This window comes from Struthio camelus, chromosome 1 (genome assembly GCF_040807025.1).
Source record: "Struthio camelus isolate bStrCam1 chromosome 1, bStrCam1.hap1, whole genome shotgun sequence".
NCBI classification, from domain to species: Eukaryota; Metazoa; Chordata; class Aves; order Struthioniformes; family Struthionidae; genus Struthio; species Struthio camelus.
In genome coordinates this window covers 127,895,813-128,039,991 of record NC_090942.1, presented here as the reverse complement: position 1 = coordinate 128,039,991, position 144,179 = coordinate 127,895,813, and the positions used below count along the sequence as shown (strand labels likewise).

At 38.5% G+C, this 144,179-nt stretch overlaps 1 protein-coding gene across 2 annotated transcripts; it reads left to right on the top strand.

Annotated features, from left to right (window-relative positions):
- Positions 1-32,231: 32,231 nt before the first annotated feature.
- On the top strand, positions 32,232-142,680 carry USP9X (ubiquitin specific peptidase 9 X-linked). Of its 2 annotated transcripts, none has more exons than XM_068916456.1 (45): positions 32,232-32,613; positions 59,194-59,447; positions 61,139-61,284; positions 61,606-61,685; positions 69,073-69,185; positions 69,977-70,195; positions 71,323-71,438; positions 71,714-71,965; positions 72,044-72,182; positions 73,858-74,010; positions 76,796-76,900; positions 78,477-78,683; positions 79,694-79,830; positions 84,987-85,120; positions 90,345-90,432; positions 92,061-92,403; positions 94,140-94,235; positions 95,933-96,144; positions 98,087-98,327; positions 98,541-98,690; positions 98,788-98,908; positions 99,388-99,518; positions 99,862-100,140; positions 103,900-104,025; positions 105,280-105,405; positions 109,306-109,472; positions 115,675-115,783; positions 116,437-116,583; positions 116,705-116,851; positions 117,657-117,864; positions 119,878-120,098; positions 120,454-120,644; positions 121,094-121,267; positions 125,105-125,246; positions 125,439-126,189; positions 126,740-126,863; positions 128,156-128,381; positions 129,433-129,562; positions 132,336-132,521; positions 134,217-134,437; positions 135,547-135,635; positions 137,950-138,106; positions 138,504-138,716; positions 139,222-139,317; positions 140,843-142,680. In XM_068916456.1, the coding sequence occupies exons 2-45, from the start codon at positions 59,352-59,354 to the stop codon at positions 140,975-140,977; spliced, it is 7,644 nt and encodes a 2,547-aa protein (XP_068772557.1). In that variant the 5' UTR covers positions 32,232-32,613; positions 59,194-59,351; the 3' UTR covers positions 140,978-142,680. The 2 variants fall into 2 exon arrangements, with proteins under 2 accessions (XP_068772557.1, XP_068772554.1); XM_068916453.1 differs by having other exon boundaries at positions 117,657-117,879; positions 140,843-142,427.
- Positions 142,681-144,179: the final 1,499 nt, after the last annotated feature.

Genomic DNA, 144,179 nt, shown 5'->3' with positions numbered 1-144,179 from the left:
AACGCTGCTCAAAAGCCACTGAAGAGAGGAACTACCTAACGCAGAACCCTCCTTCTCTACCAGAGAAAAACTTAGGGCATGAGGGTAAGAAAGATAGCACATTGCCAATGAGATGCTGTTCCAGTACCTCTCCAAAAGAGAACCTGCATATTCACACAGCACAGCATATGACCCTTCTGCATGCCCTTGTCCAGCTGAGTATTTCATTTTTGTTCTGAGTTACATTCTGGATTCAGTACGGAGCACCACTGACGGTGGCTATGCATATCATGTAGGCATGTAAGTAGACTGGAAGCTAAACAACAGAATAAAAAAAAAGATAGCTCCTAAGGACTTTTTAGGTAGTTAGGGCTATCTAGTTGGACTGCACAATCCTTTTTTTATCTTGCCAGGCTCCTCTGCACCAACAGCAGTGGAAGAAGTTTCTAAAATATCAGTCAGTGTTGCATCCACTGCTATGTGTGATCTTTCTCTGGACTGAATAAATGGTGGGAAGGGCTTTTCTAGATGGAAGCTAACAGTGACTCTAGTACTTCATGGAAACAACAGACATTTGTCTCTCTTCTAATATTAGCAAGGAAGAAAGGTCTGTCATATAAGATGAAAGTAACTAGTAAAAATAAGGTAAAGGTTCACAATAATTTTCTTTGTTGTTTCAGATTAGAAATCAGTGTTTTGCCATTTTCTGAGTTAATACAGAGGTCAATCTTCGCTGGACTCCAGTATAAAAGGAGAAACCACAGTGCAAGGGCAATTACTGGCAGAATTCCCACGGACTTTAAGGAAAGCCTGAATTCATGCAGGAGGAATTTAAAGCAGTTGCTGATATTTTGAGCGTGGCCTCTTGTGCACTATGACCCTAGTGCTTTTCAAAATGAGGCTGGTGCTCACAGACAGGGCTGCCTCGTCGGCCTCCCTTCCCCTTCACGTCACCTCCAGCCTGGCATGAGCAACATGAGGCTTCCTACACAGTCCCCTTCTATCCTGGCAGGCCTATGTGGGAGCACTCTGCTTTTAAGGAGTATTTTAGACCCATGCAGTACTTGACCTCTCTGCAGAAATTGCCAGGAAATGCTACAGTAGCCTGGACAATTTGGCCCAGCAAGCAGAAGTGCTCGACTAAGACCTGAGATGATCGTCTGTATACAAGTAGTTCAGGGTGGTTTCAGAAGGCACTGGGCTAAATTCACACGGGACGAAGAAGGGAGATGGTGAGTGTTATTTCACTGCTGTCACTTGGGGAATTAATGGCCTCAGAGGTGATGCCTCTGGTACAGAAATGAACTGTCAGCCTTCAGAGAAAGCTGTGCTCAATGAGAAGATTCCATTAATAAATCTTTCACTGTCACTGAGATTGTGTCAGCCTGCCACAAGTCTACTCATGATAGAGGCTTTCACAGAACCGAGAACTAGAAAATAATTTTTTCTAAAATTCCCTGTAACTCAGAGCTGGACAAACAAACAGCACGGATACAAAATGCACGAGGGCCTACAAAGTGAGATTTGTCTTGCTCAGCACATGCAGAATACATCAGAGGTGTCCTGCCTCTGTATTGATTTGTGGGAAGGGTAGTACTTAAAACTAGGCTCTGTTTGACTGTATTAGCGGACTAGTATGGGGCATTGTGCAGGGTTATATAATCTGAATGAAAGACTTTATTGTAATGCATGCTGCTTATGGCATAGAAAATTGTTGCGAGACTTACAGGCTAAAGTCGCCTGTTAACACTATCCCAACACTATGCTATTTGTGCATAGATTGTGCTGTGTTCCATTAAGGAGGTATTGGAAAACAATCCAAAGGCAAGATAAGTATGCTGGAAGAAAAAAAAAAGAAAGAAAAACAGTGTATGGATTGCAAATGTAGAGGTATATTTGAAACCCCATTGTCTTTTACTCTAGCCTTGCTACAACATAGGGTTACATCTACCAAATATAGCATTTTTATTTCTTCTATTATATTGTTTTTAACATTCTTACACAGCAATTCTGTATTTAATGGTAACTATGTAAAGAATACTAATGCATAAATAAATTAGGACAAAACCCCATAGCTGATAAAGCCTGATGTAGACAGTGTGGAGTGTTAAAAAAAGATACCCAGAGAATAAACATAAAAGATCAAGACCTGAGTTGGACTAAAAATGGTTTAAGCCTGTGTCTGAATGACCAAAACATCTACAGTTACATTAGATCACATTTCAGATATTTGGAAGCAATACAAAGTTTCCTCTGTTAGTAAATTATTCCCTTAACTGTCCACTACAGAGTTTCTTTCATTTCCTCTCTGAAACATCTGGTAGCAGACGCTGCAGAAGCCCACAGTCAGCAAGATATGTAAGCGCAGGCCTAACTTTAGTTCATGACTCATCACAGTGGCTCCAGGGGGACAGCTCAGGTGGTTAAAGTTAAGCATGTGCTGGAGTGCCTTGCTCAAATGAAGCCAGAGGTAGGTTACTGGCTAGGTGGAGAACTGGCCTGCTAGCCACTAGCGTGTCCCAAACTGTTTGTAAGAGGGATTCATTTTGAAATGCAATGAGAAGACACACCTCTGCTGTTAGAGCAGTGAATCCTAAACACTGTAAACAAATGAACCACTCTCAGCCTTTGCAGTTTCTTATACCCTCCCTGCCCCGCACTGTCAATTGGAAATGCAGTTTAATACGGTTCCACAGAGCAGTGAGCAATTGCTCACGATGCCCTTACAGGGCTCGAGGGGTCTGTGGGTCACACTTCGAAAACCATTGCTCCAACAGCAGGTGGAGGTACCTGTTAGCTACAAAAGGTCTGATTCTGTTTTCAAGCTGTTTTTTCCCAGCTTGAGATCTATAACTAAGTTTCCAGGCAAAGATTTCCATCTATAGAGTTACCATTCAAGAGTGGTCATTACTACTGCAGAAGCACAAAAACAGAGCACTTCCTCTCTCATTTAGACATTAATTGACCTTAAAAAGCCTAAATTTTTACATTTCCATTTGGAGCCATCTTATTCAGGCCATCGTGAACATGTTCACTGAAGCCCTTGCAATTCCAATCAGCACAACTCCTAAAATTTATTCTGCTCAGGCTGCAGTCCTGAATCTGCCACACCACTTGTGTTTGCTTTCCCTCTAGCTTTAGCATGGTAGAAACCCAAACGCAGGTAGCAAGTTGGCAGGTTAGAGGGGCTTTGTGAATTACAATAGGGGTAAGTGAGCAGTGCTCACTTAAAAAACAAGACTCACGTTATCAGGCTTTATAGGAGCTGTATGATGAAATCAGGTAAGTATTTGTGACTGTAAGAATGGTTTCAAGACTCTTTTTAAGAGTATCTGTGCCACCTGTAATTCATTTTTTTCCAAATGTAAAAACTGAAATGTATTGCCAAATACAGAGCAACTTTTCCTAAGCCTCAATATCTGTAGAGTATTCCTCCTTTAACATTTTTTCCCAAACTGTCAGCATAAGACTGAAAATTATAAAGGCTAGAAGCTTTGTTAGAAAACCATAAAAGCAAGTAGCTTTGCTGGAAAATGTCAGGCAACCACACATTTTTTGGAAGAACAACAGAGTCCATTTTATGCTGGGCAACATCGTTTAACATTGAGTTTCAAAACTCCCCAATTTTTCTTTTCCAAGTCAAGGTTAAAGGAGAAATTTCACTTCCAAAGGTAAGATGTGGAGTAACTGAAAACAGGGATTTAGAAAAGAATTGCCACCTCAGCAAGCATTTTCAACATTAGTATCTTTTGACATTTTAAAATTGGTTGCAGTGATTCACCTAGAGGACAAACGTGGCTAGGATTTGTTTGTATGTTTTTCAAATACTAAGCTTCAGTCATCACTCTTTTAAGTCCCCTTTTTACCTTCCACAGGATCTCAGTAAGCTCTCAGGGTTTCTGTCATTCACTGAATCATCATGGAGCGTGGACTTACTTCATTAGAGTTTCCCCATTCATCATTAAGCAATCTTTTTTTTCCTTCATCAGTTCTGTTCTGTGCTTAGCAAATGTGGCCTGAATGGGAGGCATGTTCCTGGAGTTTAGGGACCGAGCTAATGCCAGGTAGTGGCATCTCCCATTTCTACCTGTCTGTAAACTGAGGCTGAGATCATGACAGTCTATTGAAAGGCAGATTGTAGGACAATTGGTCGAAAAATAACTATGACGTTAAACTACGAAGTATGAAAATAAGAAACAACATTAATAAAGGCTTTGGAAGATAGTTTTGAGTTGTCATCTTTGAAATAAATTACCTCAAGGGACTTTTGTTTTTTCATGAAGTAAATGGAAAGGTTGCTTTGGCCAGATCCTAGGGATGGATGCAAGACAGCATTGTCACATAGTAATGCTCTCCTGCTGCTCAGCAAATATCACGGCCTTTATTTGAATACACAAACATAATAAATCTTTGGCAGACAGCTCACAAAAAGTACTAAGAGTTTCCTTGAAATTAAGAACATCCAAGTATTTCTCCATGTCAAGAATTTTTCACTGCAATGCTGCTGTTCTAGCGAAATGCCTTTTCCAGTCCTTACACTCAATCGATTGCCCACCTTCCTTTTAAAGTGCCACTTGCCAAACCTGGGTGGCAGCCTGCTACCTCGGGCTTGGGAGGTGCTTGACTTTTAAAGGCTGGCAGAAGGAAGACTGTCCACACTGCAGGAGAGGAGCAGGGCAATGGAAATTGCATAATGAAAATGACTACTGTGGCACAGAAGTGGAGTCAAGAAGTGAGGTCATCCTCTCCACAGGATCATCATCTGCACCCTTTAAATACATGTAGATAGTCACATAGTCCTTGCAGGCATGTTTCCTGTTTATTGCGACTACAGGAAATAAGGTAGCGGAGGGTGCAAACGGGTCAGGCAAAGGACCTACCTCAAATTATGGCTTGTGCAGCTGTCCCTAGAGCAAGGCTTGGCTTGGAGGAGAGGAAGGTTACTCTAGCAGAGGTAATTCTACTTTCTGCTCCCATTCTCTTCGTATCCCTTTTCCCTTTGCACACCTTTCCCTCAACTTTTGTGTCCTGCTTCCACACCTGTTTGTGCCTTCTCTACTTTGTCACCAACTTTGTCGCTCTATTTCTTGCATGACACAAGAAGAGAGCACATTCTGAGGATGGATGCTGGGCACCTTTCAGCACAGTTGCACATTGTCTGGCATTTTCCGTCACTGACTTCTCCTCTTGTCCCCACCCTCCCCCCGTTCAGGTGCTTCGGTGCAACACAGACAAGACGTTTCCATGACATGTTCTCACAAGCCGCCGATGTCAATGAGTTTGTCTTCTAGCAGTTGTTCATCTGTGAAAAAACAGGCATATATACATCAGAAAACTTCTTCTATAAAAACATTTTCCTTGACATTATCCAAAGTGATTATTTAGCAGTAGCCTAAATTTACTGATGTGAAATGTGTACCCAAACATATGCACCTATCATGTTTGTCACAGATATAACCATAGCTATCTGCTGAGTTACTTGTCTCTAGAGACACAGTATATCACCCGGAACACTTGAAAATGCTCCTATAGGGCAAAGGCTTATTTCCAGGCTGATTACTTATCTAATGCAAAATTTTCTGAGGATCACTTCCACTTAGAGAAGAGGCAAAAAAAAATCCCTCAAAAATTAATTGTCATTTGCTCTGTGCTAAAGGAACGTGTGAGCGCTTGACGCACTAGTCATATTGATGTGCTCTGTGAGTTTGTTTGGAATACGAAAGGAATATAAACACATTAGTTCATACGCTGCAGTTCTGTCTCTGACAGAGAGGAAGTGAAACTGTTCAATGAGACCATTTAACCCTTGGAGGATCAAATATTAACAGCCTAGCTTAAATGGCAGCATTGTTTTGCATACTCTCTTCATAAGCAGAACTAGAGGCAAGGGGATACATGCTTTTCTCAAGGAGAACCAAGTTCTCAGGTTGTATGCCTTCCTCCTCTCAAAAATATTACAGAAAGAGTGCATATTTTTCTGAAGTCAGATAAAGATCATTATGCCATGGCCAGTTGTGCCCCCTCGTTTAAACTAAATGCCAGATTAATCCCAAGGTTAGGGAGGGAGAAGAAGAACTTCTTTTTAAACATATATTTTATACATAGGTAAGCATCTTGGACACATTAAGAATAACCATTATTTTGAGTGTGTTGGGTACTGTTTCATAAAAGAATAGAAGGAAAGTTTAGCAAACTGTGATAAAGTGTGACTGTACTAAAAACTTTCAGAAGAGTATTGATTTGCATTAATATGGCAAATAGCCCATCAGCAACAGCCCCAAAAGAATGGGGGGGTCAAAGTCAGCAGATTAAATCTTTGCTAGAAGAAGTAAAATGTACAGACATCAAGGACAAGTACAATAAATACTGCAGCTGTACAAGAGAAGTCTGACCTATGCGCTCTATTGACAAAACATCCCTTGCATGGCTACAGCGCAATTGACAAACCTTTGCTTCTTATTGCTATAGAAAAAACCATCACTGCTTTAAGGAAATAAGGGACATCACTGAAAGTGTTATATTGCTAGTATAACTGTGTCCACACTAGGGGTTTCTTCTGACACCAAAGAATATTTTGCTTCTTTATACCCCCAGCAGACATAGGTGTGTTGGCAGGATCTTGCAGCTGGCAAGACGCTATAACAGAGACCTGGGCTTCCGCACCGAACAGTGCAATGCTATTTTTGAACAATTATCTCCTCTGGTGTTTACAGATCCCTAAATCTAGATTAAAGTTCAAAATCATATAGCATCTGCCAGTACTTTAAAGGGAGCCAAATATCGCTTTTCTAAACAAAAAAATAGATCTTAAGATACTATTGTAGAAACAAACTGAAACAAGCGGCATTACAGGTGTCAAGGTTTAGCTGTAAAGAAGGAGCTGTGTGGTCAGCACAGCACTGTATAGAAATATCAGAACAAAGCTGAATTTGCAGCAATTTTCTTCTTCTTTCAAAAGCTTTTTGTTCTTTGTCCTTCGATGAATTGAATGCGGTTCCTTCTTTCATCACTACCTTTCTCTCCGAGTGTGATGCAATTGTTAGTTATTGCTTTATGATGAGAATGTGTTTATGATTCTGAAAACACAGAGAAATATGTTGCTCATATTTCCTCAGATTTCAGGTCCTGGGAGAGAAACTGGGGTTCATCTGGCCAAGAGTGTGCTCGAGCAACCCACTGAAGGCTCTCTGGAGTGTCAGCTGGAAAGAATCAGGCCCCTGCAGTGCATGATTCTCTCATTCAGAATAGATCTCTGTGGAGAATTTAGCCCCTTTAAAATGTCAGAGAAGAATTTATCACTTTTAGGTGTGTGTATCTACATCAGGAAGGGATGAATTGTGTCCTCAAAGAGCTTGCTTCTCTCCAGTTTACGCTAAAGGGAGCCTAGCCATCTACCTCCGGTGTAGCTGTCTACGCTATAGACGTCTAAAGTTAGGAGAGATCAATCTTGTCCCAAAATGTCCTTCCAACTCAGCCTCTTCTGTAACACTGCTGCACAGACATGCAAACTTAGCATGTGCTTTCTATTTCCATGAATCTAGTTTAGCATGCCTGACTCTCCATTTAACAAGAACCCACCTGCAGGTTGACCAACATACAAAAGTTGAAGCTCTTCAGGTCTACCTCTGCAGCTGATGGGACTCGCCCCATAACGCACACACTTCCTTTATGGCTGCAGGTGAAGCTAGCTTTGAACAAGAAGGCAATTGCATTAATAATAACATTGAGCAATGGCAGATGGCCACGTTACCGCCCCTCAGGTAACTGCTGGTAACTGATCCCACACACACTCGTAGCCAGGCTCAACGGTGGCAAGGTGTGCTGAAACAGTACAGCTGAGCCTGTCTAACAACTTGGAGCAGCTGAAAAGGCAGACCCATTCCCTGCTGCTAACCCCAGCTCCTGTTCCTGCCCCTCCTCCTCCTCCTTGCTGACACTTGGGCTCCTCCAGTGCTGCCAGGAGTCCATTAAAAGTAACACTTCAGAAGAAGGGATCTGTTTTCTGCCATTCTGGCTCCCTGGACTGGCTAACAGCAGGAGGGCTGATGGAGAGGGCAGGAGGGCACAGCTGAGACCAGAAGGAAGGGAAAGAGCAAGGACTGCCCTGGCTGAACCTCCAGGGAGAGGTTTTCTGTTAAGGTACAATATCTTTCAATCAGAGCAGACTGAGAGCACGCTCAGAATAAGTTACCCCGCCTCAGCTCCTGGGAAATAATCTGTTTAACTGCACTAACTTGGCCACATAGCCTTAACTTTTTGCTTTTAGCATTTTCCCTGTCTCCAAAAACATTAGAGCATTTCCTTTAAGGGGGACCAATGCTGCCCTTTATGTGCTAGATGTGGGGCTGTGGAGCATGGGAAATGTTCTCATTGGAGAGGGAACTAATGGGCAGGGTCGAAACCTTGAGACTCTCACACACACCATCCACATTGCTGCCTCACAGCTTGCACTGATGGGAGATGTACGCTATCAGGGCCTTGAGGACACTAACAGGCCTTAATGGCCCAGACTAGCCTCACCTAGGGCTCCCCACCCCTTACCACGGGCTCAGATGCTCATTTCAACTCAGCCCTGGACTGTCAGTCCCTGCCTGAACTACATTGGAGGAGTATTGGTCTCCAGCCCAGTTATTCCCATGCCTGGCCATGGACCCTGTTGATCTAGACCCCAGCTTGTGGTTTGACTTCCTGGCTTGACCCCCCGGACCTTCCTCTTCACTATGGACCTACCTGGAGATCGCTGGACCTCTTCCTGATCCTGACTTGCAGATTGACTTCCCAGTTTGACCTTGGACCTGCCTCATCACCATATACTTGCCTGATGCTTTGGACTGTTGGTTGAACCTGGCTGTCATCTCCAGGCTTGCCCTGCTCACCTTGCTCAGGTCCTGGGCGGCTGGGCCCTGGCTGGTGAGAGCCGAGCCTTGCCTTGCCTTGCCTTGCCCTGCTGTCTGTCTTATCCCCCTCTCCTCCCAGCTCACATCCCTTAGAGACCCACCAGCCCTTGCTGCTCCCGACAGATGCTTAAAACCCCTGCTTGGGCCACTGTCTCAAATCCCACCTGCCTTCAAAATGGCAATTTAGTAAGGCTAGCAGGTGAGCAAGTTCTTCCATGCAGCAGCAATGATTGCTACCAAACATGGTTGTAGTTTTTTTTGAGTGCTCTTAATACTTATTTACTATTAATCCATCATCTTCTCAAGTAACTGTTGCTTCATCACTGCTTTTTCATTCTTGGCATTATAAAAGGGGATTTGTTTGATTACTTTGTGTAGCTGTTTAATTCTGCGCAGTTGTCCTCAAGATATGAGCCCTTTGGACTTAAGTCTATCATTTAAAGTGTTCCCCAGTCTTTGATCTGTTTTCCCATCCTAGTACCTTGGGAGATGGGCTGTGTTGACCTTCTCCCATGTATCCAGAATCAAAAAGGGACCAGCAAGTAGTTTTTTAGTGGGAAAACTACATGCAGAAGCCAGGCCTTTGTTGAGTCAAGCCTGACTCCCATCCCAGGGACCTAAAATAAGGCTTCAACAAAAAGGCAGGAATGGGAGCAAAGAACAAGTGCTGAGTGAGAGAGGTTACTACTGCTGTCATGGTCATTTTCACCGCCATCATGACTTCTCTGCCCTGACCCAAAGAGCACCTACATTCCACACAAAGGCAGGGACTGGGGTCTTTATGTGTTTAATTATTTGGATGGCCCTGTTTCTTTTCTATCTGTATATATGATAAAGCCAGCGCAAAAGACTTTTAAACATATTTGTTGTGGAAGTCATTTGTCAACACTTGGTTCTCTGGCAGCCCTGAGGAAAAGATCACCTGGCTCTGCTTCCCATGGGGCTGCTCTTTCCATGCTCAGAGCAGATAGTGGTGGGCAGGCGTTCACAAGTCTCTCCTTCCTCTAGAAGGAGATGTGGTGAAATGGATCCTGTCCCTCATCCCAGCAGGATCCCCTCAGACCCCTAGTTGCCTGGTAGCAGCTTCTTCTGAACAGCTCTGCTCCAGAGCAACGCACCACCCAGCACCTCCATATCCTTTTCAGAAGCAGCTGAATCCTCCAGCCTGCCCTGATTTTCCTATAGCATTTAGTAGTGTGCATAATTATGAATCAGGTGGACCTGCTGATTTTGTAATGAAGGAACATTTATTAAACAATGTAATCAAATAACTTTCAATTGGACTAAGACTTCAGTGTGCGAGTCGTTTAATTATAGGAACACATAAGCACAAATAAGCTTTTGTTTTATTCTTGCCTTCTAGATAGGCCACAGCAAGGCCTTTCTGCTCATTTGTTATCTCTTACCTAATGTTCACTGAGTATTTGATCCTAACTGTGGTCTGGACTCCAAGCGCCCAGGACTCCTAGGTGATATCCCAGGCAGTAAGAGTGAGCCCCAGACATACCTAGCTTCCAGGGTGAGATGCCACCAGATGCACTCAGTCAACACGGCAAACAACAGAGATGATTGTGAAGAATTCTTCAGGAGGAGGCATCACTTGAAATGAAAGGTTGAACTAAAGGGTGCAACGTTTGATAAACACTCATAGGCAGCACAGCCACTGACAGAAGCTGTCCTGCTCTCCACTTGTCTCCAGCCATTATACCCAGCCATGCTGCCTCCTCTCCTGCGCCAGCAGAATTGGTTCTATGTTCACATAGTAAAGCAGTGTCAGGAGACTGATCTGGTTGAAAGCAACTTTTTCTTTTTCTTTCTTTTTTTTGTGCCATATTGGTTTTCAGCCAAATCAGTTCCTTGAGGAACTGCACAAGTATTTATGACAACATGAAGAACTAGGGAGCCCAGGGCAGGGACAAGGTATGAGCAGAACTACTTACTGTGATGGCAGCACTGGCTTCTGTCTGCTTAAATGGTAATCAAGCTGCATTTGAAGAAAAGTGAGGGTGACTGTTAGCAGAAGTTTAAAGGTGGTTATGAAGCACATGTCTTGTAAGGACAAATTGTTCCTAGAATTTAGTAAATGTTAATTATTCCTGCACTGCAGCTCTAGAAAGGCAATGTATTTGAATAGCATTAGAGAATGTGGTCTATCTACCAGCTTCAAACAGTCCCTGTTGGCAAGCTTCCTAATTTGGGGCACCATGAGATGTTATACTGCATAGGAAATCTAAGCAATAAGCAAAACACAGTAGGAGTTTAGTTTCACTTCTGCTTTGCCTTGTTTGCAGACTAGTCATTTTGTAGTTGCAGTCTGTGAACTTTTCACAAACATACACAGTGCTTGCTTTAAGGATTGGTTGGTAAGGACAATTTCTGCAGCTGCCAGAGTAGGTTACTTGAAAGAGAAGTGTAAGTGAACACCATTAAAAATACATACACAGAGAAGTATCAGTTTGACTACGTTAATTTAGAAAAGATTGAACTACATTGGTACAATCTTGTTTGGACAAGGACAGAGTGTATATGCCTTTGGTTTGTCACGTACAAAACCAGAGAGCTTTTGAACTACACCATCACCAAGAAAGGGAAACTGCAAGTGTGACTATATACCAGTTACAAGACACAGTTACAAAATGTGAAATAGGCACAAAAATGGCTATGAGCAGTACATATTTTTACAAAACTTACCTCCACAAAGAGAATACTCAGTTTAATTGTGGTTGATGGTTTTTGTCTAGGAGCAAAGCAATTATCTTGTTTTACTGTGGGGTGTTTTGCATAATCTATCTAGAATGTATTTGCATTAATGTCCTAGCTCTGCTGGAGTCACTAAAAAGCTCTTGGTGCTTTCAGGATGACTAGGATTTCACATGAAATTATTAAGGGCAATGCAAAAAGAATGCAACAAATGCAACTCTGTAGTGACTAAAGACTACTAGGTAGTTCCTGAGATCTCATGGATATCTGTAATGCATTTATTCAAAGTGCAGGTAAGAGGTGCTATTATTACAAACAGGTGTGTTACCATTACTACACAAAGAAGAACACACTGCCAATAGCCTTGACCAAACTAAAGCATCTATGAACCTACCTAAGACACAGTTTATCTTGACTGTAGAGATTCAGCATTGAAACAGCAAATCTCTGCTGATGAGTATGCTAAGAATTATCCCAGCTCCATTTTTCAGATGTTATTAATATTATTCTTAGTTACATCTGAAAGGGGAAAATGGAGTAAAACCTAAAGGGTGAGAGTCATCTGTGCAAATGCAGGTGGTAGATACCTACAGGCCCTTTGGCTACCTTTAGTCAGTGCAGAGAGATGGGCAATCTGGGTGTCAAGGGGGTGGGTGACTCCTCTCAGTCTAGATGAAGCTATCTGATGCACCTGTTCCTCACTCTACACTCTAAAGAAGCAGATAGCGAATGGCTCAGATAAAGGGATGTAAAGTTACACCAAGGGCATGCCATCCAATATTTTTGCCATCACTTTTCCAGTCTTAACAGTATTTTGATGCTTTTCTCCTCACAAAGTATCTTCCATTGCACTTTTTACCTTGCAAAATGTCTGAAGAGACATAACTGAATATTAAATTTATGTAGTAAATTTGAGCAGAGATAAGAAACTGGTCTTTCCAAGAGGAGAGAAGACTGTAATTATGTCAAGTGTGACTGAAAAGAGGAAATTATGATGGTGACAGCTGCTCAGTTTTACCTCTAATGTAAGCGCTGCCGCAGGCATTCCTATGTACACTTAGGAGTAAAGGGAAAAACTGTTTGTAAGTTGATTTGTGTTAGCTATGTCATATAAAAGTCCTGGCAGTCAGATTACCTCTCTTAACATTGCAGTGAGAGTACTCATCCCCTGAGGTGCTCAACCAAAATCATCACCTTAATCTGGGAGTCCCTGGAGAGAAGTGGGGAAGTTCCAAATACATAAACAGCTGTTGGAGGGGAAATTTAAACAAACCACATGCTTCCTCAGTGCTAAACCCTAGCACTCACAAAATGCTTTCAGACTAGAGCCAAGAGGATTTTTCATGAGGTTAGTTTATGTCACTTAGAAGGATTAATGGTGAATGTCTCTACTGGGTTTTGCTTTCATTTTCAGAATTACTGAATTTTATGGCATAATTACATCAGTTCTTTCATTTTAAATTCAGTTTCGAGTCTTGCAACAAGGAGATAGTTTCTATCTCCATGTCTACAGTTAGTGAAAGGCAACTTTACCCACTGAGCTGCGCAAGATAACTGAAACGGCATTTTATAGACTGTTTTCCCTTCCGTAATATTTAACTCCTCCAACTAAGTAAATACACCACTCTTCTAGAGAGGACTTGGATTTCCTTCTTATGCACGTTACCTTAAGAACGATTAAACTTCAAGCTTATTTTGCAAAATGCAATTTGTGCTTCATCAAACAGCTCACAGCAGCCTTTTTATAGGGTTGTGTACTGTGGAGTTAAGCGCTGCCGGAGCTGTTCTGCTGCAAGGATGCCTTTGCCACGTTCCAAGGCAGGCTGGGAAGAAAACTCCTCCTCCTCGTTTCTCTAAAAGAGGTGGCAGGGAATGAGGGGCTCAGAGCTACCTTTTCTGGAAGAGCAAACAAGACTTTGGCTGCTCCCTGAGATCTCCCTGGGAAACACACAGTCCATAGTAACTCTGGGTGTCATGGTTCCTCTCTACAAATGTGGCCTAAAAATAGAGCTAAAATATGACTGCTCCAGATACAGCCTTGCAGTAAACACGGAAACTGAGTACATAGCCATGCAAAGCTTTGTTTATTTTTCTGTCATGGTATGTAAACAGCTAAAATGTATTGACTGTAGCTTATTATTTCAGGGTCAATTCCCAGTAAGCTTAAGAAAGTCTTCTGTTGTTGCACTAGTCTATCTCACTGCAGATCTTGTTGGCTAATTTCACATCTACAAGCTTTTCTTCTGCAGGCATTTTGATTCATTGAGCTTATAATGTAAAGGTTTTCTAGTTACATGCCAAGTAGCATAAACATTTATATTATGATTGCCTAAAATTATCTGTTGTAACTTACTTTTCAATTGCTAATGACTTGAGTGAACATTTTCCAGTTTTTATATCAGGCTAAAAGCAGAAGTCAATTCTCAAGGCAAAAAACAGCTCAGCCGTTTAGAAATGCTCAAACATAGGTAGTTTTCCTAACATTGATCATTTTTGGACTGTACAAAAGTATATTTAATTTCCATTGGAAAGCCTATGCCCAGATTTATCAGTCTTTTGTTAGAAAGACTTTTAAGTCTTTCATAAGAATCATCTTTCGCCCATGCAAGAAAGACTTGTATAGCGTCACAAGAAACATCACACACAGGCCTTACCACAAAGAACTAAATCTCTCAGGAGGACATCAGCAAAATGTATGATGCTTTTCCAGGCTTGCATGGCCAAGGGCAACCATGATTCTGACATTTACGAATCCCTAAGCATCTGAATTTGCAACCTGAATGATCCTTTAGCTCAGCTTGCAGTATAAGCGTAGCCTGGTGTGTTTGGGTTGCATGCATGCCCATAGCTGTTTGCCCTCTATACCTAAAGCTTTAATATCTCATCTAGGACAAAAGGCTGCCTTGGAGGGAAGTAGGGCAGTTTCTCGAGGTCCTGACAACAAGGGCTCTAGAAAGCCTGGCGAAACAGCCTCCCTCCTTTCCCAGCTTCCTCCAGATGCTTGCAGCTGCTTCCTTCTCAGCTGCTGTATGGGTGAAAGCAGCCATGCCAGCAGGAGTGGGAGGAAGGGTGAGACAGACATGTGTGAGACAATTTACCCTAGCTATCAAGAAAGCCCTTGCTCTCCCTTGTTTAGGATGAATGCAGCCTGAACTTGCAAGCTTTGTTTTGATGGCGGCTGCATACCTACTGTAGCCTGCCTTTCCAGTTATCCATTATACACTATGAATGCCGTGCATCCCCAAGTAGCAAGACTCAAATACAGATGACCCTTCTCTGGCACAGTTCCCTGCATCTCCTGTATACTCCTTCTTAGCCTCTACTTCTTGGGAGCTGGCATCCTTTATTTTACCATGCATGGTCTTTAACCCTTGTGGCCATTTCCATGGCTCACTTGTGCTCTGTCAAGCTAAGGAAGTGGCCCTGACATGCACGTAGCTGGTCAGAAGAGCGTGCACAGATTCTCAGGAGGGAATGGAAGAAAGACTCCAGGAACTATGTTTTTTGCCACACCACCACAGTTGGTCACCACTACCATGCCATTTCTGGCAGCCCTGGCCATCGACAGGAATAGTTCCCAGTGTCAGGAGCAGAACAAACATCCTGAGCAGCAATACTATAAGGTGGAAGCCGTAAACTGGACTGCCTCCTTTCTCTAACACCAAAGCATCACAAATACCACGGAAAGCACAGAAAGGAAAAAAAGCTCCAAGTATGGAAACTTGATCAAAGAGGATTCAGCAACATGTATGTGGAAGGATTGTAAAAGGTTATGTGGAACTTTCAAAAAAATGCAATATCTCACCCATACAAGTTGTTTTATGAAGCCTGCATCCTGTGTCCTGCTGTCCTGCCTCCTCCCAGTAAGCCTGGCATCCCTGGCATGTTTCCCTCCCAGTGTAGCACCTTTGGTCCCCGCACCACCGCTGCCCTCATGGATATCACACAGTACTCCAGATTCTTCCCTAAAGGAAGGGGTTTATTCCCTAAACCCCTCCACCATGCACTTGGCTTCCTCTCATTTCTCCAGCACTCTTGCTGTTTCTCCTCCCCAGTCTGGGAAGATGATGCACGCACATTTGTCATGCAGCAGGAATGCCAGTCAGACCATGAAGGTAGCCGGGAGGGCAACCTTTGCTTTTTTTCCCCTGCAACTGACTGACCCTTTGCCTCACTGATTTGTCATGCTTTCATGTGGCTCTGAAACATCCTGTGTGAGTGTTACAGCGGGACTCCACGCCAATCTCACATGCCTCTTCTTTTCCTGTCAGAATCTTCAGGTATTTCTCTTCAGTGGCTTAGGCAGAAAAGGATCCAGCAACCAGCCCTGAAAATGAAAGCCTTGCTAGGTGTCACACAAAACTTCTGATATGGACAGCCAACTTCACATTTTGAAAAAGCAAACAACATGGAACAGGGTGCAGTAATGTTTACAGACGTCGTCCTACTAAATTTACACCTACAGGTTTTGCACAGCCAGTCTCACAAATGACAAACACAGACTCACCAGAAATAAGCTGAAAACTGCAGAGAGGAACAAGGCAGGGGTGGAGAGGATTTTGTTGTTGTTGTTGTTGTTAAGGACCGTGTGAAAGAAAGGGAGCAATGAATGCACTGTCTTTCATTGCCTCGGCAGGACAAGAGCTATGCAGGGGCCTAAGCACGCTCAGTGCAATAGAGAAGAGAGCGAGAGGGCCGCAGATGACATGCTCCCAGGCATGCAAAAGAGGAACAGCTAATACAAGAAGATGCAACATGGCAGGAAGAAGCAAACACAGAGACAGTCGGAGAGTCCCTGGAGCAGAGGTGCAACGGGAAGGAGTGAGGCGGGGAATTCACTGAATCCTCTGTGCAGCGGCTTTGGCTACAGCTTCACCTCTGGTCTCCCTAGGGCGGGCGGCAGGGAACTGGGTTATGCTCCCACATCTTCCAGCTGTATGTGTGTATGCCCAGGGAATGACTGCAGCTAGACCAGCCAGAGAACATAAGGGACAATGCAAAGGGGATAAATGGAGATTTTGCCTAGTTCAAACGAGCAGGACGCAAGACAAGGTGCGAGTATGTAATGGAGTCAGACATACTCCTGACTATAGACAATATGTTTATTTTAAATGCCTTACTCCTAAGAATACAGCATTCTTAAGCCTGCTGCAAGGCAGGAGTCAGAACAGCCATTATGTCTTCTCCTTTCAGACAGGCAGACCTTTTCAGCAAAGTCCCTCCCTCGGCAAGGGGGGCCAGGACATGAGAAACTAAAGGTCCAGGGCAGCTGGAGTGAAGAAAGGGAAACCAAAGAGAGGAAAGGAATCCTCTCAGTGAACCACATGCGGTGGAGGCGGAAGGGAGCAAGGGATGGGAGCAGAGGGGAGAAAGGGAGATAAAGTTATGATGAATGGCATGCGAGATACAGTTGTGTCACTGAAGGAAAGATAAAAAAAAGGCAAGTACAAAAAGGAGCCAACAGGACTGAAGGTGGGGGAACATGCAAAGAGACATAAAGAATCAGGTGAGGAAATCTCCTTGGAAAGACACGTGGCATTGGGGTACCGGCTTTCACAGCGCTATGGCTAGGAAAGTTTGATTTGCAGCTCTGTGGCTTGCGCTTACAGCCAGTGGTTGAAACTTCCTTAGAAGTACAAACTCATGTTTCCCAATTAGTGATTATTTTGTCTGGACAATGCAGAAGCTCAGAAGCTGTTAGTGCTGAGGAATTTGGTGCCGGTAATCATTGTTATCATGTGCATTTGTAAAGGTCCTCATTAGCCCAGTACCTGAGTACACAAGGAAGTTGACAGAGTCAAGCCAGCCAGCTGCGAACCTGCCTCCAGCATGTAGTTGTCATTGCTAAGAATTTTGCAGCTCATTTGGGACAGCCTCTGCCCATGCTGCTTTACATTAAGCACTGAAAAGAAAGCTTCCAACGCACACATGTAGATGGCATTCATAATGGGAGACTACAAACTAAAAATATTTGTCAAGAATTATCAAGAGCCATGCCAGAAATTATCTGTACAACAAAAGCATCTATAAAATGCAGGAGACTGCCCCGAAAAGCTGATTTTTAGATTGCAAACACTGTGGTATCATGACAGCTTCTCACTGAGAGTTGTAGAGTGCGTATTTGCACTTTTATTCTAAATCCTTGTTCAGCTGCTGAAAGAGCGAAAGCCATTCTTGTATTCTCTAAAAGCTCTTTTTAACTCTCAGCTCTCACTGTGGGAGACTGGAGTCCAGCTATTCTTTCCACTTGAAGATTAGGTACCTAGAATTTTGGACATGTAAAGTTCTTTGGAAGCAGACAAAAGTAGGTTAAAAGCAAATACATTTGTTAGGAGTTATTTCACTAAATACAGAAATAAAGTACTGCTGGTTCTTATCCTTACTTGTCATACCATTTTTCCGAAATGTTAACGTGTGTTATTCTCCCCCAAAAAAGAGCTTTATCTTAAGCAAAAATTGTTCATAATTATATTGTTTGTGAGAGAGAATATAAAATATCACTGAGAGCATGACTGCAACAAAATCAAATTAATGCACTTAAATGCCCAGGTTGCAAAGTTTAACAAGATTCACTCATTTTGTGTATCAGTGGATGAAAAGTAATTCCTCTAAAACTGAATTTATAACTATCAGTTTTGCCTTATGTACAGAGAGTGTTCTCACATTTCTTCTGGATTTGGCTAGTATACATAATGAATAGAGTGATCCTAATTCAGAATCCAAACCTTTGCCCACAAGATTTTACCCAAAGAGAAGTCACGTTGGCAGCTCACGCTAGACCAGATGAGTTTAAAAGAACTAAAGAACCAATAATGACCCTCAGCCAAAGTTTATCTTTCCGTGTTAAGCTTCCTACAAAGATTTTAAAAACATCCCGCCTCCCCATAGAATAAAAATAAATTTGCAAAGCAGCAGGAAATAATCATTTTAAATCCTTAATACAAGTACTATTAAACATTTAAATTTCCCCTTTAAATATGTCTCATTTTATGTTTATAGCCAGAGTGTTTTTCTTAGTGCCTAGTTTTATCTCAGGAGATTAGTTGCCTAAATCAATATTTACTGCAATTATTCAGTTGAACCACTAAATAAGATCTTATCTATAGAAGAGCAACCAATATTTTATTTCAAAAGATGTGAATTCTAAAAACTGGGAAATATGGACTATAACACTGAATTTGTCCACCTTCATTTATTTACACTGCACAAAATGTACTACCATAGATAAGCTCCTATAAAACAACGCCATCACTTTATATTTATCATTCCTTTAAATCACTTTAGATTAATAACAGTTTAGGGACCATTCACCACTTGTCATCTAATAATATGCTTTGAGGTTACATAAAAGAGAGGAGAGTATCACCAACATTATTCACATGGATATACTCCTTACGGCATCAGTTGTCTGTTATCTAAGATAACCTGGGCCTGAGCTACAGCAGGTACAGAAAACCCCAGTGGCAGTACAGCTGCAGACCCGAGTCGCTCTGGCATCTCTGTACCACATTCCAGTTTCTGCAGGCGCTCATTAGTCAAGCTGGCTCCAGGCAGATAAGACACAGAGAGATGCCTGAACCACTTACACAGTCCGCTCACAGACAGAGTAATCTTCCCACAGATTTTGGAGAGTGAACAATCTTAGCAGTGGGACTCTCAGAAACTTTACTTTCGAAGTCTTAGTCAATGCCCTCGGTAAGCTATCCTCCTTGTCAATACAGAAGAAAGTGAACCCTTTATTTTCTAATCTCTTTCTTTATTCTGTTGCTTTTCCCAGGGTTGTATGTTAAATCGTTCCTTTAAGTTGCAGATGAAGAAACAGCTGCATATATAGAGCAGCCATTCTAGAGACAATCAACGAATCCAGGGTGTGATTTTTCTTACCTTAATTACTGATTGTCTTTGATTTGCGAGATCTGTTAGTTGTGCAGCTTTTGTTCAAGGACTGTTAAAATTATTGTTTAAGCTGGTAGGTGTACTTAATGTGGTATAAAATACTAAACACGTTTTCCTAAAGTAGTATGAATCCCCTTTCCCAATGAGACTCTGTCTGGTAAGACAACGTCTTAGATCTTTTTCATGTACATCCACTTTCAAATTATGATAATCCGAGACTGCTAGTCCTACATATACACCCAAGCATGTAGAGACATTAAGAATAGGTATCCTTGTTTCAGCGTGCAAGTTGTACAGTAAGCAGTGGAGCAAATGTAATTTGATTTCCTATGGGTTTGCGTCCTTCATCTTTTGATCCTCACACTGCGATAACTTCGGCAACCCTCGTCCTCCAGGCCATATCCGTTCTCCTAAAGGCACTGCCGGGGAGATCCTGCAGGTCAGCAGGCCTGGGGGCGCAGAGCGCCCCGTGCCTGGCCTGAGGGACAGCCCTCTCCAGCATGGCCACTTCCACACCCCATGGCGCTCAGCCCTCACCTCCTCAGGACCCCGAGGCCTCCGGGGATCCTTGTGCGTACCTGTGTTCTCAGTTCACAAAACCGTAACCACCTTGCAGCCTCCACAGCAATGCTTTCATAAAATTAAGCTAAAAGTTGTGCACCCTGGATATGGCCTGCTTGGATAGAGTTGGAGGCCTATGTAGGACTGTGGGAACTAAACCTCGTGAGGTCTCATTCCTGCTGCCTGTAACGACCAGCCCCTGAAGCAAGGTACTCCTGAACCCCATAGCGGTTTTAGCTTGGAGGGAGATTGTTAACTCACTCCAAAACAGAGCGTGGGAGTGATACAGGAGCGTATACATGCAGTGCAGGGCAGCCAGGGTACCAGAGCCCAGGAGCAGCCAGAGAGCTACGTGACCAGACATGCAAAAACAACCCACGGTCCCCACCGCACTTTGTGATTATTTTTCATTTTACAATTAAGCATCCACAGTACGTAAGCACTTAGCAATACACTAGATACACACGTATGACAAGCAAAGACTTAAGGCTGTGCATTTTATTTTCCCATTTCCTGATGTATGAACAGCTATGTAGCTTTACCTTTTCATTTTGCAGTATTAGATATTTAACTTTGTTTAATAGTACTAGTAAAATTGACACTTATAGCTCATATTTTGGTTACCTTGGGATAGATCTTTTAACTAAGATTTACTGTGTTAAATACATCACCCAGTTTTGCTGTACAAAAAAATCAATCAACAGATTATGGCCTCTTGCAATGCTAGCGATATCTATGAAGTCAGTGAAAGCTCTCTGTACACGTAGAAGAAATAGCGAGTCAAAGCTAGTTAATGCAGTGAGTATCTGGGAGGAGAATTTGCTCACTGACTTTGAAATTTTCCACATCGCGGGCGAGCTGATCAAGCAATAACTGCTTTGTGACATGCTGCAAAGCTGATTATGCACCTTTGTTTTGTATTTGGTTTAAATAATATTTCCATGTTAATCTGTAGTAGTTTCCTAAGTGACTGCGTAGTGCCTACTTATGCAGAAGTAATACATTCTCTTATTTTATAGTTTACAAGACAGTTGGTTTTAAAATTTTACAGGCACAGAAGCTGAGTAATGCACTCAGCTGCGAGTAGCTTTTTGACTCCTTATCCTACAGTAGATTTCAGTAGGAGACATTTCCTTAAGAGATATCTGCCAGAAGAGAGGAAAATGTGCTGGTGTCTTACAGCTATGTGAGAAAGTTACATAGGTAGATACAATATTTATTAAGCACAGTTTTAAAGAAGTTTTTCTTTAATCACATGGGGAAATAGGGGATTTAGAGAGAATAACAGAGCTTGTAGTATGTTCAAAATTCAGCATGTTGTGTCATGCTGCACCAAATTGGGAAGTGAGATGAGAGAATCCAAGCAATATTCATAGAAAATAGGCAACCTACTCTTCCCTTAGAGTTTTATTTGTATCTAGTCAGTATGAGAGTGAATATTATCAAATAGAAATGTATATGGTCCTTCATGAGCACACAAAGGAAAGATGAGCAATGCAAAAAAGCATTTTCTGTTGTATCGCTGCTTCTGCTGTTGTTTCGCTGTGTAATATGGAGACAATCTGAACTCTGTAAATGTGTCCCAATTAAATCCAATAGTGTTACAATAGTACTGCTGAATTTCTGAGCTACATTTTTTTCTTTAGCTAGAGGATTACAGAGTTAAAAAACAATACTCTTTCCAAAATATTAAGAAATCCAGTTTGAAAAAACTCTTTTCCAGTTGGCTTTTAATCAATTTGCTAGTCATCCCAGATAATAAGGTATAGCAATATCAGTTAAAATACTTGGTGTCAGATTTTGCCATTGAGGGGATCTCCATAGCTTTCAAGGATGACCTTTGATGATCATTAAAAGTAAATGAATACAAAAGTATCAGCCACCTATAGAAACTGGGAGAAGAAGTGGAGTCCTGATGAATTCTTCAAACGCATGAAACTGAGCTAGTCTGTCATGTATTGATTCTTTTAAGCACCATAGGAATCTAAATTTAGCACCTTCTAAGGCAACTCCAAGATGCTACGCTTGAAAACTGTGTGCAACATGATGAGCCCCACATCCTGAGTCCAGTTTACATTTGGTAAATTCATTTTCAAACTATTCTTTGAAAAATAAATGTATGGGTAGTTTTCTAAGAACAATTTGGATCAACAGTTTTCACACTACGCATGAAACAACGGTCACCTTGTCATTTCTGTTCCCTGATACAATGAATTAAGCCTCTGACGCCAGAAAATGAGGAATAATGCTTGACTAAAGTCAAACAGTCATGTTCAAGACAGACATTCACTTAGAAGATCGCCCATTATCTAAATAGCTGGCCAAAAGATTAACTATAAAAAAGTCCATGAATGGTTCAGTAAAGGGCATAAATACAGTTGATTCTAGCAGCTGTTTGCTAAAAAATGAATGTTCTCAAGTACTACATAGGTAATATTTGGTTAGTGTATCCCATTGTTTTGGTGAGTTAGAGAAACTGTTCTCCTGAAATAATTGTTTCTGCTCTGACCACCATTATCACATCTATTTTTCCACCCTATCTTTCTTTCCCATTAGCTGCTGTGGCACCTCATCTATGTCTGGTAAAACAGATAAGTGGTTGTCATCAACCCCACTGCAGGAATTACTCATTGTATCTGCTTTCTGAATAGCTCAGATGCTCTGAACAGTACATTTCTCTTCCTCTGGACTGAGCAGTTTGTAATACATTTGGTGTCTGTCTGCTGACTAAGGGAAAAGTGAATTCCAAGGTTTCTCCGGGCCCTAACCACAGGCACTTGCTTGTTAGGGCATGCTTTGGTCAGCTGAGTCATGGCTGCAAAATTCAGTTCCGTTTAGACATCCAACTTGTGAGACTCCAAAGTTCATATCACCCAAAGTTTGCAGTTGAAAAGTCACGTAGTCATCTAGACTTTCTCTGCAGTCAGTGGAGAAAGGAAAGTGCCTCCTGAGGGCAATCTTGGAGTGGGATGAATCATGCCCTGGGAATGCCTATCTTTCTCCACTGATTACTGAGGGATCCAAGGCAGCCACGTTAGACAAAGTGCCCGATTTGTACCTGGCTACAATTAGGTGAGATGTATCCTACTGAAATGACCATTGTTTAACATGGGCCTAATTCTCCTTTGAAACAAGAGATAGGCTTATGATGGATTGAGCCCGCTAACAGGGACTAGATCTGTGCTGTGCTGCAATCAGATGGAGCCTTTCAGCCACATGTTTTTGATACGTCTAACATTCCCTGCACTAAGGTCGCTGAGAACTTCAAAGACTGCTATTGCTGGGTGTAATTAATATTACTGATGGCATTAGCCCACGGACTGCAGTTGGACTCTCCACCTGAGAACAGTAAGGAGCTGGTATTTTGTAATGGTGCATAGTCACTAATTAAAATCCCTAAGAACTGCTGCCATTTTATGGTTTATCTACTAGAAATCTTATCTGAAGAAAAAAACACACAAAACATGGATGATTTAAGACTTTGCTGTCATGTTAGAAAATAAAAGGGTTACTACTTTGTCTTCAGAAAGTTAAAAAGTTATTCTGTTGATTTTTGTTTGGTTTTGCATTTTCTATAAAGATATTCAGGAAAAAAAAGCACGGAACTATCCCTAAACCTGTATTAGCACACGTGCATGTACAAACATAAAAACTGAACAATTCAGGGGACATTCTGATCCGAAATTTGACTCTCATCTTAACTTAAGAAGTAAACAGTAACGAGTTTACAAGCAGGAGAAATGCAGAACTGTAGTAGTTAAGATTTCAAAAAGAAAAGTAACTTGTTGGTATCAGGTTTGTCCATTTGGTTTCAATTTGTAGCTTAGAGCAGTACAAAAGATAGAAGTAGTGACAGATCATTGGACTCGCAAACTTCATTTTGCTTATATTCAGAAAGGCAACATACAGAAATAAACCTTTTTTACAGCATAAACTTTGGTTTTTTGTCCCTTGATGTTATATCCATGTACTTGGATCCTGAATTATATTCCCCAAAATAAAAAGATAAAAAAAAAAAAAGGAAAAAACTTAGTGCCCTGAGAAAAAGCAGATTGCCTGTAGATGATAAAGGATCTATTTATATATTGTTTCAATAGACCAACTAATATGTCTGGTAAAAACAGACAGGCTTCGATGCATACAAGCCTGTTTTCAGATTTAATAAAAGATATTACCTCTCCTTACAAGATCTGGATTGCTTATAGCTTTACACCATCCTGCCTACAAGACAGTGCTATTGCTCAAACAACGTCGTTACTACTACTAACCTCCCAGCTAAAATGATATTACTACCAAAAAAGTCCTAACGTGAGTTAGTTGATATTTATTAAACTTATATTTTTAGTGTATATAATCTCTCAGAAAGGCTATAAAGCTACATATAATACAATATGGCATAAAGTTAGTCTACATCAGCTTCTGAAATGAGTTGTCACAGTGAGATAACGGAATGGCAATATAACTGCAGTTACCAAAACCTGGCATTTACAAATCAGCAATGTAAACTGACATTTTCTTCTATTACTGTTCCATGAACAGACAAATAATGATTTTTAGAGACGTTTTTGAGAATGGGAATTATTTTTGCAGGTAATCGGCAATAAATATAGATAGATGAGAAAAACTTCTGACAATGAGGGAAAGACTGGAGTGACAGAGAAGCACACAACTGAAGTTTCCAAAACCTTACTGCTCCGTGTGCTGCAGTGTTAGATTCCTCTGTAGTCTGAGAAAACATTAATTCTTCAGGTTACCATAAAAAATAAGAAAAACGGTTTTACAATATTACAAATTTGCTTCCTTTCTCATGTTATGTACATATTTTTAGATTTAAGCTTTTCTGACAAGCTATTTTATAAAGCTTGGATAAAACTATTGATCCAAAATTGGAAATGGATCTGTGCTTTGGTTCAAAATACGTTATGATGTTTGCTTCAACAGTTGTAGGTTACTCTTGGATAATCTACTTCCATTGTTTCTTTCTCTCTGATAAAGATCACACCTCTGCCTTTTTTCCTTCCAAAACTGCAGTAGTAGCCTTTCTCCCACTAAACTATGCTGTTCTGAAATTTTTAATGTTTCTTAATGATACTGGTTTCACGTGATCCTGTTGTCTGTTTCTACAAATTTTACAAAGAAGGGCAGCAAGAGGAGGCAGAAAAACAAAAGAAGCGCCTCCACCGAAAGAAAGGTAAGTAGAATTTAATTATAATACATCCTGCTTGCTATTAGCCAGTCAACCTCCTGAGCAGTCCAGTGCATGTTATATTTACCCTGGTAGGGATGCATTTTGGGGTTGGAAGGAGTTGGAGCATAAGATGCTCATTTGTAGGAAAACAAGCTTCCCTGGTTTCACTGCTCACATAGCAACTCTTGCTTTTAGAAACCCTGTGTAAGCTAAAACGACCATGACATAACTTGCGACAGACCTAATTTCGTGAACACTCCCCTTCAAGTTTATACCAATGCAACGACAAACGCTCTGTGTGCAGTCAGACTTTCAGAAAAAAACTGAGCAAACTGCAGTAGCTCATGAATCCACAAAATTTCTTAAGGTTTGTTGATAACGTTCTCATCTGCGACACTTAGAAATATCACTGGCAAGTTTTAAAAATAGTTCCCTTCTTCTCTCCTGCTATTCATAAGGCTGGAAGGAAGTCAGACTTCTTCAAGGTTCATGTGGACGAAGAGGACCATATGGTTGTCAAATCAATTTGTTGAACTCTGCCCAAATCCTGTGAGACTGATACATTTCACATGGACACCACATGGTTTATCCGAGGACAGTTAGGCTAGAAACCAACTAGATAGAAAAAATAAACTTCTCTGATTTGCTGCTTCTCCAAAATACGGACAAAATACACTTCTGGGCCTGTAAATAGAAGTTTTCACAACCAATCTCTTCATGTATCTTAAGCATTTGGTAGACACACAGAGAATTTCTCTTTATGTTCTTTGTTTAACCCTTTTTTGAGTAACTAAATGAATAGCAGCAAAATACCACACTGTACTTTTCTTATCATAAGAACTAGTCATAATGAGACACCATTCTTTCTTCAAGTTAAGTGACTTAGGCTCCTTAAAGAATCTTTTTTCTTATCCAGTTTCTATAATTTCTATTGAAGTGTGCATTCTTCTGTAATTGTACATACAGAGCATTCTTGGGTTTAACTGCTTCTGCGGAAGTTTTCAAAAGTGACATTCCCCTTACTCTGGCATCACTGTTAACATCTCATACAACCAGAACTGAAGAATGGAAAGATGGAAAGTTATGACTCTGGTCTTACACCGATGTGAAGAATATTAATTACAGAAGCCAGGTTTAGTTTAGAAACTAAAAGGAGATGTCCATACTTGACTTTTATCCATAACAGAAAAGGCAAACAGCACTACCTCCAAACAGTTCTGACTACATATGGATACATTCCTTCTGTAGGAACATTTTTTACTATGTTTTGAATGTTAATTTATATATACAACAAATGCTGTCTGATATCTCATGGGGCACCTCCCCCCATCATATCAAGCACAAGATAGGATGAAAGGCAGAGGTTTCCACTGAGTTTTGGAGTATTTAAACAATGGTTATATTTGTAAAATCACTGTATTGGGGTTATGGCTTTGTTCCATACAGAAAAGCCTAAATAGATGGTATCCAAATACAGTAACTACATGCTAAACACCTTTAACCACTGTCAATTATTCGTTATTAGAATATCTTTATGGGGTTTTGCTTACCAATTTAAGGGATACACAAGGCAAAGTTCTCCCTGTGATTCATGGCATTTTCCTATCAGATACACTAATTACGTGTTTACACCACGTTGGCTAGAAAACACAAACTTATCTGGGCCCCAGGGCACCAGCAGCCCTCACTGTCCCTGCCCCGAACACGACCTGCGGGTGCTCACCCATCCCGGCCTCAGCCTGGCCCCGCAATTGTGCTAGCAATTCCTAGGGCTGGGAAATGCTGTACGCCTTTGAGATCCTCTATTGTCTTCCTCATGCATTACCCAAGTAACGGCACGCGGCAATACGCATGCGGAACATGAATCTGAAAATATCAGGCGCTGACCACTGCTAATGTATTGTGCTTCAGATTTGTTATTATTCCCAAGGTGAAAACATCATTTCGTAATCTGTAATATTCTGTTACCACTACAGTGTAATTACGTTTTACATTAAAAATGCTAATTGTGAAAACCCAGGCTTTTTCTAACAGGGATGATGCCCTACAGTTCTGTTTTGTACAAAATGACATATACCCATGCACGATTATTGCCAAAATGCTAAACAAAAAATATGCTGTATAAACCAAAGACGCAGGCAAGTGCTAAGTATTCTTTTCCTTACTGGCACTTACATACGGGCTTAAATAAATCAATGAAGAGCTATGTAAACCAATAGCACCACTCATGTGCTTAAGTGATTTGTTGGATTGGGCCCAAAAATACTCACAATTGTGCAAGATTGATCATTGACATGATCCCTTAAAAGAACTCTTAATGTCCAGGCAATAACTTGTTTGGTTTTCAAGCACTATTTTATTCTCTTTTTAATACAAGCTTTCTTATCTGCTATACTGCCTATTTTGCTTTCTAAAAGCTAGAAGATATCACACAATGCAGCGTTTAGCGGGCTGAACTAGAAGAAAAAAACAAATACATATTTTATTCATAAATGTAATTACTTCTGTACTTTGTAAAATAAGGGCATTGTTCAGAATATAATTGATTTAAATTTTGCACACAAGTTAAAAAGGAAGAACTAATATTAGGGACATATGGCATAAAATGTATGCTGAATTTTGCTACTTTTTAAAAAAGAATTTTAAAAGGCAAATGCATTAGGAACACCTTGCAATAAGAAATTCTCCTTGGAGGGTTGGTTGGTTTGTTTGATCTGTTGATTGAGCTGAACTCATAATTTTGGAAGGTTTGGAGCACCTGTAACCCTTCAAGGAACTGTGTAAAACTGACCCAGATGACTTCTTCACACACAGTTAAGATTCAGCATTTGAGGAATAATTGCTGAATAAAGGACAGTGCTCGAGACTGTAAACAGCTCCACACAGGTAGACATATAACAGAAATCAGTGTTGCCCTGCGTTTCATGAACCTGCTGTGTACTTTGAGATAGATACTTGGAAACATAAGCTTCAAATAAAATATTTTACAGTGTAGAAACGACGATCTTTTATCGGTCTGTGGTAAAAGTCTGCCTTTTCTCCCTTCGTTCTTGTTTTTTTAATGCTACTGAGTTGCAAAACTCCGGAACATTACACTGTGTGAGCAACTTCTATGTAAGTTTTATTTTCATCTGTAGAGCAGCGAAATGTAAATCAGGGTTTACTGGGGATAAATGCATTTATTAACACAGAAATACTATGAACTCTGAATTATTCCTTTACTGAAATGTGTCCTTTTTCATTTCTTTTGGTTTAGTCAATGAACAACATAATCAGCTGGTTTGAAACTAGTTTCATTTTTTTATTGGACAAACTGACTGCAGCGCATGACCTGGAAAGACTGCTGGGAAATGCTTCAATTCCCTACATTTTTCCACTGAATTAAAAATGTTGCAAAAGCATTTCTAATCATACCCCAGCTTATGTATACAGGGAAATGACCTAAAATGAGTAGAGAGGAATAAATTATTCTGTAATAGTTATCAGTGTGGACACTTCTTTTAGAACAATTGGTGAGTTTTGTGAGCGCCTACTGACTTCTCTCTTCACACCGTGGATCCTCTTCAGTCAGCAATTTATCTAATCCCATATCTCTTTGCTTCCATAGTTGCTGCACAAAAATAAATTCGTGCATTTACTTGCATTACCAAAAAAAAAAAAAAAAAAAGGAATGACAATCTTTTCCGACAGAAAAACAACACTTTGTAAGATGAGCCAAGGTAATCCACTCGGAGAACTCTGGAACGTATCTAAGTAAGAAGCCCAGGTGAGCAGGAGCTGGCAGACTTTTTGGTTGAACAGAACAGAAAGAATTCCACAATCAGAAGTCTTGTGTGCAGTTTGCTTGTTTAGCAGCCATAAAGTGCCATTGCCATTCCAATATCTTCTTTTATTTGGTGCCATAAATAGCTGTCTACTTCAGCCTATCGTGACCTTTGATTAGCACAGCTACAAGCAACTGCTCGTCTGTCAAAGCACTTTAGAATATACTTTTAGAACAGGAAGGAGGTCAGATATAATAGTACGAGAATGAACATGAAGTAATTTTTTTCCCCCACACAAATGCAAAATTCCTCTTATATGTGACAGTATCACTTTTTTTTTTCAAACTGTAACTAAACTTGAAATATACCACCAAGGTCCTAGAAAGCTGATGAGAAATTAGTTCTTAGTTTGTTCCAAACCTACGTTTTCAATCAAATTAAATAAAGCTTCTACTCCTTTTCTTGGCTGAAGGAACCCTTCTACACACAAGATAATTATTGCTAAAAGTTTTATCAGGATTGTTTCTCAAAGTATTGGTCATATCGTTCTTTTGTTGACTTTGATGTGAATTGACAGACAATTTGTTGGTGGACAATTGCCTACTTTATAAAAATCTACTGATGTGTCACTATTTGGCGCTGCCCAAAAAGTCTTAACAGTTAGAAGGAACATAATAATTATTTGGCATGTTAGTAGAAACTGAGATCTACTTAACTATAATTAAAAAAATGAACGTAATAAACACAGCAGTTTACTTTTAAGGGTCAAAACTGCCAAATGGTACACAACTAAAATTGTCTGAGGTGTAGCCATGCCTCTGTAAGTCATCAGAAGCAGTTTGAGCCCAGGGGAACGTTTCGAGCCAGGGAAAGAAAGTTAAATGCATTATAGGAGCATTTAATTTTAAATGGCTTCCTAGGAGAACAAAATGGATAAATTGGAAATAGGAGGAAAGATAATCGGCAAAGTGACAAAAAAGGCAAAAGGAGGCCATAATAAAATGCTCATAGGTATGGAAATCACTGAGATAAAAGAGCTGTTCTTTCTGTGATTATACATATTTTCAAAGCAAATGTGAATAGGCTTACCCTTGCACACATTTGTTCCATGGTTATGGCTTGTTTTTACCGCTAGTGAAGAAAATGTGTGTCAAACTATTCTTTCAGGAAATAAACTGTTGCATTTACACGGTGATGAGGCAGCTGCATCCTCTGTTTTGCTTACTGAGGGCTTAATGCAAAGCAATACTTGAGCTTTCCTTCCCAAATAATAAATCCTGGTGATTAGCAAAAACCCACTAACTCTGTTAAAATGGGAAGTCACACTAGATATCACCACTTGGTGTTGAAGTTCTAGCTTTTTACAGAAAAACACCCACCCACAGCTCCCACAGTGAGCAACTCGTATTTGAGCCTTTGTGATTGCAAGGTCCAAAAGATAAACATTTTGCACACGAGTTAAGGCTGTTAGCCCTGGCCAAGATCTTGAGCAAATTCCAACCCATGCGACCTAAATTCCTCCTGTGTTTTCAGTTGGATACTGTATTCTTCACTTCCTGCTCTGAAATTCTTGGATGATGTTGTTAAAATGAGACTTTGACCTTGAAATATAGCTAGGCAAAGAAAAAAAAAGGCAGGCAGGCAAGCAAACAAGCAAGCAAGCCATTTCAGGTACTCTCTGAGACCAAGTTCCCTGCGTCTGCCAAACTGTTGTCACTTCACAAGATGTGATTTCCTATTTTTAAAGGTTTTATTTCCCCGATTGCTATATAAAGCATCTAAATACACCCAGGATCCTACCGACTTCATCGTTGAAAGTAACGAAGCGCATAAACGCAAAGACACGAAAGGAAGAAACCAGAGCAGCAAAAGACCTATTCGGCCTTTTTTTTTTTTTTTTTTTAAATTGCCAGTGCCCCTTCACCAGGTGTCTAGTCTGGCGCAGGCAGCGCTCCAGCACAGCACGAAGCCACCCCCGCGCGTGTCTAGGTCAGCTCGGAGGGCCGGCACAAAGATCACCGTCGCAGCACAGCTCCGGCAACAGACCGCGGGCCTGAGGCCTGCCCGGCTGAGGCGCCTGAGGCCCGAAAGGGCCGCGCCTAGCCCAGACACGGCGACGGCCGCCGCCGGCTCTGCCACGGCACCTCTGCCCGGGGCCGCGGTCCCGCCGCACCGCCACGCGCTGCCCGTTAACGGCCGCCGCGCCGCCCGCCTCAGGCCGCCAGCGGGGAGCCGCGCCGCCTCCCCACCCCCGCGGCTTTGTCCGCCCGCCCGGCGGCCTCAGGGCGGAGCGACACCTCCCTGCCCTGCTCCAAGGCCGCCCCCGGCACCGCCGGGCCCACGGGGACGCGCCGCCGGAGCTGGCCCCGGAGCCGCCCCTCCCTTCCCCCCCCCGCCCCCGCGGGGGGCCCCCGGCGCGCCCTTCCCCCCTTCCCCCCCGCGGCGCGGCCGAGGCGGCCACAGAGCTGGAGGGCCGGGGGAGGGGGGGGGGAGGATGGAGAGGGAAGGAGGCAGCGGCCGCGCTGACGTCATTATCCGGGCCCTCGGCGGCGGCGCGGTTGGCCCAGCGGGTCACAATGGAACCCGCTCGAGCCCGAGCGAAACGAAACGGCCCCGCGCGCGCTCGCGCGCCCCCCCCCCCACCTCCGGTCACCCGCGCACGCGCCCAACCGCCGGCTTCCTCGCGCTCGCCGGGCACGTAGGGGTGGGGGCAGGCAGGCGGCCCGCAGCCCGGGCCTGGCCTGGCCGCGGCGTGAGTGACAGCCGAGGGAGGAGGGGAGCGGAGGGGAGGGGGGGGCAGTCACGCTGTTTGGGTGGCGGAGCCGCCGCCGCCGCCGCCGCGCGAGGTCAGAGCCTGCGCCGCAAGCCGAGCGCGGAGAGCGCTGCCGGGGCCGCCATCTTGCCCAGGGCCCCGCGAGACTGAGCTGCGCCGCCGCCGGGAGCGCGAGGAGTCGCTGCTGCCGCCGCCGCCGCCGTTGCCGCCGCGTCCGGCCTCCCTCCCTCCCCGCCCCCTCCCCCGCGGCACGCACGGAGCCGTCAGCACCGAGAGCCCCCAGCGCCCGGCCCGTCCGCTGCCACCTTCCTTCCTTCCTTCCTTCCTGCCCCCGCACGCAGCGGCCGCTGCCGCCCAGCCGAGCCCCGGGCCCCGGCCAGCGGCGCGGCGCGGCGCGCGTGTGCGCCCCCTCCCCCGCGTGTGCCTGCTCCCCGGACGGGGCGGAGCGGAGCGCGCAGGCCCCGGCCAAGCCCCAGCCGGAGCCGGAGCCCAGGGCTGCCGGGCAGGAGCTGGTGACGCAGGAAAAACGCCCCGGCGGCGCCGCTAGCACCGGAGAGAGCGGAGCGGCCAGGGCCGGGACCCGGCGTGCGGGCAGCAGCGGCGGCTTCAGCCTCTCTCCTGCCGTCGCAGTACACAGCGCCCGCGGGGGGGGTGGGGGCGGGTGGGCAACCGGGGAAGCGGAGCCGCCCCCTCAGCCAGCCGGCTGCACGCCCCGGATCGCGGGGCCTGGCATGAGACTCTGCCCTGCTGGCTGCCTGGCATGAGACAGCCCCCGGCCGCGCTCCTTCGGCAGCACCCAGGAGGGCACCGGGCCGTCGCAGCAGCAGCCGCGGGACAAGGGGACGCCGTGCGGGGGTGAGTGGCGGAGCGCCGTGCCCGGGCGGGGCCGCGACCGGGGCCGGGGCCGCGGCGCGGCTGTGTGGGGGCCGCGGTTGGCGCTGCCGGCGGCCGCGGCTGTGCCGAGCGGAGCGGAGCGGAGGGAGGCGCTCCCCGGGGATGGCGCTGCCCGAGCCGGGGTACGGGACGGCGGGGCGCAGCGGGGAGGAGGGGGCGAGCCGGGCCCGGCGGGGCTGTGCCGAGCGGAGGCGGGGGTGGGGGGGGTGGGGGAGAAGATAACGGGCGGCGGCGGCGGCGGCGGCAGCGCCTCCCTCGCAGCCCCCGGCGTGCGGCCCTGCATCGCTGGTGTTTTGGAGGGCAAGGGAAAATGGCTGACGGCTCCTCATCCTCCTGCCGGGCTGCCGGCGGGTGGAAGCGCTCCCCGCCCCGCGCCCCTCGGCCCTGGCGGGGCTGGGCTCGGCCCCCGGCCGCCTCTCGCCGTGCCGCCGGGCGAGCAGGGCCCGGCGGCTGCCCGCAGCGCTGCGCCCGGCGCTGCCTCCTCGGCTCGTCGCTTCCCTTCGCACCGAACGCCATTACTGAGGAGGAGTGATTGGAGCCGTGTAGGCCCGGGTGACGCCTGGAAATAAGGCCCTGCCGAGGCGCTTTTCCCTCCAGCCTCAATGAAAACCACCAGCACCAGCTCATTCACGCCCGCTGTAAACATTATTACCACGTAGGCCACTCCTCTAGCCTCGGCTTCCAGCAGGCCTATTTCGAGTCATTAAAAACGTCTTTTTTTTGGGGGGGGGGGGGGGGAGGTAATGTTCTTCCTCTAGTTCTCTCTGTGAAGTTACGTTTTAGGGCTCCGCTGTTGCGACTTATTTCAGGAAGTGTAACCCCGGCCCCCTTGTTCAAGGTGTGAGGCAGAGGTGGTTGGCTGCAATTTGGCCACGGCTAGTTTCTGTTACTGTTCTCAAGAAAATTGAGGATTTCACCAGTTGGGTAGTTTGTAGGGTTTTTGTGCTGGTGGTAATCACGCCATTAGTATGTGCTGTTCCGCTTTATGCAGCATTGTTTGTATACCAACAGAAGAGCTGTTGAAAATTCTTCATTTCATTGTTAAGTAATTTTGTTCTCATAGAAACATGCAAAAGTGTTCAGGTGGGTTTTAAAATGTCGTATTGAATTTTCAGGTTCCTCTTTAAGAAGTCCAGTAGAGTATTTTGAAGACATGCGTTGTACATACACACAACACAACTGTGTAGAAAGAAAAATTTCCTTCAGAAAAGAATTGTTCCAATTAAGTGTCGAAGGGACTCCCAGGCTCATTGTAGACATATTGTGTCTGTCTCAGCTATCTTGCTGTCTGTACAGCTTGATTTATATTCACAGTTCTGCAGTCGTGTTCACATTTCTGGGTGTTTGTATCAGTCCAAAGACCCTCTGAAGTCACAGGCTCAAAGCAAGCACAAGGCCCACTTGTGCTGACCTAGTTGCACAACCGGGGCCTATGTTTTTAAAAGCTGTTGAATTTAGATATTAATATGTTGTGTTAAATATACTAGTGGCAGCACTTGTTATGACAGACTGACTGGGTAAGTATGTTTTTCCTCAGGCCTATGAAACGCCCAGCAAATAGGTAGTAAAATTGTTATGTTTGGGAAAGGGGCTAGTGAAGGCTGTTTGGACGATGGACCTTCTATTGATTATGGAATTGTAATGTGTCTCTGTTAAGAAAGATTAGGAGTAACTATTGGAAATCTGTAGGCATCTAACTTTACTCTTGATCTTTTAAGGTTTTACTGTGAGAAGTTGGCAGGACTCCGCACCATAAATGTTCCTGGTCAAATAATACTTTTTTTTTTCAGCAAAATCTAAGTCATGCATGAGGTTTTTTATTTTTTAATTGTTTGTAATTTTTTTAGTAATTTTTATTCTTAGAGTTGAACAAATGTTTTTGTCCTTCAACCAACAGAATACAGTAGTTCATAACAAGACTTTTGGGGAAGCATTTAAAATACATTGATTGATCTATCATAGAACTTGGTTCAAGGCAAAGGTTGGATACCCTGTACAACAGTGATATTTAATGATAGCTTGGAACAAAAAGTATAATCTTAGAATGAGCCGCAGTGGAGGAAACTCAAGCATCAGCTTGTTTTCTGGGGAGGGAGGGAAGGGGAATTATAGTTTAAAAATAAATATGTAAGATTATATTGTAGTAACTTTTTCCTCTCTCTTCCGTATCATTTGTACTTTTTTCTTGTCTTTTGTGTAGGTGTTTTAATAGTATTTCTTCTGGGTAGCCTCTGTCTTACTCTTTCCAGACTGCTGCTTCGTGTCTTGCTGAATTTGCCTTTGTGGTACTTCTGCCCATTGAATTGACAGGAGGGCTACATCTGGAGGTGGTAATCAATAAGGATAGTGGTAGCAAAACTGTTTATTGTTTCCATATCTAGAATGCAATCACCCTTATGTGAATGTTTTGTTTCCCACGTCATGTTGCATTTGTATTCAAAAATAGAGCAATGCAACTAAGCTCTGCTGTTAATGCAGACTGTTAGGTTTGTGCATTTTATTTCAAATGCTGGAATTCTTACAAATAAGACTCGGAATAGGCAAAACTAGTGGATAGACAAAATCAAATAGATGCTTAAAAAGTAAAGGTGTCTAGCTGTAGTACTTTTTTTCCAAGACATCTTAAATTTAAAGTCGAATTTAGTGTAGAAATTTCCAAAAGGTATACTAGTTTTGAGTAAAAATAAACGGGAATTCAGTTAATTGAACAAATCATATAAAATCGCTTTAGAGTTAAGCTTCTGTTAGGTATGTATTGGGAATATTTTTTCAAGTTCCTTAGGAAATACTTCCCTCTTTCCTTCTCCATTGTACGTTCAGAGCTTATTTTAAGTATTTGATTGGTGAGCTCTGTTATATTAGGCAGCACTCTGATTATTTTTTTCCCCTGGAAATGATGTTTTGTATTTCTTGCCAGTTTAAAATCTGTTGCTATATTTTGAAAACATTCCAAGCAGGTTTGTCTCATTTGTGAAGTAAACGAATCAGTGTTGTCCCTTAAGTTTTTTTTTTTAATCATATTTTAAGTTGGGGGGAGGGGAGGAAATCACCTAACTCTAATTCTTTTATTTGCGATCGTGGACATTCTTTAGGCAAATTAGTAGTCTGGCTTATACAGTATGCAGCTATTGCAGAAACCAATGTTAAGTGATTCTTTAAGATTTAAGAAACTTTGCTGGGATAATGCGTTCACTTGAGCTACCTATGCATATGAAAGTTTTTATATCCTTCAGAAGATTCTTTTTTGGATATTAACATTAGTATTAATCTAAGCATGTGGACAGGGTTTCTTTTGTTTAGGAATCGTTTTCTTTACAATGTGGATGTGTCTGCTCTTGAAAATCTGTGCAGCAGCATCCAGTTTTTTTTTATTCATAGCACTCTTTTTAAACTCAGAGTTCAAAATTTAAAGCTATACTTTAGGGCATGTTATGGGAACTTGATAATATCCATCTATTGTTGTAGTATCTTGCTTTTTGCAAAACTGACAGTCCTGTATTTCATTGCTGTAGACTTTCTTTACTTCATACGTGGTGTATAAATTCACTTTTTTTTTTTTTTTTTTTTTTTTTTACTTAACTGAACTTTGTTATGCATGCTCTCTCCCTGACACAAACCTAATGAGAACAAGAAGAATTAAAAATTAAGCTATACTACTCTGTCTGCCCTTTACTGTTAGGGTAGAACAATCATCACAACCTTAATTCTGCTCTTCTTCCATCAGTTTTCTTTCGTAGGTTCTTATTGCACAATATCCAGTAGTTGCAAATATCTCTTCTTTAGTGATCTAGCCAAGCAGTTGGTTATGTTTAGGGAGAGTAGTTTGGTAAAGCTTTGTATTGTAGAAAGGTAGTTGAAAGAAGCGATTCTCCTGTAGCAGAGGCAAGGGATGGAAAGCAGCTCTTTCAAGAGTATATTTGCATGTAATACAATTTGAATTTTTTTGAGTGACCTGGGAAGTATGAGTTACTTGGATTCATGTGTTAAAAATGGCAGTAACATTTTTCATATATTAAATCTAGTTTTTATTCTTCTGTTAATATGAGAGCATTTTAGAGCTCTCACGCTATTACAATAAAAATAGTTTCAGAATGAGTCCAGCTATCTTCTTAAAACAGTTTTGTTTTATTGCATGCCTCTTAACAGAGTTTTGCTTTGCTCAAAGCTGTAGCGTGATTTAGGAATATGGTTAACAAAGGTTCCCTCCACTTCTAGAGAGAATTGTTTTGACTTGGATCTTCTTGTTTCCAGTCTTGAATAGATACACAGTTTCAGAAACCCCTGTCTGTCATGTTTTTGCTCCCTTAAAATGTCAACTGCAGCATTTCTGAGAAGCTTCATGTGTCCCCTTGACCCCACTGTGTGCTCTAAGCGCTTTGTGTTTGGTAGATCAGGTTTGGTGAAATCTTTTAAAATATTGAGTGTTGGTAAGATTGCAGGAGAGCTGTTAATAACTTTCTCCACAATAGATGAGAGGAGGAAAGTAAAGAACATCTTAAAAGTTGACAGTTGTGATTTAGTGTAAAAACTTTTCAAGGTAGCTTAACAGCACAGCCAGCTCCTTTTGCGTTTTCCCATGTGAATTTTCTGATATTTTCTTCCTTTTTAGAGGACGCCATTAGTTACTCCCTCTGTTTGAGTTCATCTTCAGTCTGCTTGGTATCAGAGATTTTTGGTTGCCAGTTGTTGACGTGTTTCAAATAAAAACTAAAATTTTGGGAAGAGAAAACATTTTGATACATGTTTTCATAGGGCTTGCTTTTTAAAAGAAGCTTTACTACTTTATGGTTTCCTTTTAAAGGATAATTTAGTATTAATTGTGTGAATGATTTATTGCTTTTGGTTAACTTCTTTTTGCTATTACAATTCCAGAAGGGGTCCACAGAATGTAGATACAAAATAATTTGGTCTTGTTTTGAATGCTAATATTTTCAACTTCATTCATGAAGTTAAAATGTAGACTGTTTTAGAGGTAATGATTAGCCGTCAGGAATGTTAGCATGGGATACTTCTTTTTGTAGCATCCTTGATGACCTGTTTACAAAATGGTATATAAGCATATTCTGTGATTTAGTTTTCATTCCATATGTAACTGCTGACAGAAAAATGTGATTCTCTTGCATGTAAATTGCAGCTTTTTCTGCTAAGTTTATCCTTACTGGACATCTTAGCAAGTCGTACTGTTTAGTAGTTAGCATTTAGCCGTGAATCCACTCATAGGAGGGGAATTCCACATTGCATCACTTCTTAAAGATGCACATCTGTGAATGGAGAACTCTAACAGCAGAAACCTTCTTCCCAGATTTTTTTTTTTTAAAGCTAAATTCGAGACTATGTTCAAGGCAAGACACAGTAACCTCTGTGTTACTCCTTAATGTTTGCTCATGTCCTCTTCCCCTCGCTGCTATGAACTCCAAAATATTCCCTAATATTTTTTAACAGGCCAGTGTTCAAGGAGGGAATATAAGGGCTAACTTTTAATTAAGCTTCCATGCAAGATACCCAAAACTTAAATAGTAGAAAATTACCCTGGAAGAGCCTTTGTTTTAGACACAAAACACCATTTTATAACAGCTAAGTGACAGCATGGAATGACACGGAAATATACTTTTCATTGTAAGTTCCAAAGGCCTCGATTCTGAAGACGTTTGCTTGCTGCTTAACTTTTTGCCTAGCTTTAGTGGAACTACATGTGGGAAGAGGAAAAGGTTGAAAAGGGTTTTTGTTTGTTTGTTTGTTTTTTGTTTTTGCAGGGTGGTCTTAGCTATAACACTTTGAAACGGTGAATGAAGAAAAAGGAGATTGTTTAGAAGTGTGTTCAATAAAGAAAGAACAGTAGTAATGTGTGCGAAATGAGATCCCTCTGTTACCAAACAGGCTTTTTTGGTTGGAGGGGAGTGTCCTTGTTAGCACTGTGGTGTAGGAGGGTCGTGACAGGCTTACATTGGCTGTGGGTGGAACTTCAGATTTTTATCCCCTCTTTTCCAGAAATGAAGATTGACAGTGAGGGGAGACAAACAGTCTCTCTCTATTTTTCTTTTCCCCTCAATTTAGGATTGGAACGAACGTCATTGTCAAAAGATATTGGCATCGAAGTATGTGAGCCTTGTGTCTTTTGATGTTTAATTTTTCTGCTGTTGAACCGATAACGTGCTTCAGTGTGTTTTTAATAAGTTGCAACAGAATGAGTCCATAAATTTGAATCTTAGAAAAGTGGATCATCTTAGCCGAAATGTTAAGTGAATAGAGACTGAAGGACCACAATTTTGATAAAGGAAAAGCTTAAACCATAGTTTTGGTTGCTGTTAGACTTTGTATATTACTGATTTAGAATTGAAGTGTTAATTGTTCAGTGAATTTCTGGCCTTGCCATTTTAAGTGTTTTTCTGAATCCTTTGGCTCTGATTTCCATTATTTTTAAAATTGCGGCATGAGCTCTGGAGCTTGAAGGCAAAAAACCCCAGTGCCTTTTTTTCTACAGTCCTAGGCTCCAGTTTTGTGTAGCCTTCCATGTGCTTTGACTTCCAGGCAGTGCTCTATTATCACAGTGGGGCTTTAAGATTACAGGTGCTCTACCTTGCTGCTTGTAGAGGTTTTTATATATGCGTGTATGTACATGTGTATGCACACACAGGTGCGCACGGAGGTGTATGTACAATGAGACATTTTAAGAAGAAACGTACCTGTTTTTTTCCTAGGTAAAGTAGTAATGTCAGTTTCTTTAGTGGTTTATATCTATCTTGCTCTATTGGAGTTTCTTTTAGATAGATCGGGTAATTACACAGGAAGATAGCCTCCAGATTGCCTGAAAATTCTTACTGTTTTTATTCTTGTAGCAGTTTAGCCAGATCACTGTGGTTGACGGTTTATAAGGCATCTGCTGAAGACTTAACTTGAAACATGCGTTCCCTCTGTGGCTTTTGAGAAGCTGGTAATTCCTTTGCCTTTTCTTCCTTGTTTTAGGACTGGGAAAATGGTTTTAAAATTGTTTCATGAAATGAAAAGCTGTCGAATAAAATGAAAAGCTTTATTTTTATAAGGGCAGTAGATGTAGCAAGTTCAACATAGTGATAGTGAAACCTTGCTGTAAGCTAATGTGTTTTCAGCTATGGGAGAAAAACATGTGCTCAGGGTTAGCCTCTGGTTAGCAGGTATATGACTGAGGGTGGTGGAAATAAGTGAAAACCGTAAGACTTGCGCCTCCTGCTTTGGCAGGATAAAGGAGAGTTTGGTGATGCGTCCTGTCATGAATTTTTCTTCATATTACTTCCCTGATAATAGAACAACCATTTAAAACCAGTAGCAACTTCTGGGTATGGTGCGCAACTGAATAGCGATAACGGATGACCCACATGTTAGTTTCATTTAGTTGTTGGGAGACGGTAGTCCAAAGGAGAGTTTGACTTGGAGATTAAAATGCACTGTGTTGATTCAGCCTGCATTTGTATTTTGGAAGGTTATCTTCAAAATTATGTACTATCATAGAAAATCCAGCATTTGCAAAGCTGATGGCTTCAGGTCTCTGAAAGCTTATTGTGGTAGTTGAGCACTAATAAAGGTGATGAAAGACAGTGTATAACGCTTCTAGAATGAAAATTGTACTCAAGACAACGTGCTGTTTGTTTAAAAGTTTTTTACTTGCTTAGATGTGTCTCTTACATGGGAAAATTGAGATGTTTCAGAAGTTGTATACATTACCTAGACCAGCAGCAAGTTCTCTGCTCTCAACTGCTAGTAACAGAATCTCCTTTGAGAGCTGCTTCACATTTTGTAGTATAGTCTTCCACTATATCATACCTAAGATACAGTTTAGTCTTTTCTGGTGTTAATGAGCTACCGTGGTTCCTCGTGAGTCTGAAAATACGATAGATAATAGTAGTTCACACTTATCACGGCGACAAGCTCTTTACTTTTACTTTGCATTATTCTAACTTCAAAAGCTAACTTTAATGAGTTTATAGTTATACATTGGTTAGCTTCTAAATGACAGTGGCCCACCAACATTCTTTATTGTCCTATATCTAAGATAATCAGCTTCCTTAATGTATTTGACGCATTTAAGTTGTTTTCTCAGAACTTCTGTACCAGAAGCAAGAGAAAAACTTAACTACTATGTTAAAGTTTAAACAGTTCAGTTGCAACAGTTTTTTCCATCTGTAGGAATTACAAAAATTATTTGCGGGCAAATTTCTGTTGTTGATGCATAGACTGGTAGAGTAGGCATAGAGAAGGCTTTTTTATGCTTATTTCACAAACTCTGAAAATGTTTTTCTCTGAAGATATTTTCTGTTGTTGTTCATTAATGTGTTTTCTCCTAATAGAAAAGGAAGAGTTTTTTTTGTTTGAATTTTTAGATTGATCCTACCTGCCTGTTTGGTCTGGGGTTAACCATTTGGCTTTAAAGAAACTCAGTGCTGAGATTTTATGGATTTTAAAAATTACTGTGTAGGCTTTTACCATTTTATATTTTCCTTCCTGCGTATCTTCTGTTTAATCCATTCTTCGTTTTCTTTTGCAGTTTTTCTCTGAAAACATTGCCCAAGAACTTAGAGTGCCCAGTTGGACTTTCGTGTAGTCTTTCATACTTGCGTGTTCCTGTGTAGCTGATGTTTTGCATTCTCAGAATTGGTGATGTTGGGTGTGTATATCAGAGAGATTTTTTTGGAAGAAAGTGCCTTATTTACAAACAACAGTAACAACTTGTCACAGGATGTATAATTAGTTGGGTTTTTTGCTTTATTGAGTTTTTAAATGGGAGAGTGATGTTTCAGGTACACTATTTTTGCTCAGAAATTTGATAGCTGCAAGTGAAAAGTTTCTTCTCCCTCCCCCGCAAAGGTGAGACAAAAATAGAATTTGGATAGGAGTATTACTCCCTCCCATCTATAGTATATATCATTTCATCAGGAATTTTGGTTTGTTGTATTTCAGAATAGATTCCTCAGCAAAACTAAAAGCTCAATTTTTTCAATACTGTAGTCATTAATTTTTCCAGCTGAATTTTCGGTTGGCTCAGTGAAGTTTTTTGAAAATTGTGCACTGTGAAAAACAAGTGATGCAAAGAGCCTTGGAAAATACACAAATCATTATGCAATTTAAAGGGGAAATTATAGCTTGAATTGCAGATAGTTTAAATGGAGGTTCCTCCATGTTTACATGAAGAAGGAAGATTGGACAGTGTGAGAATCAAGCTTGTCAGTAAAACCCTCTATTTTTCCCTACTTAGTTATGAACTTTTCCTGCATCGGATCCTTGACTCGTTCAGCTTGCAGTATGAGTTGGATGATGGTTCAGTATTTTACTGTTGAAATTCACTGTGTCAATGCATGTGTAAATTGGTCTAAATCCTGTGCTAAGTAGAGTTATTAATCTATTAATGAACTGCATAGGTACTCTCATTCTCTATATACCTCACAAGCGTTTAGGTATTACTCCTCACATCACATTGTAAGTTAAAATGCTTGTATTGTCTCTTGTTTTATTGATGAAGAATTGAGATACAGAGACTGTAAACATCAAAATTTCTTCCTATCATATGGTTTCTCCAGACTTCTGGTATTCATGTGCTAAAGACACCTTATATTGACTTAAGTTGCTTTGTGCTTTTTTACTCTTCCTCTCAGTTTAGCCTCATGTGTCTCAATACCCAGAAAATGCGAGGAGAATGAGGGGTAAGCTGAAAAATGTGCGGTTTGTCCCGCAATGCGTATGGATGGGACACGGACAGAATTCAGCTCTTAATGGTTCTCTATAGCTGCCTTGTAACACTGCGACCTCCCTTCAACTTCCACAGTTCTGTTTCTTGTTTTCTGAAACATCGGCTAACTTACGCCTCAAATAAGGTGTGGACAGTTTTTCTTTCTGGTGCCTCAGCTGATTACTGACCATCCAGAGGACTGGAAATAACTTCAGTTAGATGGAAATTAAATTACAGTAATTACCCTGAAATCCCAACTTATATAGGAGCAGGATAACGAATTGAGCCTTTGACAAATTTAGAGAGCGTGTATCAGGAGTCCAAGTCCTTCTCCCTTGAACACTTATTCCCCTGAAAGTAGTGAGATTTTGACGGTCACAGTGGTCACTGCTGTTGTACTGTTACTCTTGCTCTGTCATCTGTAATTCCATTTTTTTTTTTGACCTGTGTCTCTGGATCAGATTTGAAACTTGCAGCTGTGCTTACAGTTTCATAAGTCTGGCTTTTTTCCTCTTTGTCAGTAGAAGGAAAACATAGAGGCTAGCAAAAGTCTTACATCTTCTACCTTACCTGCTGCAGCTTTTGTCACTGACTTACTGCACTTGTGGTCACGTTATTCAAAGTGTTACTGCTAAGTTTATTTTTCCTGCCTTACTGTGATCAGAATGCCCTCTTCTGTTATGTGCTGGCTTTATCTTAATTTCCAGGGTAAAGACAAGTTTTTGGTTCCCCTTCTCACACTTAGCTTCGATTGCTCTAGCTATCTATTTTTTTTTTGTTCTGACCGAACTTCTGCCTGTCATCAGCTGACATTTCTGGCATTTATCATATACTGATCGGCTTTTTCTGTGTGCTTTCTCCTATGATAACCAGTACACGTGAGGGAAAATTTTGACCTGTATGACACTTCCACATTGCCAAGACTCATCTCTGCTCTGGTATATGTGATCTTTGGTGGCTGATTGTAGCTAAATAAATGCTAACTGTAATTATCTGTATTGTTTCCTTCCTTTTTTCCTTCTCTAACTCTCAGGATGTACTTTCATGATTGATTTGCACTGAAGCTGAAATAGGTAGTTCTGTCCATGTTTATGTGTTCTGCCTGTTCTTGTGCCGTTATTACTGTTCATATGGCATGTGATCCAGCTGAAAACTAAAATAATTTTCATTCCTCTCCCACTTTTCTCCAGTTTTTCAGCCAAACTGGTTTCTTGATCTGACTGACTGTGTGACTATGCAAGGGCTAATACTAGTGCTGAGAAGGTGGTTAGGGTGAGAGCAGGCAAGATCACCTGCCTTGTAACAGTATAGACTTACTTTGTTTCAACAGACTGTGAAGCTGTACCTTCAGGTGAGGCTTTTCCACATGCGGTTATCTAGTGAAACTTCTGTTCTGAAATCTACCAGCATGTAATGCTCTTATTTAGGAATTAGATTGTTTTTTCTCACTGAAATAATACAGTAATACAAGCAGAACAGATGGACTTATGCACTGTGATGGTAAAACTACCTTACAAGAGTTCTGCAGTGACTGCACGTGCCACAAGTCGCTTCATGACTGTTTAAGCATTGTCTCTAAAAGGAACAGTTGGACATTCCTGTTGTCTGTCTTGGCCTGTTGGTAGAACAGATTCAGCTGAAAACTGACAGTCTAATAAAGCTGTCTTGAGTGCTGAGTGAACGGGAGTGCCCTTTAGCAAGGGGCTATGTGATTTAGCAGTTAACTGTTTTGGGTACAGGAAGATTGGTTCATGGTGTTTAGCTTTTCTGAGAATGACTTACTCTTTAGTACAGCATTTTGGTCATCAGCTACAATGGAGTTTTGAAACCCATGCTCAATCTTCAGAATGTGATAGTATTAGATAGTTATCTGCTGCGTTTCCCAATAAGGGAGACAGTTGACATGCTTTCTGATACGTTTTATAGATACAGGAATATTAAGTTTCTGGAACAATGGATTCACTTTCTGGTTCTACGCGCGAGTGGGTATAGTGGAAATATCCCTTCAGTTTCCATTCCTGCTTAGTTCTTGATCTACTTTCCAGGGGATTCCTTACATGTTCCTGTCTAACTTCCTCTGCTACTTAAGCTTTTGCATTTAAATCAAAACCCAGCCTTCATTTTATTGGCAGAAGTGGCATCAAGACAGAAGAAAAAAGAGCTGTTCCTGTTGCCCCTTCTTATCTCCCTGCAGAGAAACTAAGGTTTTTAAGGCGAACTCTTATGCAAGTCCTCTGCAGCAGGTCGTTTTCAGTCATGTTCTGAGGATTCAGTATGTTTGGGCAGATGGTTTGAACAAGTTTAATTGGAATGGAGCATGTTTAAGGCAGACAGTCTTCCAAAAGATTTAGCTATTAGCTTATAACACCTCTCCTGAGCTTGTAGAAACGTGATTTCTTCAGAGCACGTATCTTCTGACAGAAATGGTTGCAAGGACTTATATCGGCAACAGGAAGTAGCAAAATGTTTTCTTGCAGATGGCTAGCATGTTCTACCTGGAACTCTACAAAATTCTCCAGGCTGAGGTATGTAGTTTGTACACTGAAAAACAGTTGGAAGTTTGGCAAAGTTTTAAGCAATTGTGAAGAAGCAGCTTATAATTGAAAGATGAACCTGACCCTCTCAGTAGGATAGATACCACCTTCTTCTGTTTTTGAGGCATTCTGAATTGTGCTCGATGATGATGATAATGTCCGAGTTCCTGTGCTTAGTTTGTGCTTTCTGATTGAATACTAAATGGAAAGCAGAGTTAAACTGTAGCGGAGTTAAGGCTAGCACCATGGGAATGCTTAAAGTATTTGTTAAATTTAAAGCATTTAAAAATATCCAAGTATTTCATAAAGTCAATTTTGTCATGATTCAAGAATGTAAAATGTTTCCAACTTATACCAGGTATAGATGCTCTTCTGTGCTTTAATCATTTGCAGTTAATCCAATGATAGGTTGTCTGAATGTTATCCTTTGAGGGAGAACTCCTGTTATGTATTGATAATAGCACAGAGTGTTATGAAAATGACTTTGAATAATTTTCTTTCAGTGTGATATTTAAAATAGTTTAGAGAAGCCTTTAAATTCCGTTGCTAACTTTGGGCGTAAAGATGAAAGGAGTCAGAAGAGAATAGCCTGACTTCACACGCTAACTTTAGACTTTGATTTTTCTAACAGAAGCCTTGTTATATGATTAAAATTGTGGTAATGGCATGGGGTACAGCACACTACCGTGATATATTTGATAGTGTGTTCAAGTTTTAACAAAGAACAGTGCACAGGTAAAGTGTAAAAGTAACATTGTAGTAATATCCATAATTCAGTGACTGAATGGCTTTTGACACCTTTTGATTATTTATAGTATTGGATTTCTTAATGTCCTATGTGCAATATACTGTAAATAATTTCATGTTTTAAAGCCACAAGTGGATTGACCCTGGAAGATGCCATTAAACTTCTCTTCAAATACTTTAGTAGTGCAGGCCATTCAGCATCTTCAAAGGGCTGTTCTTTTTAAGCAGCCTGGTAGAATAAGTGAACCGCATCAGAAGTAACAGAACCTGTGATATATATATGTATGTCTCTCTGGGGGAAACCAAGAATAGGGATACCAAGGAGCATGAAAAATCATAATTTGAACATTCATACAGTTCTGTAGTGAGTGGGCTCTTCCAGGGGTGGAACGTTGATGTTGTTACCTTTTTCATTTGGTCCGCCAACAAGAATTGAAGTTTCCAAATGTATTAAACTGTTCTTGTGATTGTGAGCTTTTGGCTTTCATCTGAATAGTACAGCAGATCAAAGAGAGCACTTGTGATTTAAGCTGTTTTTTCTTCTCCATTTTTGTCTGCAGATACAGACATGTGAATTAACATCAACTCTTTCATTGGCAGAAGAGGTGCGTACTTTGTAGTTTAACTCCATCCCTCCTGCCAACAAAATTAGGCTTAAAAAAAAAAAATCCTGAGACTTCTTTGTGAGCTTTGCAGCAAAGAAAACACAACTTCCAGGAAGTTCCAGAGGTCAGCAGAACAAGAAGATGAAGATTCTTAGCAATCATTAAGGGTTTGAGCTCATCTCCAAAGAACAAGTGAGATAGCTTGTGGACACTTCAGAATTTACAAGACTTGTGTTCTTCTCTAGTAAACCCTTTAGAGGGTTTTAGAGAGAGGGATTTAGAGAGAAATCATAGAATCTAATCCAACCAAAAGTAGTAGTAAAAGCTTCCCTTGCAAGTTACAGAATTCAAGTTCTGGATACGCGTCAGTGATTTTACTGCTATCCTCAAAATGTCAGAGACATTTTTTAAAAAACAAAAAAGACGCAGAACTTTTACAAAGCTAAAATCCCAAAGATTTCATCATGAAAGAAGAGAAGAATATGCCTTACTTAAATATTTCAGAAGCCCCTTTCTGTATCATCTTAAAAAACTGAGACTTGCTGTTTGGAGGAAAACTCTGCGTAGATAATATTAACATTTGTTTACTTTGAAGGACTTATATTATAGTCAACCTAAATGTGAGTATTCCAGATTTCTTATAGTGAATTTTTGAACAAAGTATAAAACATAAATGTCCAAACACAAACACTTAAGTCAGTATAAGCTACTGAGAAGTGTAGCGATGATGACGTCCAATGATGAAGATGGAGCACAACTGAGACTGGCAACTTTTTGCAAGCAAAATTTTCAGCCTTGTTTTTCCTGAGCAGTTGCTTTAGTGCTTTAAAATTTGGTACTGCGCAGCACAGAAAAACATAAATAGACCATTTTCTTATGTTGGCTGAATCGCTTGAAAAGTTGCATGTTAACAAAATGAAGTTTGATTGGTTTGTTTTAGCATTACATAGTAGAAGCTAGTGTATTGGGTTGCATTAATTGACTTTCTTGCTGAATGCTTGTTTTAAAACCAACTTAGACTTTGGTTTAAAAAAAAAAAAATGGTGCTTGGTACTCTGTTTCTGGCATGACTTGGCTCTTAAAAGATCCTTAGTTCCTGAAGTGTCTTTTTGTTTTGGTTTTTAGTGTTGAAGATTTATCAGTATTTTCCTGTGCGTAGCCAGTGGTAACTTTGTCCTTCACTTATTACTCATTTTGTTTCAAACCAATTAACTCCAGAGTTTCCTCCCTGTTTAGTTTCATATTTTGGCTATGTTTTACATGTGCTATCTGCTTTAATTTCCAACTCAAAACCATAACAATGTCACGGCACTTAGTTGTTAGTATGCTGGAAGATAAAATTTCTATCCACTTTCAGTGGGCTATCCCTTGGAAAATTACTTTGCAATGAATGGAAATGTTACTTCAATTTTACCCAGTGTTCTGGGTAAAATGCCTTCAGTATCATCCCTTCTCACTTGGTATGAAGAATAGTATTATTCTTGGTATGAAGAATAGTATTATGCTTATTCTCCATATCATTTACATATTAAAAGTTAAATTTACAAGTGATTTCTGCTTATTGACTTTTTCAAATTTAAAATGTAGCAAAATGTAGATGATAGGAATTTCAGTTGGTGGTCTTAGCTTTATGTGCTATTTCAAAGAGCTGAGAAGCTGGAGGTTAACAGCTCTTAGCATGAAATAATGTTTTATTATAATTACAATTTTGAGCTTTGTAAGTGAAAAGGAAATGTTACATAAGGTGTAGAAAACTGTGCTCCTTTTCTCAAAAGATGTAAGGGGATCGCGAGTCCTCACTGCTTTTTCTGGTTTTGCTTGTGCTTGATTGGCAATGATTGCTTGTTTGAAAAGAAAACGTTAGTTAAAAGTTCATTTACTATTTGCCTACTAGCTTTTCAGTTCTTTTTCTCCTCTGATAGATCTAAAAGTGGAAGAAGAGAGTAAACATAGAGGTCTAGAAATGGAAACTTCCCTTAGTGTAAAGAGGGGGAAAAAGATAAATAGCACTTTAAAACCCCAGAACAGCTAGACTGCCTCAAAGTGGATGATCTCTAGTGTTCTGTCCTGTGGCCGATCTTGTAATTGGTTCAGATGTTTGATTCCCAATATTACTTTCTCATCTCACTGAAGCAGCTAATCAGTGGAGAGGATATCTTGTTGGTACTTGTGGCTTTTCTGGATGTAACAGGCTGTAATTCACAAGTTCTTATCGGTTCTGTTACCAAAATGATATGCTTCTGCGTAAAAAACCAACAATCCTGAAATTTGTTCTTGTGAAATATGAAACTGTGGCTTTCATTCAGTTGCTTTTCTACAGCGAGCTTTCTTCTAGTCACGTTTTCTGATATATACTAGGTATTTTGTATGTCCTTCCCCCCACAGCCCCCCACAGGTGAGTGACCTTATACTTGGCTATGTTAGTGCACATTTTATTGTGCTCAGTTTATCAGATGATCCTGATTATGCTCTTTGTGACATGTCCTCATTTCTTATCACTCCATTAGTCTGTGTTATGTGCAATTTTATAGTTTCCTCTAGGTTATTGATAGTACTGAGTAGTATGGGATTGAGAACTGATCCCTTAAGGATTTATCTAGGAATATTGTCCTGGTTGTTATAACGCTATTAATAATTCTAATTTCAGTCAGTGGAGATTTTTGGAAATATTTTTTTGTATTGTATTATACACAGAAATTATTGTATTATAACAGAAAAGCATGTAAAGACAAAGACAGTACAAAAATTCAGGTAGTTACTAATATTTTTCACACTTATGATAAAGAAAAGCATTCTTACATTTACTGGGCTGTAGGACATTGGCTCTATGACCTAAGTTGGTAGGCTGATTTCTTCTCTTCTTCCCTCCACTCCCCCACTTCCTTTCTGTGCTATTTTGGACCATATCCTGTTTTCCAGGATCTAGTAGAAGTTATTCTGTACATTTGTTTGATTCTTGGCCATCTTGTGTTCAGATTCAGATCAGAAATTTTACTTAAACATTTCAGCCTTCTCTGCCATGATACCGTTTCACTTATTTAGTGATTTATATGACAGTTACTAGGAAATTTTGACTGTATAGCTCTTACCTATGGATGATGAATATAGGTCTACTAGGAAATACATGCTAGATAAGAAATAAGGATAACCAATTAAAATATATTCACTAACTGTGTCTTAAATAAGTTGCATGAAAATGCTGATTAAGGAATATATAATTCTATTTTGTTACTATGTTTTAAGGTTTATCAAAAAACAAATTTCCATGAAGAGTTGAGAAAAATGGGATGTAGTTTTCTACCTACATTGATTTATAAACCGATACGTTCTCCTGAAACAATTTTAAACGTTCATTCCACTAGGAAATTGGTGCTGTTGCTGTTCACGTTTCAGTTATTGCTTTCTGAAACACTGCTTGATGTTGTCTTAACTAATAAACATGAGAAAACTTTCAATGCCAGTACAAAAATACCATTTAGTTTTGCGTGCTCTTATGAAGGACATCAATTGACAAGAAATGGGAGCCTGTGTTGTGAACATCTCCATGCTCAGAAAATGGAGATGAGTATTACTACGTAGATGTAGATATCCAAAATATGCCCAGTTTAGCCTGTCTCTTTTCAGATTTTGTAACGTGTTCTATCTGTACATTCGCAAGGCTTTTCATTCTCCTTTTATATTTATGCTTGGGCATCTGGTAGGAAATCACTTGTAACTCAGTTCTCTGAAAGTTTAACGTTTCTTCTTTTCTCTAGTGCTTTGCTGTAGGAACTCATGTCTTGGTGAGAGAAGGTTTCAGTTTTAAGTGGCAGCCTGTTTTTTGCTGCCTATAATAATGAGAATGTATTTGATTTGTCTATTGACTTTTGAGGATCCGGTGATAATGCTCCTTGTAGCAAAAAGGCAGAGCAGTTGAGTAGAGTATGAACTAACATTAAAAGTTAGTTATCCCTTTTTAGAATCAAGTAAGATGTAATCTTTTTAAAATGTCTACTAGCATAACTTCTTGTAATTACTAGCGTTTGGCTTAATGCTTTTAAGGAACTAACAGGGTTCTCAGAGCATTATGGACACTAAACCTCGCCACATAGCTTTGAGGGGTGTGACTACTACATCCATTTTAGAATTGGATAACCATCGTGTAGTATTTAAGTAATATGACTATGACTGAACTACAAATATAATGGCAGTCAGAAATAAGGAGCTAAAAGGATTTTGTCAGTCCTTGATGCGAACTTCAGACGTATCTGTTACTTTCTTGCAGTGTCAATAAGTAGACATGATATAATAATAATATCACCTTAGAAGGTGAAACCGTAGAAGGTGACATATCTACTGCAAATATATGTATTCTCTTACTAAATCTAGAGCTTTATTTAAGTGTAAATATTAAACCGTGATTTGTCCTTGCTTAATGTTCTCCTGTTCCCTGTAGAGGACTGGGGTGGCAGAAAATGTGCCTTTTGACAGAATTGGACCTACAGGGTCAACTCAGAATGATTATACAGGATTTAATTTTATTTCTGAAACGGACAAAGGCCTAAACATAAATTAATGGCTTACAGAAAGCGAACAGATTCTTAGTTACCTCTGTCGTCTTTTGATATTACTACCATACGATGTTAAGTTAGTGCACGTGTTCTGAAGCATCTTGGGAGGGGGGGATTTAATTCTTAAGCTCTTGTTTTTCCTGTTATCCTCTGCAGTATCATATTCTGTGTAGATTTTTATTCATGTTTTTGAAAGCTTGTGGTCATTCACAAGCATAGACTGTAATAAGCCATTGCATCAGCTCTGACCTCAAGAATGATAAAGATATGTATTTATAGTGTAAATGGCCAATCACAAGAAAAAAATACTGGAAATTATTGTGACACGCACTCCTTATATTCTCTGAAACATAAAAAGCAATCCTAATTGACTCTAATTGCCAATAATATACTTTTTCAGATTGCAGGACGGCTTCCTGAAGATATGAACTGCAGCATAATTGGAAAAAAATATAGCGTTGTGTTGCTAAGCAGCATGACATTGAATCCAGTTCTATCTGAAAAGAATGTAAATAATCAAGTACTTTATATAAAGACCCACACCACATATCTATATATATAAAAGTTTTGAGGTTTCTTGTTGTAGCTTGTACTTTTAATATAAGATAAAAGGAAATCTCATTCACTTTTTTGCATGGTTATTAGTGAGATCAAGAAAAGGGCTGCATAATAAGCAAAAAGCATAGTTTTAAGCAAATTTTAAAATAGATTTTAATGTTTTGAGCATTGTTCAAGTAGAAGTGACTCTTAAGTTTGCTCTTCTTAGATTGTGTAAGCGGTTATGAGTGTTTCATTTACTTACTCAACTTGATTGTGTTCTTGCAAAGACTAGTTTATTTCATTGTCATGACCAAAATTCCTCTCCTCTCCCCGCTGCAGCTTATAAAATACATTCACTGGCTACTTCCCAGTGACTTGAATGTAATTTCCAAATCAGTTGGAGATGTTCAAACTATGAATTTAAGTAACAGAAGTGCAGGATTTGTAAAACCTACTTGCTTCCTCCTTCTGTCATTCACATATATTAAGTATCACTGAAAATGCAGTTTCATATCAGTTGAACCAACCTAACTTCCACTGAAAGTTCCTGAGAACGAAAGATGGGTCATACTGGGTGAGAGGCCCAGTGTAACTCATTGTTCTGTCCGTAACAGACACCTGAAGTATATAGCTACAGGAAGGTGTGACAACAGAGCAAGCTGCAGCCTGCTACAGCGAGTTAATTGTCTTAGTGCTTCTGCTTTTATATGTAAGGCATTTGCTGTCTTCATTTTTGGTGCTACATCTTCAGCGCTCTATTTTATTTTCTGCCATATGTGCAAAACACTTCTCCTTCCTCAGACTTCCTCAGATTCAGGAATTGAAATTGGCTTCTCTTTGTTTTGTAGTCGTAAGAACTAAGTGTATGATCTGAAGACTTGACCTCCTGTTATGTTATCTGGGGAAAAGGGAAAAAAAGAACCCCGTACCTTAAGCAGCCAGAGTTGCACTATTTAATCACTAAATGCTTCAAGAATTATTGGCAAGTAAACATCTTTCTATAAAAGATGCTTGTTGCTGCTGTCTGGTATTCTTTCAGAGATGAGTGGGACTGAATTTCATTGATTCTTGCCTTGAAGTAAGGCAATGCTTGGTGCTCTAAAGGATTTCCTTCGTTGTTTTGAAGTCTTCTGGGAAGTTATTCCATGTGGAACTGAGAGGCTAATCTCTGTTAAATATGTTAAATCTGTTGTCTTGACATACTGCAACAAACTATTTTGTCAGCCTTAGCTTGAATACAGTTCTGTTCTGGCTAGAATTTCTTGGATCCCAAGCATGATGCTTCAATGAGAGTGTTTTATACCGGGACTGGAGAGGATTTTATTGGAAAGGAGGTAACTTTGGCCACAGAAGTCCAAGAAGGGGCTCTACTTCTGATTACCTGAGAAGGGGCTCTGTAAGTTCTTCCTTGCCTTAAACTTAGACTGACTGCCTGTTACATGTGGAACAGTTAAATGTAGTCAGTCAGATTGTTCTCTTCATCAGTATGTCTCAAACAGAGTTACATGAGAAACCGGTACCCTTGTCCCTTTTGATGTTTAGAAAAACTCTTACAAATATGAAATAATCTGCATGGTTTTACAGTAACCGAACTACCTAAGAATTTACTCTTTGCATCATTAAGTCTTCTAGATCTAGGGTGTGTGTTGGGGTGGGGAGGAGTTGGGTTTTTTTGGGTGGTTTGTTTTTGTTTTGTCTTTACATAATGATGGGAGAGAATACTGAATTTTCTTTCTCTGTACTTGAATTGTACTTGAATTATGCCACACGCCTCAGTATTACAGGTCTCTTAAGGCAGGATGTAAATAAGACATTTTAATCTCTGAGGTTGAACTTTCCCCAAGTCTAGTTCGCGTTAAGGCTTCACTCTTTGAATGTTCTCAGAACTTGAAAATTTCAGCCAAGCTACTGCATAAATTCCACAGTGCTGTAAAGCATGAGGAGAAGATATTAGGATAAGGCTGTTGCATCTCTAAGTCTAAAATACAGCTTCTGTTCATACTTGTTATACTTTGCAGTTGCTCAAGCAAGAGGAGATGTCATTGTTTATGGCATTTTCTGCAGCATCCCTTTATGCTGTCTTCAGCATAGAGTGTATTATGTAGCTGATACTAGGAGATCTGACTGCCCTTAGACAGTTTCTCCTTTGAGACCATTATTTATTGGGTTGAGAATTGTGGTCCCTTTGGTTTGCTCTTGGCCTGACAGTAGAAGGTGATGCTTTGTTTTGGCAATTTGTTTTCTGTGCTTCTTCTACTTGTTAAACTCATGAGTGGTAAGTGTAGAAGCTTTTTATAAGTGAAGTTGTATACCGTTAAATGGACATAGCTTGGCCTTTACATATCTCAGCATTAAGCTTTGAAAGCAAAAAAAAAAAAAAAAAAAATCTTGAATGAACCGAAGGATATTGAAGGACATATCCCACCTTATTCTTTAAGTCATAGGAGACTGAGGAAGGTAAACTGAAGTGTAGGTTCTAGTGGATAATGTTCCCAACATCAGGGAAACTTGTGCTGCCAAGTGACTTAATTTCAGAAGTGTGGTGTAGAAAGATTATTGAAAAAGATTACTTGAAGTAACTTCTTTTTCACTGAGAATAGTTTTAGTTCATGTTAAATATAGTTAATCAATGTCCCTCTTTTCCTGTGTCTTGAAAATTTGTATGATGAAATTTCATAGTGAGAGAAATATTTTATTTTGAAGTAATGTGTTGGAGTTCAACCCGGTCGACTGGGTTGAACATCTGGCTGACTCAGATGTGCAGGTACTTCCTTGTTAGGAAAAGGAATCTAAATAATTACCTGTGTAATAGGAAACATTTGAGATTAAACAAATAATAATAAAAAACTTCCTTCAGTTGCCGCTGCTCAACTACATTTTAAGCAGCGTTGCAAGGTAGACATTTCTTGCTCTATTGAATAGTTAATGACTTTTTTTTCCCTAATCACTGGATAGGTTTCAATGTTAGTGCACGTCATTTTTCCTGAGAAATAAGTGAGACTATTGTAGTTTTATATTCTGAATGCATAAATCATTTCTTCTTTCCTGAAAATCACAAAGGTGCAGAGTAGAAGAATGATAAAATTGTGGGGGTGTGTATAAAATGTAACTGCTGAATTAGGTCAGTGTTACAAGTTTTGGGGAAAGTATTTCTAGACAAGAAGGCGTTTTGATAGAAGGAGAGGGGTGAGGTAGAAGGTTAGATTCCTTAGTCTAGATTTCTTGGACTATTGGCACATCATACCCTTGTGATGAATCAGCATTTATTAAGTTTATAAGAATACTGTTTTCAGAATCATATATGAAATAAAGCAGTGATACCTTTCAGTCTAGAATATGCATCGCAGTACAGCACTTACGATGAAAAGGGTCTTCTGTGAGACCCTGTTGGGATATGAATAGTATTTCATAAATAATTTTGGTAAGAACTAGTTATTGTTTCTTAACCTAGGTATGTGATTTTAGAAAGCTCTGTTCTTAGATGTTGAGTAATTAAAATAGATTGAAAAGGTATAAAATTCTGAACTGTACTGGAACAGACTAATACCCTGGCATACCTTGTTATCACACTGCAAAGCAGATTTGTTCTGTGGCACACATCCTCATTCACTGGATATAGGCAGAATCCTTTAAATGAAGGAAAATTAGGTTTGTGTCTCTAGTCTAGGGCTTGGGCATTATAAAGCTGTGTTATGAATTGTATTTTGAGGTCTGCACGGTCTTCTGTCACCTTGTGTTTGCTTTCTCTGAGACTAAGTATTATAAATGGTTAATTTGGGAGGAAGGCTGTATATGTTTTTGGAGTATTTCAGTTACTTTTGAGGAAGCTGCTTTGAGAAACTCGGATGAAAGGTGTTCCAGAAGGCAGTTGTATCGAAAATTACATATATTCCTCAATCGTTAATATCCTAAAATGCTATCCTTTCTATTTACTGTGCTACATGTTACCCTGTAACAAAGTAGTATGTATAGGTATGTATTTAAGCAAGTACATTTATTTCTTAGCTAGCACTTACCCTGGAGCCTAAGTCTGACAGCTTTTTCCTGGCTTTAGAAAATGTGTTTGATTTCTTCTGCAAACAAAATTTTCTTATTCTGCCACACATGTATGAGGTTGCTATGAATGTAGGCTTCACCCAGTGCTTCTGCTACCTGTAGAAGCTAAGGTGAGGCGCAGGTGTGCCGTTGTATTCAATTTCTGTGCCTGGAAGCAGAGGACTCTCCTGCTGCAAGGGCAGTGCTGCTTCTGAGTTCCTTTGGGCAACCCGTTGTTGGCATAAACTTGGAATGTTTTTTACGTTATGCGGGATATTCTGAATGGGGAGTACACATAAGTCAAAGAAGTAAAATAGTCTTTTCCCAACTGTGCTGAAACGACAACGAATCAGGTGGGGGGAAAAAAAGTTGACTGTTACCTGTAGTTTAATGACAGGTCAGAAGGACAGAAAGAAATGAAAAAATATGATGACTAATCAGGATTTATTCAGCTGACAAAACAGTTATGTCAGACTGGGGTTCATTTGACTCGGTCTTCAGTCTTGGTTAATAATGGAGTACTTAGTATGTCATTTAATAGACGTCTGTCTCCATCTTAACACTGTGTGAAAACATCCATTCAGAGCTTTGAACAAGGGTGATGGGTTTGTTTGTTTTAAACATAGGTTAGTATATTGAATATAAAATCATGTATAGTAGAAATGAAATGCATATAAAAATGAATGTAAACTCTCCACAGGATTCAGCCGAATGCAGACAATTCGGCTTGTTTCTTTCAGGCTGTTTGCAGGCTCAGACGAGGCGTCACTGCATCAGTTTAGGTTTGATTAGAGACAAGTTGATTCTAATTAGACTTAAAGGTTAATCTTGAGCTGAGCCAAACTATCTGCCTTGATGAGTCTTAACTCTAAAAATTTGAAATTGATGAATCTGAGAAAGAACTGTAGTTGGAATTCAAAATTTTTTGAGTAATCGATTCTGGAGAGATGAGAACAGTAGTGTGTTCTGTGTGGGCATGCAATTTGATGTTTTGTCTAAAATATATAAATGGTTACATCATTGGCTAAAAATGGGACCGGTAAGTGACTCCCTTCTAATATTATATAAAATGCGTACATTGGATGATGATTTACATTCACAAAAACACATTTGTATACTTGCTGTAATTAGGAGGAAAATACCTCAACAAGGATATCTTTGCTCTTTAGCCTATGCAAATAGTATAAGAAACAGTCAGATCATTTATTGGAGATGGAGTGCTTTTGGTTAGCTGCAGCATGACTCAAAGTTACTTCTGTATCTCTGGGGACATCACAAAGATTGGGGGAGAAGTGATGAGCTTATCTCATTTAAAAAAAAAAAAAAAAATTTCCGTACCTTATGCAGTCTGACATGGCCAAGACAAGTGAACTTGACTGGAGGCCCTGGAAATACACTTTTATGAAGAATGGGTTGAATGGAATATAAGTAATTCACTGTCACACAGTGAGTTTAGTGATCGGTGTCTTAAGCAGTTATCAAATAGAGAGAAAAGAATACATTAGAAAGTCATTTGTGTAAATGTTCTGTACTTACTAGTATTTACAAAATTTTGGATATTTGTTGTTACACAGATCTTGTTTTAACCTATGAGTTTGCAAGGTTTTACATAAGTTTGTTGTTTCAGTGGTTGTTTTCTTGTATCTCCTAGTGAATGTTACTCTCCTTCAGCAGAAAAAAGCTTACAGGTATGCTTAGTCCAGACCATTCAACTAAGCGCAGAAGCAAAATTTGAGGATGAGTTCACCCTCGTTTAAGTCAGTCTAATTTAGGGTAGGCACAGTTTTGTTCTGGCTCCTTCCCTAGCCCTAGGATGAGTACTCTCTGGCTTTGACTTCTAATCAGTACAGCAGTTCACTGTCTTTGTAGGGGCTTTTCTATTCCCTTTAGTAGTACCCTTAACTGGCTCCCTTCAGGATCACTTGTGCAGCAACAGCGTTAGTATAGGAAAGGGAAGACGTTGAAGCAGCCCTGCCTGGACTTGATGTAAGTTCTTCTGAAACCACAGTTTTAAGTGATCGCTTTTAGCAGCCAAAAAAAAAAAAAAAGGTAGCTGTTCAACCATTTTTCCTGTCTCCTTGCTAGCTCACTCCTTGTGCCATCACAAGTTTTTTTTTTTTTTTGTGTGGCCATGTTGTGGACTGGACCAGTGGAGGGAGGCTAGAGCTGTTTATTGTGGTGGTAGAGTTGGCTTAGGCCCGTTGAAAAGTATGGTGTAAATTGGGAACAGTTTGATTTTGTTGGTTTATGCAAATATCAAGAAGCCTCGATCAGGTTGTGCGGGGGAGACTGAGTGCCTTGAACTGCAGTAAACACAGGATATATCCTCACGGCAGGGAACTTAAGTCTTGTTCATACTTTTTACTTAGCAATCTTTTAAAACTTCAGTAGAAAACAATTAGATACTCAAAAAAATAAAGAGGACATTTTAAAAAGAACACCAATTTAAATAATAATTTTTTTTTAACACTGTATTTTGGAAATTAGCTTCTTCCTAAAACACAAAACAAAACTGGAGTGGTAGTGCTTTTTCCCCGAGCTAACAGACTGCGTGTAAATTCTGAAGGGTGGGGACAGATTCTAGAGTGTATTCCAGGAACACAGTTTTAGTTGTGTTCAAAAGCAGACGTTATTGTATTGAGTATGTTTAAAAAAAAGAGATCTCCAGATACGTTGGTGTTACTAATGTTGGAGACCAGGCAGAGGAGGAGTAGCATACTCAGAGTTAAAATTTACAGTGTATATGTAACTGGGGTTGCAAACTTGCATAAAGCAGGAAAGGATTTTAATGAAAGACAGCAACAGCACTGAAAAATTAATTTGGGATGACATGCCCTAGTAAAACAATTAAAAATATGCATAAAGTTACAGCATAAATTTTATTTTAATCTGTAAATTTGAAGCTGTTGCTGATTGAATCAGGCACTTAGCAGGACCAAACGCGTTAATCTGTAAACTTGCATGTTTTCTAACCCCATGCTTAATTTTTGAACTTTGAATACTATTGTTGGTTTATGTAGTGTCTAGAAGTCTCTGAGTTGTTCTGGAAAATTTGTTTCGTCTTCCATGGTTATACGGTGCCTTGTGGTATAGAGTAGAGTTGCTGGTATAGCTTAATGCAAGCTTTATCATTTACATACAGAAATAAACACAATGAGGTTGAAATATGTAATGATTATTGAATGATATGTCATGATTACAAGATTAGCATGTAAATTGGATGTCACCGTTTTCTTCATTTAATCCCCTCGAATACTTGATGGGGCTAAGACGGGCTTTGTAGTGAGCCTTGAAAGGTCAGCAGACCCAGGCTTCAGTAGGCAAGGGGTGGAAGAAGGAAATACTGGTCAAATGCCCTTGGTCAAGAAGTTTGTCTGCAGGATCTCTACTGATCTTAGCTGAAGTAGAAGCAATCTCCAGTAATCCCTCTCAGACCTCTGCCATTAGGCAGTGTCAGGATAGAATATTGGAAGAGTTGACAAATGTATGGGTTTATACAGGCGCTTAAATCAACAGCTTAATTTTATTTTAAAAATCTACGGTTGCAGCTCAAGCAAGGCTGTGGTAGAGTGAGTTCTGGGTGTGTGTCAGTTTCTCAGTGGTCTAAAGGTAATGATCTGCGTAGTGTTTACCTACAGCATAATCATGTTAAATTATTTTGAATGTTATCATCTTTTGATGTCAGCTGTACTCAGTAAAAAGGAATACTAAATTTTAAATAAAAGATTCTCTTTTTCTATAGTGGTGTATTTTTATAATTTTCTTTTCCAAGTGTTGATTACTGCTTTTGTTGTTAATGCACGTATCAATATAGCATATTGTCTTTCTTTTAGGTTATGCAATGGTCTCTGCAAGATGGCATGTTCTTGAGTTGGAGCTTTTTAAGGCAAACATATGCTGGTACTTCAACTTTACTAAGCGGACTATAATTTCTTCTCTCACAACAACTACATAAGCAGACAAAATTGCAAAGATCTGCCCTGTGTCGAGTATGACAGCCACGACTCGTGGCTCTCCAGTAGGAGGGAATGACAGCCAGGGCCAGGCTCCTGATGGACAGTCCCAGCCTCCCCTACAGCAGAATCAGGTATGATACTAACAGTCAAGTCATTTAGAAGTACGGGGTGAGTTCTTTAGACATAGTGTTTCTGAAATTTGTACTGTGATTTTTGTGTGTTCCTGGAGAAGCCTAGTTACATTAGGTATTCTTTTTCAGTTCGGGAGTGCAAAAAGAGTTTAAGGGTTGAAGGCAGCGCTCTTGGCAAAGTAGGTACTGTTAGGGAGCACTGTATTGCAAAAAGCGCTCCATTTTCAGACAGTGGTATTCTTTCAAGCATATATGTTTGGGCTAAGACTTTTTCTTGGAATTATGTCAGAAGCTTCCTCAGAACCGTATTGTTGACTTACCCACTACAGATTGGTAACGCTACTCCCTGTGAAGTGTGTTTATGCTTAATTTTGCCTGAAGCACTTTTTGGATAGAACAGCTTGCAGGGGTGGGGGTGTCTCAAGTTTTTAACACCAGCTTCGTCTAGGTTTCTATTCATTGTAGTAAGCTTTCCGAATCAAAGAAGAGTTGGAACAGACCTCTGGAGATCATGTTATCTAGCTGCTCAAGAAGGGTCAACTAGAACCTGTTGCCCAGGACCGTGTGTAATTGGGTTTTGAATATCTTGAAAGATGAAAACTCCACAGCCTCTTTGGGCAACCTGTGCCAGCGTTCAACTACCCTCACAGTAAACAAGTGTTTCCTCTATGTTCAGATGGAATTTCTTCCGTTTGCGTTTATGCCCATTGCTTCCACTGGACACCACTGAGAAGAATCTGGCTCAGTTGTCTTTACACCCTTCATCAGCTTAGCCTGGCAAGAGCAGCTTAGCTTAGAACTGCTTAGCATGTTTCTTGTGAGTGGGGTTTCAGAAAGAAGCAACAACTTCCAAATACGCTGTCATAGTGTCCTGACTCTTTTTGTCAGGAAAAAATAGCAGAAGAGAATGTATTTAAACTGCAACTAAATCTAGGTAAAAGCCACACTTTTTTTCATTTAGTTTACAATGACGATATTTACTTGAATATCATAAGGTTTAATGGTTGTTATCTCCTGAGAATTAATTGTTCTTCTGCAGCATGTTAGTTTTGGTCCCTGTTTGTCCTACTGAATCTTACTGTTTCAATTTGACAACGGACTGAAAAAAAAGTTTCAATCTGTACTATTTCTGTGTACACACAAGCTTGCAGCTACAAAATGCATTTAAACTGGCCCATCAGAATGGGTTTAACCAATCAGTGTGCTCTGAGGGTGGTTAGGAGACAGCTTCATAGATGTGTTTTACTCATTTTTGGCAAATCTTCTTACGGAGTGTTTTCATGGGTCGCTCTTGATTCTTCTGTGCTATTACTGAAGCTTGGCTTCCTGCCTAAAACATTCATCCTCTCTTTAGAACGTTTGTAAAAGCAGAGCATTCATGTAGTCTTTGTTTTCACCTTCTCAATGGGTGGACTGCTGAAAGTAGAAGTCTCTTACGAAAACACCACTTTCTTCTTTCTAGGAAAGTAGCTTAATTTTTAAACTGTCAAAATGAATGCGTATAGCAAATATAATGTTTTTTTCTTTTTTTATTGATAAATCTAAAATGCCATGATTTTGTTATGGTGTGTGGTGACAAGTGTTTTCCTCAAAGTTGTTCTTTGAAACATACTTTGGTTTTATTCCTTCACATTAAGTGGCACACTAGTGCAGACCATTTTTAAGTAAAGTATTTTCTGTACCAATTTTAGACATCTTCACCTGATTCTTCCAACGAGAATTCCCCAGCTACCCCGCCTGATGAGCAGGGTCAAGGGGATGCTCCACCCCAACTTGAAGATGAGGAGCCTGCATTTCCACACACAGACCTGGCAAAGTTGGATGACATGATCAACAGGTACTTTCATGCTTCATGCACCTTTTTCCCCCCTCAGATGTTATGCATTATTTGTGCAAATATCTTGATAGGAGAAGCAGAATTCATGCATCTTTGTTTCACTTGTTTGCGGAAATACTTTGTTTAGTGGGTTAGAGTTGTAAAGAAAAAGATGCACGAATCAGTTTGTTTTTGAAAAGTGAATTCCTCATCAGTTCATTTAAAAATGTATATTTTTACTCTGTTTTATATATGGTCATGGATTCTTTATTTTTAAGAAGCACGGTTAAAACATAGTGGGATTTTGTTGGTTTTTTTTTTTTTTTTTTTCCCTCAATACAGGCCTCGATGGGTTGTTCCTGTGTTGCCGAAAGGGGAATTAGAAGTTCTTCTAGAAGCTGCTATTGATCTGAGTAAAAAAGGTAGGCTGAAAAGGCAATTAATGACTAAGACCAGTATGTAAACTCTTTGCTTCTGAGAGTCCTTTGAAACCATGGTAGAGGTTTAAAAATGCTTATTTCTGTTACAACCCTGATCCTGAAGATTCTGTATCCTGAAGTAGTATGTAGATTCTTCATAGATCAAAAAGTTTAAAAACTGTCAGTATAGTTAGAAATTAGGTGCCTTAATATGAGCATGGAGGTTGAATAAGCTTACAATAATAAAAATCCTGTCAATCCTGTCCTGCCTGTTTTCTGTATTCACTTTGATATCAGACCTAATCGGTTTTGTCTTGGTAACAATTATTAAAACAGAAAACTTAAAATTTTTAACAATAACTTACTAATCTAGCTTTCCAAATGTCTTACCATAAAATTTTGTTCAAATCTGAAAAATACATGCTTTTAAAATTCTATATGTTCCCAATATTCTCAAACGGCATGACTTACAGAATAGTAATTCCACCATAGATTAGTGGTGTGCTGTGTCTGACTTGTTTGGAACTAGGACAGTTCCTTTTCAGGATTGTGCATGTGTTCAGTAAATTGTACTAGTCAGACGGACAAATTTGTCATGTGTTCTGGAGAAGTTCTATCCTGCTGAAAGTTGCTTTGGTCTGCTGTTCTGGTCAGTATTTTTTGTCCCAGTATATAAGTAATGCCAAAAGTCAGATGGGTTTTCTTTAAGGAATCTACACTTACGAGCTAGTTGCGTTTTAAATATAATGACATATAAAGTGCCTCTTCTTTGCTGTGACATAACTAGACCAGGATGACTTGATGACTGTGATGATAAAGGTTATTTTTGGACAATTCCAAGGATGAGAAGCTGGCTGTAGTCATGAAATTCTGGGTATTCTGATTATTTTCGATGAGTGTCTCTTTTTGCTTTGGAGCTCTCTCTGGGGAACAAAAAGTAAGGGTGCACGCTTGTGATCCAAAATAGCATAATGACATGCTGTTGCCCACACTGATTTATCTGTCAGAGTTGCACTTGGAAGTGGCTTTCTTTGCGTGTGGATAGACCCGGCAGGTATCTTCAGGTGAGTGTAGAGTTTTCAAGAGATCACACCTGTTCAGGAGCAAAATAACTGCCACCTTATGGAAAGAACATGCAGCCATCGATGTGTCTAGGCTGTTCAAGCAGTGCAGTAAGGAAAAAATTCTCTGTTCGTGGTTTGTGGGAGAGGAGAGGTATGTACTGCCAGCTGTGTTGTACGTAATCTTAAGGGGGGAAAAAAAAAAGTCAGAGAACCATCCTTGATGTAATGAATTAATATGAGCAAAATGAGATTTTTGGCTGCTCTGACGTCCATGTACTTCCACAAAGCACCAGACTTGACTTTTGGTTTGAGAATTTTCAGCTATTTTTGATTTTCCTTTTGAAATTATGAATAGATTTCCACAACTTTTCACATACTTTATGCACTATGATTCTATTAATCTGATGTTCATTTCTGAAAAGTGCTTCTGCGTTTGTTACTTAATTGTTTCTCTCACCTTCTGCTAGGTGAATTCCAGTGTGTGGACATATGCAAAGATTATTGGCTTAGGAGAAATTAAAGAAAGTTGCTAGAAATGGTTGTTCTTTAATTTTTTTTTAGCTATGTCCTAGTTTGATTTGATTTTCCCCTTACGACTTGAAGTTACAAGGCGGCTAAGATGGTCCTTTTTTTAATAACTATATCAATGCTCAAGGAATATGATAAAGTGCTCGCTTGCTGTGACTGACTTTTTTGTAGTTCAGAAGTTGGTGGGCGCTGTCTATTTGAGTTTTGTACAAATAAGAGCGACATAAATGTTGTATAAGTGTCTTGTTAATAGGTTGAAAATGTGTCCTCTTATCTCAGTGGGATCTGAAATTGAGCACCTTGCTAATGCATCTGTGGGCATTTTTCTTAATCTGGGGAGTTCTGACAGAGAAGAAAATTGCGGGAAGATGATGAAGAATAGCCAGCAGTTGAATTACATAAATTTTATATTGCAGTTCATTCAGGCGTGAGGTGTCAGAAACTACTTTAACAGCCTGCTAAACTGTTTTATGAAGCAAGGTTTTCTAGTCGTTGGAGCTCTTAAGTTCGTTTTATTCCTTACACTGCCAATAGCCATTGGTATTGCCTTTCTGGAGTGACTCTGGGCTAGCTGCTTTCTTTGTAGCCCCATCTAAAAAATAAGAGGGATATGTGCATCCCCTTTAAATCATTTCAGGAACTATGAGTTAAAAGTACTGTATAAGAATTAAATTTCATTATTACATGTGCTAGTGAAAGGAGAAGATTTGACAGAGTAGTACAAATCCTGTCTAGGCTATGACTTGCATTATTGGCTGATAGATATTTATTTTTGGAAGACTGTTTTTTATATGTAGGCATCAATGTATTCTTCATCTAACAAGTTGTAAGAATATCAAGTGATAATCTGGAGTTACTTGCTAATTGAAAAAAACTATTTGAAATATAGTGTTTAGCAGCAAGAATGATGTTTATCTTTGCGTGATCATTTTGGAATACAAAGAGTATTTTGAATAGTGAGATTTGCTGCAGAAATACATATCGTAGCGAGTTAGATGCTGAACGTTGAGAAGGAAGAAACTGTTCATGTAAGTGTCCTTCTTTTTAAGGTTCACCCTTTCTTTCAGAATCTCAACAGCTTTGCCTTTGCTGTAGATTTTGTTCTTCATAATGTTTAGATTTGGTTTTTAACATGATGCCAGAACTTCCCAATGCAACACACGCAAGGAAGATGCAAGACAATTCTTACAATTTATAGTTCATTTAAACTGAAATGAGATTTCATAGCACACCTTAAAGCTGCAACTTTGGTCCCAAGTCTTCATTTGTGATGAATTTGCAGGGGCCTGCTGAGTGGGAAGGAGGAGAGAGGCAGGCTAGAGCCTCTCACAAAAAAAAAAAAAAAAAAAAAAAAAAGGGTGTGTATGTGCACAAAAGCTAGACAGCTCAATATCAGGAGTTGTTTCCAGCTTCTACTGTAAAGACTATTCTCTCTGAATAAGCATCTGCTTATTTGGGATAACTCTTTGAGGACGTTTCCAAAACTGTATCTTCTGCATTTTGTTGAAATGCTTGCTTTTTGCCATCTTTCTTAAGCCAGGAAAGACAATTTCTGTGTCCTTGTGTTCCAAATTCAGTTAGCCAGGTTTTTGGGCTAGAACCAATTCAGTGAAATGAACTACAGTAGGCTTTGGAGTATGTGTCAAGTGCAGCGTGTAGCCACTGTGCATGTGGGGCAGCTTGGGTTCACCAGAGCTTATTAGCTCCAGGTCATTGTCTGTTCTGCAGGGTTTGAGCAGCCCTTGCCAAGCTGCTGAAGGGTTTCTGTGCCTCGCTTCCTGGGGCTCCAGGTGTTAAGGGGCTTCAGTGACCCAGCACCACACCAGAGCATGGAGCCAGCGCAGCTCTGGGGTTGCAGCCACCCAAAGTTGTGCAATCTGGAGTCCTGGGAAGGAGCTGGGCGATTCTGCCTGGGGCTGTGGCGCTCCAACCCCATACTGCTGAGTACCCCTCAAATGCATCAGAACTTCTTCATGTGCAGTTGCATCTGGACTCATAAATTTTGTGGACCCAGAGTGGTTCTGCTCTTGTGGCGTGGTTAATCCACAATCTATTGTTGCTGTGCAGTTTATCTGGAGACTTGACTGTTCTTAGGTGCAGGTTCAGAAATCAAATGGCCCTTTATTCCAGCCCCTCTCCAACTCCCCCATCACAGCTCCCATGTACCGAATGCTGCTCATCACCTTTTTATTCCATATCTACTTTTTTCTCACTGCACAATCCCCTCTCCCAGCCTTTCACTAAATACCTCACAGCAGCGTGCACTTACTTCTGTCTTGTTTTCTGCCTTACCCTTTCTCTATCTTCAAAATTTGGACAATAGGAGAAAAATAGATGCTTGTGGTTTTACCTAAATCAGATTCAGTATCACTAATTCTTTAAGCTGCAAATACTAGGTGACTTGTAGTTGCTGTTCCTCTTCGCGCTTTTCTTTGGATTGCTGCTGCCTCCTCGCCCATCCTGCTGTCTTCTAGGAGTCTTGTACCTTGATTTTGATGATACTCCTGTCCTTGCAGACCTGTAGCCTTGATTCCTTCTGTGGGTTTCTGCTGTTGCTTCAGCAGCATGGACTGTTATGAGAGAAGGTAGAAGAAGAAGAGTCTGAAATGAAGCACGTATTTACTGGGTGACTGCATAGCCAGGAGTAACACATTTATCTTCTAAAGGTTTCCTATCTTCCCTCTCTTTCCAAATCCAGTGAAGTAACAGAAAGGACAATGTATTTTGCAGCATACTCTGTTTTAGTTTTTCTGAAATTTGTTTGAAGCGTCTTGCTGGCTGAAGTTGGCCCACTGTTGAGCAAGCAGATTGTGCCAGAAGTATTTGAAAGTTTGGAAGAAATTTCAGGGCAGTGTACTGGTACTCTAAGGAGCATTAAAATAAAACTACTTGAACGCCTGCTTAGTACCTCATTTGTATTCAAGAATTAAGTTCACTGTTAGATTTGGGTTCAAAAAGGAACGTTTTCCCTAGGTCGTTGAACACTCTGGATGCCCTCCGTGCCCTCTCTTTTGTATAGGATGAAGTTGTCGTCTTTACATCCTTGAGGAGTTAATCTAACGAAGTCCTTTGTTTACTGCGGATACCTAAGTTTTAGGCAATATCTGTCTCTCCTGCTCTCTTGTATCATATTGTTATTGTTTTGGTTTGTGGGCTTTTAATATTGGTCTTAACACTTGCTATATTGTGTAGCGATGCCTAACCCCTCAGACTGTGAGCTATGTATGACAATATGTGGTATTTTGATATTTGGCTGCATAATATATATCATATACCTCTCATAGTGATAGACAGAGAGGACTCTAGAGTAGTGCTCAAGAAGGTGACAACGGGCTCTCCACAGGCTCTTGACGTCATTGCTAGGCCACTCTCAATCCTCTTTGAAAGGTCATAGAGGTCAGGAGAGGTGCCGGAGAACTGGAAGAAAGGAAATGTCGCTCCAGTCTTCAAAAAGGGCAAGGAGGAGGACCCAGGGACCTACAGGCCTGTCAGCTTCACCTCAGTCCCTGGAAGGATGATGGAGCAGCTCATCCTGCATGCCATCTCTAAGCATGTGGCTTTTGACACTGTCTCCCATCACATCGTAGGCAAGCTCAGGAAGTGAGGGCTAGGTGAGAGGACAGCGAGGTGGATTGAGAACTGGCTGGATGGCAGAGCTCACAGGGTTGTGGTCAGTGGCGCAGAGTCTAGTTGGAGGCCTGTAGCTAGCGGGGTCCTCCAGGGGTCAATACTGGGTCCAGTCCTGTTCAACTTATTCATCAGTGAGCTGGGATGGAGGGACAGAGCGCCTCCTCAGAGAGTCTGCTGATGATACACAACTAGGAGGAGCGACTGACACACCAGACGGCTGTGCTGCCATTCAGAGATGGACCTGGACAGGCTGGAGAGATGGGCAGAGGGGAACCTCCTGAACTTCAACAAAGGCAAGCGCAGGGTCCTGCACCGGGGGAGGAATAACCCCCTGCACCAGGACGGGCTGGGGGCCGACGTGCTGGAAAGCAGCTCTGCGGAGAAGGACCTGGGAGTCCTGGGGTGGGGGACAACAAGGTGACCGTGAGCCTGCCACGTATCCTTGTGGCCAAGGCGGCCAATGGTATCCCGGGGTGCATGAGGCAGAGTGCTGCCAGTGGGTCGAGGGGAGGTGATCCTCCCCCTCTACTGTGTCCTGGGGAGGCCTCGCCTGGAGTGCTGTGTCCAGCTCTAGGCTCCCCAGTACAAGAGAGACACGGAGCTCCTGGAGCAAGTCCATCAAAGGGCTACAAAGATGATGAAGGGACTGGAGCATCTCTCCTATGAGGAAATGGTGAGAGAGCTGGGACTGTTCAGCCTGGAGAAGAGAAGACTGAGGGGGGATCTGATCGGTGTGTATAAGTATGTGAAGGGAGGGTGTCAAGAGGATGGGGCCAGACTCTTCTCAGCGTGCCCAGTGACAGGACAAGAAGCACCGGGCACAAACTGAAACCCAGGAAGTTCCATCTGAACCTGACGAAAACCTTCTTTCCTGTGAGGGTGACAGAGCACTGGAAGAGGTTGCCCAGAGAGGTTGTGGAGTCTCCTTCCTTGGAGATGCTCAAAAGCTATCTGGACACAATCCAGGGCAGTGTGCTCTAGAGGACCCTGCCTGAGCAGGGAGGTTGGACTAGATGATCTCCAGAGGTCCCTTCCAACCTCAACCATTCTGTGATTCTGTCTGATTTACTTGAACTGCTTGAAAGCTGCACTCACTATAAGGCTACAGCCTCGCAAGACCTGTGAAAAGCTTTTTAGAAGCTTTGTGGTAAGTAATAACATGTAAAATGGTTGTTCCGTGAACCCTTTTGAAAGGAACCATTGATAGTTGCTTGTAACTGTGAGGCACTAACTTGATGACTTGAGTCAGTCCTTCCCAAACCTGTAGATCTTACTGTCAGGAGGTCTCATTATTGAGTATGTATTTTTTTTTCTGGTAATACTCTCTGTGAATCTGGACGCTGTGAGTTCCTTGAATGCTAAGATCCCCTAGTTGAACTTGCTCTGTAGAGAAACTGCAGGTTACAATTTTGTTGCTATAATGTGCCCAATGGCTTTTGTCTGCAGTGTGTATTCATGTATGTTGAACATATTTTTCTTTCAGCTTATAGCCCTATTAAGATTTTTTTAAGTGAACTTTTGAAGGGGAAATGCCGCTTTCTTGTAATACAGGGGTTATAAATAATGCTAAAGTTTAAAAATTACTAAAAGAGTTTGGCGAACTCTCCTTTTTAATTTAAACCTTGACACACAGTCAACTGTGAACAAGAGAGCACGCATCTCTCATGCGTTCACTTGGATTGCAGAGGTTTATGACAGTCTTAGGGGCTAGGTGTGTTGGGTCCTGGCAGCAAAACTGCAGGAGTAGCTCAAGTTGCAGTGACAGACGAAAGGATGCTTATTTATTCTGGCAGGTTAATTGTGTCTGGGAGACTGAGCAGGTCTCACTTTCTCCTTTTCGTTCACTGAGTTTTAGTGGTGGTAACCACGTAAAAGAGAACGTAAGTGCATGTATATCTAAAGAGCAGAAGATGAAGATTGTTCTTACAGTTATTCTTGCTAGTCTAACCTTGAGTGTTAAAAGCGTGGAGAAAACTATCAGGTTTTTTTTTTTTTTTTTAACTTACAAACTTACGTAAGTTTTTCTTCACTTTTAAAAATAATTCTGAAACTTTGAACACCAAAGGATTGAAATCCAAATGGCTACTTTCAGTGTATAAAAGTTCATGTAACAACTAATTACATTACATATATAACGGATTTTTTTTTCTTTTTCTATTTTAAAATAGGCCTTGATGTTAAAAGTGAAGCATGCCAGCGATTTTTTCGAGATGGGTTAACAATATCTTTCACCAAAATCCTTACGGATGAGGCAGTGAGCGGCTGGAAGTTTGAGATTCATGTGAGTTTTTAAGTTGTATTTATGAAAAGCAGAGTGACTTAAACGAGGATGGAGACTGCAGAGGTTGAATGTCATTAAAAAATCATCTCAACAGAGAACTGGGAGGAGAGCTTCCATATTCATGACTCTTGGGGGGGGGGGGGAACAATGTCATCATTCTATGATCATTTTTTCATTTTATAGCCTCTGGTGTTTTTGGAAGGAAATAAAACACCAGAATATGGGGAAGAACTGAACTTTTGTATGTTCAGTAGTGCAGCTGTTATTAAGTGGGCTGATGGCTGTCTGGCCAGATACCTAGAGACCTGCTTATGTTTGTTTATATGCTTGCTAGGACCTGAAGACTTGCTTCTGATTTTTTCTTTTTTTTCATTAGTAAAAGCTTTTAGCAACTTGGCTAACTTGGGAATGTATGTAGCAGCTGCTTGAATATGAAAACTGTCTGTTGGACAGCTAGTCACATGCCAAATCTGAGACTGTAAAGTTAAGCAAATTAAAATCTGAGAGAAATGTTTGAAAATAAGAAAATCTAATAGTTCAGTGGTGATTCATGAGTTCAAAAATTTCCCTAAACAAATTTAATTTTGAGCTGAAAACACATAAAAGTTTAAGCCTTTATTGAGAAGAAGTACAGATGAAAAGTTTTTTAAAACTTTTGTGCAACTTTGCTTGTCAGGTTCAAATGGTACAATTTTTATAGTTCATGTTAGAATTCTGTCACCTATCTGACTGTGTGTGTGTTTTTTGGGTTTTTCTTTTTTTTTTTTATTTTTCCCTTCTCCCCTTAATAGAGATGTATTATTAACAACACTCATCGCCTAGTGGAACTCTGTGTGGCCAAGCTGTCCCAAGATTGGTTTCCCCTTCTTGAACTTCTTGCCATGGCCTTAAATCCTCACTGCAAATTCCATCTCTACAATGGTACACGTCCCTCTGAAACAGTTCCTGCAGGAGTCCAGCTCGCTGAAGATGAACTTTATGCTCGTCCTCCTGACCCACGCTCACCGAAGGTATACCAACTTTTTCAGATATGTTTTTTTTTTTTTAAATATATATTTTCAGTTTTACTTAGAGTTACCTAATTACTCAGTAACCATATAGAACATGTTTTTTTTGGGGGGGGGGGAAGAATATTTGATTCTGTGCATCACTGAAGTTCTGCTGCTTTTGACTCTTATCTAATTATGATTTAATCTGCATTTTCCCTTGTAACTCTTTTCAGTCTTTGGTCCACAATCAAACTCTCACTGTCATGTATTTAACTGTGGTAAGCTGGCACAACTCCATTTGGAATGCCATTCCTTCTGTGTTAATTGGCTTGCTTATGTTTGCCAGTTGATAGTTTTTACCTTCTCACTCAACATGATTTCGTAGGTGACATACTTGCAAGGAGGGGATTATCTGGTAAAAGCAATACTTTCCTTCCTTGTTCTCATGGTTTCCAATGATAGGAGAAACATTCTTGATGGGATACAGAATGCCAGTGTTGATTCTTTTGTTTTGTTGATTCTCTTTGGCTTCTGGGATCTGGGTTTTAAGATTTATGTTCCCAGTGGCATCAGTCTAATTCAGTTAGCTCTTGAATTTGGGGCACGTGTGGTCATTGGTTTTGTGGGGCTTTTTTTGTTTGTTTTGTGGAGCTGCTAGCTCTTGATATGTGAGAATTGAAGATAAGGAAGTCTGTTCTTGAACTTCATTGCATTGCTGGCCTTGTTTATAAGAATATTATTTCCTGTGTTACTGCTTTTATATGCAACGTTATCACTTCCAGGATCAGAAGGGAATATCAGAGTCATCATGCTTTCTGTACTAACTTAGCAGCGCAACCTGGATCTGCAGTACAGGCATTTTTATTCCTGTGTATTTGATAAATTTTCTTGAATAATTAGTATTTACAGAATCTGTGGTGTGACTTGATAATGGGAAAGCTAGTATTACCTGTTTCTAGCTGTTTTCTTAAAACTGAATATTTGGACTATAACGACAAGTTATCTGTCAATTCTGTTGCCTTCTACCATTTTACTGTGTGAAGACTTTTTTTTTTTTTTGTTCTAGCAATTACTTTAAAGTATTTATAGGTCATTATTTGTGTGTTTAAAAACAAACAAACAGAAAATGACTGTTTATTATATTGCAGGGTTGGCTAGTAGATCTTATCAACAAGTTTGGCACGTTAAATGGGTTTCAGATCTTGCATGATCGCTTCATGAGTGGATCAGCATTGAACGTTCAGATAATTGCAGCTCTCATCAAGTAAGTTTTTTTAAATTTTTTATAATAATTCACATATTTAGAAAAGTTGGACTGTGTTAGGTAAAATATGATACTAACACAAAACTGGCAGTCTTTTCCTAAAGCACTTCTCTTCCCTTCCCCTCCCCCAAAGCAGAGCCATCTTTTAATTATTTGTTTACCTTCATCATTTCATGTGTTTATAAAGTTTCTTGGATGAATTGCTCCTTACTATCTTAAGAAGATTTTAAAAACTTATTCATTGTGGCACTGATCCCTTTTTTCTTTCTTTTTAGGCCATTTGGACAATGTTACGAATTTCTAACGCTACATACAGTGAAGAAATACTTCCTTCCAATTATAGAAATGGTTCCACAATTTTTAGAAAATTTAACAGATGATGAACTGAAAAAGGAAGCAAAGAATGAAGCCAAAAATGATGCTCTGTCAATGATAATCAAATCTCTAAAGAACTTAGCTTCAAGAGTTCCAGGACAAGAAGAAACTGTAAAAAACTTAGAAATATTTAGGTTAAAAATGATACTTAGGTAAGATGGTACTTCTAATGTATTATGGTGCTTTTTACACATTTTTTTCAGGCTTCTTATATCTAATTTCTCTTACAGATTGTTACAAATTTCTTCTTTCAATGGTAAAATGAATGCACTAAATGAAGTTAACAAAGTAATATCCAGTGTGTCATATTATACCCATCGGCATGGTAATCCTGAAGAGGAAGAGTGGCTTACGGCAGAAAGAATGGCAGTAAGTTCTCCTTGTCACAGAAATTTGTTGAATAGGCTTACTTTCTTCTTCTCCCTTTAACTGTTGAAGTAGTTGTATTTAATGATACTGCACACACTGCTAATCTTCATGCCTCATGGTAGAAACAGTAGGTATCACATGTTATGGTAATAAGTCACTTTAAAAGAAGTAGTTTTTTTACAGAAAAATTTGTGTGTGTATTTCCAGGCTTCTGTTAAGAATATTTTCAGTGCTGCTAAAAATATACTTTAAAAAAGGGATTGCTGAATCGTGTGGTATTGATACAGTATTAAAAAAAGAAAGAAAAAAGAAAGCAAGCATGATTAATTAGAAACCTTAGTGCCACTGTACCTAAAAACTGAATGACCACTTATATAGGGGTCTGTTCATTTTTGGCACTTCAAATAAAATACTCTAATGGGAGTTCTAAGTGGCTACTCTGCTTTTCACATTTAAGCATCTGAATTTTTTAGAAAAATAAAGTTGATCTACTTTTGTTGATAGGCGTCTAGGAGTTCTAGGCGTCACATTTTATGTGTTTTAAATATATGATTTGTATATTTACATATTTTAATACTATTTTATACTTGAGTGCCTATGTGGGGGAACTATTAAAATGAGCTTGTATAAAGTTACAGTGTAGTTTATTATAAAGACAATTCTCTCTTGATCTTCATGGAAGTTAATTTTGTTAAATTATTTTTTGCACTATTCTGCCTCAGCTTTGTGACTGACTACCTGCTGTGAGGTTTATAATCTGCAGAAGGACTGCTGCCAAGAAGGAATTATTGCAAAGTTTGACCTTTTCAAGCAATAGGAGGAAATGGGTCTCTCTCTTTTTGCACATTCCCATAGTTTGGTGTCTCAAACAAGACTGCTGATCTTAAATGAAAACATTTAGGTTTAAATATTTCTTGAAAGACTAGTTTGAGTGTTATAGGTATGTAATCATGGACGCTATGTTGGGAGGTATGATACTGTGTGTATTTGGGTTTTTCTGATGCTCAGAGCACACACTGCTTTGCTTCAGTCTGAACAAAACAGTCAGATTGCAAAATGCCGTATACGTTATCAGTACATACCATTGAAAAAGTTACAGCTAATTAAATATGGTAGGCTATTTGATTCAGGTAGCAGCATTAGGAAAAAATAAATAAAACTATAACTGAAAAAAACCCTAGCTTTTTTATGTTTCAGTCTTTGCTTATGCCCTCTTAATGTGATGTACTGTAGGCATACCAGTAGACTAAGAAGCGTCTTAAATGGTTTGGTTTTGGTAGTAAATGATTGTAAATTAGAAAAAAAAAAGTTGTCTTCCTTGGATAAAATAGTTAACTGTTCTTCCTTTTGGCTCTTTATAGTTGAAGTTATTTGAACACTGTTACACTTTGAGTTCGTGATCTTAACATGCCTGAAAAAAATGTTTCCCACGTATATTACAATGACTAGCATATTGAGATATTTAATTTTTTTATTATTTTTATTTTATTTTTTAAGAGGAAATGAAAGTCGAGGTAAACGCCTTCCTCTTGTGCTGCATCTTTTGAACTTCTTGCAGAAAGAATATTATATATAAAAACACTAATCCATGACAGGTTGGATTTTTCTTTTCATCTTAAATATAATCAATAGCACTTCAATAATTTGAGGTGATACTACTTTTTTTTATGTTCAGGAATGGATCCAGCAGAATAATATTTTGTCGATTGTGTTGAGAGATAGTCTTCATCAGCCTCAGTATGTAGAGAAACTAGAGAAGATTCTTCGTTTTGTCATCAAAGAGAAAGCCCTCACTCTGCAGGATCTTGACAACATTTGGGCTGCACAGGTAAAGAATTAATCTCCTTTTGAGCAGGAGGGATCTTGTTCTACGTCGTGTCTTGAGAAGTTTAAGTCACAAATAACTTCTACCTGAGGAGCGCAATTTTGGAATGGAAAGTACTGAATTTCATACAATAGAAGCTGTTTTAAGACTTGTGCTTCTTATGCTCAGCGTTAGACAAAACTAAAGGAAATATTGAAACCAAATGTCATTCTTTCTGGGAGTCCTGGGTCTCAGAGTTGTCTTCTCAATTGTCTTTAGTAAGTGATAACAGTACTCAGTTTATTTGAAGTGAGGTCTATGATAATACTGTTTGTTTTCAGTTTATGGTGTGTAGACCTTTCCACATTGGCTTGTAAGAGCTCTGTAAAAACAAAAAGAAACCCAAAAATAAAAAAATCAAAACAAAACAAAAAACCTTTGAGAGGTTGGTTAGTAGGCTTTTACTACCTGGAGTGCCTGAGGGTAAGTTAGTTTAAGCCAAACTGTTGCAGTTCCAGGAAACTGAACAAGTAGTGCAACTGTTAAAAGACAGGGGTAGTCTGCCTCAACAGTTGAAAAATAATTTTCGGGATAAATCTTCCATGCTCTCGGGTGCCTTGACCTTGTCTGCTCACTTCAATAAGATAGTTGCCACAGTGCACTTGCTGCGGGTATATCTCACGTTTTGCATATGCAAGTTGAAGTAGACCATGTTGAGGTAGGTGTTTTCACTGTTGCTTTAGCCACGGAATTAAAATAAGAGATATCAAAAAAGTAGGAGTATCAAAATGTGCTACTAAGAAATGATTTATAGCAACTTTTGTTACTTCCTGCATAGAGCAGTTTTTAGAAGTTCTTATTAAGTAACGACTTCTAAGAGCAGCTGGAGTGTGGAATTCAGTAGAGGGCAGTTGATTTACTGCATAGCTTTATGTAACAGGCAGGCAATTTTAGCTCTGGCTCAGTGCAGTACTGATGTGGTTTTGCTTTCAGACTGGAGCCATTATATTTCTGCCTAGTTTAGAGGGTGAGCATGCGCAAACATACGCTTGATGATAGGGATATGCCCTGAGAATCTTAGTATACAGCTGGAATAAAAATAAGCAGTTCGTGAGAAGTAATAAAATCATGCTGCTGTAGCCTTTAGAAGGCATACATAAGCGTTAAGTTTTAGTGAAGCATTTTACACTCTTACAAACCCAACACACCCAAAATAAAAGTATTTTTTGGTGCAAAGAATAATACTTGAAACCTCTAAAGACAAGTTTTAAATTGAAGACAAGTTTTAAATTGCAGCCTATTGATTTACAAGGAAACACGTGGGTGGACAAGAAGTGAAATTGCAGAGATTAATGTTGGGGGCTCTCATTACTTACGTACTAGACTATTTAGTTAGAGCATAACGCAGGCTTCCCTGCTTCCGTACAGCAAGCTCACAGTTCATACGCCGGCTTCCCTATCTCCTCCTACTGTGTTCTATTGCTTCTCTAGCCTTTTCTGGTTTCAGTGCTTCCCTGCACCTCTGTTACAAACGTCCCGAGACAAGATCAGTATACTCCTTATTCTTACTATGCTTGCACCCCCAGCAGCTCTGTGCATGTTTCTCCTTGTTTAGTTTCTGCCATACTGCAGGTGCTCTTTCTGTCCTGTATGCTCTTATTCTTTCTTCCTTTGCAGGAAAATGTCTGAAAAGAGAAAAATTTGTAATGTTTTGTGAAGTTGAGTGATACTGGTGCCTCTTTTTTTTTTTTTTTTTATTGCCTCTTTTATAATCTGACCCGTAACATGAAAATCAGTGTTGCTACTTAAAATTAAACAACAGCAAAACTAAATTTAGGACATGTTATAAAGAATTTCACTGTGCCGCATGCAGAAAAGCTGTTGGTTTCTTTTTCATTGTTTTCAAGTGAAAACTGATGCTAGCTTTTAGAAGGAAATGAATTGCAGAACTGATGTGTCTTTTTTTTTAATACTGTAGGAGATTAATTACATTAAGGTTTGTTTTCTAGGTGTTTGTTCTGCATAGTTTTAATCTTCACCTACAGGAGTTTTCCTACAGTTAATCAGCTGTTGATTCACTTAGTCCAAAATTATTGTTTATCCTATTTATCTTCATCCTTAAATGTCAAAATTGTAACGTACACCAAAACCTCATTTAAACCAATATCTAATATGATAACCAAACATCTTACTACAGGTTGTTTGGTTGTTAGACTGTTTGTCAGTTTATAAGCTGCTGTTGGACTTTAAAATGCTATCTGCCAGTAAGTCCATTTTGGTTTGGTTTGGTTTTTTGGTAATAGAACGCTTTAGTTGTGTGCGAGTACAATAGCACAAAGAAAATACTCCAACTTAAAGTACTGGAAGTACTAAAAATCAGTTTACATCTTGAAACAGAATAAATTCATTAAAGAAATGGATTTGGAGTGTTCTTCTTTCAAAAAAACAACAGACACCTCTTGCATTAAAACTATTGACATGCAGGATAACCGGCCCCTGTTAGACTTTATCTTCTACTGCCCCAGTATGTTGTTTTCAAAAATTAAATATTGTAACATTGCAGTATTTGTATTGTAAATAATTACGTGTTTATGTACCCAAATGCACACGCTTAAATACTTACATATATAAGGCAAACTTGAGTATTGTGACGCCTCAGCTAGTTGATGCTGCGAGAGCAGTGTGGCAGTTCTTGTTGGCTGCTGCAGACAATTGTCATAAAAATGACCCTGGGTGTCTTACCAGTTTTCTTGGTATGGATTACTGCCGATGTGTGGATTTTTTGTTTATTTGTTTGGTTTTTTGACAGGCAGGAAAACATGAAGCCATTGTAAAAAATGTACATGATCTTCTTGCAAAGTTAGCCTGGGATTTCTCTCCTGAACAGCTTGATCACCTGTTTGATTGTTTTAAGGTAAGCATGCGTGTTTTGAGTGTGTTCACAACACATTTTCTGATTAAATACAGAATTGTGACACAGTTTCAACGTTTATTTTCCATTTATTTTAGATACAGGCAGTTTATTCAAGTTAAAGATTTCTTTCTGTGTATAGCAAGTCTAACTTTTAATATAAAAAAAAGCTCAATTCTACCTTACTTCACTGAGCATGTATTTTGAGATTTTCAGTTTAGTTCCTGCCTAAAGCAAAAGCAGTTATGCTAATTTCATTGGCAGTATTGATGCTAATTTCATTGACAATGTTGTTTTCTAGTTTAACTACTTTTTCAGAAAACACTTTCATTGAAGCGTGTGGGGTTGGTTGCTGAATGTCACTTGATTAATTTGAGTATTGAACTTTTCAAATAAAACCAGTTATTTATCTTAAGTTCCTTTCTGCGTTTGTTCCAGATTAAGTGTTCATGACTTATTTTCAGTATTTTCCTCCCAGTACTGAAGTAGCTTTCATTTCGTTTACCAGGCGTTGCTACTCTTTGTGTATATGTAGGAGGAGGACATCAAGGACTTCCTTTCCCCCTCCCCCAGTTTCCTCTATGTCGCGTAACTATTTTGCCCCCGTTAACGTAAACATAGACTGAAACAGTCTCAGGAAGAAAAAAGTCATATGATTTTAAATTTTAAATTTAGTACACTGTTGAAATCAATGCACTAAATGATTTGCTTCTGAAACATGGCTAATGTTAACATTTGTAGCTTCCATTTGCTGTACTATATGGCCTGTTTTCCTATTTCCCTTTTAGGGGGTAATCTACTGCACTAGAAGATGCAAGCCAATTTTGTAGACTCGGTTTTCTGTTTTTGGTTAAGTGCCTTATAGTCCCATTCTGGCCTATGTATAACTTGTGCCTAAATTAATGAATCTACTACCTAATGAATCTACTATTACCTACTTTGGTAAACATGGGCCTAATGTTTAGTAATCTAGATACTCAAATAAATACTCAGAAATTCCATGCAAAAACATTGTCACTTGTGTCTTCTACTGAAAGGTAGATTTGAAGTAATGTTATATTTGTAACTTACTCAGAAAAACGTTAACTTGATGCAGAGAGCATTTGTTTTGGTCAGATTCAGAGGCAGCAGTAATATTACAGTTTTACTCACTAGTGATCATAAGTAATTTAGGAGTCTTAATTAAAAGCAAAGGAGTTTTCAGAAAGCAATTGCAAGAAACAGCTGAATCTGCTGTATTTTGACTACTGTTCAACTAGTCAACAGTCTTGTTAACAGACCGTGTTAACTTTGACAAGCATATTTTTGATGTTTATATAAAGATCTTTAGAAGTTTTTTTTTTGAAATCTCCAAGTTGAATACATCTCAGCAGTAAACACTAGAAGAGCTATTCAGTTGTGTTTGACTTCTGTATTGATAAAATGTTCTATTTATTTTCATTGAAGTAAATTGTTATGAAAGCTCTTTATATTGTCACATCATTTGTATTGTGGCATCATTTATAATAGTGCAGCTTATAATGTTTGGAACTAAATTAAAAAATGAGTTGTTTTTATATTGAATAAAATCTTTCCTTAGGCAAGTTGGACAAATGCAAGCAAGAAACAGCGTGAGAAACTACTTGAGTTAATACGTCGTCTTGCAGAGGATGACAAAGATGGTGTGATGGCACACAAAGTGCTGAACCTTTTGTGGAATTTGGCTCATAGTGATGATGTACCAGTTGATATCATGGACCAGGCTCTTAGTGCCCATATTAAAATCTTAGATTACAGCTGTTCACAGGTGAGTAATCTGGTATGTGAGTATACTGTGAAATCAGTCACTGAAAGTTTCCTTCCACCCCTCGTAAAATTTAAGGGGTTTGGTAATTTAACGAAAACGTTGCTGTTCACGAGACTAGTGTCCTTCTACCAACGCCCAGGTATTCTTAAAGTGTTATGGGACGTGTTTTAGTAGCCCAATTGGGGCTTTAATTTGAGAGGGCTAAATATATTAATTTGCCTGTCTTGCTGTAACTAGTAAAGCAATCGATGACATATTATAGTGATGACCATGTTGGAATTAAAGCTACCAAAATAAGTAGGAAGAAAGGGCGAGTGTTTTTTGCTCTCTTCCCCTTTTTCAGTTTAGAAAACAATTGTTTAAATAGAAGGGTAGCTAATGTCTATCCCCACTTTTGTTTGTTTTCAAGCTCAGTTAAGCTAATTTGTGTTTTTTCATCAAGTCCTTTACATGTCTTCAATAATATTAGAAAAGATCTAGTGAAAAGGCATTGAAACTACCCTGTTTTTTGCGCTTTGAACGCAGTTAAAATTTTCTTCTATATAATGAAACTTTCATGTTATTCTTTTCCTGTTTAACTTCTGCTAAATTTGCCATAATACTAATTCATCATGGTTCCGTATTCGTCCGTTATCTATGCTGGCAGCCGCTGGCAGGTTTTGTTTCTTAATTGTTTCTTGATATTTTATAGTAGTTTACTCTGAATACTGAGAAGAAACAACTGAGAGAGGAGAAATTAGTTACTGACAGCCCTGTCCCGCTGTAGTTCTTGTTTTAAAATATCCTGAATGCTTGAGTATTTAAAGGAAGAGCGCTCGTATTGCACTGGCGTCTGTTGACACCTAGCACTACTCAGATATTCTTCTTGTGAATGTATACTTCAGAATTCAGTTAATATAATCGAATGTTTATGCGTCTTTGTCTGTTCTATTCTATCTTGGAAGCAAATAAAGTAAGGGAATGTTTTTGGTTTCTGCAATGTGCCTGACTGTGAACGCTTCCTCTTTAAGGACCGAGATACACAAAAGATCCAGTGGATAGATCGTTTCATAGAAGAGCTTCGCACAAATGACAAATGGGTCATTCCTGCACTGAAACAAATTAGAGAAATTTGTAGTTTGTTTGGTGAAGCACCGCAAAACTTGAGGTAAGAGTAGAATGCAAATAGAGTTTTGTCTGTTACAATTGAATGGGTTGGAATGAGAAGATTTTTGTTATGAGGGGCAGGAAGAATTTAGTTGAAATCATTACCTGTGTTTAAACATGCTCTTGGGTTTGTTTTAATACTTTAAAAAAAATTCTCACACGTGCAGCATTTAGTAGGAAAGCATTAGCTGTTTTCTCAAACGTGCTGATCTTTTTAGAAGTATAGTTGTATGAGTCACAGAAAATCTGGGTTAATTTTTTTTTTGTTATGCATGGACTTCCCTGTCTAACAATGGAGTTACCTTACAAAGTACAACTCAAATACATAGTGTGTGTGTGTGTGTGCACATGCATGCACCTGTTATTTGATGATAAGTTTATACAGGTCATGTAATTTATGTACTTGAAATGAAAGGTGACACTTTTCTATTACAGAAAATACTCTAGGAAAAAAGGCGTTGTCTGTTTGGACTTTTAAAAATCGAAAAGCTTGGTTTCATTACTTAAAGTGTGTTTTCATTGCAGAAATGTCTGAGGTTTTGTGCTCTGAACATTTGGGTTTTTTAAATCCATATAGGAGTCCTTACAAACTCCAGAAAAATGTTGTTTGCTTATCAGTGTACCATAATTACGTTATTTTATTTCTTGTAGGCAGGTAGATTGTTCAAATCAATGTCACTATTTGTGTACTTACAAGAAGGGTCAAGGCAGGGAAAGCTGAAGGATAAGCCTTCAGTTTACATAAAATTATCTCCTTATTGATGACATTTTAGGGAGCTGTGTTAGTGCTGCATTCTTGGCTTTTGGATGTTTCTTTGTTCATTTTGATTGCTGTAGGTTTTTCAGTTTTATGACATTTTAATCCTTTACAATTTTTAATAAATATTGCCCAGGGGTTTTCCAAGAGGGTCACAAAGATACGTGCTTGTTAGCGGGTAACTAGTTTCTTTTCTATATCTTGGAGTCCTTGACATTTTACATGCAGTAAGGTCTGAGGGAATGCAACTATCTGGTTGGTTGTAGTACTTGAACAAGTTGGATGCTTTTTAGCACAATGCCTCAATGAAGAAGCTTTACTTTAAGCAATTATTGAAGTGGGGCTCATTCAAGGCACCGGTTAGGTTTCTGCTCTGAATTAATCTTGGGAGGAACCTAAATTTCCCTTTTGGTTGTGTAAGTTCAAGTCCCCTATATTGCAGACATATGTACAGTTAGATGGTTTGAATCTCTCCCTTTTTTTGTCAGGCCATCTCTTCAATTCTCTTAGGCTTCTGGCAAGTCTGTGTTTCAGTGCGTGACAATACCTCAAATTTTTATGCTGAGTTTGAGAACGCATATGGCAGAAAAGCAAAGTTTTATTTAAAATTTTTAATCAAATTGTTCATAAAGACCTCTTATTGACTGTATTCCTGCTAATAAAGGAGAAACCTTTATTAGTAAGATACTGTGGAGAGGGTTTTTTAGTCACATAGTGATACTGCCCAGGTGACTGAAAATCCCTAGCGAGAATAAAGATCATTTTGAGGTTATCGGTGACTTCCCAGTCCTCTGAGTACTCTGCGTTTTGATAACTCTTTAATGTTGATGTAATTTGGCAATAGTAATGCATATATTTAGTGCTTATTGCTATCAACATGCCTCATTTGACTTAAAACTTAAGTCTCTAGCGTTGATCCTTCTAGAATTTGGGTTGAAAACATAAGCGGATGTTTTTGAGTGGGCTTAAACGTTTCACTGAGCTTTGTCTGTGCAATATTAATAGCATAGGCTATATACTTTAAAGGTGTTTCAATTCATTGGCAATTAAAAGTCATTTTGGAAAGACTAAGGCTACTGATTCATGGCCAAAAAAACCCATAAATTACCATATACCATTTGCGCTATAGATATTCCTTTCAGGAGGAGGAGTTAATTGTTGTAGCTAATCCTGCAGTTGAATAAAATTATAAATTACTTACGAAGTGACTTTGGCAACATTTAATTCCCTGAGGCAAAGGCAGGTTGCGTGTTTGGGGGAAGCTTAGCTTAACCAGAATTGTAGCAGTGTAAAAAAAAAGTAGTGCTTGGATGAGTGCAAGGATACCTATTAATATCAGAATAGTCAACTTTACATACTATTGTTAGGGTGCAGAAAATTAGTCCTGTTAATTTTCTGTGTTGCGTGGTGATAGAGCCTCCTCTAGAATGGTCTCAAGCATTTGAGCTTGACCTGTATCTACTCTAGCAGTATATGATTGGTCTCCTAAATTAGTGGTTGAAGAGAGTTAACTGAACATTGAGAGGACCTTCTGTTAAGAGTTCAGGGGATTTGTGAGCACTTTAAGACAACAACGAATTTAGTTTCAAGTCAGTTTCTAGCCTAAAAAGTAGAATTTACTGGTTTCTGTCTCTGTTATTTGGCCCTTTTAGTGTCTACTTCTAATGGTTGATAGCATGTTAGTCTAATAGAAGAACTCTCAACTTTAAAAGCCAAGTTGCATGTGCAGTATTATGTTGGGCAAGTAATGTGTGTGGTAAACTCAAAAAAAAAATCCATTTGAGTTAACGTTTTTGAAATTTTACCTTTGTCACTTGGAGAATATTTCCCTACCAAAAATGCATTCTAGTCGCTAAATGTTATTTAGTGTTTCCAAAGCACTTTGGTACCCATCTCAAATTAATAATTTTTCGTGTTCTTATGTAGGTCTTTCATTGTACTTGGTGCTAAATGGATATCAAAAGATGACAGTTTTGCTGTTAACTTCCTTTTTCGTACATGTTTCTCCAATATTGATAAAGCAGTATGTCACAGCAGCAGCGTATTATCTATGAGCCCAGCCTTAGATGCTTGAGGATTACTTCAACAGTTGTGTGTGGAGTTTGCTTTAATTCTAGAAAGCATACTAAAAAGTCTGGTTGTTATCAGATCAGCTTTTTTCTGTGCGTGGAGACAATCACCTTGCTTTTGAAATCGTCCTAGCAGATCATTAAACTAAGAGCTTTGTGCATGTTGGTCACAAATACTGTACAACAAGATAGCTCATAACTCTAATTCTTAAAATTCTTCAACTTTTTGAGATAGTTGCTAACTCAGATGCATCCAAGCATCCACTAAGATGTGTCCAAAATTACTGTTAGTGCATGTGGTTGAGGGGAAAAAGTAAGAAAAAACCTACCTCCGAAGAAAGCCTTCAGCTGACAGAGCTTTGCTTTTGCTATACTTAATATGATTGTATTAGCTTTCCCATAAAATAAGCGCTTCTATGTGTATGTGCATGTACATACAAATGCATACAATTATGACTATATAATGTACATACAAATAGCTTGGTTCAGTAAAATACCCCTTCCTGCTTATGCCTGTTCCTTTAGTTGTACTGTCATGTGTATTTCCCAAATTGTCAAAGTTTTCATTGAATATTATCCTTTGTAAATGCATCTTTTTGTCTAAAGGTAAAATCTTAGCCACTAAAGTAGAGAAATCCAGTTTTCTGTTGTGTTTGCTGCTGGATTATCCTCAGCAAGGAGGGTTCATAGAGATGGAATGATGTATAACTGGAAAGTTTCTGAAAGTGAAAACAGAGGAGGTTGTCTCTGTGCGTGTGAAGCCCTGTATGTTTTCTGCCTTGATGCTCCTGTCCATTTGGTTTTCTCTCCTACAAATATCTGCCTTTTTTTTTTTCTTTTTTTTTTCTTTTTTTTTTTTTTTACACACAACTTGTATTTTAAGGGCACCTTTGAAGCCATTTTGGAAAACTCTGGGTACTCCGACATTGAATCTTTGGAAGACTTCTCTGCTTAGCAGGCCAAATACTGTTAGTTGCAAATAACAAAATTATTGGATGTCTGGGACGGGTGTTGATGGCTTCTCTTTTAAGTCCAGTTTGAGAGTGAGCTCTGGCCCGATGAATCAATTGATCAATTGCTGTGTTGTCATCGCATCTATAGTAATGAGCTATCTGCTGCAAGATCATTATCAGCTGATGCTGGATCTGGGGTTTCTTGCCTTCCATGCTGTTCTCAGAAAGTGTAACAATATTACTGAGTGTTGTAGATCATCTGATGCTGAGACCCTGTTTCCGAGGAGAGATGAGAGTTCCCACCAGCAACCCGTTCAGCTAATTCTAGAGTCTACTGTTTGAGAGTTAAAGGAAAGGAGAGTAGTTCTGAAATCACATTTGTATTTCTTCAGGACAGGCTTTGGGATCAGCTGAGTAGCAATACAATGAGTAAATTCTTTTTCTCCTTGGTCTGGAAGAGCAACCCAAATTTGCATTGTTTGCACAGCCAAGGTTGAGTGGCCCTGATCTAGAGGAATTGAGGCACGTTGAGGCTACAGCACAGAGATGTTTAGTCACGAGTTTTGGAATTTCATAGCGTTCATGGGATGTGGAACTTGAGTGTTTTCTCTTGCGGTTTACTTTGTAAAATGAGTATGACTAATGTTTCTTTAAGAGCATTTTTTTTTTCCAGATCTTGATAATATATTTAATTATCACCTAATTACTTATTTGGGGTGGCATTCCTTCTCTTGAACTCTAATTCTGCTTCTTCTTGGAGTATTAATTCTGTGCAACTATGCTCTTTTGTGTTTGTACCAGTGTTGTTTTTGGTAGATACTGTTAGACAAACAAAGAATGCAAAGCTGAAATTTTCCAAGTATTGGAAAATTTGACTTGTATTCTTGGATAGTATGTTTCATTATAGCTTTAAGACTGAGCTTTCATTTTGAAAATTGACATAGTTTAACATAGTGCTTGTCTTAAATTTAGGAAAGAGAGTATCAGGTGGGCGTGGAGAAACCTATGGTTATAGAGATTATAGCTATAATACGGTCAAATCTCTATCTTTACTATCCAGTTTGCAAGCAGATATTTCCTTTCTTGCTCTGCTGTAGACATTCTACCTCTAGCATACTGAGCTGCTCAGATTGCTTTGATGCTTTTCATACTGACTGTAACTATAATCCTGATTAACTGCTCTTAATGACTGATACAAACTGTTAATGTGTCGGGGGAAAAAAAGGAGAAATACTATCAGAGACATAAAAGGTTTATTGTAGAAAGCATATTATCAAAATTTGGAACTTATTTCAAAGACGCAAGTTTTAAAAATCAGTTTCTGAACTGTTAGGTGAAAGACACACACTTTTCTCTAACACTTGTATTTTAATTTCAGTCAAACTCAGCGAAGTCCCCATGTGTTTTACCGACATGACTTAATCAATCAACTCCAGCACAATCATGCCCTAGTTACGTTGGTTGCAGAAAATCTCTCTGCCTATATGGAAAGCATGAGGCAGTATGCTAAAGGTAAGTTCTATATAAAAATTGCCTCATCAGTAAAGTGTATGAGAACTCCAGTTGAAAATGGGCTTGAAAGCAAACTCTCATATTGAAATAACTGATATGTTTGTTTGCTTAATTTTTAGAGCAGGTGTGGTATCAGCAGCCTTCATAGTGTTTGAGCGGGGAAAAACAAGCTTAAAATGTAAACATTTTGTTTCATAATTGAAAATATGTAGTGTATTTTACAGTAGAATTTTGGGAAGTGACTGCTCATGTTCATCTGTGGATTGATGCACCTCATCTTGCCCTACTTGATTTAGGTTGGTTATTTTGTGGAAAGTCCTAATAATAGTCTTGAATTTTGCCCCGCTTCTGGTCCTGAATTTTTGTAGGTTCCTTTGATAATTTTTTAAATCATCTGTATTTAAAGCCAGTGTCTGGAATTTGTCAGGGAGAAGGACTTAAGACCCCTGGCATACCATTTCCTTTTACTATGCAGCTCCAATTCTGTTTAGTTGCTTTCCTGTTGCATATGTTACCAAGCAATACTTTGGCAACACATCACATTAGTTTATATATTTCAGTGTAAACTCAACCCTATGCTGATGTGTTTACACTCTTCCCTTGGAGGAAAATAGCATTCTAGCTACTGAAGTAGAATTTGGAAGGTAGAGAAGGCCTCTCTCTAAGGCTGGACTGCAATATTCTATAAAGTAAGCCTACAGAAGCGAGAGAAAGAAAAAACGTAGGGCAAGCTTCCCCCCCCCCCCCCCCCCCCCACCCACACACACACATTTACTGGGACTGGAAGTAGGAACCATTTTACCCTGTCATAACATCCTACCAGCCTTTCAGTTACGTCTGAAAAACGAAATGGTATATTATGTTAAAGGTTTAGGAATTCAGCGTTGATTGTTCAGAGATAATAAGATACTGCACATTGTAAAATACGTCCGTGTGTGTGTGTTTGCATATCTTCCTGGGTTTTTTTTCTATTACCCGAGTGAGTTACTTACAAAAAAAAAAAAAAATTAAAGCATGCTTGTGCAGGTTGCCCAGCCACCTTTAATTTTGGAGTTCATTTGATTCTGGAGTGCTTGATATCTATATCTAAAATACACCTTTGAAGACCTTTCTTTGAGTTGTGATACTATATGAAGATGTTGGCTTCATTTAGATATGGGTCAGTGAGAGTGACCTTTAAGCTGAATCTTCAGACTGTAGCTATGTTTCTCTACTGAGGCATGCATGGGAGGGTTTAACCAAATTCGGGTTGCTTAATCTGTGATAGCATTGTAGTAATTAATGATACTGTATTAAATGCTTTTTGTTCTCGAACCATAGTGTTTAAGCTTAGTCTTGTCCAGAAAGATGGAGTAGAACGTGCATTTTTTCCTGTAACTTCTCTAAGCTGTCCAGTACCCTTTGACATTGGTAAAGGGTAGGAGAGGGGTTAAACCTTGAATGTCCTTATTAAAAGCAAGGCAGTAAACAGGTGGTTTAGGAAGTCTTAAGCTTTGTTGATTTGATGCAAAAATGGCATTCCATTTATAGTGAGTGTCACATTTTAACTATGTGGACAGATTTCTCCTTTCTCTTGGGCTTTGGCCAGCTGTGAAAATCTGGGTTTATGCCTCAGGGTTATGAAGGAAGCATAACCAATAACTATGCAATGCAATGTTGTTTTTATCCAAAGATAGCCTACATGTACTATTCATATATGGACTAATCCAGTAATTTCAATTAACTTTTAACTCTGAAACTGAAAGGTCATTTATGACAGTGTTGTTTGCTTATCACATTGTTGATTACTTTGGCAGAAAAATTAGCCTAATGTTTGCTTTAAGTTTCAGAATGTCTTACATGATTTTTCTGGTACCAAAAAAACATTCTTTCCTCCCCAGTCAACTATGATGACTCAATAAAGTGATTCAAACATTTTTGGCAAAATAAGAATTGTAAATGTGCAAAGAGTATAAATTACATCTAATCCCAAAGCAATTGAATTTTACTTTCTTAGGATGAAGCTGCTGCAAAGTGTCTACTCATTTGCCCCAGAGTGTAAAGCCAGAAAGATCACGGAATCAGAATCTTTTCTTAGGTGCTTTTGTACACAATTAAGACCAGCCAGAAGGTGTCTCCTAATGTTTTAGATACCGTACTAAGACAGTAATGGGCAGTTCCAGTCTATACAACTTTTCAGTCTCTATTTTGTATACTAAATAGAGCAGAATACACAGGAAAGCAGTGTCGTGTTTATAAGCATCCTAACATTTCATGCCTTCTTGGACAAGGAGAGAGAGAAGAGGCTAAGGGGGGAAAAAATGAAAGCAAAAGAAAGAAGGTTATGCTGATTAGGTAGAAAGCAAGAACTGGACAACTGTAGAATCAAGCTGAGATAGGGAACATGAATGAGATGGAAAGGATACAAGGCAAACATCCAATCACGAGGAAAAGAAAATCCATAGAGAAAAATCTGATTGCTCGCAGAGCTTTATGGTAGTTAACTCCACAATTAACTGTGTAATTTGTGAAAATGTTTTTGTATTAATTTTTAGTTAGCCGTAACTTAATTTTCCTTGAAGGCTTTCATAAGTATATTCTATGTTGGAGACAACATGTTCCCACTCTCCTCTTATTCATTAAGGTATATTCTTTTCTGCAATACTCCCTTTTATGGTTTTGCCTTTTAAGCTTAAAGGAAGCCTACTCTTTGTTTCAAAGTGTTTTTCTTCTATGATCATTGACTTTATCTTCTGCTGAACTTGTCCTTTCCCACAACCTGCAGTGTCTTCCGTGAAATAAGTGACTGATATTGCATGCTCTTGGTTCTGAAGGAAGGCATTCTGTTTAAGGAATTACGTTACGTATCTGTTCTTACACTTTCTCCTTTTAATCTGGACACTTTCAGTACTATTTCTGCACTGCTTGGTAAGGTCTTCATGGGCAAGTTAACAGTGCTGTTCAGATCTGGAGTTGATAGAATTAAGGATCTTGGAGCTATTACAGTACTCAGAATTTCTGTTCAGTGATCATTTGCAACATTCACTGCCTTCCCCTTCCACTTCTCTGCGTGGAACACGTTTTTAATGAGATCACACTTGGACTTCCCGGGGGACATAGTGTAGAATAAAATTGGACAGGTGTTTGTTGAAGCTGAGATGGAGGCTATTAAGGATTTTTTGTTTTTGTTTTTTAGTTTAGTAGTTTTAAGAATTCTTAAGTACATACCTATTGGCCTTGAATGACTTTAATACTCAAAATTCTTCCATTACTACCACTACTGACACTTGAGTCTTGAACTAATCTCCATTCACACTAGAAAGAAGGGGGGGGGGGGGAAGGAAAAAAAAAAAAAAGAAAAAAAGCACAGATAGTCTCCCCCTAGCCCCCTCCAAGTTCCTAATAACATCTGTTGAACACTTAGTTACTAATTTTCGTTTCTCTATAATGTCCTTATCTACCTTAGTAGCTTCTTCTACTGGACCCACAGCGTCTTTTTCAGATTTTCCTACTTCAAGTACCTAGTTTTTCTGTTGCTAGTTTTGTAACATTTTCTTTAGAATTGGTTTTTGACCTGTTCCTTCTTTTGAAAATTGCCTGTTAACGCTGACTGCGTTAAGGTTAAAATTTAAATTTTTGAAAGATTTCTAGTGGACAGAATATTTCCAGTCTTCTAGACATACCAGTGTACTAACAATCTTCTGATTTCCCTCTTATTTAATTTTTAAGCTAACGTACCTTTGGCACGTTGTACGTAGACAGCAGTATTTATGACAGTTATTTTATCTAATTCTGAAACACTTCTGATGCACTTCAGCTGTTAGACTAGCATTTTTTCCTTTCTTGGTATATTAGGATATACTGTTTTAGGTTTTTGTTTGTTGTGGGTTTTTTGTTTGTTGTGTTTATGGGTTTCTTTACTTGTTTTTCAATTTTCAAGACGAATTTGCCCATGACTCTCGATTTTGTTGTGGTACAGTCTCCCACAGTTAGGTCATTTTAGTTAAATGTAATCTGTTTTAACTTTACAAATAATCTAATTATTGCTATATACCTTATAATGCAGAGGTCTAACTGAATGTGTGTCATGATGAAATATTTCTCACTAGTACAGATCAAAGACAAGAGCCGTATTATCATACAAGTATATAGTATAAAGATGTTTCCTGTTCTGAAGAATTCCAATACCCACAAAGGCCCAGTAATTCTAATTTATGACTAGTATTTATTGATCCTACCTGCTAAAGGAAAGGACCATTTTTCTGAGTTTGAATTGTAGAAGTTTCATAACCATTAAAACCTCTGAAAGTTACATTTGTACGCAGTAGTGTATCGGTGTTAAATCCAAGTCAGGGTTCCTCAAGTTCTGAGGAGTACTACTGGTTCTTAACTGTTTTCTTCCGCTGTGAAAAATAAGGATCAGTACATAAAGAAGTTCTTTGCGAGATGTCTATACTGTATCTCCTTATAAAGGGAAAAAAAAAAAATCAAGTTTCCACAAAGCAAACAATGGTTTTGTTAGGCAAGACTATGCTAAGATTTGACAAATTATGTATAAAAGGTGATTTCTTGGTTTATTTCCAAATTGCACAACTTGTTTTTTTCCCAGCTATCAGTATTACAGGCACCTAGTTTTTATAGCTGTAAAATTACAGTAGATAAAGTTGTCATTTTCTTTTCTCCTCTGTGTGATGTCATTATATAGATATAGCTACTTATGATGGCACTAAAGACCTGGAATTGCGCTTTTCTTTGGAGAAATAAAACCTAAGAACTTAAAACTGACGTCCTTGAAAGGATACTCTAGTGAAACTAGAGCGTCCTTAGAAAAAGAAACGCTGAATAATCCAAAGGATATGTTTGATATACTTTTACTTCACCAGACTTCTTTCCCAAAGAAAATATTTGAAATATGGAGAAACTGATTTGAATAATTAAAATACAGATTCTTAATTGGTCTGTAATGCTTCCGTTATACTACATGGTGAACCCGTATCTGCAAATAAGTATTTGTTGATTTCTTTATAGGCTTCAGCAATCTTTGCCTATGCCCATTTAATTTAGGATGCAGCATTAGCTGTTAGCAGGCTGCTAAAATGATTTTCACGCATCTTACTGGAAATTTATTGTCCTTTGAGTGATTTTAATTATGTTCAGAAGAGCAAGTCATCAAACGTGAGCTACCCTTCGAAGTCAGCATGTCTTTTCTGCATGTATTGTCTAATAAAAGTTTTCATATTTGCAGAGCATGGTGAATATGATCCTCAAACTGTAAGACCAGGGAGTAGATACAGTCATGTGCAAGAAGTACAGGAGCGACTTAATTTTTTACGGTTAGTTTTAACTTGATCATTTGTTTAATTTCTGTAGGAATATTTTAAATACCTGCAATAAATAGCCATGGTAATTTTCTCCTGTCTAGTTTTAAGTTGTTGTATTAACTTCTTTCAGATTCAGATGCAAAAATGCAGCAAGTACTTTTGGGTTTTACCTGTTGGGCTTGTCTATTAATATTGGAATAACCAAATAGAGATTATTAGGGTCTGTACAGGAAGCAAATATATTGTTCCCCTTTACATTCGAGGCTGTGATTCTGCACTAAGATCTGCATGGGCTTTTTTCTATCTGTATGCAGAACCCAATGACTTGAATACTTTAAATCTTCAGCAACACTACCTTAATATCTATTTCAATTAAGGATATGTCCACGTGCCCTCATTTGTTGTACTACGTCAAATCTGAATCCATGATTGTAAGTTGATACATAATTGCAACAAATGCTCACCTTGGGTTGTCAGCAGGTGAACCTTAGAAAGAGGTTAGAGTAGAAGAAAAATTATTTGGATGACTTTTGGATGACCAGCTCCTTATTGAATGAAGTACAAAAGCAAAGGATCTCTGCTCGTCACAGAGCTGATGCTTTTCAGGCTGTCTCTCTCTCAGCTTTTTCTTATTTCTTTACTTTAGACAATTTAAAAATGCAAGAACTATCAAGTTCTAAAGTATTTTTAATAACTTTGTAAGGGTGGGACTTTTTCTACTTTTTATAACTTTAGTAAGAGTGTTTCTGAATTAAATTGATGTGTTAAACAGCTAGTTTATCGAGCCTATGGCTAGCAGACTTATCGCTCCTACACATTAACGAATGTGAAATTCGTTCCTGAAATTTAAGTTCATCAGTTATTAATATAAAGCAATTAGTGATGTCCTGTGACACTTCAGACATAGAATATGTAGGCAGCAATTTTTGAAGAGCGGTGCCGTGCCCTAGTCCCTCATTTCTTTCGGACAAAAAAAGATTTTGAATCGGGGAAAAAATGATTTCTGAAGAACCTTGATTATCTGATAATTTTTCTGAAACATTCTTAGTGCTAACCCTCATAATGTAAGACTTTTAATAGTTCTTTAATAATAGCTTAATGTAAATCTAAAACTCAAATAAAAGGAAAGTTTCCAGTTCTTTGAGTTCTGTTTCAGGCTGTATTCCAGTGAATTAGCCTCTTCTTTTTCTGTGTGTGAGATTTTGCTATTCTGAATCATCAGAAAGGCGTTTCAAATAATCCAGCAAAACGAGCGCTAAAAATAATTGTGAAAGAGGGCAGAAATCATTTTAACTCATATGTTGTGACATGACTTTTAAATGAAATGATTTACCTTAAGAGATTTGTGTTTATATATGATATGTAAAATGTGTTCAGTATTTTTGTAAGAAATACTTTTTGCCTAACTTAATTCCTTTCTTGTTTGGTACCTAAAGTTTTGATTCTGCAGACTCTTACTATGAAATCACAGGACTGCTCACATGAGTGGACTGATGATGTGAATAAAGTTTTGAGGGTCGTACTTATGATATATACATGTGTAAAATGCATATTGACATTTTTTCATGTACTTTTTACTGAATTGTAACTGTAGATGTCAATCAGACAGTATTGTTAATTGTCTTTTTGTTTTGCTCAAGATTTTTATTGAAGGATGGTCAGCTGTGGCTCTGTGCCCCTCAGGCGAAGCAAATATGGAAGTGTTTAGCTGAAAATGCAGTTTATCTTTGTGATCGCGAAGCCTGTTTTAAATGGTATTCCAAACTAATGGGGGATGAACCAGACTTAGACCCTGACATTAATAAGGACTTCTTTGAAAATAATGTGCTTCAGCTGGATCCTTCCCTATTAACAGAAAATGGAATGAAATGTTTTGAACGTTTCTTCAAAGCTGTGAACTGTCGAGAAGGGAAACTAGTAGCAAAGAGACGAGCCTATATGATGGATGATCTGGAATTAATAGGATTAGACTACCTTTGGAGGGTAAGTAAATTTGAGGAAACATCTGAAAGGTTAACTGCTAAGTGCCTCTCAATCTTTTTTTTAAATATATTTTTAACAATGTAAATTTATTAGTTGTAGACTGAAATTACAACAAATACAAGATAAATGGGTAGGTGTTGAGTCCCCTCTCTTCGCAGTAATGATGTAAGTTGGTAACTTTGTAGCCTAATCTTGAACTTGAGTTTAACAAGGAGGGAAAGTTACTTGAAAACATCAGGTTTATTAGTAACTGTGCATGCACATGAGATTAAAAATTTGCCTCTCCTGTTTAAGAAAGCATCACTCCAGTTGAGACATCTGTAGGACTCTGAAACGTATGATTCCGTTGCTCACTGTGCCTCAACAGTTGTGTGTTTTTTTGTTTTTTTTCCTGCCAGGCTTCTATGCAATAGTTGCTCAGCTCTGGGAGAAGATGAGAGGCACTTTCTCTCTAGTTAGAACTGAACTTTATTTTGAGCATTTTTATAAGCTTGTTCCTGTTTTTCATTCCAGTATGGTAAATGAACTGAAGTGGTCCCTATTTAGTCCAAGTAATCATTGGTCTGAATCTTTGTCTTGTAGCCGCGCTCTTTTCTGAGCATGATTGTATCTATTCGATAAAAACATTGTAGATTTTTGGTAAACGCTTACTGTTTCTGTCCAAATATAGTAATGAAAAACATCAATCTGATTAGGTTCTTAACTTAAGAACTTAAAAAAATTTTCAAGAACTGCAGTAAAACACATAGGAGCTGCACTGTGGCGTGGTTATGGTGCCTGTGTTTCGTAAAATGTGTGCTGTATATAAAGCAGCAGTGATTTGTGACTTTGGTTGCGGCCTGTTGAACGGTTAGGTAGTTTAATCGTGGTCATGGTTTTGATAGCTAAAACTAAAATATGCTGGAGTTGTATACAAATAAGTTTTCACACGGTGGTGGTGTACCAAGTGCCCACACAATGCCAGCATGTGTTAGTTGTGGGAAGTAACTGACTTGGATCTGTCCTGCTGCTTGGCAGGATGACAGAACTTCTGAAGCTTCAGCCCAGTGTCCTGCAGGGGCAGTCTGCAGGGCTGCTTTTAATATCCATTCAGACCTTGTGGCTAGTAATGCAAGTTCAGATTATCAGGCTGGAAACAATACTCCTTCCTGCCCCCCTCATCTAAAATGCTTTAAAATTAAGTTTTTCTGTCTTCCATGAGGTAGATTACTTAAGCATCTGAAAAAACATCTGTTTTATGATGCAGTTCTTAGTCTCCTAGTTTAATTGCCCAGAAATCTAAACTGATATTAACATAGAGTGTAAGTTTGGTATGTCTAGATCATTAGAGAATAGCATGTAAATACAGCCAAATAAATACTACGTGAAGGCCCAGACTTGAATGATAATATTTTAGCAAGTTGTCTTATTCTCTGAAACTAGTAAAAATGGAAATGTAACATGGAGATAAATATAAAAACACTACTTCCATTATATTTATAAAGCCTAGACTTTCTTTGCTAACCCTGATGAACTCCTTTAAAATAGCTTATTCTTCATCTTGACTTCTGTTATACAATTACTTTCAGTGTAGCTTATATTGGTGGTGTTTATTAACTAAGCATTTTAGTCACTTTTACCTCATTAATGAATTAGACTTACCTCTGTGTGAAGATGCTTACATGTAGTCATTTTGTTTTTGAACCTTATTCCAGAAAGTTTTAAGATGTCCTAACACTTATTTTTTATTATACTAGGTTGTGATTCAGGGAAATGACGACATTGCAAACAGAGCAATAGATCTTCTGAAAGAGATCTATACTAATCTTGGCCCAAGGTTACAGGTTAATCAGGTAAAAATAAATAATATGCAATCCATAATGAATAAATGGGCAAACCGTGATAAAATTGAATTCAATGATATTTTTATAGTTGAAACCTGTGAAAATAGAATAGTTTTCCTGTTTTGGAGAGTGTACTCTTGAGTCTAACCATCAGGTTCTAATCAGATGCAGAATTAAGAATCTGTTGGGATATTTAGGGACTGAACTTTGATAAATCTTTTTTTTTTTTACTAAAAAATGTGTTGTTGTACTTGCTCTTTCTACTCATGGAGCACCTCATGCCATAGACTTAAGTTAGCTCTCTGCTGAATTTCCAGATGTGGTACTTATTTTTACCTGTAGGTTTATTGGCTGGGTCTGTTGAGTGTTATCATGAGCTAACCTAATCTTTTTTTTATTCGTGTCATATCCCTTACAAAGGATTACAGAGTTTTCATTTAATTGTCAAGCTGAGCTCTAGCAAATCAGATATTTTATTCCTACGTTAATTTTTGCCTGGGGAGGCATTTCAGTGGACAGAGAGAAGAAACGATGAGTTTCTGAAAAGCTCAGAGGAAATAAACTTCTGGGATTTCAGAAATCCCCTTTGTCAGCATTGGGCAGCGTTACAAGTATCTTAGTAGCTTGCTGCAGGAGGGAACTGCAAAAAAGGCTGTTTAAATACTGGAACGCATTTTATATTTGAGGAATCTTGGAGTGGGGAGCCTGAGGAAGGGAAGGGTATTGTCCTGCAGGCAATCTCCAGTTGCCAGTTATAATTCTTAAAACTCCATTTTCTTAGCTGTGTCCCCAGAGAAACTTTTAAGAGTCTTCAGAGCTGCCAGCCTATTAGATTGGGCACAGCTGCTCTAGGTGGTGCATTTACAGCCATGCAAGCTATGTCTTACTGGGCTGTATGCCTCCTCTTTGCTACATGTCTGGACTTACTAAGTGTACATAGATCTGTCCATCTGGAAGTGGTTAGATTGGATGCTTGTGGGAAATGTTAATTTACTGAACACGCACACAAGCGTTTTGCCTTACTGTGCTGAAAACTCGTTCTCTGCTCCTTGGCAGGCCTCTAAGAAAAGTGGCTACTGGACTGGGATTACTGCCACAGCTGCAACTGTTAGTGTATTCTGCATTAGAAGTATTTTCTTAACAACTGGAGTCATTACAGATTCTTTCTGTGGTACCGTAGGTGTATGTCAGTCTAGGTCAGGAGCAAGGAGATGTTAGAAATCAGGAAGAAAGATGAGATGTGTTGCAGCTGCCACTATATGCTAGCCCAAAGTCCATTCCTGCAGGAATTCAGAAGAAGAGGGTATCTGGAATTGGGTTATGAGATAAAAGATTTGTTTTAGTGGTCTGCAAATGCTCTGTGGTCGCTCCTAGTCTTAAGGAAGCCAGCCTTTATTAGATTGCCAGGTAGAGATACTTTAATGGAGTTTGAGGAAGTGAATAAGGAAAGGTCCAATTTGCTGTTTTCAGTGCGAAGTTCCAGTTTTTCTGTTTGAGTGAGTTTGCACTGTATGCTTACTGGTGACTTGTGCAAGATTTTTTGAAAATTTTAAAATTAGATCTAGCTATCGGTGGGCATTTTAATGTCTAATAAAACATCTTTAAAGAATAATTTATCTGTTTTTTCACTTGCCCCAATTCATTATCCAGCTGAAAGGTCATTTTTAGTATTTCTTTTAATTGCCTCAATTTTTTAACATAATCAGGTCGTGATTCATGAAGACTTCATTCAGTCCTGTTTTGATCGTCTAAAAGCTTCCTACGATACACTGTGTGTGTTGGATGGAGATAAAGACAGTATTAATTGTGCAAGACAAGAAGCAATACGAATGGTGAGAGTGTTGACTGTTCTAAGAGAGTATATAAATGAATGTGACAGCGATTACCATGAAGAGAGGACTATTCTACCTATGTCAAGGTATGTGTGAAAATGCACTACTGATTTCTCTTAACTAAAATGCTACTAACATCTTTGCAATTTTACATTGTGAAGGGATTCTGTTCCTGGCGTGTGTTTGCAGAGCTTCAACATTCCATTTCCTCTGCAACTGAAGTCTGATCTATAGTAATCTGGACGCACTATAACAAACTTCAGTACAAAAGTAACTTCTTTTTTAGCAAAAAGAAGTTCAAATGAATGTAAGACACAGGCAGAGCAAAGGTCTGTCAAGAATTTTTTTTTTTTTTTTTTCAAAAATATTTTGAAGGATCCAAGCAGATACAGGCATTCAGCTTTTTATTAAGGGGGTAGCGGACCTGAGAATTAACTAGTGTATCTGGTGTTTTGCTCTGTAACTGGCACAGTGTACCTTGTGGCTAGATTGTTTTGGATATATTTCCTCTTTTTCAGATAACTAGTTAAAAACAATACCATTCTTTAAATCGCTTACAAAATTAGCGTGGGCAAACCTTTTTTTTGTTCTTTTTTCATAGTTCTGTCATACAAAAACATGTTACAAATGTATATTTTACTCTTGCACAGAGTAAACATACAGTTGTTTGCAAAGATGCTGATCTTACTTTGCAAGCTTAAATTTAGAATTATCTGTAAGCGCAATATTCTGGTTGTGGCCTAAGTTTAACTGTGGTTTCCACCCTCCTCCTCCTCCCCCCCCCCCCCCCCCCCCCCCCAAGAAAGGGGAAGAGAAGGCGTGTTGAGGTATATTAGTTTTCTGTATTCCTTCCCTCCTGGTGCGTTTGTCCTTGAGTAAAAACTTATGTTAAGTCCTAGGTGCTAATTCTTTAGCTCGGTCTTTGTGTCAGAGAAAAGACAGACGCTTAGATCTAGTGTAGTACACTAAATCATTGTATAGATGGATTTCACAAGTGAAGTATTTATTTCCATAGAGAGAAAAGCAGAAGAGAAGACTGTTTAAATGTCCGAGTGGTGTTAGTTGCTGTATGTGGGAAGAAATCCTCAAAAATCCATAGGAATATGTGGGGATTGCTATGGGTTATGATGCAGTTAACATTTTATTTTAACGGTAGGGGGTTTTTGTCCCCTTTCTTATTTTAAGTGCCATTTTTGTCGAGAAAATTGAAGACTGCTGTTTCTTTATGATGTGACAATGATTTCCAGTACTCCTGCATTTTTATTGTATGTGTAAACTGATTAGTCCTAACCAATTTCTGTTGTTCGTTGGTGGTGCATCTTGTTTATATGGGCTGTTTATTTTATTAGACTTGACTTTTTTAATAGGTCTTGTTAGCAGGGAGCTGTTATGAGGAATTTTTGCCTCCGTTTGTAGCATGAGATCAATTTAAGTTGTCTAGGCGCATCTTTCCTAGCGAGTTCCCTGCCATTGCACAAGTGTGGTCACTGGTAGTATGAAAATGTTTCTTCTTTTTTTGATCCCTGTTTTAATCTTCAAAAGCATGCATGTGGAGTTCTAACGTTAAACTTCACTAGCTTCTGACAGAAGGCATTCAGCCTTGGTGACCTGATGACTATTTCTGATGTTTCTGTGTTTGAAACAGTTGTTGCACAAAAAGAGCAAAGCATAGTTACCGGTCTAATGGGCTTTATTGCATTTTGATCAGGAAATTAATAGCAGCAGAAAGGATCTAAAAGTTTATAAGAGACTTTTTACAATTCCATCAGTGTTCATAATGTAACGGTAAAGTTGACTCTATTTTAATACATGTTTGGTGCACAGTGTGGCTTCTTGAATGCTTCTGTATATGTTAAGCTTGCAGTTCCTCATGTCTTTGCAAAACATTTGCATGCTGGAGTATTCCACCGTACATAAAGATTTGATGCTGAAAGATCTTCAGTTCAAAATATAACAGGAAAAATAACTAGTTTCATTTAAAGTATTTCATAAGGCAAAAAGAACTTTATTTGAATTGTTTATTTTCAGAGCTTTCCGTGGTAAACACATTACGCTGGTAGTTCGTTTTCCAAACCAAGGCCGCCAGGTGGAAGATCTAGATATTTGGTCTCACACAAATGATACAATTGGGCAAGTACGACGTTGTATTCTTAATCGTATTAAAGCCAACAGTGCGCACACGAAAGTAGAACTGTTTATTGGAGGCGAGCTGGTGGATCCTGCAGATGACAGAAAATTAATTGGGCAACTGAATCTCAAAGATAAAACGGTAAGTGTTGAAAGTCAGTCAATTACGTTGATTCAGATATTATTTCCCTTTTGTAAATGCTTTTAAAAAAGCCATGCGTGGGTTCACGTATTCTTGTGAAACAGTTCCATTCCTCCTGCTTCTTGTAATACTACATTAACATTGTGTCAGTTGCTTATTTACTAAGGAATATTCATTTTTGCATAGTACTAAAACTATGATTGTGTTTTTCAGCTAATTACAGCTAAGCTTACACAGATAAATTCTAATATGCCCTCAAGTCCCGATAGTTCTTCCGACTCTTCAACTGGTTCTCCGGGCAACCATGGCAATCACTACAGCGATGGTCCAAACCCAGAAGTTGAAAGCTGTTTGCCTGGGGTGGTAAGCCTATACTCTGATTGAAATGAACAGTTTTAAAAGTATTTTTTTCTGCCTCTAATTTGTCTTTAACTATTGTTTCTTGTTTGTTTGTTTGAAGATCATGTCACTGCATCCTAGATACATCTCTTTTCTTTGGCAAGTTGCAGACTTGGGCAGTAGCCTAAATATGCCACCTCTTAGAGATGGAGCACGTGTCCTTATGAAGCTTATGCCACCAGGTAAATACTTAATTTCATCCTGCTTTATCTTGATGGTTATATCTCGCCTGTTCTATAAAAATGAAGATAGTAGAAAGCAGAAAATATTTCCCTAATTTGTTGGTGCTGTAATTCGTGTCTGTATTACCCTAATTAGGGTTCTAAATGTATTTCCCAAATAGTTGAGTCTTGTCTGTCTGATGAAGTTACATAGTTTGCCATTTGTTCTAGGGTTTGGTGCTCTAGTGCAGTTCAGTGCAGTGAAAACAGGGAGAATATGTTGTATTTTGAAGTGATTTTTATGGCATTACTTTAACAGTCTTTGTACTGACGGTAAGCAACGCTGCAGAACATTTCAGAGTCTGTAATTGTGTATCAGTTATATTTTCTGTAACTGTTTAGATGCAGTTCAGTTTTCCAGATTGATAATTGTAAATACCACTGTCATCTTCTGGAGTTGCTAGGTTACAAAATGTTTAGAAGTTGTATTTTTATTGCAGATAACACTACGGTTGAGAAACTAAGAGCTATTTGTTTAGATCATGCGAAACTTGGTGAAAGCAGCCTTAGTCCATCTCTGGACTCTCTCTTCTTTGGTCCTTCTGCCTCACAAGTGCTGTATCTAACAGAGGTTTGTGATACTTTACCTTTTCTTTAAAATGAATAAATAAATATTTAACTCCATGTTTTATTGCTTCTAAACTTTTTTGGCAGTGCTCTCTGTAACATTGTAGAAGCCCAAGATCAAATTCTGTTTTGAAAATAACAATTCACGATACTTAGCATTAGTTTATTGGAGGGCTATGAACTGTGTATGAACTATACTATGTCTACATGACATATGTCTATGACTATAGTATGAACTATGCTACCAAAGCATAGAAGAGAAGTATTCCAGCATAGTCTCATGTTTAATCATCTACGTTCAAGCTAGTGCACTTTTGTTAGCTAACTTGCTGTATTTTGTTCTACAGGTAGTTTATGCCTTGTTAATGCCTGCCAGTGCACCTCTGGGAGAAGATGCCAGTGACTTCCAATACAACTTCTTAAAAAGTGGTGGTTTGCCTCTTGTATTGAGCATGCTGACTAGAAATAACTTCCTGCCAAATGCGGATATGGAAACTCGAAGGGGTGCCTACCTTAATGCTCTAAAAATAGCCAAATTATTGCTAACAGCAATTGGATATGGCCATGTTCGAGCTGTGGCAGAAGCTTGTCAGCCAGTTGTGGAAGGCACAAGTCCAATCTCACCGGTAATGTAAATCTTCCTTGATGCAGGTAGCAATGTACTGTGTTTCTTATGTTATCTGCAGCAACATCTGTCTTCCTACAGATATGCTACTCTTAATTGACTTAGTCTCTTTGTGAGTCTCATGTCAGCAACTCACAGTACTTTCACATAAGATTGTTTCATGTTTTTAAAAAAAGAGATCAACTTATTTCTTAAGCAAATTCTGTTCCTTTTTGACTGTAAAAAGGCTGATATGAGCCTTAATGATGTGAGCTTAGATACAATAAGTTAGGGTTGCTGTTTACACATGTGTTTCAGTGGTTTGTATGGTTTTCCGTACAAATAACTTCCAGTTTTCACATGCATTTATCCCATAAATGTGAATTCAGAGTCTTTTGGTCTGAGTCTTTTGAAGGATGTATGACTTCCTCTGGATGTTTGTATCTCTTCTAGGTACCATTAGAGCATAAAAAAACGGAGAATTGCAGTTGGAACATGTTACCTCTTTTTCTACACAAAAATAAACATTTCAGACTTTTAGTTCAATCCATTGCATGTAGAAAATTCTTGCAGAGAACAGCTAGGTAAACTGCAAAATTAAATGTTTACAGTTGAGATGTACTACCCTTAGGTTTCTTTGAGTTGGAAAGGGAAAGGGTGAGATGATAGAGCGCCTGTATTACACAGCCAAAGTAGTAGATCTTGTGCATGTGTGATATGACTAATACTTCTACATGTGAACAGATATGTTATAGGTCAAGGTTTTACATCTGCTCTGTTATATTGGGGCTCGTACATAAAGCCCCGGACTTAAATTTTGCCGCTGTCCTTTTTGGACAATTCTTTCCTGGTATTCCAGCTATCTTTTTACTTTTGTGAAGTTCCATCCCAAACGGTGGTTTAATCTGTCAAACTATACTCAAGAATACACAGAAGGAGGGGCCCACTTTACAGGAGTTTCTCCTGGAATATTCACTAAGGTGGTTCTTTGAAGCAGAGAAATACAATCCCATTAAATCTGAAAAACTGGCATCTGTTCTGGTTATCTGCATCTGCTATAAGATACCAGCTTTGTTGTTTTCCAAAGGGATCAAAACTCGTAGCAGTACTTCTACAAAGAGGTAAAGACCTTTTCTTGTCTCTTGTCAGAATAGAACAGAAGCATCTTTAAACAAGTGTGTTAGCCACCCTATCCTTTGCCTATTAAAATGAGTAAACTTTGCTGCCATATTGTCTCGTTATGATTATCCAGAAGGCAGTTTGGAACACATATCAGCATCAGCTGAGTATCTTAAGTATTGTTTGAAACTGATTTGTGCTGACCACTTAAATGATGGTAACATTTGTTCATGACGTTAACATTCATTATATAGTGCTGCAAACTTCTGATCTGTCAGAGAAAACGTAGTTATTCTTGGTGTCATCACCATCCTCTTTGAAGTATGTTGGCCTTGATACTTTTTTCTGCTGCAGCACCAGTGAGCTTCCTTCTTGGCTTGAAGGTGGGATTTGTGAATGTTTTCTATCTATTAGGTCTAAAGCATAAGCATAACATTCTATCTTGGCCAGTTCTTAAGAGAATGAGGTAAGCAAGACTCTCTGCAGTCTTCCAGTTATCAGTCTGCTACCTATCCGTATAACCTTTTAAAAAATATTCTAGTATTTTCTTCTTTGCTTTCATAGAAACTTGAACTGATAAGGTTATTGAGCATATTCCTCTGTTACATATACCCTGGTGTGCCTCCATGTTACGTTTGATCCTTCTACAGCCTGCTTCCGGTAGCTAATCCACCATGTAAGCATTGTAACAGCCTTCAGTGGGAGTTCTGTAATTTTGCTGCGTTAAATCGAGCGCCTTTCAGAAGCTGTGACAAAGCAAAGAGGTATGACCAGTGCTAGATATGATAGAACACCTTTATGGTGTGTCCTCTGAGGAGCATTTGAGAAAGGGGTGGAGGTTTGTTTTGTTTTTCGTTTTTTAAAATGGAATTATACCAGATAATGGAGAAACTCTTTTGTTCAACAAGTTCTAATTTCTGACCACAGTGCACACAGCCTTTTCAAGCAAGTTTATCTATGAGAATCACAGAATGGTAGATGTAGGAAGGCACCTCTGGTGATCATGTCATCCAGCACCCCCTGCTCGAGCAGGGTCAGCTAGAACAGGTTGCCCAGGACCGTGTCTAGTCGGGTTTTGAGCATCTCCAAGGAAGGAGACTCCACAACCTCTCTGGGCAACCTCTTCCAGTGCTCTGTCACCCTCACAGGAAAGAAGGTTTTCGTCAGGTTCAGATGGAACTTCCTGGGTTTCCGTTTGTGCCCATTGCCTCTCGTCCTATCACTGGGCACCACGGAGAAGAGTCTGGCCCCACCCTCTTGACACCCTCCCTTCACATACTTATACACACCGATCAGATCGGTGTGTATAAGTCTTCTCTTCCACAGGCTGAACAGTCCCGGCTCTCTCACCATTTCCTCATAGGAGAGATGCTCCAGTCTCCTAATTATCTTTGTAGCCCGTTGATGGACTTGCTCCAGGAGCTCCGTGTCTCTCTTGTACTGGGGAGCCTAGAGCTGGACACAGCACTCCAGGCGAGGCCTCCCCAGGACACAGTAGAGGGGGAGGATCACCTCCCCTCGACCCACTGGCAGCACTCTGCCTCATGCACCCCGGGATACCATTGGCCGCCTTGGCCACAAGGATACGTGGCAGGCTCACGGTCACCTTGTTGTCCCCCACCCCAGGACTCCCAGGTCCTTCTCCGCAGAGCTGCTTTCCAGCACGTCGGCCCCCAGCCCGTCCTGGTGCAGGGGGTTATTCCTCCCCCGGTGCAGGACCCTGCGCTTGCCTTTGTTGAAGTTCAGGAGGTTCCCCTCTGCCCATCTCTCCAGCCTGTCCAGGTCCATCTCTGAATGGCAGCACAGCCGTCTGGTGTGTCAGTCGCTCCTCCCAGTTGTGTATCATCAGCAGACTCTCTGAGGAGGCGCTCTGTCCCTCCATCCCAGCTCACTGATGAATAAGTTGAACAGGACTGGACCCAGTATTGACCCCTGGAGGACCCCGCTAGCTACAGGCTTCCAACTAGACTCTGCGCCACTGACCACAACCCTGTGAGCTCTGCCATCCAGCCAGTTCTCAATCCACCTCGCTGTCCTCTCACCTAGCCCTCACTTCCTGAGCTTGCCTACGATGTGATGGGAGACAGTGTCAAAAGCCTTGTTGACGTCCAGGTAGACAGCGTCCATTGGTTTTCCCCTCATCTACCCAGCTAGTCATCGCATCATAGAAGACTATTAGGTTGGTTTAGCATGACTTCCCCTTTGTGAATCCCTGTTGACTACTCCTGATCACTTTCTCATCCTTCAAGAGACGGTAACCTCTATTTTAGAGTGGACCTGCCAAGACTTATGGAGCTACGTCAGCCTCAGTAGAAGGAACTCCAAACTCAAACCAAGAAAAAGAGGATAGAAACTTGTCTTGAATTCACTTTCCTTTGTGGAAGGATAATAAGAACAGGAGATGTAGTTTAGAGTCATTAAACAGAACTGCAACCACAAGTAGTTTCAGGCAAATGCCTCTCTTCTGATCTCCTTGTAATCTGTGATCTTATACTGTGATTTACAGTGTCTTCAGATGTGATGGCTTCTAACTATTTTAAAGTGAGAGGTTTTCTTTTTCTTGGTGTACATGATTTCTAACACCAAACCCTTCCCAAGTAACTTTATTTTCTTTTTTTTTTCCTCACATATAAAGTAATTATTAAAAAATACTTTCTTCCAGATAAACCAGGCTACACACGACCAGGCAGTGGTGCTACAAAATGCCCTACAGAACATTCCCAATCCAACTTCAGAATGCATGCTAAGAAATGTAGCAATACGCCTTGCACAGCAAATATCTGATGAGGTTGGTGAATTTCCTTCTGTATTGCTTTTTCTTTTTTGTAGTATCATTTATTTCTCTATCCTTCTTAGGCTTATTGCTATGTAAGAAATGGTTTTTCCTCCAAAAATGTCATGAAACATTTGAGATACTGTTCATGTTCTGAATTAGTCAACTGCCTATTAAAAGTATTTAATGGGTTGTTTCCATATGGAATTGTGAAATTCAGTGTCTAATAGCATAAAGAGACGTAGGTGAACTAGACAAGCTTCTGCACAAGCTCTTTAATGGATTGTGGATATTGTTATCTTTAGATCAGTATTGCAGTAACTCTATGTCGTAGATTTAAATAAATCAAGTTAACATTTTCCTTTGGAAAATATTTTCATGATATTTCCTTCTTTTTGTTGTTCTTATGTCTTGGTTTCTGAATAATATTCTGCTCAAGAAGAGAAATAGAAAAAGGGGAGGGAGTTTTGAGTATTAAGTGTGATTTAAAATGTTGTGAAGATTAAACGAAAGTCTAAAATCATTACCTGTATACCTTTATATCTGACAGGTTTTTTTCATATATTTAGAAAAGAATCCTGCTTATTTTAATGTTTGAAGAAATAATACTATATTTGACCGTATAAGTGGGTCTGGCTACTATAATACATTTTTGTGTAATAAAAGTGGAATTAAATTCAAAATACTTTAAGAAAGAGCACAAGATAGTTGTGGAATATAATACTTTTGAACAGTGTGGCTCCTTAATTTGGCTGATGTAAGTGTGAATTCTTTGAGCCTAAATTAAGAAACAGACTCTTCTTGATATTGGCCTGTATAAACTATTGTGAATATACTTGCCATCCCCTATCTTACGTGTTTAAAAACTGCCTTACTTCTGTATGCAGTTGTCACTTAGTAAACTTGTTTTCTTGCAAACCAAGGTAGTTTTATAATTGAAGTAAAATATAAACAAGTGAAACATCTCTTCCAGTCACCCCAATGGTCTGTTTTCAAAATTAAGTCTTTAGCTGATGGTTTCTACTAAATCTTGTTCTAAGTTATCATGCATGCTTGCATTCTAATGTAGAATGACATATTAAATCGTAAGTGAAATAGAAATGCTTTGCAAGGTACAGTTTCTTTTTTATTTTTCCAATCTAAGGAGAAATATTTGGTGTTAATCTATATGGTTTTTATGAAGTTCATTGTTGTAAGAGCTTAGACTCCATGATAACATTATTTGCAACTGTATTTTAATATTCCTCTGATTTATTTCTTTGTTCCTAGGCTTCAAAATACATCCCTGATATCTGTGTTATCAGAGCAGTGCAAAAAATTGTCTGGGCATCGGGATGTGGGTCAGTTCAGCTGGTGTTCAGCTCAAATGAAGAAATCAGTAAAATCTATGAAAAGGTAAGAATTCCTAAACAACTTCTTTTCTGGTGTCAGCTAGTTCAGACTGAGAGTATGACCACCTTTTAAGCAGTAATCTTGGTGAGAACGTGTTGTGGAGTCTAACCTGGTTTCTCAGCTGTCACACCATAGATAAATATTCTATTCCAAATACCTCTTCCCAGTCACTATTTCACTGTTACTTGGATCTCCTGTCAGCTCAAAAATGCAACCATTCTGTTAACTGTTGTAATGTGTTTCTAGCATACTTAAGTTCTATATCTAAATATGAAATAAGCGTTTCTTGCAATGCTAATTTTTGTAGTCTTTAAACTTAAAAGGTCTCTTCTATGAGATTAATCTAAGCGTATGTGCAGTTGGGAATGAAACGCATGAGCCAATATATCTGAAACGTATATACTGTAGCACTGATAAAACTAGATTATTGCTAATACTGTATGGCTTTTTTTCCTTTAGTTTCCATATATGTATATATATATATGTATATATATTCCATATATATATATATATATATATATGGAAACTCTCTTTGAATCTTCATAGTTTAACATGCAGCTTACAGAAGTAGTTTGGAGTTGGTATGTTTCAGTAAGTTACTGCAAACCTTGTGCATAATGAATGGGTTGCTTACTGTTAACCCAGTATTTTGACGGTGATTAAAAACAGAAAAACTTCATGTTCTCTAAACACTTCAGCTTGATTTTATAAGACAAACAAGAGTACTACTCATGAACACTTGGCTGAGAGTAAAAGGGAAAGGACTCTGAGATGTTTTATTCTTGGCATATTAGCTATTGTATTTAAATGATAAATTGGAAAATTCTTGTTTTGGAAAAAAGCAGCATCTTTTCATTTAGCCAACATAGTGGTACAATGGCATCTGCTTGTCTTAAGTATCCTCCTCCTATTGCTGTTGGAATTACTTTTCACAAAGTGTATATTTTTTTTAAGTAGTATAACTTGCATTTATACTGTGGTTTAGTTAGTGTGACAGTTTAGAAACAGGAGGATGTGCTCTTACGTCTATAGATTTGATGTGTATGAGGAACAGTCATGTAGTAGGAAAAACGCATCTAATGAAGCTCCTTTCACAAAGGTGAATTAAAGGGAGAGGACCAATTCTGTGCATGCTTCTCATCCTCCCAGTATCCTGACTCACGTAGTTCCTGGTACAGTTGGGAGTATACCTTGTCCTGCAGGTTTTAAACCTGGAGAAGTTTATTTCCTACTTGGCTCAATGATCAAGTTGTTCAGGGGTAATGCAGAAGGGTAGTGTCTCTTGCTGTGGCTTTAAAATACTCTATTTAACTCCAGTTGCTTCTCCTGCATATTGCACTGACTGAGACGTTGTTTTTGCTGTGGTGGTTACTGCTGTTGATACATAACATTTAAAACATGATTCTGCTGATAGATGTGCCCAACTTATTGTGTCTGTGCTCTTAGAACTAAGGAGGCTTTTTCACTCCGATTTCAGTATCTTGCTTTGTTTTGTTTTTGATATCTTTCTGGGTGAAAATCGTGCAGTTAAATTATGTAAAAATATTTTCAAACAATTCAAGTTTTAAAATAAGGTGGAATTTAAGGTGTTATTAGGCCTTGTCCTCTGCTTGGGGAAAAGCATATCAGTGTTTTGTACGAACATTGTTATCGGTCATTCCTCAAAGGCTGGTGGGGTTTTTTGTTTGTTTTTTCTTTTATTATTATTGACTGTGATATGGACACTTGTAATAATCCTGATCAGCTGCCTTTGATTTATATAAAGCAAAAGGGAAATAGAAGTTGAAGGGAAAAATTTAGAAACTGTAAAAAGCAGAAGAAATTGCTGAAGTAATAAAGGGGAATAAAGTACATTTAGAGAGTTAGAAATTTAACATTAGGAGAGAGAAAGGTATCACAGAAATTGAGGAATGCTGCAAAAAGGACACGTTCTTTATTTAAGAGACATTATACTCAGTTACAGAATACAGCAAATAACTCCTTCGGTAATTTTATGAAAGTTCAGTATTCTGGGGACTGGGAAAAATAGCTTATGGTTGCAACATGCAGAATTAGTTAATCAGCCTGTTTTTTCTCTCCAAGGAATTACACTAAGAGGGAGGGAGGGAAAAAGTGATTTAAGGAAAGTGCTTCCTGTTTCCTAAGTTGACCACTTAGATCTTTTAACCTTTAAATCATAGGAGCATTTTGCTAAGTCTGAGGAGGAAAGATTTAATGCTAAATAGTTTTTTTTTTTTAAAAAAAAAAAAGAAAAGAAAAAGAAAAAAGACTGATTCTTGTGAAACCAGGAATGACATTTCAGGATTCTTAAAAACAAATATGAGAGGCAGCTGTAGCAAATGGGTTTTTCAGTGGCACTTCAGAATAGTTGTGTCAATGTGACTTCTGAAAGAAAGTTCTTCAGTTCAAAATCCTCTTAAAGTGCTCAAGTGGTGAATTCAATTAAACTTTTTATTAAAGTTGAGATGAATTATTTTGAGAGTACAATTTTTACTGGATCTTTTTGCCCACTACCTATAAGTATCTGACATGGGGTTCCTCTTAGTGGGCAGAGAGGACTGCATATGATTTTTCTGTAACATCAAGCTGCCGTTTCGTTGTTAACCGAGAGCAGAACTGTACCCATCTGAAGCACTGTTCTGTATGCTGCTTGTACAGACCAGTCAGCTTGTGTTGACTAAGTACGGGGAAGTTATTGGGTTAGTATAAAGTTTTCTGTGCTTTTCTACTAGATCCTTGCACCCATGCAACTTTTTTTTGTTGTAACAAGGCTTCGGTGCAGAGCAGGTGCGTTCCTGAACTGCTGAAAGCATTCTGCTTTTACTTCCATATCTTGACGTGTCAGAAATGCCAGATCCTCCCACTATAGATAGTGACCTTCTCTCCTTTTAGTTGTGCAAAGACAAAATAGCGTCTGTTGCCAGCTTGAGAGACGCTTTGTCTTCTGCCGCTGTTCTTTACAGTTAGCTCTCTGGTGCCTTCTAAACCCGTCTTTTTGCCTACTTTCTGTTATCTTTACATATATAAAACAGATATTTATTTTATGTTTCTGGTTAATATTGCTAATCTGCAGCCATGATTACTGATGAATTAAGGTTGAAACCTGCTTGCATTCAGTTTCTCCGTAACTTCTTTGAGCTAATTACTTTTGGCTTATGTGGAGGAGTGGACTTGCTTTTATTCTCAAAGCAATAATTTAGGGAAAGTGTATCAAAATCAACTCATTTGATTGAAGTGTTTAACGGAAAGAATAGTGTATGTTCCAATTAGAAATACTATCCTTTCATATTTCAGAAGTCACCAGAGCAACTACACTCAAAATTCGGTTCAGCTATTTCACATTTTTGAAAAATAGTGAAAAGCTGAACAAATTCTAGCAGTGTTACGATGATGTTGGTCAAGTAAGTCTGAATATCACAGTTTGTGAAACTGTGGATTTCTTGAGTTGTACAGAACTACAGCCTTGCTCTGCTGAAGGAGTAACTGTTTTCAAAGCTTCAAACTCTAGATTCTGAGTAGAACAAGAAAGCATCCTGTTTTTAAAATATGTAGAGAGAGATATATATTGAACAACAATACTCAGTGGTGTAAGTTTTGTTCACAAGCTTCCCATTTAACCTATGACATCTTAAGTTTGTGCTCTGAAACCTCCTTTGAGAAATACAGAACTAAAAATTTAGGCCATCCCACGTAGTGCTTTGAATCCCATTCGAGTGTAGTGTGTTTAAAAAAAAAAAAAAAAAAAAAAAAAAAATATATATATATATATATATATATATGGCATTAATAATCTCTTAATATACAAATTCTTAGTTTATGTTTGTATTTAGAGTTCACCTGGAAGCTGATTGGGTTCCTCTGGTCTTTTCTCCGTACCTACTTTGCGCTGTCTTATTTTCACAGACAAATGCAGGAAATGAACCAGACATGGAAGATGAACAGGTTTGCTGTGAAGCATTGGAGGTGATGACCCTGTGTTTTGCTTTGATTCCAACGGCACTGGATGCACTCAGTAAAGAAAAGGCATGGCAGACATTTATCATTGACTTGTTGTTGCACTGTCACAGCAAGTAAGTTTTTGTTTTTACATCACATGTATTATTTTACAATTGAAAATGAATATAAAACCTAAACGTAGTGCAGTGAGTTCTTTTTTTAATTTTTTTTTAATTTTAAACTGAATCTGATCAAAATTGACATGATGAGCATGCGTTAAACTTTTGATAAGCTTTGGGCAATTCTGATATTTTGTGTATGTTACAGATTTTTATGATAAATTGTCACTTGCAATTATCTTAATTTATTGCTTGGCAATATAAATTTGCAACTTGGTTACGTATCCTAAAGTGATAGCTGTGTCGCTCTTACCTTCTGTGTACTCGTAAGAAGCACATTATCAAACCACATGGATGCCTGATAATGTGCTGTTTATGTCTTCAGAGCAGTTTATATGGAATAAAATATTAGCTGCTTTGTATTTCCCAGAAATTATGCAAATATTTGATTAAATATTAGAGTATTTAGGTGACTTAAGTATAGTAGAACTTTACCATGAATATATTTTCTCCTTCTGATAATATATTTTCTGCTTTCTGCCTCCTCATACTGCCAGGAGTGCTGGCAGTATGAGAAGGCAGGAAGTTGAGACTTACTCCTCTGTTTTTTTGTATTGGAGTGGTTAGCTTGTGATTCTTGATCTTCATTTGACTCACAAATATTTTACATATTTACTGTCATGGCTGACAGTAGGAGTGTCTTGGGGGAACCCTTAGCTGTGTTGGGGGAAGGTAAAGGGGAGGCAAGCTAACAGGAGCTGCCAAGAGTGACAGGATCAGGTTGTCCTGCAGCGCAGTTCAGGGACCTCTTGTTATTTCCCGATGAAGCTAAACCGACAGTTCTGCTTTTCTACAGCGCCTGTATGATGCTTGTCTTGTGGCTTTTAGGCCATCTGAAATTGTAACATAAGATACCCATGTGTGCGTTTTTAGCAGTCATTCAGGCAGAAGATTTTTGCATGTTGTTATTAAATTTGAGATTAGCAGAGTACAAAGGTGTAGAACTATTCCTAAAGATTTAATGATGGTTTTATCAGAAATTTCCACTGTTGTTCCAAGAGTATTTTAAATTTCAGAAATGGTAGAGGTCAGAAATTACTCAAGTCATAGTTGTCCAAGCCTTTAAATAAATTTTATATGGTGCTGTGAGATGAGTGGGATCAGGTTTTCAGCACTATGGGTTTTTTCTTTAATTTTTTAGACAAAACAGGTTGTATTATGTCCAGGAATGTTTACCATAACAGAAGGATCAATGGTATTGTTGAAGCATTCTTATATAGTTAACTACTTGCATATGTCGGTGGAACTCTGGAATATTATGATCAATCAGAATTGCACTAGTTTTAGTAGGCGTAACCTGTGATACGGAATTTCACACTTTCAGCTTTGCTGAAGCTTATTATCCTCATATATGTTAGATAACATACTTTTGGCATAACGCGTTGCAAATGCATATTTTTAATTTTACCATCATAGACATTAAATGAAACAAGCCCTCTTTCACTGTTATTTTTGATAATTTTAAAGACTGGTGAATCAGAAGCCACTAAATTTCATATTTTAAACTGTCCGTAGATACTCTCAAAATAGTAACTTGATATGAAGTATGTTTGTTGCACGTCAGATTTGGAGTACTGATACAACTGAATAGCATGGACTAGGTGTCAGTGCTGCTGCATATTTTGATTTCTCATATGGATCCAAAGATTTCTCAGTTTTGTGGCTTTTTTATACACAATCTTAGTTGTGCAAATATAAATAAAGCCTTATAACTACAATGGCACTTACTGTTCCATTATCTACTGTTCAGTTATCTGCATTTTTGGCATTGTATTTGGAATTTAACAATGACATTTCTCAAGTGTACACCAGCATTTGTTTATATCTCAATTGGTGTTAGTTTGGTATCAAGACTTTGTAGACAGGAGTATTTCTTTGCGTATGAATTTCAGTGTACAATTTTCAGGTTTAGTTTGCAGATGATAAAGAAATACTTTGTGCAAACATTGTTGGGGAATTCAGAGATGATATAGAGGCCAAATCTGTGTAATCTCCTTGCTTATTCATTGTCAGTATGGCAATACTGAAGCTTTTGGGGCTACTTCTAATATGATACCAGTCTTTCATGAAATGGTCTTAAAGGCCATTCTTTAAGCTGTGACTAGGATATCACAAATTGACATTCTTGTCACTCTACATGGAAGGCTGCCGTCACACACGCACGCACACGCACGCACACGCACGCACGCAAACTCTCTCTCTCTTCCCCCCACCCCCATGTATGTGTGTATATGTGTATATATATGTGTGTGTGTGTGTATATATATATGTGTGTATATATATATATGTGTGTGTGTGTGTGTGTGTATGTATATATATATAAATTTTTGCAAGTACTTATCAGGTGTCTGGTATAAAGGCATCTTATTTACTATTACTTTCACTAGTTTGGTTTAATTGGTCAGGATTTTGACCTCACGAGTAACTGAGAGGTAAATACTGAGATATTCTTTTATTATCATGAATTTGTTTTGTGATATTTCCCCAATAAAATACGACCTTTTGCTGCAAGAACTCACTCACAAAATAATTGTCAGCTGCATTAATGTTTTTTAAAAAAAAAAAAACAAAAAACAACTATATAGAATGAGATGCGTTTCACTGTGTTAATTACAAAATTAACTTACTCCAAATATTTAAAGTTCTACAGCATGGTGTAAAATATTAAAATAGTTATTAGCAAAAAAGCAGTGTTTTGGTTTTACAAACTTATAATAGTGCCAATGGCAAACTTAGGTCAAAGATGAGCGTTCTTATTCTTTCAGTCTTTGAAAACTGCAGGTGCTTTTTGTGATAATTTTCCTCTTTTGGTCATATTTCCCTAAGAGAGTGAACTATTGGTGCAAATTGGGAACTTCTAAATCTATGAGTTGTAAACAGTGGATCTGAGTCTCTGAATTCTATTATACAGTAGTTTGAGATGAGTCATAAGTCTGTTGCATCTACCAGAATTTGTGACTTAGCTTGAACGTCTTTTTGTCAAGACCTACAGTCTTGACCTACAGATGTGGAAAGACTTTGCAGTTTGTACCAATGGTGAATCTTCTTGCTAGTTTGAATTTTGCTGGCTGAAATTTGATTCCAAATTATTTCATGATGTTGTGCCTAGTGTATAGCTGACTGTTATACTTTCCTTCCTGTAATAGTGGAAGAAATTAAATTTGCCTCCGAGCTGGGACTTCTCTTTCCACATGTTTCGTTGTCGTGATAGCCAGAGTCTGTCTGAGCAGCAGTGGGTTCATTCCGCAAGTTTGTTCGTTTTTTTTCCTTTGAATGTAGTAGCGTTAACGGTTGGCTTTTGTTTGTTGTTCTCAGAGGAAATAAATTTTTTAAGGGATTCTCTTATCCAAGTAGACCTCTGCTAAGCTCTTTATCTTTGTATTCTTTCTACCCTAGAATGGGAAATGAGCTGAATTTATTGTATGGAAAATTGAATCACACCTGTCTATACAAGAAGTTAACAATTGAGCCCTTTTTTTCCTCATATGCTTATAAAACTATTGATACGCATGGTAATCTCACTAAGAATGCAGCAGTACTGTCCGTTATTAGGTGATCGGTTGGTTAGAGTAGCTTAAACATCGGTAGAAACAGAAGACGTTTGTGAAAATGAAGGCTGTGCAGTTGATCTAAGATAAAGAAACGTTACTCTTTTGAGTCAATGTGGAAACAAGTGAGTTCCTGCAGTGCAGAGAAGGCTCGGCAAGCATTGCGCACAATTCCCAAGTGTTACCCTTACATTTTTAACTGCTCTTCCCTTATCTTCTAACCTCAATCGGAGAACGATGTGAGCAAAATTATGCATGAGAGAAAATGGTTTTGGTGCCCTGTAAAAGGCAGGGGAGGTGATCAAGCTCATATCAGAGAAGATCAGATGGATTGGTCGTAGTTGGGAGTTTGGGGGGTTTTTTTCTTTCTTTTTTCTCTCTTTCAGATGTTGATATTGTACAGGACTTTTGCTGGTTTCGCCATAGCGTACCCAATATACACATCCATTGAGAAACAGAATACAAATTATTAAATCTAAATACTAGAGCAGCTAGTATTTTACAAGTATAAAGTCATTTTGTCTCGTGACGGTAAATGATTTAATTTGTGAATCCTGAATAGAAGACTGGCTTAGTAAACAGTAGATAACTAAACGTAGTGCTAAGCAATCCTGGAACCCAGAAGTGTTCCACTGGTAGCCTCAGAGCGCTGACTGGTGATGTCAAAGGTACATGTCCGAAAAAACAAATGAACTAACAATTATTACTGCCCGTGAAAAGCCATGGCAGTTAAGCCCATTGAGCAGACTTATTTCGATTACATTAACTAAGCAGAAAGAGGTATCTTGGAGCTGTCAACGGGGTAGGATTCACGTTACCTTAATGCCTTAATGCTGGTGGCATTTGGCCGCCAGCTGCCTCTCCAGATGAGCATGAGTTCATCGTGCATCTTGTCCTATCTGCCAGCCTTATGCGGCTGTCCTGGTGTCTAAAATGGCACTAGATCCCTGTGTTTAGGCATCTGAATCCCTCCCATGGTTCCTTAATAGAATAGGGATACTTCTGTGAAGTAGTGGATTCTTATAGCCTCACCAAAATACAATGCTTTTGTTCAAATAATACATACACCTCAGAGACGTAACAGCATGGAGTATGTGTTTCCTCAGTTGCACTTCTCGCTTCAGGGAAATACCATCTTTTTTAATTTCGTTCTACCTGTAAGTGCCTGAGCCTGAGGAGCATCCATGTGATGTGTTCTAAGCAGTTGAAAGCTTTCCTCCTAAAAAAATTCCTGCAAGAAGTTTTATGAAAACATCAGCTCAGCAGTTATATCCCACAGAATGTTACATGTTATTAAGAACAGAACAGGTCCCCTTCATCCCGCAGGCTTCTACAACTCCAAGCAGTGTCAAACTTGCAAAGATCAGAGAAGGGCGACAAGGGAGATCAAAGCTCTGAAATGACTTCCATCTGAGGAACGGCTGAATAGCTTGGGGCACTCTGTATTGGAAAAGAGATAAATGGTAGGAGGAGAAAGCCCAAGAGACCTTTAAAATCAGAAGTAGCAAAGGCAGAATAAATAGAGAACGGTTTTTCACTACCTTTCAGAGCGTAAGAACTTATTGGGCGTAATAGTTAAGCAATGTAAACCTTCAGTTTGGAAATAGTTTGGGGGGTTCTTTGAAGATGAGAGAGTATTGGGGAGAAGTATGGCTACATGCTTCGCTCTTCTTGAGCTCTTTCCTAGGCGTATACCAGAGACAGAAGGCTAGGCTAGGTGCATCTTTGCTATTACCCAAAAAGGTCGTTCTTATCTGTCCTTGAAGTACAATTAGCCACACTTGCAGGTACTCTGAAGGAAATGGGATTCTTACTTGTGCCTTCCACAGTGACCTCATGGGCAGAAAAGAGTGACAGCCGCTCCAAAAAGACTGTGTAAGGATTTAGTTTCTTGTATGTTGAGACTTTAATTTTTCTTTCTCTTCCTGAGCAGAATTGTTCTGAGCAGTTTTTACAAGATATTATGCTAAGACAATTAAGATACGACTTTTAAGAGTAGGTTTTGTCTTATACCCTTTTCCCTTAAGATTTCCATTCCCAGTGCAAAATAACTGGACAGATTAAGTTCTTCAATGGAAAATTTCTCTCATTTTTAATTCCAGACACTTGAATATTCAGGGGACTCCTTTTTTCTCCTTTCTTCCTAGTGATAAATTTTGATCGCTTTAGAGATGCTCAGCAAACTGCTGTAGTGATATGGAAAAGTATTTTTACTGAGATTGTTTTATTTTGCCTCTTAGGCAAAACTGATAAATTTTTCTGTTTTTTTCTAATCACTTATCTAGGGTGTCAAATTGCATGTTGAGCTATGAAATATTGCTGAAAGTTGTGCAAGTTTTTGGCCAAGTGCTAATAAGTTGCTGTTACTTTGTGGAACAGATTGTGTAATAAAAATTGATGTTTCTAAAATTTCCTTGCAAGCGATTCTGTGAAGAGAAACAAATGATAAGCAGTGAAGAATGAAAGTATGTCATTTCTTACATACTTTTTACCCCCATTTTTCTAAACACATGATAATAACAGATAAGCACAGCTTTCAAGGTTTTTTTGAGTGTTCTTTTAGATAGGGAGATTGCATGTAATTTTTTTTTTTATTAAATGATTTTCAGAACTGTTCGTCAGATGGCGCAGGAGCAGTTCTTTTTAATGGCTACCAGGTGTTGTATGGGACAGAGACCTCTCCTTTTCTTCATTACCCTGCTGTTTACTGTTCTAGGGGTAAGTGGCTAGAGGTAAAGGTTTTTTGGTACAGTGTGAAGTTCTGTAAAAAGTAGGAAGACAAAATATTTACAAGAAAAAGCAAATTGCTATTGACAATAATCACGAAAATATGTATTCCTTTTGACTTATATTGTGGCTGCACAATTGATATCAATTTGAGTGTGAGGGGAAACTGTTATGCATTTTCTGATAAGAGCATGAATAAACTTAAATGTATGCATTTGATTTTTGGTGAACACTAACCTTAAAATAAAAATTAAAAAAAAAAAAAACATGGCAGATTAGATGGAGAAAGCTACACTTTTGGGAAGGGCAGTGATTGCCTTATTTTACTAAGTGTGCTGGGGCTTTTAAATTCTGCATGCTTCTGGTTCTTGAACTTTCGATCATCCCACTGTTTTTTCTCCACTTTAAGTATAGAAAGCGCTGGTAAACATAGTCCAGAAACAAATACTTTATTCACTGACAGCTAAATACGAATGTTTAACTTCCAGCAGACTGGGGGGGGGGGGGGGGGAACCCTTGTTCTCCCTGCCCCCCTTCTCTCCTTTCATATTTACTGTCAGTTTAGGAAAAATGTTTATGTTGAGCTATAAACAGAAACATGTATGAATTACAATTTTTTTTTTTTTAAACTTTGGTTTATATAGAGTACTGCAAGAGAGAGAGCAAAGCATTCTGGAGACTACTTCACTCTCTTAAGACATCTTCTTAACTATGCTTACAACAGTAATATTAATGTACCCAATGCTGAAGTTCTTCTCAATAATGAAATTGACTGGCTTAAAAGGATTAGGGTAAGTTTTTAGAATCAGTTTATTTCTGATAATCAACTTTTTGCTGTTTTGTTATAAAGTACAGTTTTAAGCTTTCTTAAGGGTGTCATTTAGAGTACCCTAACTTTCTTTTAAATGACAGGATGAAGTAAAAAGAACAGGGGAGACAGGTGTTGAAGAAACTATCTTAGAGGGTCACCTTGGAGTAACAAAAGAGTTGTTGGCATTCCAGACGCCTGAAAAGAAATACCACATTGGTTGTGAAAAAGGAGGTGCTAATCTCATTAAAGTAAGTGCACATTTTCTGACCTGTGGTGTTTTCTGATCTTTGCTGTAAATCAGTGAAAGGCAGATTCCTATTTTGTGATCTGAAACCACAAAAGATCCCAGTTTAACTGTTTGGCAAGAGCTTCTAATTGGAGTTTTAAGTTCTCTTTTAAAAAAAAAAACAAAAAACTTCATTCATGAGAGTATATAGCATTCTGATTCTTCAGAACCACTGTGTTTGGACTTGCTATGATCTGTTAAACTGACTCCACCGTCAATACCAAATACCAAGACTCAACCGTCGTACAAGGATAGCAAGCTAAATGCGTGGTAGTCCTGTATGCGACTACTTTCTTTCCTTATCCCGTTCTCCATCCCCTTCTCTCCCCCCCCCCCCAAATGTTCTTATTTACTGCTATTAATGCTTATGGTAGGTTTAAAAAAAGTACCTGACGTTTGAGCATCTCTTTAATATCAGAAGTGTTTCCTTTTTATCTCTGATAGTGTGTAGTAGTAACCTTCATTCAGTGTTAATTGATATAGGGCTTTGCACGTAATACCAGTTTGACATGATTTGAATTTTTTTTTTTTTAACTGATCAAGAATAATTCAGGTTTATAGTCAGATTTTTAGGGGGAGGGGGAGGTGCATGGAATTATTGTATTCAAAATTTAAAAGCTCAGATCAGTCTCAGTTTCTAACTCTTGGTGTTTTTAAGGACTCCTTCAGTTTTCAGACATTTATTTGTGTAATAATTTCCAGTCTGTTGTAAAATAGCTAACACTTTTATGGTTAACAGCTCATTTATTTTCTCTTGTCTCTTTCAGGAGCTGATAGATGATTTCATCTTTCCAGCATCCAATGTTTATTTACAATACATGAGAAATGGAGAATTGCCTGCTGAGCAGGCCATACCAGTCTGTAGTTCACCAGCTACTATTAATGCTGGCTTTGAGCTACTGGTTGCACTAGCAGTGGGATGTGTCCGAAATCTCAAACAAATAGTAGACACCTTGACTGAAATGTATTACATAGGTACAGCAATCACTAGTATGTAATATTTTTTAACTATCTCTTTTCTATTTATTTAATGTCTATGTTATGTATAAGTTTTGTTTATATTATCAGCTGATGTATATACTGGTTTTTGGTTTTTTTTTTTTTTTTAATTTGTAGTTGCTTTAAAGGTTACAAAATCACGCCATCTAAAGTTAGACATGTTTGTTAGTCTAGCCTTTATGTGGCCTTCTTTATGCAGTTAACGTGCCAACTTGCATTACATGGTTGCTTCCAAGTTCCACCTTCAGCCTCTTACACTGTCTGACCCTACCCTGATCTCTGGCTGCTCCTCTTTGTCCCTGCCAGCTCACAGATACCACATACTATCTGTATCTTCTGCTTCTGTTTCATTGTTTAAGACTCTGCCTAACCAGACCCAGCACCTCATCAGGTATCTTCTGCTTAGTTTTAGTTCCAGTCTCCTGGTTGCTCACCAAATTTTGTCATCGTTGTTCATACGCAGGCACGCTTTCACCATCCTCTTTGCCTTTTAAACTCTATGCTACTTGTCTGCTTGTCATAGTTCTTTCTCCTCTCAATTTTAGTCTTGGACTCAGCCTAGCCATACACTTAAAGAACTTTCTCCTTCTTCCCAGAGAAAGATTATAGCAACTGCAGTATACAACAAAAGGATTTATAAGTTAGTGTTTCAAAAGCTTGTGGTCAAATGAAATTTGGGCTGATTTTCACAGGGATGGCCAAAGGCACATACTTGACGCAGAGATCCTGCTACCAATAAAAAGCATGCAGGACTCTCTTAAAACAAATGCACAGGAGCATGTTTTGCCCATCCCTAAATAGGATAGTTAGACGGTTTTAGCTATGATATTAACAGCAAAAATTCTGTGAAATCTCCCACCTCAGTCTATATTTAAACTAGTATAGTTCAGGAAAATTATAAGCAACTAGAAATAGTATCCCACAGTAAAAATTGCCTGCTGCCTATTGCGATACCAGTGCTACTTGCCTAGTTGGTAGTAGGAGTGAGTCATTTGAGTCTCTGTGTCTTATCTGTGAGGTTTTTCAGTCTCTTGCTGTTTGTTTCTTAAACACATGAAAAAGACAGCTGTGTAGTTTTCCCCCTGCCCCACTCTTTTTTCTTTGCCCTCTCATACTGGGGAATAGTATATGTATTACCTTGTATTTAGAAAGATTTTATGGCATTTCCTTCTATTAAAATATTTCATAAACACATTGGTAGGCCAAATCTTCACAGAATGTCAGACAGGAGAGTGTACGTATATATTGAACAAAACTTCTGTGTGTGTTGTGCTTCATACATCAAGGAAAGCTGTCTTATAAACATGCATGCGCACATGCACACACTCTTTGCTTTCACATCAGAATTGTCTGTGTTAAAAAACACAGAACAACAGACCAGTGTGACAAACCTGTGATTGTAAATGTACTTGGAAGTGATGTGAGAGGTGTAAGGGAGGAGACTCAGGGGGAAAAAAATCTACCGTAAGTCACACAGATAGCATTATCAGAAACTGTTTGCCATCTTGGTAAGGAAAAGTGAGGCAAAAGTGAAATGTTGTAACGTGGAAAAGATTGTAAGATGGTTAAGAAAAAAAAAAAAAGAAATTGTGAATTGGTTATATACTCTAAACTAACTGCATACTACTAACTGATATCTTGAATTCTTTAACTGTGGGATTTACTAGCGTAGAGGGAAGACTTGTATTCAGTATAATCGTGTTTGGTACATAATTACACTGAATTTTTGCTTAGCCTGCTTTTTAGCTAAGCAATAAAACAAAATGGTGTAATACATTGTTAAGGTTACAGATAGAATTATCATTAATAAAAATTGTGTTGATTTTAGCAATTAAGTTTTTGGTGGAATGTTTGCTTTACTGAACTGCAGTATGATACAGACTAATGCAAATTCTAGTTTTTTGGAATTGTCTTCAATACAATAACCGATACTCTTAATTGTTTTATAATGAAGTGGTTTTCTTATCACCTTCTGCTATTTTCTCTTAGCTTGTGAAGCGCTTACGGAATGGGAATATCTACCACCTGTTGGGCCTCGACCACCAAAGGGATTTGTAGGATTAAAAAACGCTGGTGCCACTTGTTATATGAACTCCGTCATTCAACAGCTATACATGATTCCAGCCATCAGAAATGGGATCCTTGCAATTGAAGGCACAGGCAGTGATGTAGATGATGATATGTCTGGGGATGAGAAGCAGGACAATGAGGTAAATTTTATTATATGGAATTTGTTTATTGTCTTTAAAATGTAATTCTATTTCTTGAAAAGGTTATGTGTTTAAGTTATTAGTCACTTTGCTTTCTCTACTGCTGGCTGTGGAGACAACAGTGTAGTATTTATTACCTGAATAGACTTGCTGTCAGAGAGGGAATTCAGAAGATCCAAGTAGTAGTCTTGGCAGATTCCACCCTTTGAATTTGTGCTCAGCAGCACCATACGCTATTTCTGTCACTGTACCTCAGTTAACACGAACAGAAAACTTTTTTTTCTTCAGATAGGAGTATGGAACACCTTGTGTTTATTCTAACAAAGTTAATTGCACAAATTCTTTTGCTTTTCAGAGCAATGTTGACCCACGAGATGATGTATTTGGTTATCCACATCAGTATGAAGACAAGCCAGCGCTGAGTAAAACAGAAGATAGAAAAGAGTACAACATTGGAGTTCTGAGGCATCTTCAAGTAATTTTTGGTCATTTAGCAGCTTCCAGACTACAGTACTATGTACCGAGAGGGTTTTGGAAACAATTTAGGTAAACAAAAAATTAATGTTTAGTATTGATATCTTTTCACTGGAACACTGAAATACAACAAAATTAATTGCGGTAGAAGAAACGATAGTAAAGTTTAGAAATGTAAATTAGCAAAACTTTTGCAGCTTTATATTTGCTATCCAACCTTTCCACCATTCTGTGAAAGTCTGTTAGTAGAACAAAATTTGCAGCAACATAGTAAAGCTGAATTCAGCAGTTCTTGAACTAGATAGTATATTTTTGAATTGATTATGAAGTTATACTCAAAAGCTTACTTTTACTTACTAGTTGGCAAGTGTCAGGGGCAGAGTGCCAATTGGTACACTACATCACAAACCAGTAGTTTTGCCCAGAAAGAAGAAGGGATGAGTAACTTGAGTAATGCTTCAAAAAAAATTGTTGGAGGACAAAATACAAAATATTTGACAAAAACGTGGTTTTCTTTTCAGACTGTGGGGTGAGCCTGTAAATCTACGTGAACAACATGATGCTTTAGAATTTTTTAATTCCTTGGTGGACAGTTTAGATGAAGCTTTAAAAGCTTTGGGCCATCCAGCAATGTTGAGTAAAGTTTTAGGAGGCTCCTTTGCTGATCAGAAGATTTGTCAAGGATGCCCACATCGGTAAGTGTTTAGATTCTTCTTTTTTACAGCAAATCAATCTATGTTTGTATAAGAAGACTATAATGAAGATACTGAAAAGTGCACAACCTTATAAGAGTGACGGAAGAGTCAGGAGTGTATGTGGTTGTGGGTTTGTGAGTGTTTTGTTTGGTTGTTTTTTTTTAACTAATTGGTTTGGTTACCTTTGTTTGCTACAGAATTAACATTAATTATATTATACCTATATTGTGCCTTGAAATATTTAATTATTTTTGCCTCCACTTAGCAGACTGAATGTGAAGCATTATGTATTGATTAGGGGAGGAAAAGGTATATTTTTTTCATATTAAAAGTGAAAACATACTGGGAACCAATTGCAATGAGTACAACTCTTGGATATGGCTTACAGCTGTTGCTATCGTCTGTCTTATTTCCATAGCGTGAGGATAGAGCGGATGGGTTTTTTATTTCTAATGACTAAAACGCCATTCATACTCCTCCTATAAGCTGTAATTAAGGAGAATGATACAGTTAGTTTATCTTTTTCTTAAGATTTGTGCTGTCATTTCAGTGATTTAAAATTTGAATATGGAGTTCTGGAAATTCAGCTTCATATGGGTTATATTAAAAACAACAACAGCAACCTGAACTGAAGGTCTGTAGCTGTAGCCCAGTAACTTCTTGATGATGCTGATCAATAACTGCTTTTTAGGGAAAGAACAGAACTAGGCATTGTACCCCTCTAGACTTCTTCTATAACCCTTTTGAGATGGATGGTCAGAATTGTATCCAAGTTTCAAGATGGCTTAATGATGGACTTTTTTTGTTCTTTACTTTATAAATCCTAATGTTCTGTTTACCTTTTAATTGTTATTGAATTCATACTTTGAAAGAATTATTCGCAATCAAATTTCAGATTTTTTTTCCAGGATAGCAGTAGCTAACCCAGAGTCTGTTATTATGTAGAAACTGGGATGATATTTTTCCCTGCCTGTTACTTTGTACTAGGGACATCAAATTTTGCTTCTCCTTTTTATTGCCTGCTTTCCCATTATCATGATACTCATCAGGAACTTTTAGCAGTTGGCTTTTTTAATTATTATGTTAAATTTTGTGATGTTAACACTTGGCATTCTAGCTGTTCCCTACATCTTTCAGGTAACTTGTGTCTCTTAAACAATATAGACCTCTGGGTGTTGCCATTGCAACTTCACCTCCATGTATGCCTATTTTTCAGTTAGTAAGTGAAGCACAGGAATAAACCCTGATCCGAACTGATTTTATTGCGATTAATCTTTCAACTTCAGTTGAGTTTCAACTTCTGTGTCGATTAGTACGTTTAACTGGCACATCATACTTTGTTTCGTGGGTTAAAATCTATGATAAGTAAGTTGAAATATTGTAAGAATGTAAAAAGAAATCAGGCTTTTTACTTTTTTAACGCCTAATTAACAGAAGGTAAAGATGTGAAATAAGCTGAGTTATCATTTGTACCTTATGTTGCATACATGTCTTCAAATATTAGCTCTCTTTTTGTGTCTCTACTAGATTTGCACAACTGTGCTTCCTAATAGAAATGTTAGCTTGATTTGTATTCTTGGGAGGAGAAAATTGATGCTAAGTACTATTGAGGTATGGCAAGTGAACAGCCTTTCTCAATTTGCAGGTTGTTTAGTACAGGAATGAATGTTATTATTTTGGTGAAAGTGCTTCTAAATATTAATCTATTCACTCTTATATAAAACTCTTACATGCCTGATTGCTTATCAGAGGAACAGGCCCTTTAAGGTTATGTCGGAATAGACCTTTCTAATTTATTCATAGCTTCTTTTTATGTTAAAAAAAGAAGAAAAATCCATTTGTGTCCAAGATGTTTTAACTGGTTGTCTGCATTGCTAATTCATTGCTAGGGTTGTTACTTGAAGGTCATATCAGAACACAGAAGGTCAAAGCCAGTCATAAATATGCCAAGTGATTTATAAAGACAACTGTCTAGGTTTTTCAGATAGAAAAATATAAAGGCTTTCTTGGAATCTATTTTCAACTATTTTCTGCAGCTGTAATACAATATTTGTGTTTATCAGTCTAATTTCTGGCAGTAAAGGTCAGTGATGGAAAAAAATCAGATTATTGTAGAAGTAGAATACTTTGCTGTCTGTGCTTCTTTACTGGCTTAAGAGTGCCACGAGTCAATCAGGCTACTTTAGATGGTTTAAAACAAGATGTGTGAGAAGATTCAGAAAGAATTTCCACCATCTTTTGAGAGAATTTAAGACACTTGTAAGTAATTTCTATGATTTTCGTAAAATAACTACCATTAGTGCAGATGGAAAAAAAATGTAGTGTGCAGACATTGTAATATAATCCTATGAAGACTGCGAGACAAAAACATTTCAGGAAATGTTTTTTTGAACACACAATTGCTAGACGGCCCTACAGATTATAAGGTTCTACTGAGCTTAAAGCATATGTATTGGAAAAGAGCGTCCCCTCAGAGCGTCCCCCAATACCCCCTCAGAGGGGGGTTTTTTTGGTGGTGTGTTTTTTTTTTTTTTTTGAAGTTAGGAAAGTTAGAGATACCAGAGTAAGGATTTGAACAATCTTTGAAAAAAGATAAGGAAGGAAAAAACTTTTTTTTTGACTCTATCAATTCAGAATAATAAAGCTATGCAACTTGCTCTATATTTATTGTTTTAAACATTTTGGTTATGGTTTATTACTGAACTGTGATAGCCAATTTTAAGCATAGTTTAACAATGCTCTTCAGAAAGGAAACGAAGCATGTAGCTATTCTGAAAGCCCTCAGTATTGGATTTTGTAAGTGCTGTTGTGAATGGTGCATCTAATTTATAATTTAATTCTCTCAACTCATACTTTTGGAGCATGGTAGGTGTCATGCTGAACGTTCTCATGACTTACATTTAGGATTAATCTACGTACCGTTCATCTCATTAAGTGTGAAAGTGTACTTTGACATTCATAGTTTGGTTTAATCTCTGCTTGTTTTTTGAAAACAAATAAGGATGGATGATCTGCAGTATTCACTTGTTTCACCAAATCACGGAGAAGTTCTACAACAGCTTCTCTGCACTTGAAGAATAATGTATAAGCTACAAGCTGTATTAGTCAATTTAGTGGGGGTTTCATGAAGAAGTATGCGTATTGTCCTAAAGAGAGAGATGTATTTTCTCTTTGTCTGGAAGCTTTGACTTTAAATTTAAATATTTGCTGTGAAGTCAGTGTTATATGAGGAAATATCTGTTTGCGTGTTGAATGATATTTGCTTTCCAAAGCTTGTGAGTATTACCTAAGTGAATATGCAAACCGTACAGTTAGTGCCAACTTCCTTATTGTATATTTACGTTTGAGGTACTGAAGTATACCAACACTTTTCATACCTGCAGAACTAAAGCAGTTTAGTTTTTGCTGAAGCTTTAAAAAACAGCTATAAGTCTAGATTGATTAAAAAGTATGATCTTTGTTACACGAATACTTCACAGAGGTTGAGGGTGGTATTTGTGTGGTTATTTTTGTTTGTTTTGGGATTTTTCTGCTGTTGATGCAGCTCTTTCAAGCTGCATTTGTGGTGAGTCTGAGTTGACATTCCATCTCTGGCAGGTGTGATAGAAGTCTCCTCATTTTCTTGTGAACATAACATTTTAATCAGGTCAGGTAGGCAAAAGAATAATTAAAGTACTCATCTTTATTGAATATGTTCCTTTTTTATTGCTTACCTCCTTTTGCTAGAAGCTGACATCAAATGCTGAACAAAAACTTCACGGTAGGGTGCTATGTAGCACCCATAAAACAGAAGTTGAACACACCTCTATCTTTCTGTTACGTCTGTGCCGTTTGTAGGTACGAATGTGAGGAATCCTTCACAACTCTGAACGTAGATATAAGAAATCACCAAAACCTTCTTGATTCTTTGGAGCAGTATGTCAAAGGAGATTTGTTGGAAGGTGCAAATGCATATCATTGTGAAAAATGCAACAAAAAGGTAATGTTTCCTTGTATATTAGATTTGTATACAACTGTATTGTTACAGCTCTACTAAGAAGTTCCGTTTTAATTCACGTTCAGGAAAAAAGTTATCCTTTAACTCTTGAATTTAGCGCTTAGTAAGTATGTGGAAACTTAAGAGCTGAAAACTTAGTGTGGTGATTTTTTTTTTTGTTTTGTTTTTTTTAAGGTTGATACAGTGAAACGCTTGTTGATCAAGAAGTTGCCTCCAGTTCTTGCAATCCAGTTGAAACGATTTGACTATGACTGGGAAAGGGAATGTGCAATCAAGTTCAATGATTACTTTGAATTTCCACGAGAGCTGGACATGGAGCCTTATACAGTGGCAGGTGTAGCTAAATTGGAAGGAGATGATGTAAATCCTGAAAACCAGATAATACAGAATGAACAGTCAGAAAATGAACACTGTGGGAGCACAAAATACAGGCTTGTTGGTGTACTTGTACACAGTGGCCAGGCCAGTGGTGGACATTATTACTCTTATATTATCCAGAGAAATGGTGGAGATGGTGAGAAAAATCGATGGTATAAATTTGATGATGGAGATGTAACAGAATGTAAAATGGATGATGATGAAGAAATGAAAAATCAGTGTTTTGGTGGAGAATACATGGGAGAAGTATTTGATCATATGATGAAGCGTATGTCCTACAGACGTCAGAAGAGGTGGTGGAATGCTTACATTCTTTTTTATGAACGTATGGACACAATAGACAAAGACAATGAACTCATAAAATATATTTCAGAACTTGCTATCACCACTAAACCCTATCAGATTAAAATGCCATCAGCCATTGAGCGAAGTGTGCGGAAGCAGAACGTGCAATTCATGCATAATCGTATGCAGTACAGTCTAGAATATTTCCAGTTCATAAAGAAGTTGCTTACTTGTAATAGTGTCTACTTAAACCCTCCTCCAGGTTAGTACGTGGATGCAATAATTATAGTTTTATTTCTTTCAAGAAAAATTTTGATTGTGTTGTCTAGAATTTGTGTCCTAACCAGCAAAAATTTTGCACGTTCTGCTTTGAATGCTCTTGTCTTTCTGGACTGCTACAGTTAGACATCTGTTGTTGAGCTCTCCATTAATGAGACATGTCAGAACGTTTGGCAGAAAATATTTTGATGAACTATCATTTCAGCTTCTATTCAGTTTATGTACTAGCTCATGTTAAAATATTTCAGTTGTGGACTCTTCTAATGTAGGCAGTTTTCAGAGGTGAGATGCTGAGAGATGCCTTAAAAATCAGGCATATGTATACCATCCGTTACTTGTTACTATCTTAAAGCTTGCATTTTCAGGTAATGACATATTATGTAAGTTTAAAGCTGAAGGCTGTTTTGACCAAGTTTCGTATTAAAATTTGAGCACAATCAGTCAGAAAAAAATATTAATCTGGAATCAGTAAAACTATTAGAAGTAAATTGTTCTTACTTTGTCTACATTTGAGTATTTTGATTTTTCTTTAGGACAAGATCATCTGTTGCCTGAAGCAGAAGAAATAACTATGATTAGTATTCAGCTTGCTGCTAGATTTCTCTTCACCACAGGATTTCATACAAAGAAAATAGTCCGTGGCCCTGCTAGTGATTGGTATATTGTCTTTTAACAACAGTTTCAAAAAATTGTTTTCTGTTAAAAGATCCCAGTTCTATAAATACGGCAATAAGAGATGTGTTGGTGTGTCCTCAGTCTTCCATACATGGTCAAAATGCACATGGAAAAGGGGGGAAACTTGAACAAAAAGTACTAGAAGGAACTGAGCATTAAAATGAACTGCTGAGCTTAATTTCTTCCAGTATTAACATCTTCAAATGTGAACATGGTCAACATTCAGTTTCAGAAGGCGCTTAAATCTACATTTTTGTCTTCCTTTAAAAAAAGAGTAAAGGGATAGAACCTAGTGAGCAAAACTCATAGGCTGTGTATTCTGAATTCAATTCAAAACGATTGTTCATGGTTTAATTAGTTAAAAAACACCTTTTTTTCAAGACAGTTATGCAGCTTTTATATGTATGCTTTCTGTGAAATGCATAAAACCCTCTGGACTGTTAGCAAAGTGCTTATACACATTGCCATGGAGCCTGTAACTCCAACCTGCGTAGTGTAACGACTCATAGCACCACAGCATTTCAGTCTGTTTTAAACTGAACTATGTTATTTTGTCTTTGAGAGAGGAACAGGGGTTATTACTGGCAGAACTAAAGAGAGAACCTGGTATCGCCAGTATTTTACCACCAACTAGTAAATGGTCTGGTAATACGTGGCGAATGTTGCACCTCAGATTTTTTTTTTCTATTGCAGCTTTCAGAGCAGCTAAGTTACCCCTATGGTTTTAGAGCTTTAGGGGAGTTCAAGTATTGCTGGAGAAACAACAGAAATCAGATAAGACCTCTCTAAAACCAGATATTTTATTTTAGTATTTTTTTGTGATCTATAAACAAAGATATAAATTCCTGATAGGTTACATGTTTAGTTACCTGTCACAAACAGCTCATGAAGTCCACTTAACACACTCTCCGCTGCTGACCCTCTTCCTGGGTTCCAATACAGAGGGAATTATTGCTGCCAGTTTAGGACCTGCATCGAGTAATAATTGTGAGGTTTGGGGATGTAATGCTTTCTCAGTTCTTACTGGTGACAGAAAATAAAACACTGTAGTTTAATATTTGTTTTGTAGATGATGTAGATTTTTTTGATTCTGAGTTTAAGAGAATACTGCTATAGGAATTATAGTTTATTTGATTGTAGGTATTTTGTGAGCAAAAATGTGTGTGGATCACCTTTTAAGATGTACTTTCTTCGAATTTTGCAGAAGAGTGTATTTGCCAAACGTTGATGTGTGCGTGGCTATAATCTCTTAGTTGTGTCATCTTCTATTTCAGGTATGATGCGTTATGCATTCTTCTTCGTCACAGCAAGAATGTACGCTTTTGGTTTGCACACAACGTCCTTTTTAATGTTTCAAACCGCTTCTCTGAGTATCTTCTGGAGTGCCCTAGTGCTGAAGTAAGGGGTGCATTTGCAAAACTTATAGTATTTATTGCACATTTTTCATTGCAAGATGGACCGTGTCCTTCACCTTTTGCCTCCCCTGGACCTTCCAGTCAGGTATTTAATTTCTTAACTAAAAGCTTCGGAAATTTCTTGCTTAAAAATGCTCAATATAAAGTTATTTCTGGAGTAGATGGATCACAGTGTTAACAGGAGAACTGTACAGTCTGTTTTGCATTACAAATTTACAAATGTTACCAGTTTATGTGAAAGGTACTGTCAGAGTGATTGTTTCACCTCGTTGGTAAATCTCTGTCAAGAATAAGTAGTGTGAACTTTGAGCTTAGTCTGATTTAGTTGTCACTGTGAAACAGTGGCAAAATGGAGCGAATCTTTGTTTTCCACGTAGAAATTTATTTTAAAAAAAAGTTACCTAAACTTTCTTCCCCCTGTACCCTGCAACACTGATATCCTCAAAAATCATAACTTTGTATAGGAGAAGGACGTACACTGCCTAATTTCATACACCTAGAATTGCCAAAACAAAAAACAGATTCCTAATACAATAATTGTCAAAACAAAGTTTTCTTCTGAGCTGTACTAAAATTTAAAAGGTCAACCTAAATGAGCCTTTGCTCAATCATATTTTTCAGGGTTTTAATGTCTACGGAAAGACACTTGTCTTTCATTTGTTTCTTCCATTTATTTCTTCGGCATGTTTTAACTACTGTATCCAGCAAAGGAATTTGTAATATATTAACGCTACATAGGCTTCAACAGTGTTTTGTTTCATGAGGTTATTTGAGATACCTATGTAGATTTGATTTGTTTGTCTTTTAGTCAGTGGGACTAGTTGTGTTTTGTTTTTTTTTTTTTAATATAGTAATCAGTGATGGGAATCTTATTCCCTGTGTATGTCTCTTACTAGGTTATTAACTTAATGCTTCTTACTAAGACATTAACTTAATGCTTAACTCAGGACTTTGTTTGTTTTGTCTGAGATACAGAAGACTAACCAGCTGCTAGGATTTTGGAGCCTGTATGAGTCCCTTCTGTCTGGCAGCAGCCCATGCCTTTTAACCATTCTGTTTTCTGCCATGGTAGAAAATGTAGCCTAAATAAATATTTTATAGGATGTACTGTTAATGTTACAAAATTTTTCTTACAGGCGTATGATAACTTAAGTTTAAGCGATCACTTACTGAGAGCGGTACTAAATCTTCTTAGAAGGGAAGTATCTGAACATGGGCGCCATTTGCAGCAGTATTTCAATCTGTTTGTGATGTATGCCAACCTAGGTAAGCAAATTGCGTGCGCTCACTGTTGTTGCTGTAATAAACTGGTTTTTCATTAATTTTACAGTTATCCAGATAATGGCAGGAGAATCTAGTTTATCAGCTTCAGGCAAATTGTTGTTATTAACTGCAGTATAGATGCTCTTTAGAGAATCTGTGTTCCTCCAGTTTGATGTTTTGGCCTTTTGTGTCCCTGCCATCCTTGGAAGACTAAAGCAACAAGTTCAGAACAGTGGGACACTGTCCTTCTAAGAGGGTGTGTGGGGCGGGGGGAAATGGCAAGCGACGCTGTACTTTGTTCAGGACTCTTAACTCTTTTGAGACTGAACAAGTTGAGGAAGGTGATAGTTGAAAAAAAGAGAAAGATGCCATATTCTGTTTGTGGAAGTGTCAGTAGATTGCTGCAATTGTGCCATGTCCATATTGGTTCCTTCAGTTCACCGGTGAGCTTCACAGCTGTGAACACAAAACGCTTGGCTCAGTCTGCCTTCCCTGTAAAGGCTCATTGGGAGGCTGAGGAGATAGGCCACTTAGAAGTCTAAACTCAATCTGTGTATATTATTAGACAGCGTTGCTTGCCAGAATGTTTTCATTGTAGGCTTCGTATGAGGTAAAAGAATGCAAGAATTCCTCATAAGTTGATAGTGGAGTTTTCTGATTGTAGTTCCTCCAAGATAAACACAGGCAAGAAAAGCCAGTGTTTTTGCAATACGGGAAAGCTTAGGCGAAGTTCTCCCAGGCTTGAGAAAACTAATCTTTTCCTGAAGACTAGAATGCTAAATTTTCTGATTGGAGATTAGAAATTGCGTGTGCTTCCACATGAGTTTTTTCCTAGCGTCTTTGAATGCAAGGCTAGTAGGACTGCCTGCTTTTGCAGGCACTACCTTCAGAGCCCACTTATACATATGCTGTAGTATAACTGAGATGAAACGAGTATCAGTTTTATAGTGATGAGATGAAATATTGGCTGTGGTCCTTCCAGTATCACCAGTTTTTTGTTATGTGTCTTCTGCGTAGCCAGCATTATGAAATTAGTAATAAATTTAGATTTAAGAGTAGGCGAGCTTGCATCAAATTCTAGATTGCATAGATTCTTTGCATAGAAAGTTACTAGTCTGCATCCTAAAAAAATTAATAAACTGTATTGGCAGGAACATTTTCAGGAGTTTTTCCAAACAAGGATCATTTTTGCTGTTATACTGAGATCAGTCTTACTCACATTCAAGTGAACCACTGTAACGTGCTTTCTCTTAGCGTTACCAACACGCTGAAAATCAGTTGATGATGAACCATTTATCAGGTGGATTAATAAATTGCTGTTTTATTTACTTGCCCTCAGGAAGAGCAATTAAGAGCAATAAAATGCAAGTCGAATGGATACATGGTTGCTTTTGCACTCTCAGATTGATGAAGGCAGCCATAGGTTCAGATCTAGTGAACTATCACAGAGGTCTGCGTTCTTATCTTTCCCAGTTAGGAGGATCTTCTGTCAGTGGCCCGTTTCTCTTTCTTACCTCGTAGCCTGAGTGACAAAGCATCTTCCTGTACAGCAATTCCTGAACAAGATACAGCACTAGTCCAGCAGACTTCCCCTTTTATTCTAATCCATGCGGTATTTTCAGTCTTTTGCGTCAGGTAGTATGAAACTAGGTAATCAGTTCCCTTGGAGATTTCACAAAGTGCCGGTACGTCCTTTCTGAGCCGCCTCTGGTTCTCGTCACCTTGCGCGTGATATAAATGTGCATTTCCATTAGATTACTTTATGGCGTAAGCGTATGTAAGCAAGTGTATCAGTCCAAACTAAGTTACTTCAGTTTTCCCACATAGGATTGACACCCAAAGTTCCAAAAGCTCTTCAGATTATCTTTGCCCACTAAAGGATTTTGATTCCCTGTCTTAGTTTTGATAAACTAAGTGCTTCTTGTTTTTATTGAAAAACCACTCAGGTTCTTATTATCTTTGAAGAAATTATCTTCTCAGTGTAATTCCCTTAAAACGATATGAGTTTTAAGAACAGGACACAATACAATAGTACATAGGCTGAAGCTTATTTCCTTTGTTAACTTGCAGGAAATCATCTTTTTTGTTTTATTCGGCTTCAGTACGAGCTGGAGGAGAAGCTTGTACTGAAAGGACAGGAAGTAACAGTATAATTTTGGAAAAATGAATGCATTTGGTAGAAAATCTTACTTTCTCGCTACACACCTGTCTTTAAGTGGCATATTCCACTGAATGTCAATGAAAATCAGAGTCCCCTTACAAAATTCTCGAAAGTTCTAAAAAGTGGGTTTATCATTAGAGACAGTCTGTAAAATGAACTTAAGTAATCATGTGTATTTAATTTCACCTATATTGTACTGTTTTCTTATGCTTTCTCTATGAAAGCATTCTTTGTCAGGCACTGTTCCATCATGACCCCAAGAGTGAATTTAATGCTGTTATATAGAAGAGCGGTACAATTCTTCTGCTCTAGTTTCTTTCCTTCTTTACCAGTTTTTCATAGTAGTCAGAATCCAGACAGGAAAGTGTATCTGTATAACTTAATTTCACTTCTGGAGCTGATCTCACAATCTGTCCTACCGAGATAAATATGAAATAGCAGTGTAAGGCAGCTAATTGCACTTGTCTTACTGCTGTTAACTGAAGGCTTCTGTATGGATGTGGAGTACTCATTCAGCGAAAGCCACAGTACTTCTTCCTGCAACACCCCGAGTTCTGTGCGTAATATTAAATCATCTGTGTGGTTTTTTTTTTTTTCTTCCTTTCTTGTGTAAAGGTGTAGCAGAAAAGACACAGCTTCTGAAACTGAATGTTCCTGCAACATTTATGCTTGTGGCTCTGGATGAAGGTCCAGGTCCTCCAATTAAATACCAGTATGCTGAACTGGGGAAGTTATACACTGTTGTGTCACAGCTGATCCGCTGTTGCAATGTGTCATCACGCATGCAGTCTTCTATCAATGGTACAGTGAATTTTAAGTTTTGCTCAAATGAACTGAACATATCAATAAATATTTTGTGTGCTTGCTTTGTTACTATGTATAAACTGCATTAGCTGGAAAAGTGTTTGCCTTTTATGTTTAAAATTGTTTATATTTAAAGACAAATATTTATTGATTGTTATAGGCAAATCTGATTTGATATACCAACATATTAAAAAAAAAAAAAAAAAAAAAAAGATAGCTATCCATTCTGGAGTTCATGCTGCTTGATGTATTCCTAAATGATGCAGGAAAATAATTGAGTAGTGATACAAAATATTAGCATGATTTTAGAATAGTTTAAGCTGACTTAAGAGTTGCATAGAGCTCTTCTTTTAATTCTAAATAGGAAATAAAATAACAGATGATTTTTGTGTTACCAGTATAAAGTAATCTGTACAGGAAAAAACTATGGCAAGCTCTAAAGTAGCTAATACAAGTTATCAGTAAGGAGATCTTGCTTTATTGTGGATGTCTCCTAAAAAAGGTCCGCTCAGTGCTCAGTTGCAGCTAAAAGGATGCCAGAAGCCAGGCCTTCTATGCGTAAAAGCACCAACAAGAAATTAGTAGACCACAGCATAAATCAGTATTCCCCACCAGCTGAATAAAGTAGTTATTTTTGAGATGCGCTGACAAAGCATTAGGCTACATGGAATATAGCCTGCTTATGTTCTATATGAAGCATATTTTAGAAAGCCTAATTATGAATTTTTAGGGAAGCTGTTTAATAACAAACTCATTACAGCTTGATGTCTCAGGCTATAACGCCAACAGCCTAGAATGTAGTGTAGTAAGGTTAATGAACTGAAAATTTACTCTGCTACAATAAGCTTCAGAACCTTTTGGCAATTTTAGTTTGGTTTGGCTTTGTGTGTTACTTGGGGCTCATACTGAAAAGATATGCTACCTATGAAAATTAATTGCTTGTTCACTGTATTCATGATGTTTTACAAGAAGACATTGCTTTGTATGATCACTGGTATGATTATTAATTATGATTCCTGTTTGCAGGGTAATTTATTTTTGCTTCAGCATATTAACCTAAAAATTTCTCTCTTGGTATTCTGTGCATCTTTGAGCAATAACTGAAAACGCAACACTGCTAAATCGAGAAACATCAGGAGTGAATCAGCAGTCTTCCCTTACGCAAAATGAAGCCTACAAAATAAGATTTACCTCTCTTGATTCTTTCAAGAGTATACTCTTTTTATCTATTCAGACTGGACTGTTCTACCACAGATGTTCCTCTGAATCCTTGCCCATTGCCTAGTGAACTTAAATAGACTTTGTGTCCTGAAATTTAATACATTTGGACTGTGTTACACAAGCAGGGCAGCAGATACATTTTTAGGAGATGAGAGGATTTCACTAAGGAAACTCTCAGTAATTCCTCCTGATGCATATGAACATATCTACAGCTGTTCTACTTTTGTCACTGCACTCCCTCTCTTAACTCAGAAGTAGCACACTCAGGTGGGCAAGTATCAAGCTTCACAATCAGAAGATTCAGTCGTTCCATACCATGATATTTTTCAAAGCAAATTGACTGTTACAAGTTTTCTTTTGTCTGTTTTTTTTTTTTTTTTTTATTGATGGGCTACAGCAACTTACACTTTGTTGTCTCTGCACTGGAAGTATTTAAGTACCTTTTCATCAGTAATAACTGCTTGTTTCTAGGTAATCCTCCGCTTGCCAACCCTTATGGTGATCCTAATTTATCTCAACCTATAATGGCACTTCAGCAGAACGTAGCAGACATCTTGTTTGTGCGAACTAGTTACGTGAAGAAAATTATTGAAGATTGTAGCAATTCAGAAGAGACTATCAAGCTGCTTCGTTTCTGCTGTTGGGAGAATCCTCAGTTCTCTTCCACTGTCCTCAGTGAACTTCTCTGGCAGGTAAAAATAAAAAGCTAGGAGGAAGATGGGGATTTAAAGGCGTATAATGCAAGATTCCGTATTTATGAATAGAAATGTTGTCATATTAAATGTTGAACTTATATTTGATAAATAAGCTTTCCTTAAGCTGTCATCCTCTGATAGGGTTTTCACTGTTGGGTGTATACATTGTACCAGACTATTATGACAAGTCCTGTTATGAGTTTAGGAAAGCAGTCTAAGCTTTTATGAGGTAGGAAAGCAATGCTAAGGATAGAACATAGTAGACTAGGCTGGCCTTTATGTATTGCAAGGGCATTACCTTCAGCATTTCTGTCGTTGTCCTTAAAAAAGCTCCTTTCATTACACAGAAAGTGAGAATCACTTCCTAAGATCTTCCTTGCATTTATTTTGTATATGTTTATAAGGTCCTCTTTTAAAAGTCTGCAAAACATCCTTGGCTTTAGGCTCAAGAAGGAATCTTGTTTTGCGCTGTCTTGTTTCTCCTTCGTACTCTGTGTAAGGTTAGCTAGACTTTACTACTCCAAATAAAAGGGGTTTTAGCTCTGGATGCGTCATTATAAATTAGTCTGTTTTGGGTTTTGTCCCCTCCTCACCATGTAAACATCACATTTTTCTGTGCCCGTTTGGGGGGGGGGAGGGGGCATTTGAAAGAATCATAATAAAAATTACTTCACTATTAGTTCACTTAACCATTTATTTTGCATTCTAGGAAAACCAATAATTTATTGTCTAGAAGCAGCAGTATCAGTGGAAAACGCTGTTTCGTATTTTTCCTTTTCTAAAGGTATTTTTCAAGGTTGCTTCTCTAGTACCTCATGTTGAGAGTTTCAGACCAATTCTGTTAGGAACTCATGAGGAAATATTTTCTGTTACAAAGGCTGGTTTGAAAAACAAACAAACAAACAAATGTTGGTAGTGTCAGGATTGTGTTTTTTGCTGTTCTTGTTTTTTCAACGTAACAAAAGTGTGTGGTATTTTAAGGTATCCTTTAAATTCCCTGTGCTAAAACAGCAAACTTCAAGCAACTGTATTTTTTTATTGCATCATGTAATCTCTGTGCCTTAAAGAAATGCTGTCTTGCATTCTCTGCATTTTTGCTTTTTAAGGTTGCATATTCATATACGTACGAACTTCGACCTTATTTGGATCTGCTTCTGCAAATCTTATTAATTGAGGACTCTTGGCAAACTCACAGGTTAGTATTTACCTGTCTCTTTATAATTCAAGATTACTGTGTTTGTGCAGTTTGTTTTCCCAGAGATTCTATTGCTAAGCCTTTTCAAGAGGGTTGTTTTAAATCTATTTTTAGTCAAAATGCAGGGGTAAAACATTTTTTCCTTTTTTGTATTTCAATTTGAGATGACTCTAGATCTACAGTTTGAATAGTAAGGAAGGTAGAGGTATGAGACATTACCACGCAGTCCTGTAAAGATTTTTTACATACAAGAGAAATTTTCACAAATGTGCCAGTTAAGCTAAATTCATTGGCGTTTACCGCAAGTTGCACAGATTGAATCTTGGACCCGGTGACAGCCTGGTTTTACTAGCATGAACAGTCATAAGAATGATGCCAAGATACAAATGGATTGTGAAGTGGGGAGCGTGGCATGTTTCACAGAAATAAACATTCAGTACGTGATAATTTTACCTTTTAAATAAACCTCAAATTTCAAACTTAATTTTCATGTCTAGAGAGTAAGGTTTTTGAAAGCTGAGATTTAAAAAAAAAAAAAAAAAAAGTAATTGTTGCACATATTGACTATCTGAGAGAGTTTGAACTCTCAGTCAGTTTCTCAAAAGTTTTATATGGAAGTAGATGAGCTATCACAAAATAAACGTAGACATGCTACTTGGCACTATTTCAACATACCTCTGTTTCATAATTTGTGAATATAGGCAATTTACTATAGGCATAAATCATATGACATTTAAAATACTTTGGGTAAGAGCACCCTTGCTTAGTGAAAACTGACTGCAGCAGTAAGGAGGGAAATCATAAGTATTCCCTGTAGAAGTAGACTGGACTCTTAGGATTTCGTCAGTTGCCTAGACTTTAGAAGATATTCTCAGAGAAGATGGTTACCACATTCCAAAACCTGAGGACTGATTTGAAAGGACTACTTTGTTTTCTTTATAGGAATTATGGCTTAGGTGAGAGAAGAGAATACTCTTTGCAGGCTTTTCAGATTGGTAGCATATATAATGTGATTTGTATGTATTTTCTTCCTGCTACACAAATGCTTTCAATAAGGTGTCTTAAGTCTACAGGACACTACATTAAACATTGAATTTCCTTGGTTGGGATCGGGGGCGGGGGGGGAGGAAGAGGAGAGGGAGTTGCATTTTGGAATGGTTTTTTCATTGAATGTGTGTTGCCCTCAGCAGAGGGGTTCCATCAAGTGCAATTGTCCTCTGATTTCTTGCTATATTTTGCAGTAGTTTGGAGCAGTGGTTTCTATCCTGTTCTTAGTTTTGCTATGATAAGAGTTCTAGTGATCTTTCTCTACTCTTTCAAAAAAAAAAAAAAAAAAAAAAAGATAGTAATCGTCCATAGTAAATAGTAATCCCTTCCAACTGCATTGTCTTGCAGAAAATTAAGAGTCCTTTGGTCTTAAACAGTGTACATCTTTCAATGTTCCTTTTATTCTCCTGCTAATAACTATAGCTGTTCTTTGGCATCAGACCCTCTCTCATGAATTTTCTTGATTTGACCAGTGCAAGTACAAGTTTGGGGATAATAGTTTTACAAGTACCATTAGGTTAAATCAAGTGAAGCAAAGCTCATCATCACTTCCAGATGGTAGCCTGAGTTGTCAGCTGCCTGGAGACCAGTTGTTGGTTGTTGCCAGAGACTTAAGGAAAAGAGGGCGTTTACTTTTCCTACAACAAGTGTAGTTCCTTGAGGCATTGTCAGTGTAGATTCCTTGGCGTACTCTCTGATTTTTTTTTTCAAAGCCAAAAGTATGTGGATTTCTGAAATCATGTAAGAACTTGAGGTAATCAATTCCACTACCCCTCATTCAAGAGCAGAATGTGCAGAAAGTGTATTTAGTTCCAATGAATGCCCGAGTCCCTTATCCCCACGCACATATATGTATATCTTCAGAGGAGCTGTATTTATCTTGGAGAACCGTAACTATAAGGTGAGTAGCCATTCTATTGAAGATATAGCTATTCCAACTGTGTAGGGACCTGTCGTGTTTAAAGGTCTATTCTATAAATGCAGTCGATCAGAAATGAAAAATTTACCAGGTAAGCTTGATTCCTGTAACTAGGATTAATCATATCTCATTCAGGAGGTTTAAAAAACTGACGTGCTTAAACATTCCCGAATGTTCTGCTAAAATTATAAATTATGCCTGCATTCTATCAAGTTAATTTTTTTGATTAAAAAATAACTGTTATCAAAATGAGAGTATTCACTATATGAGTCATCCTGTTTCTGATTACACTGTAACTGAAGCTTGAATTCAGAGATTAAAATTCTAACTTTAAATTCTTGTTTGCAGGATTCACAATGCACTTAAGGGAATCCCAGATGACAGGGATGGACTGTTTGACACCATTCAGCGCTCTAAGAACCATTATCAGAAAAGAGCTTACCAGTGTATAAAGTGCATGGTAGCTCTCTTCAGCAACTGTCCTGTAGCCTACCAGATCCTTCAGGTGATACCTTTCACTCTGACTCTTGCTGCTTTTTTTTCCCCCAGTTCTGCGTAGAAAATATTACTCAGTTTTCGTTGACTGGATGAGTTGCTACTTCCAAGTGAAGCTCATGTGGACCTTCCTATACTAGAAGGTCAATATGTGGCATTGAGAGCATTTGTGATTGTGTAACGTAACTGCAAACTGCAGTAACTGTGAATTCACGCAGACTTCCCTTTAGTTACCAAGTTTTCCTTGAGTAAAAAGGATACTGGAGGGAAAATAAGAGAGCGCTTTAAATAGCAGCTTTAAACAGCAGCTTGTACAGTTGGTGATCTGTTTTATGAGGGCTAATTTTTAGAAGGAAAAAAATATTTGTATTTTTAAGAATTATGATGTGTTAACTTTCCATCTGCAGAGCAATGGAGATTTAAAGAGAAAGTGGACCTGGGCGGTAGAATGGCTCGGAGACGAGCTTGAGCGTAGACCATACACTGGCAATCCCCAATACACCTATAATAATTGGTCTCCACCAGTACAAAGCAACGAAACATCAAATGGCTACTTCCTAGAGAGATCACACAGTGCTAGAATGACTCTTGCAAAAGCTTGTGAACTCTGCCCAGAGGAGGTAAAGAATTAATTTGACATCTGGTAAAAAGTAAAATAAAATGCTTCTATAAATAGCTAATCTTAGTGTCCAGTCGTTACGGAGGTAGCAATTTAATAAGTATTTTATAAATAGAGATTTATGCAAGAGTACTTTCATTGACTTCAATTGTATAGTCCCTTTTTTTTTTTTTTAACCTCTTTTATTACTGTTTATGTGGACATCTGTCCCTTACAGAATTATCAACATTGAATTGAAACTGACCAGTTAGAGTCGACTATGAATGGAAGAGGTGTGGGGGTTTGTTTTGTTTTGTTTTTGTTTTGTTTTAATTATACGTCAATAGTAAGAAAGTTCTTACGTAGCACAATACAAGCTGCAGGTTATTACTGTTCTTTTAGGATGATGTAGGGTAAATGATTTTTGTCTGAGCATGCTTGAAATGGTCGTTTACAGATATTGGTTCTAGGTAGAAAAATCAGTGCACATTTTACCTAATTGAATTGAATGTTCTTTCAAACTTCAGGAACCAGATGATCCTGATGCCCCAGATGAACATGAGTCTTCTCCACCTGAAGATGCCCCACTGTATCCCCATTCACCTGGTTCCCAGTATCAACAGGTAAAGAGCTCAGAGTTTGACCATTTATGCTTAGTCCAAGTTTGCTCGGGGTTTTTTTTGTTTGTTTGTTTGTTTTTTACACATTGAGGCTAACTTAAATTCTACGTATTTAGCCAGAAGCGTGTTGTTATGAAATGCTACACTTAAAGGTATGGGGATAAAGATTCAGCTTCACTTTGCCAGGAATAGTTTCATCATGAAAATTCTAATGTGAGAATTTTAATGTTTATCAGATCGAGGATTAATCATGTATGAAGGTAGGAGAGAGGCAGATGTCATCCCAGGCTAGTACACTCTGAATTTGATTCAGTCTTTTTTTTTTTTTTTTTTTACATTGGAAAGTACTTTATTTTGGGAACTGCTTTCTTGTTTTTTAATGATAAATCAGGCTTGAGGTCTTACTCTTCGATTTGTGTGTTTGGAAGACCTTCTTAAAAATATGGATGGGTTTATTTTATATCAAACTCGTCCTTCAAAACATAACTACATATAACATTCAGATCTGTTTTAGGTTAAATAGCTGCTTTGTTAACATCTTTAGTGGAAAGCCAGATCTGAAAGAAATCATGCCAGAATTTTTTTTGGAATGAATTGACTAAATTTATAGATCCCCTATTCCCCTATTGCCATTTTTCTTTTCTTTGTTCCAATCATTTTATTTATTCTGAATCTACTAATGTAATTTCCTTTCCTGCCCAAACCCATTTCCCGTTCATCTTGCTTTCCTTACTTGGTGTTTTCAGCAGAGCAGTTGGTAAGTGATGCAGATCGTCCCGCTCCTGTGGAATTCAGACACACGTAACCTCACTGTTACCCGTGTGATGTGTTCACTTTCTTGCAATAGGTGGCATTTCTCACTAACACACACAATCCTCATGTTCCTAGTTTCTCTGCAATTGGTCAAACTCTGCAGAACAGCAGCATAGATAAGATAATGTCGTTTGCTAGATGTGTGTATGATCATTTTTAAATTGTACGATTTTAGGACAGCATCTGGAGAAAAGGACTAGTCTAGATTTTATTCAGTTGTATAACTTTAAAGTTTACCCTCATAATAATTAAATGTGCTACCTAAATACAGGTATGTTTTCTCTAATGTTTTTCCAGTGTTTTAGGAAAAAAAAATCAACCTAGTTGAATCTGTTGTTTAAAATATGTGCTCAACTTAATGTTTGCAGCACATAGGCAGTCTCTCTTTTCATCTCCCTTTTTTTCTTTCTTGCTGCTTTTGCTTTGCATGTAGACGTTTGTTATTCAAAGGGTGAAATTACTACTTAGCTAATCCTTTTATCTTTACAAGCGCAAAGTTTGTTTACTTTTGTGTAAATGAAAACGGTAAGTGAAGGATATAATTCACAGGAATGAAGAAACTGTGATGTGTGTTCATACAGTTATTACTGTACAAGGTGTTCAGTGTTTTGGGGATATTTTTAATAGCTTGAATGCAAAGGGCAAAAACAAGTAACTTGATAGGAAGCAGTCTACAAGTTTGATGTCCCTTCAAAATGTTTATGCTTTATTGCAGAATAACCACGTGCATGGACAGCCATATACAGGCCCGGCAGCACATCATATGAACAACCCTCAGCGAACTGGCCAACGAGCACAAGAAAATTACGAAGGCAGTGAAGAAGTTTCCCCGCCTCAGACAAAAGATTAGTGAAATGCACATAATCAATTAACTTGCTCCATCAAGACTGTGCACCCAGGCCTTACAGTCCAACCTTTCTCTGTGTCTGGCTAATATTTAAAACTAGAAAAACTATTCCTAATCAACATGGAGTGGAGAGTCTATTCACTGTCTTATCTGCAGAAAATTGCTGTCAATATATAACCCGCCTGCAGTGGAAAGTGTATAGTGTTTTGTAATAAATGGCCTGATGCTAATGTGTAAATGGCAAAGGTGTATATAGTATATTAATGTTTGACTGTTAATTCTTAAGCAAGAAACTTTTTTTTTGTCTTGATGAGACTCTCAGATCTACAAAAACAAAAAATAATTTCTTGATATATCTGCTGCGCTCTGCAACCAGTGTTGCCTGCCTCATGGCAGTTGGATCAACTCCTTTACGAAAAAGCCTATCCATGTCAACCACAAAAATAGTTTCATGTTAATTCTTTGCCACTGGAGTCGATTTTACTATGAGCAACGTAATGGCTGGTAACCTTTTAATTATTTGGTTGATGTGGAAAATTGGTGATGTAACATTGTTTCTAGATCTTTTTTCATTGCCTTTTTCATTCTGGTATTAGGTTAATCACTTTGAAGCTATAGTTATGCTGTAACATTTAGCATGGCTTCACACCAAGTTAGTGTAGCCAATGGGGGTGGGGGGGGAACGTGACAGCAGTTGTCCCAATGTGACAACTGTATTGCTCAGAACTTTTTCTTCTTACACCTAGACTATAAAATGGGGAGGGAAAATGTGACAAACAAGTGGTTTTCAGTTTCACATATGTTCCTCACATCCGATGTTTGACAGTTCTGTCTCTGGGTGGGATAAAGAACACTTAGTTTTCAGTAATAGGAATTTAAAAGATTTAAAACAAATATGCAAAAATTTGCTATGCCAGGATGCCTGGAGCATAATAGACTGTATTTGGTGTGCTTGTTTTGTTTCTTTGGTAGAGCTTATTAGATAAACTTCTAACACTTTCCTTCTACTGCATCCCAGTGAAGTGGAAGTCAACAAAATCACACAGTACTTGTGAGTGCCACTGCACCAAGTTAACTTGCTGGTTTTCTGCTCGTTCACAGTTCTACTTGAAAGCAAGAATTGTCTTAGCTCTTTATCCATTATACAGGAAATCTTAACGTTAGAAGCAGGGTTTAATTATAAAAGAAACTACTGGTTAGTCAAATACAATTCTGAGGTATCTCTATTCCAGAATAAACATTTGTTCAAAGACTTCAAGAAACGCATCAGTAAATACTGTATTTAAATGAGAATTGGTAACTTGAATGTGTGTAATTTTTTTGGAACCTGTCTAAAAACCAAATACCCCTGCAAAACAGATACAGCCCACCCTATACTATTTAAATATTTTGCTGTTTTATTTTATAGAAATTATTTTGCTGAATTCACAAATAGAATTTGATTTAAGAAGAATGTTTTGTCCTGTGGTGTGTGTTGTTTTGGGGTTTTTTTGTTTTTGTTTTTTAATGGACTGCACAGAAAGGTGAATTCTGTGCAGTGGCACTATGCTGAATTCTGGAACATCAGTCACATTGAAATTCTGTGCACAAAAAAATTTGGCCCTTAAGAATAAAATAATCAGGACAATTACACTGTAAAAGTTTCTTAATGTGATTTATCTTGTACTTTTTGTATGTTTTTATATATACATATATATATTTAATGAGCACAAGCTTGATGGTGTTTTTTACAAATGAGTTGATAGAAACAAAGCTGCTTATCAAATTAAAGGTCTGTAGTTTTGAGATGAACAAAGGAAAATTCAGTCACAAGTGCATTCTTATGCATTTAGTGTAATAAGGGAGGGACAGAAGATTTTTGAATATGCTGTGTAGCAAAGATCACTTTTATGCTTCCATGTTTTCTCTAGTGCTCCAGTTAATTCAGATCTTTTCATAGTTTTTTAGTAATACCATTTTACCTGGACTTACTAAATTTGGGTAAAGTTTTCCCATTTATTTTTGGGGATGCTTGTTGGAAGTTTTAACTCAAAAATTGTAGCCTGACTATTCAAGTTGAAATAGTTCATATTTATTTGGACCAGTAATTGTTAAACAAGCTATCTCAGAGGTGGTTATTATGTATTTTTTACTATATAGGTAAAATATATAATGTGCTAGTTCAGCCTTGCCAAATGTGTTTGCTTTTAATAGTGCAATGATTGTAGAGACATGTAAAACCTGTGACATTTTAAGGCTGTGACTCTTTTCCCTGCCCCTGAATTGCGAGTGACTGCGGTCGCGATTACTTTTCAGCTGGCAAATTGAGTGTTGTGCCCCTTTGTGACTTTGAAGAAGGATAGCTTATGTTATTTGTTGCAGCTGCTGCCTTTCAACAGATAGCTACAGTAAAAGGTGCAATGCTTTCTTCACTCTGGGCAAAACAAATTGTATTTAACAAAGATTGTACAAGCAAAAAGTTTCATGTGCATGTTACTGTCGCAACATTATGGCAGTGCTCGTTTTCAGGCAATACACAGTACCTCATATTGATGGCACACTTTAAAATAGCAGTCCTCAAAGTGCCTATGGATTTAATTCCCTCCCCATTACTAATTTCAGTCCTGTTTTCTGTTCAGAACAGTTATTAGGGAATCTTTGGTCTTCCATAAAACAAGCCAATAAATAATAAAGCAATTTCTCATGTTCCTGACAATGTAAATCGAATGCGTAGAAACAACATTCATAGGTGATGTATTTGGTGGTTAATGTGTGGTGTGGGGGGAAATCTATAACCTTACTAAACTGAATTTCTCTCTCTGTACATTTGGATTGTTGTTTAGCAACTAAGTTTTTCAACACGTGCTTCTTTTAGTATTGCAAAATGAGTACAGCCACGTATGAAAGGAATGCTATTACTACTTGTGCATCAGTAGATGTACTCATTTTCAGCTGACCAGCTGGTCAGCTACGCCTGTGTTATCCCAGTGACAAAAACGGGATAGCACAGTGTTCAGTGAAATCTTATTTGACATGCAGAATCTGTTTTTGTGGCGATGCCCAAGTAGAAAAGAACTCAGCTTGACTTGGAAATTTTCAGAGCATTTTCCCTACACTAACTGCCAGCCCTGGAAACTTAAGACCTCTTTTTTAAGAACTAGTGTATCTTGCTGAAATTGAGCCTGAAAGAAATGAAAACCCACAATGCCGTTTCATCCTAGTCTTC

Excerpts from the sequence above, each read along its gene's own strand:
- USP9X (XM_068916453.1), top strand. The coding sequence starts at position 59,352 with ATGACAGCCACGACTCGTGGCTCTCCAGTAGGAGGGAATGACAGCCAG. Across the intron at positions 105,406-109,305 it reads TCAGTAAAATCTATGAAAAG|ACAAATGCAGGAAATGAACC; the intron begins GTAAGAATTCCT and ends TTATTTTCACAG. Across the intron at positions 109,473-115,674 it reads TTGTTGCACTGTCACAGCAA|AACTGTTCGTCAGATGGCGC; the intron begins GTAAGTTTTTGT and ends AATGATTTTCAG.